The 144,179-nt window shown below is 49.3% G+C and overlaps 1 protein-coding gene, 1 long non-coding RNA gene and 1 other non-coding gene across 6 annotated transcripts; 2 read left to right on the plus strand and 1 right to left on the minus strand.

The window, feature by feature from the left end:
• Nucleotides 1–13,544: 13,544 nt before the first annotated feature.
• LOC137313342 (uncharacterized) lies at nucleotides 13,545–25,624 on the minus strand. Its single transcript, XR_010961030.1, has 3 exons — nucleotides 25,384–25,624; nucleotides 18,079–18,407; nucleotides 13,545–15,242 (listed from the first exon to the last, which is right to left on the minus strand). It is a non-coding gene; the product is annotated as an uncharacterized lncRNA (long non-coding RNA).
• A 7,648-nt stretch (nucleotides 25,625–33,272) lies between these two features.
• On the plus strand, nucleotides 33,273–111,674 carry LOC137313339 (NACHT, LRR and PYD domains-containing protein 3-like). 4 transcript variants are annotated; one of them, XM_067979463.1, is made up of 14 exons: nucleotides 33,273–33,483; nucleotides 40,751–40,917; nucleotides 82,307–82,473; nucleotides 83,833–83,914; nucleotides 85,044–85,137; nucleotides 87,569–87,726; nucleotides 88,043–88,214; nucleotides 88,320–88,385; nucleotides 96,092–97,829; nucleotides 99,390–99,476; nucleotides 99,636–99,806; nucleotides 100,406–100,576; nucleotides 100,717–100,884; nucleotides 101,057–111,674. In XM_067979463.1, exons 5-14 carry the CDS (start codon nucleotides 85,074–85,076, stop codon nucleotides 101,142–101,144), a joined length of 2,883 nt encoding a protein of 960 aa, XP_067835564.1. In that variant the 5' UTR covers nucleotides 33,273–33,483; nucleotides 40,751–40,917; nucleotides 82,307–82,473; nucleotides 83,833–83,914; nucleotides 85,044–85,073; the 3' UTR covers nucleotides 101,145–111,674. The 4 variants fall into 4 exon arrangements, with proteins under 4 accessions (XP_067835564.1, XP_067835562.1, XP_067835563.1 ...); XM_067979461.1 differs by lacking the exon at nucleotides 83,833–83,914; XM_067979462.1 differs by lacking the exons at nucleotides 33,273–33,483; nucleotides 40,751–40,917; nucleotides 83,833–83,914 and adding an exon at nucleotides 79,383–79,928.
• A 27,763-nt stretch (nucleotides 111,675–139,437) lies between these two features.
• On the plus strand, nucleotides 139,438–139,509 carry trnag-ucc (transfer RNA glycine (anticodon UCC)). Its single transcript has one exon. It is a non-coding gene; the product is annotated as a tRNA-Gly (tRNA).
• The last annotated feature ends 4,670 nt before the right edge of the window (nucleotides 139,510–144,179 follow it).

A 144,179-nucleotide genomic window follows, 5' to 3' on the forward strand; every position in this document is an offset into this window, starting at 1 on the left:
CGAGTGTTGCTGACCTGCACACTCCAAGGTCCAGGAGTACGTGCTGCGGGACGCGAGGTGCTGTCGACACGAAGGCTCCATGGTAAAGTGAACCGTGTAAGGCCATCCCACCTTGTATTGGTCACCATGTATTGCGAAATATGTGCTGTGGTTGAACTGTAATATTGAGATCATATTGTATACAATCCGTGTTGTATTATTTTGAATTGTATTGCTTTGAAATTGTGATATTTAATTTGAAATCTGTGGATTCTTACATTTTATGAAATAAGGTATATTTTGTGATAAAAAAGTGTGCAGAAACCTTCTAGCCAGTTCGAAATCAAACCTACAATCTTCTGACCTGTAGTTCGACACGTAACCCATTGTTGCACTGGCCCAGTTAGTGGAGAGCAAGGAGCAGCTCACACTCCCTCATACCTGTGGGAAGAGCAGGTTCCGTGTCAGTCTCGGTCATGCCCACGTGACTTCACGAGTCCGGGAGTGTCAAAAGGCGCACAGTGAATATTTACCAAAGAGAGCAATCTTGGCTGCTTCCCTTCGATCGCTCAGCTGGTAGTGCAGAGGACTGCACTCGGAAACAAAGTCATCCTAAGGTTGCGGGTTTAAATCTGGATTGAAGAAGCCCGCGTGCTTTTTGAGTAAGCAGCAATTATCTCAAGGCCGCTTTCTTAACTTTACAGGCAGCCGACAGCTTAACATGTTGGTGCTGAGGCACAGGACACCTCTTTTCCTTTCTCAAACCTGAAAGCTTTCTGTGTCTGCCCGAACACGGCAGTTTTGCTCCAGCGTTTGTCTCTGCTCAACAGGAAGGAATGCCTTTGAGCAACAGCACGTCAAACCGCACTCACTTTCAGGCAAATAAGCCTTCCATCAGTCAGTCAGTCAGACAGAGCTCTCGCTGTTTCCTCAAGCTCTGGGGCGGCTGTTCTTTTCCGATGACCTCGTCTGCCTTCCGCAGGCTCGGGCTCTTCTCAGCATCATTCACGATTACTGTGCTTTCCCGTTCTGCTGTTGCTCACTTGCTAATGCTCGATACCGCGGATTGGAGCAAAGTATTGAATATATTCAGGGAGGGTGCAATTCGTGGCGCTGCTTTGAGGCGAGTGTGAAGCGATTATTGTGAAGGGCAATTTCCTTACTGCATTTGGCGAGTTTGTTCAAATGGTAAGTGCGTGCTTCGTCTGCGAAAACTTGCGGGATCGATGCACGGATTTTCCACTCACTTTATTACCTTGGGGAAATGTCCGGAAACAAACTGCTGTCAGTTTTGAGCAAAACCATCACCCACGGAATTCCTAAGCTTCGATAAAGAGGGGTCAAGGGCAGTAAATCTTTTGGTGTGCTGCAGTAAGCAAAAGGTTTTGAATTTAGTGTTTCGCAAAGATGGAAAGATGAAGTGAGACATTGAAAAAAGCTTCACAGGTCCTGATATCTTTTCTGTGGATTGAACTCAGGATTTACAAAGTTAATAAAACTAATGCACTCCCTGCTGTGTGAAGAGCGCACGAACGGTGGAGACTGCCAGGCAGCACTGCCAATAAGGTAAGTTTGCAAGCTATCTAAAGTAATAAAGTAATGGGCAGTTGGCAAAAACAATCCAGTCAGGCAGGAGTTGTCCAGACAATCTTCTGATTTGTCATTAGACACGATATCCACTGCTCCACTGGTCTCGGGTGTGCAGAGAAAGTAACAGCTCACACTCCCACAGCGCTGCGGTATGAGCAGGAAATGAGTCAGTCTCGGTCATGCACACGTGACTCCACGAGTCCGGGAGTGTCAAAAGGCGCACAGTGAATATTGACCAAAGAGAGCAATCTTGGCTGCTTCCCTTCGATCGTTCAGCTAGTACAGCGGAGGACTGCAATACAATTAACAGAGAAAAGTCATCCTTAGGTTTCTGGTTGGAACTAGCGAACGTGATTTTGGAGTAAGCAGAAATTAGCTCAAGGCCGTTTTCTTTACTTTACAGACAACCAAAAGCTTAACATGTTGGCGCTGAGGCACAGGAGACCTCCTTTCCTTTCTGAAACCTGAAAGCTTTTTGAGTCTGCCCGAAAACGGCTGTTTTGCTCGAGCATTTGCCTCTGCTTACCAGCAGGGCGTACCTTTGAATAACAACACGTCAAACCGCATTCACTTTCAGGCAAATCAGCCTTCCATCAGTCAGACGGACAGACAGACAGAGCTCTCGCTGTTTCCTCAAGCTCGGGCTGCTGTTCTTCTCCGATGACCTCGTCTGCGTTCCGCAGGCTCGGGCTCTTCTCGGCATCATTCACGATTACTGTGCCTTCCCGTTCTGCGGTTGCTCACTTGCGAATACTCGATACCGCGGATTGGAGCAAAGCATTGAGAAAATTCATATAGGTGGCAATTCGTGGCGCTGTTTGGAGGCGAGTGTGAAGCGACTATTGTGAAGGGCAAGTGGTCCCGTTACGCAGGGGAATTAGCTCAAATGGTAGAGCGCTCGCTTTGCATGCGAGAAGTAGCGGGATCGATGCCCGCATTCTCCACTCACTTTTTTACCTTGGGGAATTGACCCGAAACAAAAATGGTGTCAGTTTTCAGCAAATCCAGAACCCACGTCAATCCTCAGCTTCGATAAAGAGAGATCAAAGAGCAGCAAATCTTTTGGTGTGCTGCAGTAAGCAAAAGTTTTTGATTTTGGTGTTTAGCAAAGATGGAAAGATGAAGTGAGACATGGAAAAAAGCTTCACAGGTCCTGGTATCTTTTCTGTGGATTGAACTCAGGATTTACAAAGTTAATAAAACTAATGCACTCCCTGCTGTGTGAAAAGCGCACGAACGGTGGAGACTGCCAGGCAGCACTGCCAATTACGTTAGTTTGCAATCTATCTAAAGTCATAAAGTAATGGACAGTTGGCAAAAACAATCCAGTCCGGTAGGAGTTGTCCAGACAATCTTCTGATTTGTCATTAGACACGATATCCACTGCTCCACTGGCCGAGGGTGTGCAGAGAAAGTAGCAGCTCACACTGCCACAGCGCTGCGGCATGAGCAGGAAATGAGTCAGTCTCGGTCATGCACACGTGACTCCACGAGTCCGGGAGTGTCAAAAGGCGCACAGTGAATATTGACCAAAGAGAGCAATCTTGGCTGCTTCCCTTCGATCGTTCAGCTGGTACAGCGGAGGACTGCAATACAATTAACAGATGAAAGTCATCCTTAGATTTCTGGTTGGAACTAGCGAACGTGCTTTTGGAGTAAGCAGAAATTAGCTCAAGGCCGTTTTCTTTACTTTACAGACAGCCAAAAGCTTAACATGTTGGCGCTGAGGCACAGGAGACCTCCTTTCCTTTCTGAAACCTGAAAGCTTTTTGTGTCTCCCCGAAAACGGCTGTTTTGCTCGAGCACTTGCTTCTGCTCACCAGCAGGGAGTGCCTTTGAGTAACAACGCGTCAAACCGCGCTCACTTTCAGGCAAATCAGCCTTCCATTCGTCAGTCAGACAGAGCTCTCACTGTTTCCTCAAACTCGGGCGGCTGTTCTTTTCCGATGACCTCGTATGCCTTCCGCAGGCTCGGGCTCTTCTCAGCATCATTCACGATGACTGTGCCTTCCCGTTCTGCTGTTGCTCAATTGCGAACACTCGATACCGCGGATTGGAGCAAAGCATTGAATGCATTCAGGGAGGGGGCAATTCGCGGCGCTGCCTGGAGACGAATGTTAAGCGATTATTGTGAAGGGCAAATTCACGGCTGCAACTGGGGAATTAGCTCAAATTATAGAGTGCTCGCTTCGCATGCGAGAAATAGCGGGATCGATGCCCGCATTCTCCACTCACTTTTTGACCTTGGGGAATTGTCCCGAAACAAAAATGGTGTCAGTTTTCAGCAAATCCATAACCCACGTGAATCCTAAGCTTCGATAAAGAGAGGTCAAGGGGTAATAAATCTTTTGGTGTGCTGCAGTAAGCAAAAGTTTTTGATTCTCGTATTTCGCAAAGATGGAAAGATGAAGTGAGACATGGAAAAAAGCTTCATGGGTCCTGGTCTCTTTTTTGTGGATTGAACTCAGGATTTACAAAGTGAATAAACCTAATGCATTTCCTGCTGTGTTAAAAGCGCACGAACGGTGGAGACTGCCAGGCAGCACTTCCAATTAGGTCAGTTTGCAAGCTATCAAAAGTCATAAGGCAATGGACAGTTCGCAAAAACAATGCAGTCAGGTTGGAGTTGATCAGACAATCTTCTGATTTTTCATTAGACACGGTATCCACTGCTGCATTCGCCTCGGGTGTGCAGAGAAAGTAGCAGCTCACATTGCCACAACGATGCGCTATGAGCAGGAACCGAGTCAGTCTCGGTCATGCTCATGTGACTCCACGAGTCCTGGAGTGTCAAAAGGCGCACAGTGAACATTTACCAAAGAGAGCAATCTTTGCTGCTTCCCTTCGATCGTTCAGCTGGTACAGCGGAGGACTGTAATAGTATTAACAGATAAAAGTCATCCTTAGCTTTCTGGTTGGAACGAGCGAACGTGCTTTTGGAGTAAGCAGAAATTAGCTCAAGGTCGTTTTCTTTACTTTACAGACAGCCAAAAGCTTAACATGTTGGCGCTGAGGCACAGGAGACCGCCTTTCCATTCTGAAACCACAAAGATTTTTGTGTCTGCCCGAAAACGGCTGTTTTGCTCGAGCACTTGCCTCTGCTCACCAGCAGGGAGTGCCTTTGAATAACAACACGTCAAACCGCACTCACTTCCAGCAAATCAGCCTTCCATCAGTCAGTCAGACCGACAGACAGACAGAGCTCTCGCTGTTTCCTCAAGCTCGGGCTGCTGTTCATTTCCGACGACGTGGTCTGCCTGCCGCAGGCTCGGGCTCTTCTCGGCATGATTCACGATTACTGTGCCTTCCCGTTCTGCTGTTGCTCAATTGCGAATACTCGATACCGCGGATTGGAGCAAAGTATTGAATAAATTCGGGAGGGTGCAATTCGTGGCGCTGTTTGGAGGCGAGTGTGAAGCGACTATTGTGAAGGACAGTTTAATTTTGTAACAGGGGAATTAGCTCAAATGGTAAAGCGCTCGCTTAGCTTGTGAGAAGCAGTGGGATGGATACCCGCCTTCTATACTCACTTTTTTTACCTTGGGGAATTGTTCCGAAACAAAAATGGTGTCAGTTTTCAGCAAATCCATGAGCCACGTCAATCCTGAGCGTCGATGAATAGAGGTCAAGGAGCAGCAAACCTTTTGGTGTGCTGCAGTAAGCAAAAGTTTTTGATTTGAAGGTTTAGCAAAGATGGAAAAATGAAGTGAGACATGGAAAAAAGGTTCACAGGTCCTGATATCTTTTCTGTGGATTGAACTCAGGATTTACAAAGTTAATAAAACTAATGTGCTCCCTGCTGTGTGAAGAGCGCACGAACGATGGAGACTGCCAGGCAGCACTGCCAATTAGGACAGTTTGCAAGCTATCTAAAGTCATAAAGTAATGGACAGTTTGCAAAAACAATCCAGCTAGGTAGGAGTAGACCAGACAACCTTCTGATTTTTTTCATTAGACACGATCTCCTCTGCTCCACTGGCCCAGGTTGTGCGGAGTAAGTAACAGCTCAAACTCCCACAGCGCTGCGGTATGAGCAGGTACCGAGTCAGTCTCAGTCATGCACCCGTGACTCCACGGGTCAGGGAGTGCCAAAAGGCGCACGATGAACAATCACCAAAAAGAGAGCGATTTGCTGCTTCCCTTCGATAGCTCAGCTGGTAGGAGTGGAAAATAATAGTTAATTAAACTCAAAGCAAATTCATCCTTAAATCACTGTTACAATTCCAGTTTGAAGGAACGTGTCTGCTTTTGCATTAAGCAGCAATTAGCTCAAGGCCACTCTTTCAACTTTCCAGGCAGCCTCCAGCTCAACATGTCGACACCTCTTTTCCTTTCTCAAACCTGAAAGCTTTCTGTGTCTGTCCGAACACGGCTGTTTTGCTCCAGCATTTGCATCTGCTTACCAGCAGGGAGTGCCTTTGAGTAACAACACGTCAAACCGCACTCACTTTCAGGCAAAGAAGTCTTTTGTCAGTCAGTGGGACAGACTGGGCTCTCGCTGCTCCCTCAAGCTGTTCCTTTCCGGTGACCTCGTCTGTCTTCCCCAGGCTCGGGTTATTCTCCGCATCCATTCACGATTACTGTGGCTTCCCGTTCTTCTGTTGCTCACTTGCTGATGCTCGATACCGCCAATTGGAGCAAAGTATTGATTGTATTCGGGGAGGGGGCCAACCCAAGGCAAGATTTCTCTGCTGGTCGTGGAGCTGCTTGGAGGCGAGTGCAAAGCAGCTACTGTGAAGGGCAATTTACAAGAAACAACCTCAAATATGGAATAAAGCGGGCAATAGAAACATGGATACAGAATTGGCTAAGGTGGAGGAAACAGACTGTAGATGTTGTTTTTCCGACTGGAGGGAGGTGTACAGTGGTGTTCCCCAGGGGTCGGTGCTGGAAACGTTGCTTTTCTTGATATATATTAATGACTTGGCCCTGGGTGTACAGGGAACAATTTCAAAATGTGCAGATGACCCAAATTTGGAAGTGTAGTAAACAGTGAGGAGGATAGTGATAGACTTCAAGAGGATAAAGACAGGGTGTTGGCATGGGCGGACACATGGCAAATGATATTTAACGCAGACAAATGCGAAGTGATGCATTTCGGTCGGAAGAATGAGGAGAGGCAATGTAGACTAAAGGGCACAACTCTAAAAGGGGTACAGGAACAGAGAGATCTGGGGGTATATGTGCACAAATCATTGAAGGTGGCAGGGCAGGTTGGGAAAGCGGTTAAAAAGCATACGGGATCCTGGGCTTTATAAATAGAGGCATAGAGTACTAAAGTATGGAAGTCATGATGAACCTTTATAAAACACTGGTTCGGCCACAACTGAGTATTGTGTCCACTTCTGGGCACCGCGCTTTAGGAAAGATGTGAAGGCCTGAGAGAGGGTGCAGAAGAGATTTACTAGAATGATACCAGGGATGAGGGGCTTTAGTTATGTGGATAGACTGGAGAAGCTGGGGTTGTTCTCCTTGGAACAGAGATGGTTGCGAGGAGATTTGATCGAGGTATTCAACACCATGAAGGGGCTAATCAGAATAGATAGAGAGAAACCATTCCCATTGTCGGAAGGGTCAAGGACCAGAGGACATCGATTGAAGGTGATTGGCAAAAGAACCACAGGTGACATGAGGAAAACCTTTTTTACACAGCGAGTGGTTCGGATCTGGAATGCACTGCCCGAGGGGGTGATTCAATCATGGAAAGAAAAGAAAATGCAGGGATAAGGTGGGGGAGTTGGACTAGCTAGATTGCTCTTGCGCAGAGCCGGTGCGGACGCGATGGGCCAAATGGCCTCCTTCCGTGCTGTCACCTTTCTGTGATTCTGGTCGAGTGCTCGCTCAGCATGTGAGAGATAGCAGGATCGGTTCTTGCATTCTCCACTCACCTTTTCACTTGGGTCAATTTTCCAGAAACAAAAGTGGCGTCAGTTTTCAGCGAGCCCAAGGTCCATGTACTTCTTAAGCTTCACTGCGTGCTACGGTACAGAGAGGTCAAGGGGCAGCAAATCTTTTGGTGTGCTGCAGGAAGCAAAAATTCTTGATCTTAGTCTTGAGCAAAGATGGGGAAAAAAACTTAACGATGTTTTCTTTGAGAATTGAACTCAAGATCTTCAGATTATGAGATTGACGCGCTGTCTGCTGTGCTAAGAAGGCACTTGAAGCATAAATGTCCAGGCAGCACTACCAAGTCGGACAGTTTGTAAGGTGTAAAGTCATAAGCTAATTGACAGTTTGCAAAAACCATCCATCCAGGTGGAAATCGAACCAACAATCTCCTGAATTCTGGTCAGACACGTTATTCATTTCTCCACTTGCCCAGGGTGCGGCAAGTAATTAGGAGCTCACACTCCCACAGCGCTGCGGTATGAGCAGGTACCGAGTGAGTCTCAGTCATGCCCACACGACTCCACGAGTCCGGGAGTGTCAATCGGCGCACGGTGAACAATCACTAAAGAGAGGGACCTTTGCTGCTTCCCTTCCATAGCTCAGCTGGCAGTGCAGAAAACTTGTAGAGATTAAGACTTGAAAGGAAAATCGCTGGTTTAATTCTGGCTCAAAGTATATTGCCACCAATCCCATGTGTTTTAATTTTGCACACTAATATGTGGGACTTTATCAAAAGCCTTCTGAAAATCCAAATAAAACACATCCACTGGTTCTCCCTTATCTATTCTGCCAGTTACATCCTCAAAAAACTCCAGTAGATTTGTCAAACATGATTTCCCTTTCATAAATCCATGTTGACTTTGTCGAATCCCGTTGATATTTTCTGAGTGTCCTGTTATCACATACTTTATAATAGACTCTCACATTTTCCCTACTACTGATGTTAGGCTTACCGGTCCGTAGTTCCCTGTATTCTCTCTCCTTCCTTTTTTAAACAGTGGGGTTATATTTGCCACCCTCCAATCTGTAGGAACTGTTCCATAATCTATAGAATTTTGGAAGATGACGACTAATGCATCCATTATTTCCATGGCTAACTCTTTTAGTGCTCTGGGATGCAAGTTATCAGGCCCTGGGGATTTATCGGCTTTCAGTCCAATTATTTTCTCCAGCACTATTCGTTTACTAATACGAATTTCCTTTCATTCCTCCTTCTCACTTGTCCCTTGATTCTGGAGCATTTCTGGGAAATTATTTGTGTCCTCTTCCGTGAAGACAGAACCAAAGTATTTGTTGAATTGCTCTTCCATTCCCTTGTTCCCCATTATAAATTCTCCCTTTTCTTACTGTAATGGACCTACTTTTGTCTTCACTGATCTTCTTCTATTTACATACTTGTAGAAGTTTGTACAGTCCACTTTTATGTTCCTTGCAAGTTTACTCTCATACTCTATTTTTACTCTCTTAATCAATCGCTTGTTCCTTTTTTGCTGAATTCTAAACCGTTTCTAATCCTCAGGCTTGCTACTTTTTCTGGCAACTTTATATGACTCCTCTTTGGAGCTAATACTACCCTTAATTTCTTGTGTTGGCCATGGTTGGCCATTTTTCCATTTGTGTTTTTGTGCCAAAAAAGAATGTGTAACTGTTGCAATTCATGCATTCGTTCTTTAAATGTTAGCCATTGCTAATCCACCGTCATGCCTTTTAATGAAGCTTCCCAATCTATTATAGCCAACTCACTCCTCACACATTCGTAGTTTCCATTGTTTTGATTTAGGATCCTAGTTTAGGATTGAACGACTTCACTTTCCTTCTTAAAGAAGAATTCTATTATGTTATGGTCACTCTTCCCTAAAGGACCACGCACAACAAGATTATTAATTAACCCCTACTCATTGCACAATACCCAATCTAGGACAGCCTGTTCCCTGGTTGGCTCCTCAACGTACTGGTCTAAAAGACCATCTCGTACACACCCCAGGAATTCATCCTCCACAGTATGATGGTGATTTGGGTTTAGCCAGTCTATATGTAGATGAAAATCACCCATGATTATTGAAGTACCCTTGTTACATGCATCTCTCATTTCCTTTTTGATGCTGTCCCCAACATTACCACTACTGCTTAGAGGCCTATTGAAAACTTCCACCAGTGTGTTATGCCCCTTGGTGCTTCTTAACTCCACCGAGACTAATTCCACAGCGGCCATCTTGACAAAATGGCCGCATGTACGGCGGCCATCTTGGTCAAAAAGGCAGTAAGTAGGCGGCCATATTGGACAAAATGTCGGCAGCACGGCGGCCATCTTGGACAAAATGGCGGCAGGTATGGCGGCCATCTTGGACAAAACGGCTGCAAGTGCGGCGGCCATCTTGGTCAAACTGGCGGGAAGTACGGAGGCGCTCTTGGACAAAATGGCGGTTATTACGGCAGCCATCTTGGACATAATAGCGGCAAGTACCTCAACGCTGTTCTACAGGAAGAGAAGGAGGCCATTCAGCCCCTCGAGCCTGTTACACAGTTAGAAGAGACCATTCAGCCCCTCAAGGATATTGCACAGGAAAAGGAAGAGGCCATTCAGCACTTCGAGCCTGTTAAATAGGAACTGGGTGTCATTCAGCCCCTCGAGCCTGATAAGTCGGAACGGGAAGAGGCCATTCAGTCCCTCGAGCATGATATACCGGAACTGAAGGCCAATCAGCCCCTCAAGCCTGTTACATAGCAACAGGCGGAGTCCATTCAGCCTCTCGAGCCTGTTGTACGGGAACTGAAGGCCATTCAGCACATCGAGCCTATTGCATGTGAATAGGGCTAGGTCATTCAGCCCTTCGTGTCTGTTATACAGGAACTGGACGCCGTTCAGCCCCACGAGCCTTTTAGGTAGGAACAGTAGGAGGCTATTCAGTTCCTTGAGCCTGTTCGGCCATTCAATTAGATATGTACCTTAACTCCATCTATCCGCCTTAGCTCCGTAACCCTAAATATCCTTACCTAACAACAATCTATCAAACACATTTCATGAACTTTCAATTGAGCCCCAGCCTTAACAGCTTTTTGAGGGAGAGAGTTCCAGATTTCCATGATCCTTTATGTGAAGAAGTGCTTCCTGACATCACCACTAATTTTAAGGTTATGCCCCCTTGTTCTGGATTCCCCACCAGAGGAAGTAGTTTCACTCTCTCTAACCGAGCAACTCCTTTCATCATCTTAAACACTTCAATTGGATCACCCATTAATCTTCTATATTCAAGGGAATACAAGCCTAGTCTATGCAACCTGTCCTCATAATTTAATTCTTTTAGCCCCGATATCATATTTGTGAAACGGCGCTACACCCCCTCCAAGGGCAATATATCCTTCCTGAGGTGCAGTGCCCAGAATTGAATGCAGTCCTCCAGATGGGCTCTAACCAGAGCTCTGTACAGCTGGAACATAACTTCCACCCCTTTATATTCCAGCCCTCTTGAAATAAAGTCCGACATTCTATTTGCCCTTTTAATTAATTTCGTAACTGTCCACTAGCTTTTAATGATCTCTGTACTTTGATCCCTAAATCTCTCTGCTCCTCCACAGTTCCGAGCTCCTCACCATTTAGAAAACTCTCTGATCTATCTTTCTTAGATCCGAAGTGGATGACCGCACATTTCCCCACATTGAACTCCATTTGCCACAGTTTTACCCACTCACATAATCTCTCAATATCCTGGGAATGCTTGGTGGTTTTGTTTGGTTGGAGAATGCTTTACATCGGATCGTTATATTAAAACGATTACAATTGTTTTTTTTTATTTTGTAAAGTTTGAACAAGATCATTATTCCCCGATCAATAAAATGTCTGTGTTTTTCAGATAGTGGCGACAGTTCAGAGATAGTTGCCTTTTACCTACTTTAACGAAGTGAAATTTTGCTGATTTAAAATCAGCTGTATTTCTAAGCTTGAAAAAGCAGCTCCTCTGTTAGGTGAGGCTTCAATCCCAATGTCTCAGTGTTTCCGTTTGTCCTGATATCAATGTAACATTTGAATGGCTCCAGGTAATGAACAGTGAAAGCCCTTCAGATTATGTCAGCCACTCGTTCTATCCAGTGCCTAATAGTGCCTGCTCTTCAGAGGGTGACAGATTCACACGACACTGGACCTTGTTTTAGACTTTAGCTGCCAAACAAATTGGTGAAACAGTAAGAGAATAAACACATAGTAGCAGTAAGACAACAGTTTTACTGTAAAGTTCAACCAGATCCTTATTGGAAAAGAAAATATATCTGTATATATATATATATATATATATTGCATAGACTATAGCACGGCAAGAAAGAGACCATTCGGCCCATTTGGGTAAATCAGTGTCTCCGGGATTCCCTGTTTTACTACAACAACAATAACAACATTATCTATATTTGTACACTACATGGAATTGCATCGAATGTACAGCAGAGAGACAGGGTCCTTTCGGCCCGCCTGGGTAAGGAAATATCCCACAGAGTTCCCACAGTGAGCAAGTGATCCCAAAGTGCAACCAGTGAGAGTGCCCCATTGATCCACAGTGTCCCAGTGACCCACAGTTCACCCAGTGATCCCACAGTGATCGCAGAGTGACCCAGTGATCCTACAGTGCATCCAGTGATCCAAAGTGTCCCAGTGATCCCAGAGTGTCCCAGTAATCCCAGAGTGTCCCAGTGCTCTCAAAGTGATCCCAATGATCCCACAGTGCAGCCAGTGTTCTCACAGTGCACCCAGTGATTGCACGGAGCACCCAGAGGTCCCAGGATCCAAACTGCATTTGTGTAAAAGTTGCAGAGACTTTCTTTGTACATATTTATATCAATATATATATATATATATATATATGTACAAAATATTTATATATTACATAGAATGGGTAAAGTAATTTCTCCGGTAACGCCACGAAGCTGAAACAAAATGGTGCCAGTAAGGCGGCCATCTTAAATAAAATGGAGGCCATTGTCCCAGTGATCCCTCAGTCAGCCAATAATTCCACGATGATCCACTGATCCCACAGTGTCACAGTAATCCCACAATGTCACAGTGAACCTGAAGTGTCCTAGTAATCCTACAGCAACCCGTGATCCCACAGTGCTCCCAGTGATCCCACAGTGACCCAGGCAAATCTCACGTGAGCCACATTGAGTGCAGCCTGTGGTGAAGGCCTCGGTCAGTTCGCTGTGGAGAGAAAGCCTCTTGTCCAAGGATTCATCCTCCTCCCAAAAATTGTCTTTCCACATCTTCATGTTACAGCATTTCCACAAAAAAATATCCGCTGTAGGGAGAGAGATGGTGAAAAGCAATTGATTAAAAACAAAGCAAGTGATTGAAAAGGCACAGCAAGAGCCCAGAGCTCCCTCACACTCACTCACACATACACATTCACACTCACTCACTCACTCCATTACACAGGCAGGCAATCTCTCAGCAAACACCACTGACAAACAAAATCCCCAGTTACAAAGCAGAGAATCAAAAGAAAAGAGAGAAATGTTGTGAGAGAGAGAGAGACAGAAAGATGCTCGGGCAGACTGAACAGCACAAGTTGCTTCTCTCTCTCCAATACAAGTTTGCACGGTTTTCATCTCCTGCTTTGCCACTCACTCCCTCACTCACCCACTCCCCCTCACCCCTCCCCTAAAAAGTGCTGGTCTGTCAGCCTGTCCTAGTTCGTGTTTGCTGCTGGGTCCAAATTGCCCCTGTGCTCATTTTCTCTTCTGTTTCTGGAGCAGGGGACAAAAAGCCCGGGCATTTTTTGCTACTTCACCCTTTATGCTGCAGTTTGCAAAGGTGAACGAACTTTCCCTTTGCTCTTTTCTCTTGTTTTAATTCGCAGTGGATAAAAAGCCTATAGTTTGTATTCAACTTACAGTTTGTGGCTTTTTCCAATCAGCCAAAGAGTTCAAATAAATTCATGACATATAAAAGAGCCAAAGCGAAAAAGTTTTTTAAAAAACCTAATACACAGCATGATCCCTCACTCAGTTACAGGGTCAATCACTCAGCAACATTCATTTACACGGAAACAAAGCCCAGTTTATAAAGGAGAAGAATCTAAAGAGTAAAAGATTGAGAGACAATCTTTGTCGACAACAACAACTTGTATTTATATATTACAGCAACTGCTATAACATCAATTTGTTTATATATTAGTATATGTGTATTATTACAACTACTGTTACAAAGCTTCCATAAGGGCAGTTGGGGAAAAGCAGAGCGGGAAATGGGACTAATTGGATAGCGCTTTCAAAGAGCTGGCACAGGCACAATGGGCTGAATGGCCTCCTCTTGCACCGTACCTTCAATGAAACCATGAACAACATCTTCAACGCCGTGAACGTGAAAAAAAATGGCCACCAGTCAGGCGGCAATCCTACTCAGCAGTAAGGCGGCCAACTTACTTGGAGGGCAAGATGGTTATATTGAGAAAATTGGCCGCCATGAAGCTTAAAGAAAATTGCCGGCCTGATCCTTGAACTAAATGGCCGTCAATAGGGCATCCATCTGACTGAGTGGTAAGGCAGCCATCTAACTGAGGGACAAGGCCGCAATGAATTTTAATCAATATGGTCCCTCTGACCTTGAATCTAAATGGTCACCAGTAAGACAGCCATCTTACTGAGGGACAAGGAGAAGCTTGTTCTGGTGAGAGATACGGAAAGGGTTAATTTGCTGTCCCTGTTAAATCACTGTTGCATTACAGTTAAAGATACAAACTGAGTGAAAATCGCACTGGCTGGTGTTTAACACAAAGACAGCGGTTCAGTGAGGGAATTAAACACCAAATGTGAACTTCGGCAAAAAAAAGATTAACATTTGGTTATTTGGACGTAATGGTTCAACAAAAGGAGAGAGCAGACATTCGGAGGAAAGGTCCGATTAGCCATTTTGTGTAGAGAATGCAATTCTAGCTTCTATTAAATAAATCAGAGTAAAATTGGACTCAATCTGAATGTCGTTCTGATCTGGGATTTAATTCATTTCTCCATTATTCATATTTTTCTTCAATCTGAAACAATAACAGTATTTGTAACAGAAACAGAACAGGAGAGTGCTGCGGGACCCTGTCCAGTATATTATCACTGCAGCAGAGGTAAAGCTACAGTGTGATTTATTAGAGAATCCGGCAGCTCGCTGGGAAAGTTACACATGGTCCAGATGGAGGAGCAAAAAGGTGCAAAGTGGTTTTTACTTTAATTTGGGGCAATTAATTTTTATCTCCACGATGCTCTTTTTCCTAAACAAACTTTAGGCACAAACTATGGCTTTATAACGAAAACAATCATTTATTATTAATTCAATAGAAAAAGAAATGACATTAGAATTTAAACAACACCTTGGGTTTATGTCCGATTTAGAATTGCTTTAACAAAAATAAAACAACACATTCTCAATTCTCAAAATGCATAACCGTTTGGAAATCAAATGTCTATCTTAGAGTTAGTCCATAACGAAAGTTATGTACTGATGGTTGGCTCAAGCTTGCCGAGAAGATTCCAGGTATTTTGATGGATACCGTTGTCGTGTCGCGTGACTTTTTCTTATATCCAGGTCATCTTCTTCACAGGCAATCTATAAACCAGCATCGAGGCATCAAGCTGGGAGGCAGCGAGCAGTCAGGAAGATTCCAGGTGAGGTGGTGCTGCCAGGAAGCGAAAAGTGAGGTTGGAGCAGTTATGGTGGATCTGTGTCTAACTCCACTCAACTTCTGCCCAGCTTTTAAAGACCGTTTCTACACAGAACAACACCTCTGGGACGCTGGCTTGTCAACAATAGGTTCCTAAAAATACAACCCACGATTGATTGACACTTCACTTGTTTTCTCTCAGTGTCCACAACGTAACCAAGTTAAGTCGGCAGGAGTTCAAACGACCTCTAGCCCCCCTGGAATCGTTATTATTGCTATGGTGATCTATCCTCTGCTGTCTGATCTTTTACAATGTGTCATTAACAATCCTTTCAACAGCCCTTCCACCTTTTAATCGTCACTTTCCTTCAGACATGATGAAGCCGATTTAGTCTCAGGCTTTCGTTTATCGTATGATTATTTACTACACAGAGCAGCTGGGAAACTCCTGCAGTAAGCAACGGTCAGGGTCAGGTACACAAGACTGAGTGACTTTATTCTGCAGCCTCCAGGCATCATCTTTAGAAATGTCAAAATTAAATCCACAAGAGTGTTACCCCAGAACAAACATGAACTGTCTGGCCTGCTTCATCTGCTGCTGTTCTGCTGGTCAGCACTCTCACACATTCCAGGCTGATTACACAGTTTCTTTGTTTATTTAATGCTTTCTGAGACCTATTTTCACTCCCGTCTCTACCCTCCTGTCACTTTATATGTTTGTCCATGTTTCACCCTGTCTGTTCTCTTTTTATATGGTTGATCTCTGTTTATTTTCTGAGTGTTTTTCTATCTTGTTATTTCCACTTCTACTGTAATTTCAGTCTCTGTCGCTGTTTATCTCTCGATCTTTTTCTGTTACTCTTAGTTTTTATCTGTACGCCTCCCTTTCTCTCTCTCTCGGTCTGTTTGTCGCTGCCTATATCCTCTCTCTGCCTTCTCTGTCTTTTTTCCCATCTGCCTCCCTGTCTCTCTCGCTCGTTCTCTCTCGTTCTCTCTCTCTCTCTCTCTCTCTCTCTGACTTCATCTGTCTTTTTATCTTTCCACCTCTCTCTCCGTATCCTTCTCTCTCTTTCTGTTTTCCTCTGTCTATCTCTGTCTTTGTTTCTCCCTGTGGATCTACTTTTCCCTTTTATTTCTCTCTATTTCTTGCTGCTTCCCTTTTCATCTGTCTTTATTTCATTCTGTCTGTTTCTCACTCTCTCCAGCTCTGCTTCTGTTTACTTCTTTCTCTCTGTTTCTAGTTTACTTTTCGATCTCTTCTTTGCATCTGTTTCTGTATTTCATTGCATTTCTTTCAATATCTGTTTTAATCTTTGTATTTCTCCCCCTCTCCTGTTTTCTATTAGTCTCCATGCTTTCTATTCCACTTTCTCTCTTTCTGTTACTGTCTCTTTATGTCTTACACTCCCCTGCTCTGCCTCTCCCTCAGTCTCTAGTTATTTTAAATGGATTTCCTCCGTCTATTTACCTCTCCGTTTCTATCACGTTGTAATTCTTTATCAATGTCTCTCGTTCGTTCCATCCATGTCTGCTTTCTCTCTCTCTCTCATAATATATGTGCTTTCTTTCTGTCTTTATTTTTCTCTCCTGTCTTAATAACTCTCTCTTTATTTCTCTGCATCGCTGAATAACTCTGTCTCTGCCCTTATTTATTACGATCTCTCTCACATTCTCTGCCTTTTATGTGAATCTGTCTTAATTTTCTGCGCTTTTTAAATCGTTACATGTTTTTTGTCCGTGTGCCTCTCTCCGTCTGTCTCTCTCCATCTCTCTGTCGTTCTCGCTCTGTCTGACCCTCTCTGTCTGTCTCACTCTCTCTGTCTGCCTCTTTCTGTCTGTCTTCTCCCTCTGTCTTTCGCTCTCTCTGTCTCTCTCTGTCTTTCTTTCTCTCTGTCTCTCTCTCTATCGGTCTCGCTCTGTCTGTCTCTCGCTGTCTGCCTCTCTCTCGCTCTGTCTCACTCGCTCTGTCTGCCTCTCTCTGGCTCTGTCTCTCTCTCTATCTCTCTCTGACTGTCTCTCTCTCTCTCTTTCTGTCTCTCGCTCTATGTCTCTCCCTCTCTGCTCTCTCTCCCTTTCTCCCTCTCCATTTATATGGAGTGCGCAAATTCCAATTAGACCCTAAACAGCTACTTTAATTCCCAGCTTTGCCCATTTATCGGGGTGGTGATTTAATTCAAGTCCAGCTGAGCTCCTTCGTGCTGACATTTCGAGCAAAAATTCAAGTGTCGTCTGTGGAGTAAATGCTGTCTCAATTGGTCAGATTATCAATACAATATAACATCAGAATCAGATTTCACATCATTTCAGGACTCTGTGCTGATAATATAAAATATAATTTCTATCCGCTGGGAAGTGTAGGGGATGGAGAATGAAATGGGATTTAGTTCTAGTGCTTGAAACCCTTCAGCTCTTTCTATCGTTTCATTTATTTAACAATTAGATTGAGTGGGTATTTCACCCCGTTCTTCAGCTCTTCTCTGAATTTAGTCTGGGTCAGGACATAAATACACGTGTTTGTGCACGAACTGAGAAGCTGCAGCATCTTTGATGAGTGATTTGTGATATAACAAGGGTCAGTGTGAGAGTAAAATGACCGAATGTCTGCAATTCACATGTAAATGTAAAAGACAACCTGTGTCAGCCACAACAGTATAAAACTGCCCGATATACTGAAGAGTAAAATGATGGATTTCTTTCGGTTCTCCATCTCTGCATCACTTTGATTCTCTCCATTGCTGCGGCCCCGGAGTCCCCTGCGGACTAGACTGGACACTAAAATACGCCTGACAGTCAGAACATTGAACAGAAAAATCAGACAGACCGGGAGACAAGGGGTTAAAATGAGGTGAAACATGTCAAATGCGGCCCATGCGGGGGAAGTACGGAAGCTCGGTTTACCCACACAAAATCAGGGAACATTATCAATTATAAATTGAGGTTCATATATAAAGTACGTGGGGACACTTTCTAAACAGCCCAGCATACTCACTGTTCCCAGATCCACAGCCGCCGTTCTCTCGGTGCAATATTTAGTTTTCAGCTTCTCGCAACAAATGGCCACAAATCGATCAAAGGTGAAAGCGACTGTGAGCCAGACAGAAACCACCGTGGTTGCAAAACCCAAGAACCTAATAAAGCTGCACACAGGAGTAATGTCCAGGAATGACCGTGGGAAATACATCACATTAATCACCGTCAATATCGGACCAGTGATAACGACCAGGAGATCGGCCACTGCCATTCCCACCAGGTAGCGACTGATACATTTGGAGAGACCGCACTTTCCTCGGGACAGGATCACAATCGCCACCAAGTTAACTGTAAGAGAGAGAAAAGGAAGCAGAGAAATTACTGATCAGACCTGGAGCCAAAGCAGCAGTTTGAGAGGATCTGGGGTGAAATTTCCCGCTTTGTTGCTGCATCGAAGGGTGGAAAGTGATTCATTGACCTGGGCAGCGCTTTCGGGCAGAGAGATGTTTTTTTTTTAAACACAATGATCAATAACGAATTGGGAGATGAATACAGGAAATGAATAAAGTGAGCACCGAATCCAATGGAAGGGCTGCGTGAGGGCACAGTGCGGTGGGGAAGGGAGAAAGGGTTTTGAACACCGGCAATCCATCGGATTAAAGCCGCATTTGGGTTCCAAACGGACGGGGAAGGAGAAGGAAAGGTGAGGAAGTTGAGGGGACAGGGGAAGAAGCAGCTTGTGTGTTGCTCTGGTTTAATAGAGTCGACAGTGAGTGAGATTGGGAAGGAGTCCAGGAAAAGAGTAGTGTAGATGAACGTATGCGGGCTGGAGGTGAGTGAGGAGCAGATGGTTTGGGAAAACGGACAAACTGAAGGAACCGACGAGGAGACAGAGGATTCATTGCAGTGGGAGGATAGGCTGGGATTCACAGGGAGAGACTGCAGCAGAGTGTTATATGAAATCTAATCTATCGCTCCCACGAACACAATCCAACTAATACATTCAACAGTTCATTTATGTGGTTATTGGTGTCGGGGAACATGTGTTGGGTATAAAATGTCCAAAATAAATTTAATTTGCACATTCAATTAAACTTAAAATGAAAATAATTAATCAAATCAACCACGTTGTTTATTGAATTCAGGCTAGCTTTAAAAATACAGAATCCGAATATTTCATTATGATCAAGAAATTACTGATTCTATCATTTAAGCAAATTCTAATTATGTTTAGTGTCAAGTTGGAAAACAAGGAACATTCACAAAAACAGACTGAGGACCTGAGGGATATAAACATGAGGAGCGAGTCCCACAATAAAAACTCACCCAAACTGACCGCATCATAATAACACCTTCAAATCACATTTTCTCTGTTTAATTGTACTGGAAGTTTCAGCAGTTCATTCTGATGAATTATTCACACAACAGCCTCTCGCTTTCCCTCTCAATCGCCCTCTCTATCACTCACTCTACACTCTTTCCAAAGTAGATTTTCATATCCGATTAAATCCTATCATCCTGTGCCTGCATTCTGTTCACCAGCCCCGGGTTCCACCGATCCTATTTTCAGTGTCAATTTGTTAAATAGTGAAGCCTCTGTGGAATCGTTTAAAATTTCTACCGATCATCCAATTCTCCACCTGTTCACCTACACTGTTCACTTCCTCTGCAAATCATGGAATAAACAGAATCAAATGCCTCTCCCAGGCAGATCTCACAATAATTGAGATTCCTTCTCCTGTAATTATGAAGTGAAGTGATAGATGGCGGGATTGTTCAATTAACAAAACACCAAAATTACACGTATAATCTACAGAAGGGTTCTGATTCCAACAGGGACAGTGCAAACTGAGACAACATAACATCAAAACATTTCATTTCACAGCGAAGTCCAGTGACAGTCAGTGAATTCATCCATGTGAAGCAGAGAAGGAGATGTGAAAGAATGAGCAGAAAACTCAGTTCAGGAACCAGACATCTGAAGCGGCGTCAGATACACACATAATGAAATAATGTTTCATAACAGTGATCACCAATAAATACCCCACTGACCTGGCCCAACACCCATACCCCACTGACCTGGCCCCACATCCTACCCCACTGACCTAGCCCAACACCCATGCCCCACTGACCAGGCCCCACATCCTACCCCACTGACCTGGCCCCTCACGCATACCCCACTGACCTGGCCCCACACCATTACCTCACCAAACTGGACGCACACACACACACCGCACTGACCTGGACCCACACCCATACCCACCGACCTGGCCCCACAACCACACCCCACTGACCCGGCCCTACACACATACCCCACTGACCCGGCGCCACACCCATACCACTCTGAACCGGCCCCACACTCATACCGCACTTACCTGGCCTCATACCCATATTCAACTGACCTGGCCCCACACCCATACACACTGACACGACTCCGCGCCCATACACCACTGATCCGGACACGCTCCCATAAATCACTGACCCGGCCGCACACCCATACCCACTGAACCGGCCCCACACCCATACCACACTGACGTGGCCCCACCCTTACCTCACCAACCTAGCCCCACACACAGACACACCGCACTGACCTAGCCCCACACACATACCCCACCTCCCTGGCCCCACACCCATACCCCACTTACCGGGCCACGCGCTCAAACCTCACTGACCCGAACCCACACCCACACCACATTGACCTGGCCCCACAACCTACCCCACCGACCTGGCCCAACACCCATACCACATTGACCTGGCCCAACACCCATACCCCACCGACCTAGCCACACACACCAACACCCCACTGCCTTGGCCTCACACACATACCCCACTGACCTGACCCCACACCGATATCGCACTGACCTCGCCCCACACATGTATCCCACTGACCTGGCCCCACACCCATACCCCACTGACGTGGCCCCACACCCATACCTCACTGACCTGGCCCCACACCCATACCCCAATGACCTGGCCCCACACCCATACCCAGTGACCTGGCCCCACACCCATACCCCACTGACCTGGCCCCACACCCATAACCCACTGACCTGGCCCCACACCCATACCCCACTGACCTGGCCCGACACCCATACGCCACTGACCTGGCCCCACACCCTACCCCACCGACCTGGCCCCACACCCGTACCCCACTGACCTGGCCCCACACCCTTACCTCACCAAACTGGCTCCACACATACACCGCACTGACCCGGCACCACACCCATACCCTCTGACCCGGCGCCACACCCTTACCCTCTGACCCGGCCCCACACCCATACCACACTGACGTGGCCCCACACACCAACACCCCACTGCCTTGGCCTCACACACATACCCCACTGACCTGTCCCCACACCGACACCGCACTGACCTGGCCCCACACCCATACCACACCTCCCTGGCCGCACACCCATGCCCCACTGACCGGGCCACGCGCCCATACCTCACATACCCCATTGAGCTGGCCCAACACCCATACAACACTGACCTGGCCCTACACCCATACCCCACTGACCTGGTCCGACACCCTACCCCATTGACCTGGCCCCACAACCTCCCCCATCGACCTGGCCACACACCCTACCCTACCGACCTGGCCCAACACCCATACCCCACTGACCTGTCCCCACACCGACACCGCACTGACCTGGCCCCACACCCGTATCCCAATGACCTGGTCCCAAAGCCATACCCCACTGACCGGGCCACGCGCCCATACCCAACTGATCTGGCCCCACACCCATACCTCCTGACACGGCCCAGACACATACCCCACTAACCAGGCCCCACACCTATACCCAACTGACCCGGCCCCACACCCATTACTCACTGACCCGGCCCCACACCCATACCCAACTAACCCGGCCCCAGACACAAACCCCTCTGTTCTGGCCCCACACACATACCTCACTAAACCGGCCCCACACACATACCTCACTAACCCGGCACCGCACCCATACCTCACTGACTCGGCCCCACACCCGTACCGCTCTGACCCGGCCCCACACCCATACCGCACTGATCTGGCCCAATAACCATATGTCACTGACCTAGCCCCACACCTGTACCCCTCTGATCCGGACCCTTGCCCATACCCCACTGACCTGGCCCCACACCCATACCCCACTGACCTGGCCCAACACCCATACCCCACTGACCTGTCCCCACACTGACACCGCACTGACCTGGCCCCACAGCCATATCCCACTGACCTGGCCCCACACCCATACACTACTGACCCGGTCTCGTGCCCATACCCCACTGACCCGACCCCACACCCACAACACACTGACCCGGCCTTGCGCCCATACCCCACTGAGCCGGCCCCACACCCACACCGCACTGACCTGGCCCCACACCCATACCCCCTGACACGGCCCAGACACATACCCCACTAACCAGGCCCCACATACATACCCATCTGACCCGGCCCCACACCCATAACTCACTGACCTGGCCCCACACACACACCTCACTGCCCCGGCCCCACACACATACCTCTCTGCTCCTGCGCCACACCCATACCCCTCTGACCCGGCCCCACACCCATAACCTTCTGACCCGGCCCCACACCCATACCCCACTGACCTGGCCCCATACCCATATCCCACTGAACTGGCCCTATACCTGTATCCCACTGATCCTTACCCGTGTCCATATCCCACTGACCGGACCAGGCGCCCATACCCCACTGACCCGGCCACACACCCACACCCCACTGACCTGGCCGCACACTCATACCCCCTGACACGGCCCAGGCATATACCCCACTGATCAGGCCCCACACCCATACCCATCTGACCAGGCCACAGACCAATACTTCACTGGCCCCACACCCATACCCCACTGGCTCGAACCCACACCCATACCCCATTGACCCGGCCCCAGACCCATACCACTCTGAACTGGCCCCACACTCATAGACCTCTGACCCGGCCCGACATCCACAGCCCACTGACCACGCCCCACACCCAGACCCCACTGACCCGGCCCCACACCCCACTGACCCGGCCCCACACCACACCCCGCCGACCGGTCCCCACACCCGCACACCACTGACCCGGCCCCGCACCCCACTGACCCGGCCCCACACCCACACACCACTGACCCGGCCCGACACCCACACCCCACTGACCCGGCCCCACACCCACACCCCACTGACCCGGCCCGACACCCACACCGGACTGACCCGGCCCGACACCCACACCCCACTGACCCGGCCCCACACCCACACCCCACTGACCCGGCCCCACACCCACACTCCACTGAACCGGCCCCACACACACACCCCACTGACCACGCCCCACACCCAGAACTCACTGACCCGGCCCCACACACAAACACCACTGACCCGGACCCACACCACACTGACCCGACCCCACACCCACACCTAGACACCACTGACAGGGAGCAAGAGGTTATTCTACAAGTTTAATTTCTGAATTATGAAGTTTGATGTGTAACAGGAAGTGAATGTGACAGGAGACGAGTGCAGCATTAAGTGTGACACTTACAGGAAGTGTGCGTTAGAAATAAGACTTTTATTTCATCACTAGTGCATCTCGATGGCCTTGCTCATACTGGGCCAGATGAACTGGAATGTGTTCTCACTGTTTGTTGAAACAGGCCAGAATGGGAGGCGGACATGTGTGAATGTTCACTATAATACCAGCAGTGCTGGGAGGACTGAATAACTCGTGGAATAATAATCTCCATTAAATAAGTATTCACACAGGAGTTATCAATTTCAGAAAAGTATTATTAAACCATGGCAACAGAAAGTCTTATGAATTGTACATATCTGCACAACCTACTGCTGTACTTTAATATTATTTTTCTGGATTAATAACAACTCTTCAAATTTTTTAATCGTATCTACTCCTGGTATGCCGAATACATAGATATGAGTTTATACTGAATGTTTCATGGTCTGAATATATCGATAGGAGTTTACACTGAACGTGTCATGGTCTGAATATATAGATAGGACTTTTCACTGAATGTTTCATGGTCTGAATATATAGATAAGAGTTTACACTGAATGTTTCATGGTCTTTCGGATATAAGTTGGAACCAACGCCTCTTGTACTGAGATCTGACAGATTGTTACCCTGGCAATAGAGGAACTCACTCAACCAAAGTTACTGAAAAGGACATAACAAAAACACCATCACGTGTTTGGAGTTTCGGAAAGACGAAGATTAACCCTGAACATTCAGACAATTTTTCGAACCATGAAGCTGCGATTCCAGCAACGGATTTTTTACACCACAAGAACTGATATTGGGGCTTTACTGAATTCACTATCAGTTCCAGCTCGACAGAACATTAAGCAGCACCGCATCCACAGAAGGACTTCGATAAAACAGTCACATTGTTAAAAGCAGACACCGCCTGCTCTCAAAATCTGATTGTCTTAAACCATCTAAACCTGTAACTGTTAACATTTAAATTACTGAAACATCTGATCGTCACATTCTTTGTACATCTGGAATGTTACAAAATTTGGATAAACGACATTTCTGGAAACTCCAGTTAGTGTTTAAGATGGTGTTTATATTTTCTACTAAAAGCAGACCCCATAATAATCAGGTAATTGTGATGAAAGAGCACAGAAATGAATCTGAATTATATCGGGACAAACATCACTCTCAGTTTAATAAAACGACCCCTCGGCCGAGCCCGAGAGCTGGATCATGTGATCACCCAGAACATTTATTCTGACAACACACAGAATAATCAATCGGAAGAAATTTTACAAATCATTATTAGAATACGATTTACGTATCATTTTATCACCAGTTTATATTTAAGTGATAATCATTTAATTCAACTTCAATTGTGAAATCCAGAAATAGATTTACTGATGGGAAATAACATTAAGTTAAACCCAGTATCCAGTTCAGAATTGTAAGATGATTGATTTTGATAGTTGGATATGAAGTATATTTGAATTCAGTTACACTGTCTGGTACAACATTAACACACAGTGTAATATCGATATTATGGGGGTCATAAAGGTGGGTTGTTTCCGAGTTGGAACTGGGGGCGGAGACACTGTATATCTGCTGGGCTTTGCCTCAGACTGGAGTCACCTCTTAGATCAAACCCCTTTTCTCTAAAACACACACAAGATTAATTTGTGACTGTGTGTTTTGAGACAGACACTGATCTCACTTCACATTACATTGCACGGCCTCATGCTGAATAATTGTCCTCGGTGATTAGACTCTCCCAGTCTCATTCTCACAATTTCCCCCCGAAGCTTTGTGGACTGTCTACAGGACCAGTGTTTATCTGAAGAAATGGGACTTTCTCTTACATTACTCCCCAGTCGATCTATGGAAGCTCTTTGAATCGGAAGGGTTCTCTCTGGTTGCTGCTCTCACAATCCTGTGCTGGTTCACCTGCTGTTGTTCCTCAGTCTCCAATCCCTGTTTACTTCCAGCTGTGGACTTTACTGAATCACTCCGTCATTCACCGGGAGATCTAATTCTGGAAGGGCAGAAAATGAGACCAATACTGACGGTGTGGATGAGAATCTAATCGATAATTTCCCTCGCTACAGAAATTTATGTCCCTCACTGAATCCGCCCCTTCCATTGGTTCAAAACAAATGATTGATACCCCCACCCGCCAATCAGGGCCTGTTCCCACTCACAGAACCGCCCCCACATGTTTTGAACTGACAGAAAGGGCGGAAGTCACTCTCATATGAGAATCTCTATTGGAGTTTTTTGCAGATGTAAATTCGCAGGGTAGATGAAGGGGATCCAGTGGAGGTTGTATATTTGGATTTTCAAAATGCATTCGATAATTTGCCACATAAAAGGTTGTTACACAAGATAAGTGCTCATGTGATTGGGGGTAATATATCAGCATGGATTGAGGATTGATTAACGGACAGAAAACAGAGAGTGGGGATAAACGGGTCATTTTCAGGTTGGCAGGCTCTAACTAGTGGAGTTGCACAAGGATCAGTGCTTGGGCCTCAGCTATTTACAATCTATATTCATGACTTAGATGAAGACACCGAATGTAATGTATCCAAGTTTGCTGACGATACAAAGCTAGGTGGGAAAGTAAGCTTTGAGGAGGACATAAAGAGTCTGCAAAGGGGAATAGACAGGTTTAGTGAGTGGGTAAGAAGGTGGCAAATGGAGCATAATGTGGTGAAATGTGATGTTATTCACTTTAGTGGGAAGAATAGAAAAACAGAATATTTTAAATGTTGAGAAACAATTACATTTTAGCGTTCAGAGAGATCTGTGCGTCCTGGTACAAGAAACACAGAAAGTTAACATGCAGGTACAGAAAATAAATATTAAGGCAAATGGCATGTTGGCCTTTATTGCATGGGAGCTGGAGTCTCAGAGTAAAGAAGCTTTCCTACAATTGTACTGAGCTTTGGTGAGACCTCACCTGGAGTATTGTTTACAGTTTTGTTCTCCTTATCGAAGAAAGGGTATACTTGCCTTACAGGCGGTGCAACGAAGGTTTACTAGATTGATTTCTGGGATGAGGGGGTCTTTCTATGAGGACAGATCAAGTAGAATGGGCCTATACAGTCTGGAGTTTAGAAGAATGAGAGGTGATGTTTTTGAATCATGTACAATTCTAAGGGCTTGAGAGGGTCGATGCTGAGAGGTTGTTTCCCTTGGCTGGATAGTCTCGAACAAGGGGGCATAGTCTCAGGATAAGGGGTCGGACATTTAGGACTGAGATATCCACCACACTCAGAGGTATTCTCTCCCCAGAGGGCTGTGGATGTTGAACAAGGCTGAGATCGATAGAGTTTTGGATTCTAAGGGATTCAAGGGAAATGGGGATCGGGCAGGAAAGTGAATTTGCCATCGATGATCAGCCAGGATCTTATTGAATTCCGGAACTGACTGGAGTGACCGCCCTGCGCCTGCATCAATTCTTATGTTCTTACGTGGATACGCAGGGGATGGACCGGGCTGTGAGACCGGGCGGGAGAGCGGGCGGGAAGAGCGGGAGTGCGGCTCCTCACTGACTGAGGCCCGGGGTTCAGGGAGAAGGAGATTTCTCGGAGCTGCTCCCTCCATACCCAGAGCCGCCAACACGTTCCCGGGCCCAGAGAGAGGGAGAAGGCGATCGCTCACATCCCCCTCGATCACCCTAACTCCCATCCAACTCACTCCACACTCACTCACATCCCCTCCCTCCATCCTCACTCAAATCTCCGTCCCTCCATCCTCATTCACACTACACCCTCCCTCCACACACACTCACACATCCCCATCCGTCCAAACTCATTCACATCCCACTCCCTCCAATTTCATTCAAATCCCCGTCCCTCAAACGCACACTCACATCCCTCTCCCGCCTCGTTCACTCACATCCCCCTCCCTCCACACTCACTCACACCCCATCCTCCACCCTCACTCACATCCCCTCCCTCTTCCCTCATTGACACATCACCATCCCTCCAGAATCACCCACGTATCCCCATCCCTCCACCATCCCTCACATTCTCCACGCTCCAACCTCACTCACATCCGGCCTTCCACGCTCAATCACATCCACCTCCCTCCAACTGCACTCACATCCCACTCCCTCCACCACCATTCACATATCACCCTCCCTCCACAATTACTCACACATCCCCATGTCTCCACGATCATTCATAACTCCGTCCCTACACCATCACTCAGATCCCACTTCCTCCGCTCTCATTCACAACCCCCTCCGTCCACTCATTTCCCCATCTCTCCACGCTCAGTCATACCCGCATCCCTTCACAAACACTCACATCCCCCTCCCTCCACCCACACTGACACATCTCCCTCGATCCACCCACACGAACACACCCCCTTCCCTCCACGCTCACTCACACACCCCATACCTCCACCATCACTCACAACCAGCTCCCTCCATCCTCACTAACATCCCCCTCACTCCACCCACACTCATAAATCCCCTTCCCTCCACGCTCTCTCACACAGCCCCATTCCTTCGCCGTCAATCACAACCAACTCCCTCCATCCTCACTTGCATCCCCCTCGCTCCACCCTCACTCACGTCACCGTCATTCCACACTCATTCACATACCCCTCCCTCCACACGCACTCACATCCCCCTCACTCATATCCCCCTCCTTCCACCCACACATTTCCCTCCTTACAGCCTCACTCGCTGGGGGAGAGTGATGTGTGAGTGAGAGTGGAGGGAGGGGTATGTCCCATTGAAGGTCGAGGGAGTGAGGTGAGTGTGAGGGTGGAGGGAGTGGGATGTGTGAGTGAGAGGGAATGGAGGGGAATACTAGTGAGATTGAAGGGAGGGGATCAGAGTGAAGGTGGAGGCAGGGGGATGTGAATGAGGGTGGAGGGTGGGGGTGTGTGAATGAGGATGGAGGGGCTGTGTGAGTGAGGGTGGAGGGAGGGGGATGTTGAGTGAGGATGGAGGGAGGGAGGTAATATGTCTGAAAGGGCTGAAGGGGGGATATTTGTGTGAGGGTGGAGGGAGGGCGATATGTCGGTATGGGCTGAGGGAGTGTGATGAGAGTGTGGGTGGAGAGAGGGGAATGTTTTAGAGAGGATGGAGGGAGGGCGATATGTCGGTAAGGGCTGAGGGAGGGTGATGTGAGTGAGGGTGGAGAGAGGGGGATGTGAATGAGGGTGGATGGAGGGGGATGTGTGAGTGAGGGTGGAGGGAGGGGGATGTGAATGAGGGTGGAGGGAGGCGGATGTGTTGGAGAAGTTGGAGGGAGCGGTTTGTGTGAGTTACGGTGGAGAGAGTGGGATGTGTTCGTGAGGATGGAAGGAGTGGGATATGTGAGTGAAGCTGAAGGGAGGTGGATGTGAGTGAGGGTGGAGGGAGGGGGATGTTTTAGTGAGGATGGAGGGAGTGGGATATGTGAGTGAAGGTGAAGGGAGGTGGATGTGAGTAAGGGGGAGGAACGGGGATTTGTGAGTGAGCGTGGAGGGTGGGGTTTGTGTGAGTGACTCTGAAAGGAGGGGGATGTGTGAGTTTGGGTGGAGGGAGGGTGATGTGAATGAGCATGGATGGAGCAGGATGTTTGAGTGACAGAGGAGGGAGAGGGATATGTGAATGATGGTGGAGGGAGTGGGATGTGTGAGTAACGGTGGAGTGTGACACATGTGATTGAGTGTGGAGGGAGGGTAATGTGATTGTGCGTGGGGGGACGGGGATGTGCGTGCATGTGGAGGTAGGGGATGTGAGTGTTGGTGGAGGGAGGGGCATTTGAGTAAAATTGGTGGGAGTGGGATGTGAATGAGGTTGGACGGATGTGGATGTTTGAGTGAGTGTGGAGGGAGGGTTATGTGTGACTGAGGATGGAGGGCCGGGGATTTGAGTGAGGATGGAGGGCCGGGGATTTGAGTGAGGGTGGAGGAAGGGGATGTCATTGAGCATGGAGGGCGGGACGTGAGTGAGGATGATGGGAGTAGGATGTAACTGAGTGATGGTGGAAGGAGGGTGATGTATGAGTGAAGGTGGAGGGAATGGGATGTTTCTGTGATGGAGGTGGGAGGTGAAGTATGAGTGAGGGTGGTGGGAGTGGGCTGTTTGAGTGATGGTGGAGGGAGTTGGATGTGTGAGTGAGTGTAGAGGAAGGGGGATGTGATTGAGGGCGGAAGGACGGTGATGTGTGAGTGAGGGTGGAGGAAGGGGGATGTGTGAGTGAAGGTGGAGTGAGAGGGATATGGGTGAAGGTGGAGGGAGGGGGATTTGTGAGTGACGGTGGAGTGAGGGGGCTGAGTGAGTGAGGATGGAAGGAGGGAGATGTGAGTGCGGATTGACGGAGGAGGATGTTAGAGAGGGTGGAGGGAGGGCGATTTCAGTGAGGCCAGTGGGAGTGGGAAATGTGAGTGACGGTGGAGGGAGGTGGATATGTGATTGAGTTGGAATGCGGGGTATGTGTGAGTGAGGTTGGAGGGAGGGGGATGCGTGAGTGAGGTGTAGGGAGGGAGTTGTGTGAATGAGGGTAGTTGTAGGGTAATGGGATTGATGCTGTTAGGAGGGGGATGTGATTGAGTGTGTTGGGTGTGGCATACGAGTGAGGGTGGAGTGTGGTGGATGTGAATGAGGGTGAAGATATTGGGATGTGTGAGTGAGGGTGGAGGGAGGTGGATATGTGAGTGAGGTTGGAGGGAGGGAGCTGTGTGAGTGAGGTCGTATGGAGGGGACTGTGTGAGTGAGTGTGGAGGGAGAGGAATGTGAGTGATGGTGGAGGGTGGGGGATGTGAATGAGGATGAAGGGTGTGGGATGTGCGAGTGAGGGTGGAGGGAGGTGGACATGTGATTGAGGGTGGAAGGAGTGGTACGTGATTGAGTGTGAAGGGAGTGGGATGTGTGAGAGACGGTGAAGCGAATGGGATGTGTGTGACGGTGGAGGGAGGGGGATGTGTTATTGAGGGGGAGGAAGGTGTATGCGAGTGAGGGAGTTGTGAGTGTGGAGTGACGGTGATGTGATGAGGGTGAAGAGAGGGGCTGCGAGTGAGGGGGCGGACGTGTGAGTTAGTGTGAAGGGAAGGGGATGTGAGTGTGTGTGAAGGGATGCGGGTGTGACTGAGCGTGGAGAGAGGGGGAAATGAGTGTGGGTGGAGGGAGAGAGTTGTGAATGATGGTGGAGAGTTTGGGATATGTGAGTGATTGCGGAGGAAGCGTGATGTATGAATGAGGGTGCAGGGAGTGGGATGTGAGTGAGGGTGGAGGGCGAGATATGAGTGTGGTTGGAGGGAGGGGTATTTGAGTGAGAGTGGAGGTAATGGGATGTGAATGAGTGTTGAGGGAGGGGATTGTGAGTGATGATGGAGGGATGGGGATGCGTGGTGATGTGTGAATGAGGGAAGAGGGAGCAGGATGTGAGTGAGTGTGCAGGGAGGGGTATTTGGGTGAAATTAGACGGTTTGGGATGGGAGTGAGTGTGGAGGGAGGGTGTTGTGGGTGGACGTGGAAGGAGGTGGATGTGATTGTGGGTGGAGGGAGGGGGTGTGAGTATGTGTGGATAGTGGGGGATGTGAGTGAGTGTGGAGGGAGGGGAATGAGAGCAAACTTGGAGGGAGGGGATGTGAGTGTGGGTGGAGGGAGGGGGTGTGAGTGAGGGTGGAGGGTTGGGGATGTGAGTGTGGGTGAAGGGAGGGGGATTTGAGTGAAATTGAATCGAGTGGGATGTGACCGAGGTTGGACGAATGGGGATGTGTGAGTGACTGTGGAGGGAGGGGGATGTGTGAATGGGGGTGGACGGCAGGGGATTTGAGTGAGGGTGAAGGGAGGGGATGTGAGTGAGCGTGCAGAGCGGGATGTGAGTTAGGATGGAGAGAGTCGGATGTGATTGAGGGTGGAGGGAGGGGATGTGAGTGAGGATGGAAGGAGTCGAATATGAGTGAGTGTGGAGGGAGTGAGCTGGAAGTTAGGGTGGAGTGAGGGGTGTGTGCTCGATCGCCTTCTCCCTCTCTCTGGGCCCGGGAACGTGTTGGCGGCTCTCGGTATTGAGTGAACAGCTCAGAGAAATCTCCTCCTCCCTGAACCCCGGGCCTCAGTCAGTGAAGAGATGCACTCCCGCTCTCCCCGACCGTTCTCACTGCCTGCTCCATTCCCATGGATGCAGGACAAGAACATAAGAATTGGTGCGGGAGTAGGCCATATGGCCTCTTCAGTGAGCTCCCAAATTCAATAAGATCATGGCTGATTTTCGACTTCAAATTAACTTTCCTGCCCGATCTCCATTTCCCTGGATTCCCTAAGAGTCCAAAACTCTATCGATCTCAGCCATGAATATTGTCAACGGTTCAACACCCACAGCCCTCTGGGGGAGAGAATTCCACAGATTCACAAACCTCTGAGTGAGGAAATTTCTCCTCATCTCAGTCCGAAACTAAAATGTCCGACGCCATATCCTGAGACGATGCCTCCTTGCTCGAGGCAATCCAGCCAGGGGAAACAACCTCTCAGCATCTACCCTGTCAAATCCCTCAGAATCGTATTGCTCTCAATCTTCTAAACTCTCATTCTTCTCAACTCCAGAGCGTATAGGCCCATTCTACTTAATCTCTCCTCATAGGACAACGCCTTCATCTCAGGAATCAATCTAGTGAACCTTTGTTGCACCGCCTGTAAGGCATGTACACCCTTTCTTAGATAAGGAGACCAAAATTGTACACATTACTCCAGGTGAGGTCACATCAAAGTCCAGTACAATTGTCGGAAAACTTCTTTAATCTTATACTCCAACCCCCATGCAATAAAGGCCAACATGCTATTTGCCTTCATAATTGTTTGCTGCACCTGCATGTTAACTTTCTGTGATTCTTGTACGAGGACACCCAGAAATCTCTGAACACCAAAATTTTATTGTTTCTCACCATTTAAAATATATTCTGTTTTTCTATTCTTCCCACAAAAGTGAATAACCTCACATTTCCCCACATTATACTCCATCTGCCATATTCTTGCCCACTCACTGAACCTGTCGATATCCCTTTTCAGACTCTTTATGTCCTCCTCACAGCTTACTTTCCCACCTAGCTTTGTATCGTCAGCAAACTTGGATACCTAACACTCAGTGCTTTCATTTAAGTCATTAACATATAGTGTAAATAGCTGAGGCCCCAGCACTGATCCATGTGGCACTCCACGAGGTCGAGCCTGCCAACCTGAAAATGACCCGTTTATCCCGACTCTCCGTTTTCTGTCCGTTTACCAATCCTCCATCCTCAATATTACCCCCAACCCAATGAGCCCTTACCTTGCATAACACACTTTTGTTTGGCAACTTATTGAATGCCGTTTGAAAATTTAAAAATACAATATCCACTGGTTCCCCTTTATCAACCCTGCTCGTGACATCCTCAAAAAACTCCAATAGAAATTCACCGAGGCGAGTGATTCCGCCCTTTCTATTATTTTTTATTCGTTCATGGGATGCCGTCATCGCTGGCGAGGCCGGCATTTATTGCCCAGCCCTAATTGCCCTTGAGAAGGTGGTGGTGAGCCGCCTTCTTCAACCGCTGCAGTCTGTGTGGTGAAGGTTCTCCCACAGTGCTGATCGGAAGGGAGGTTCTATTCTATTGGTTCATAACAAGCGGGCGTGGGGCTGTGTGTGGGACCAGGCCCTGATTGGCGGGTGGGGTTATCAATCACTTGTTTTGAACCAATGGAAGGGGCGGACTCAATGAGCGGCAATCATTTCTGCAGCGAGTGAAAGTGTCGATTCGATTCTCCTTCACACCGTCAATATTGTTCTCATTTTCTGCCCTGCCATAATTAGATCTCCCGGTGAATGACGGAGTGATTGAGAAAAGCCCACAGCTGGAATTAAACAGGGATTGTAGACTGAGGGACAACAGCCAGGCGAATCAGCACAGGATTGTGAGATCAGCAACCAGAAAGAACCCTTCCGATTCAAAGAGCTTCCATCGATCGACTGGGGAGAAAGGTAAGAGAAAGTCCCATTTACTCAGATAAACACTGGTCCTGTGGACAGTCCACAAAGGTTACAAGCTAATGGGGAAATGGTGACAATGAGACTGGGAGAGTCTGATCACAGAGTACAATTATCCAGCATGAGGCCGTGCAATGAAACGTGAAGTGAGATCAGTTTCTGTCTCAAAGCACACAGTCACAAATGAATCTTGTGTGTGTTTTAGAGTGAAGGGGTTTGATCTAAGAGGTGACTCCAGTCTGAGGCAGTGCCGAGCAGATATACAATGTCTCCCCGCCCCCAGCACCAACTGTGAATGAACCCACCTTTATGGTCCCCATAATATCAATATTACACTGTATTAATGTAGTACCAGTCAGTGTTACCGAATTCAAATATATTTCATATCCAACTATCAAAATCAATCATCTTACAATTCTGAACTGGATACTGGATTTAACTTAATGTTATTTCCCATCAGTAAATCTATTTCTGGATTTTAGAATTGCAGTTGAATTAAATGATAGTTTACATATAAACTGGTGATAAAATGATACGTAAATCGTATTCGAATAATGATTTAAGCAGAAAATATAGACACTGTCTTTCAGCCCTTTTAAACACTAACTGGAGTTTCCAGAAATGTTGTTTATCCAAACTTTGTAACATTCCAGATGTATAAAGAATGTGACGATCAGATGTTTTGCCATCGAATTCAGTATCGTAGCAGTAATTTAAATGGCCACTGCTAACAGTTACATGTTTAGATGGTTTATGACAATCTGATTTTCAGAGCAGATGGGGTCTGTTTTTAATAATGTGACTGTTTGATCCATGTCCTTCTGTCGATGCGGTGCTGCTTAATGTTCTGTCGAGCTCGAACTGACGGTACATTCAGTAAATTCCCAGTATCAGGTCTCGTGGTGTAAAAACATCTTTATTGGAATAGCAGCTTCGTGGTTAGAAAAAGTGTCTGAATGTTTAGGGTTAATCTTCATCTTAACTAAACTCTAAACACGATGGTGGTTTTTGTCATTTCCGTTTCAGTTATTTTCCATGAGTGATTTCCTCTACTGCCATGGTAACAATCTGTCAGATCTCAGTACAAGAGGTGTTGGTTCCAATTTATGTCCGAAAGACCATGAAACATTCAGTGTAAACTCTTCTCTATATATTCAGACCATGAAACGGGACACCCAAATTTCTCTGAACACCAACGTTCAATAGTTTCTTACGATTTAAAAAATATCCTGTTTTTCTATTCTTCCGACCAAAGTGAATAACCTCACATTTCTCCATCTGCCACCTTCTTGCCCACTCACTTAACCTGTCTATATCTCTTTGCAGACTCTTTGTGTCCTCCTCACAGCTTACTTTCCCACCTACCTTTTATCGTCAGCAAAATTGGAGACATTACACTCGGCCCCTTCATCTAAGTCATAGAATCGTTGCAACACAGAGGGAGGCCATTCGACCCGTCGACCATGCGCCGAATCTATGCAAGAGCAATCCAGCTAGTCCCACTCCCCTGCCCTATCCCCGGAGCCCTGCAATTTTTGTTCCCTTCAAGTATTTATCCAATTCCCTTTTAAAAGCCATGATTGAACCGGGGCGGGCCCAGAGAGAGAAGTATGAGTGAGAGTGGAGGGTGGAGGATGTGAGCGATGGTGAAGGGAGGGGGGTGTAAGTGACTGTGGTGGGAGGACGATGTGAATGATGATGGAGGGAGTGGGATATGTGAGAGAGGGTAGAGGGAGTGGGATGTGTGAGTGACGGTGGAAGGAGGGGGATGTATGAGAGAGGGTGGAGGCAGGGAAATGTGTGAATGAGGATGAAGGGAGGTGGATGCGTGATTGAGGGTGGGGGTTGGGGGATGTGAATGAGGGTGGAGGTATGGCGATGGGAGTGAGGGTGGAGTGAGAGGATGTTTGAGTGAGGGTGGTGGGAGAGGGTATGAGTGAGGGTAGAAGGGTGGATGTGTGTGAGGCTGGATGGAAGGGGTTGTGAGTGAGTTTGGAGGGAGGGGATGTGAGTGAGTGTATTGCGAAGAGGATGTATGACTGATGGTGGAGTGTGCGGGATGTGTAAGTGAGGGTGGAGTGTGGGGTATGAGTGTTCGAGGGTGAAGGGAGGGGGATGTGAGTGACAGTGGAGGAAGGGTGATGTATGAGTGACGGTGGAGCGAGATGAAAGTGTGAGTGTGGGTGGTGTGAGGGGTATGTTTGAGTGAATGTGGAGTGAGGGTGATGTGTGAGTGAAGGTGGAGGGATGGTGATGTGAATGAGGATAGAGGTAGGGCGATGTAAGTGAGGTTGGGGGTGTGGGTTTTGAGTGAGGGTGGAGGGAGGAGGATGTTTGAATGAGGGTGAATGGAGAGGAATGTGAATGAGGGTGGACGGAGTGGGGTGTGTGAGTGACGGTGGAGGTAGAGGGATGTGAATGATAGTGGAGGGAGGGCCATGTGAGTGAGGGTGGAGGAAGGGACGTGTGAGTGAGGGTGCAGGGTGGTGGATGCGTTATTGTGGGTGGAGGGAAGAGGATGTGAATTAGGGTAGAGGAATTGTGATGTGTGAATGACAGTGGAGAGAGGGTGCTGTCTGAGTGAGGGTGGAGTGATGTGGATGTATGAGTGAGAGTGGAGGAAGGGGGATGTGAGTGAGGGTCGACGACGTGGGATGTGTGATTGAGGTTAGAGGGATGATGAGTGAGTGAACATGGATATAGAGGGATGTGAATGAGGGTGGAGGGAGGGGATGTGAGTGAGTATGGAGGGAAGGGGTTGCGCGTGAGGGGGAGGGAGTGGGATGTGTGAGTGAGGATGGTGGGAGAGGGATGTGTGAGTGTCAGTGGAAGGAGATGGATGTGTGAGTGATGGTGGAGGGTGGGCCGTGTGTGAGTGAGGGTGAGGTGACGGGATGCGATTGCGGGCGGAGGCAGACGATGTGTGAGTGAGTTTGGAGGGAGGTGGATGTGTGATTGACTCAGGATGGATGAGTGGTGGGAGGAGGATTTGTGAGTGAGGATGGAGGGAGGGTTAGGAGTGAATGATGGTAGAGAAAGGAGGATGTGTGAGTGAGGGTGGAGGGCGGGGAATGACTGAATAAGGTTGGAGGAATGGTGTGTGTTTGAGTGTGCAGTTAGTGGGATGATTGTATAAGGGTGGAGGGATGGGATTTATGAGTGAGGGTGGATGGGGATGTGTCAGTGAGGGTGGATGGAGGGCGATGTGAGCGAGGTTGGTGGTAGGTCAATGGGAGTGAGGTTGGAGGGCGGCGATGTGAGTGAGGGTGGATGGTGGGGTCTGACTGAGGGTGGGATGTTTCAGTTAGGGAGGAGGGAAGAGAATGTGAATGAGGATGGAGGGTGTGGGGTGTGTGAATTAGGGTGGAGGGAATTTGATGTGTGAGTGAGCGTGGAGTGAGGGGGATGTGTGAGTGAGGGTGGAAGGAGAGGGATGTGTGAGTTAGGGTGGAGGGAGTGGAATGTGAATGACTGTGAGGGGATATGAGTGAGTGTGGAGGGAGGGGATGTGTGAGTGAGGTTGGAGAGAGGATGACGTGAGTGAGGGTGGAGCGAGGTGAATATGTGATTGATGGAGGAGGGACGGGGAAGTATATGTGAGGGTAGAGGGAGGTGGATGTGGGTGAGGGTGGGCTGTGTGAGTTAGAGTGGAGGGAGGAGTATGTGAATAAGGGTGGACGGAGTGGGATATGTGAATTAGGGTGGAGGGAGGAGTATGTGAATAAGGGTGGAGGGAGTGGGATGTGTGAATTAGGGTGGAGGGAGGAGTATGTGAATAAGGGTGGAGGGAGTGGGATGTGTGAATTAGGGTGGAGGGAGGAGTATGTGAATAAGGGTGGAGGGAGTGGGATATGAGAATTAGGGTGGAGGGAGGAGTATGTGAATAAGGGTGGAGGGAGTGGGATGTGTGAGTTAGGGTGGAGGGAGGAGTATGTGAATAAGGGTGGAGGGAGTGGGATGTGTGAATTAGGGTGGAGGGAGGAGTATGTGAATAAGAGTGGACAGAGTGGGATGTGTGAGTCAGGGTGGAGGGAGGAGTATGTGAATAAGGGTGGAGGGAGTGGGATGTGTGAGTTAGGGTGGAGGGAGGAGTATGTGAATAAGAGTGGACAGAGTGTGATGTGTGAGTCAGGGTGGAGGGAGGAGTATGTGAATAAGAGTGGACAGAGTGGGATGTGTGAGTTACAGTGAAGGGAGGGGAATGTGTGAGTGAGCGTGGAGTGACGGTGATGTCTGAGTGAGTGTGGAGGGAGGGGGATGTGTGAGTGAGGGTAGTGGGAGTGGTTATATGAGTTAGGATGGAGGCATGGAGATGTGAATGAGGGTGGAGGGAGGTGGATATGTGAGTGAGTGTTGTGGAAGGGGGTTGTGTGTGGGGGGTGGCGTAGGGAGGGAAATGTGTGAGTGCCTGTGAAGTGAGGGGGAAATGTGAGTCAGGGTGGAGGGAGGGGGATGTTCATGAGGGTGCAGTAACGGTGATGTGAGTGAGAAGGGAGGGAAGGGAATGTGAGTGAGGGTGGAGACAGGAGGATGTATGATTGAGCGTGGAGGGAGTGGAATATGAGTGAGGGTAGAGGGAGGTGAATTTGAGTGAGAAGGGAAGGAGGCGGATGTGAATGAGGTTGATAGGAACGATGTGAGTGAGTGTAGATGGAGGAGTTTGTATGTGATGGTGGAAGCACGGGGTTGTGAGTGAGGCTGGAGGGAGGCAGAAGTGTGAGTGAGAGTGGAGGGAGGGGATTGTGAGTAAGGTTGATGGGACCAATGTGAATGAGGCTGGAAGGAAGTGGATGTGTGAGTGTGAATGGAGGGAGGGGATTGTGTGTTATGGTGGAGGGAGGGGGATGTGTGAGTGAGAGTGGAGGGAGGGTGTTATGAGTCAGGGTGGAGGGAGCAGGATGTGTGTGAGGGTGGAGGGAGTCGTATGTGAGTGAGGCTGGACGGAAGTGGATGTGAGTGAGAGTGGGGTGAGGGGGATGTGAAAGAGGATGGAGGGATAGGGATATGAATGCGTGTTGAGGGAGGGTGATCTGAGTAAGAGTGGAGAGAGGGGCATGTGCTTTAGGGTGGAGTGAGGGGGATGTGTGTGAGGGTGGATGGAAGTGGATGTGAGTGAGTGTGGAAGGAGTGGGATGTGAATGAGTGTTGTGGGAGGGTGAGGTGAGTGAGAGTGGAGGGAGGAGATGTGAAACAGGGTGGAGGGATGGGGATGTGGTTCAGGGTGAGGGTGCAGGGAGGGGGATGTGTGCGAGGGTGGAGGGAGGGGATGTGTGTGAGGGTGGAGGGAGGTGGTGTGTGTGAGTGTGGAGGGAGGGGGATGTGTGTGAGGGTGGAGGGTGGAGGATGTGAGAGACGGTGGAGGGATAGGGATGTGGGTGACTGTGGAGGGAGAGGCACGTGAATGAGGGTGCACGGAGGGTCATGTGAGTGACTGTGTTGTCCCTCTCTCTGGGCCCGGGAACGTGTGGCAGCTCCAGGGAGTGTGCTTGTGGCTCAGATAAATCTCCCCCTCCCTGAACCCCGGGCTTCAGTCAGTGAGGAGCTGCACTCCCGCACTCTCCGCCCGGTCTCACTGCCTGGTATCACCGCCTGGTCCATCCCCTGGGTCACCTCATAAGAACATACAAAATAGGAGCAGGGCTGGGCCATCCGGCCCCTCGATCCTGCTCCGCCATTCAATAAGATCATGGCTGATCTTCAACCTCAACTCCACTTTCCCGTCTGATCCCCATATCCCTTGAGTCAATTACAGTCCAAAAATCTCTCAATCTCAGCCTTGAATATACTCAACGATTGACCATCCACAGCCCCCCGGGGAAAAAGAAATCCAAAGGTTCACAACCCTCTGAATGAAGAAATTTCTCCTCATCTTATTCCTAAAAGTCTGACCCCGTATCCTGAGACTATGCCCCCTTGTTCTAGACTATCCAGCTAGGGGAAACAACCTCTCAGCATCGACCCTGTCAAAACCCCTCAGAATCTTATATGATTCAATAATATCACCTCTCATTCTTCTAAACTCCAGAGAGTATCGGCCCATTCTACTCAATCTCTCCTCATAGGACAACCCTCTCATCCCAGGAATCAATCCAGTGAACCCATCTTGCACTGCCTGTAAGACAAGTATATCATTCCATAGATAAAGAGACCAAAAGTGTACACAGTACTCCAGGTGAGGTCTCATCAAAGCCCTATACAATTCTCGGAAGAATTCCTTACTCTTGAACTCCAACCCCCTTGCAATAAAGGCCAAAATGCTATTTGCCTTCATGATTGTTTGCTGTACCTGCATGTTAACTTTCTTTGTTTCTTGTACGAGGACACCTCTGAACGATAAAATGTAACAGTTTATCACCATTTTAAAAATATTCTGTTTTTCTTTGCTTCGGACAAAAGTGAATAACCTCACATTTCCCCACATTATACTCTATCTTCCATATTTTTGCCCACTCACTGAAGCTGTCTATATCCCTTTGCAGACTCTTTGTGTCATCCTCATTGCTGACTTTCCCACCTAGCTTTGTATCGTCAGCAAACTTGGATACACAGCACTCGGTGCCTTCATCTAAGTCATTAATATAGATTGTAAATAGCTGAGGCCCCAGCACTGATCATTGTGGCACTCCACTGGTTACAGCCTGCCAACCTGAAAATGACTCGTTTATCCCGACTCTCTGTTTTCTGTTCGTGAACCAATTCTCAATCCTCAATATTAGCCCAACCCAATGAGCCCTTCTCTTGTGTAACAAACTATTGTGTGGCAATTTATTGACTGCCTTTTGAAAATCGAAATAAGCAACATCCGCTAGTTCCCCTTTATCTACCCTGCTCGTGACATCCTCAAAAAACTCCGACAGAGATTCGCATAGGCGAGTGACTTACGCCCGTTCTATTATTTTTTTATTCGTTCATGGGATGTGGGCATCGCTGGCGAGGCCAGCATTTATTGCCCAGCCCTAATTGCCCTTGAGAAGGTGGTGGTGAGCCGCCTTCTTCAACCGCTGCAGTCTGTGTGGTGAAGGTTCTCCCACAGTGCTGATCGGAAGGGAGTTTCTATTCTATTGGTTCATAACAAGCGGGCGTGGGGCTGTGTGTGGGACCAGGCACTGATTGGCGGGTGGGGTTATCAATCACTTGTTTTGAACCAATGGAAGTGGCGGACTCAATGAGCGGCATTCATTTCTGCAGCGAGGGAAAGTGCAGATTAGATTCTCCTTCACACCGTCAGGATTGGTCTCATTTTCTGCCCTGCCATTATTAGATCTCCCGGTGAATGACGAAGTGATTGAGAAAAGTCCACAGCTGGAAGTAAACAGGGATTGTAGACTGAGGAACAACAGCAGGTGAATCAGCACAGGATTGTGAGAGCAGCAACCAGAGAGAACCCTTCCGATTCAAAGAGCTTCCATAGATCGACTGGGGAGAAAGGTAAGAGAAAGTGTCATTTCCTCAAATGAACACTGGTCCTGTAGACAGTCCACAAAGGTTACAAGGTAAAGGGGGAAATGGCGAGAATGAGACTGGGAGAGTCTAATCACCGAGTACAATTATCCAGCATGAGGCAGTGCAATGAAATGTGAAGTGAGATCAGTTTCTGTCTCAAATCACATAGTCACAAATGAATCTTGTGTGTGTTTTAGAGTGAAGGGGTTTGATCGAAGAGATGACTCCAGTCTGATGCGGAGCCCATCAGGTTTAAAGTGTCTCCCCGTCCCCAGCACCAACTTGGAAAGAACCCACCTTTCTTGTCTCCATAATATCGATATTATACTGTGTTTTAATGTAATGCCAGACAGTGTTACTGAATTCAAATATATTTCATATCCATCAAAATCAACCATCTTACAATTCTGAACTGGATACTGGGTTTTGCTTAATATTATTTCCCATCAGTAAATCTATTTCTGGATTTCACACTTGCAGTTGAATTAAATGATTATCATTTAAATATAAACTGGTGATAAAATGATACGCAAATCTTATTTAATGGATTGTAAAAATTCTTCCAATTGATTATTTTGTGTGTTGTCAGAATAATGTTCTGGGTGATCACCTGATCCAGCCTCGGCCGAGGGTTCTTTTTATTAAACTGAGAGCGATGTTTGTCCCGATACAATCCAGATTCATTTCCCTGCTCTTTGATTTGATAGAAGTGTTCAAAATCATGGCGATTTAGATAAAGTAAGTAAAGGGAAACTGTTCCTATTGGCGGAAGGGTCAAGAACCAGAGGACACACATTTAAGGTGATTGGCGAAAGAACCAAATGCAGTGAGTTTAATGATCTGGAATGCGCTGCCTGACGGGATGGTGGAAGCAGATTCAAAAGCGAATTGGATAAATTGTGCAAGGGAAAATATTTGCAGGTCTACGTGGAAAGAGCGGGGGAATGGGATTAAATGTAATGCTCTGACTAAGAGCCGGCACAGGCTCGATGGCCTGAATGGTCTCCTTCGATGCTGTAATCATTCCGTTATTCTATCCAATTCCTTTTTCAAGTTACTATTGAATCTGCTTCCACCACCCGTTCAGGTAGTCCAGTCCAGATCATAATATCTGGCCACATCAAAATGCAAATCTCTTCATCTCCCCCCGCCTGCTTCTTTTGTCAATTATCTTAAATCTGTGTCCCCTGGTTATCGACACATATTAATCTTAAAAGCCTTTTTCTAACCATCCGTTTATCGATTTATAATTATGTTTAATCTAACTTAACAGGTATAAATAGAGGACCGTGTTTTCAAAATATCAGTGAGAGACAGGCCCTTGAGATTAATGTACAAGTCTGGCGTGTCATGTAACTTTCATATTACAAAGCGATCATAAATAATACCGTTGTTAAGAAATGGCGGGGTGATAATATGTTTTTGAAAAACAAGCATAATTGCAGCGACACAAAGTTCAAAACATTTTTTTTCCATTTGGCAGCTGTAAGTTGCCAGCGAGCTCAAGGAACGGAAACGAGATCTGTTGCATTGCCCGTCTCTGCTGACAACGGTTTGTAAACTGGAGAGTGGGGGGTAAAGTAGATCTGCTGCATCGCCCCCCTCTGCTGACTGAGGTTTGTAAACTGGAGAATGGGGGGTAAAGTAGATCTGCTGCATCGCCCCCCTCTGCTGACTGAGGTTTGTAAACTGGAGAATGGGTGTAAAGTAGATCTGTTGCATCGCCCCCCTCTGCTGACTCAGGTTTGTAACCTGGAGACTGGGGTAAAGTAGATCTGTTGCATCGCCCCCCTCTGCTGACTGAGGTTTGTAACCTGGAGACTGGGCGGTAAAGGAGATCTGTTGCATCGCCCCGCCTCTGCTGACTGCGGTTTGTATCCTGGAGACTGGGGGGTAAAGTAGATCTGTTGCATCGCCCCCCTCTGCTGACTGCGGTTTGTAACCTGGAGACTGGGGGGTAAAGTAGATCTGTTGCATCGCCCCCCTCTGCTGACTGCGGTTTGTATCCTGGAGACTGGGGGGTAAAGTAGATCTGTTGCATCGCCCCACTCAACTGACTGAGGTTTGTAACCTGGAGACTGGGCGGTAAAGGAGATCTGTTGCATCTCCCCCCTCTGCTGACAGCGGTTTGTAACCTGGAGAATGGGGGGTAAAGTAGATCTGCTGCATCGCCCCCCTCTGCTGACTGCGGTTTGAAACCTGGAGACTGGGGGGTAAAGTAGATCTGTTGCATCGCCCGCCTCATCTGGCTGCGGTTTGTTTCCTGGAGACTTGGGGGGTAAAGTAGATCTGTTGCATCGCCCACCTCTGCTGACTGAGGTTTGTAACCTGGTGACTGGGGGGTAAAGTAGATCTGTTGCATCTCCCCCCTCTGCTGACTGAGGTTTGTAACTTGGAGACTGGGGGGTAAAGTAGATCTGTTTCATCGCCCCACTCTGCTGACTGTGGTTTGTAACCTGGAGACTGGGGGGTAAAGTAGTTCTGTTGCATCGCCCCCCTCTGCTGACTGAGGCTTGTAACCTGGAGATTGGGGGGTAAAGTAGATTTGCTGCATCGCCCCCCTCTGCTGACTGAGGTTTGTAACCTGGAGACTGGGGGGTAAAGTAGATCTGTTGCATCGCCCCCCTCTGCTGACTGCGATTTGTAACCTGGAGACTGGGGGGTAAAGTAGATTTGTTGCATCGCCCCCCTCTGCTGACTGAGGCTTGAACCTGGAGACTGGGGGGTAAAGTAGATCTGTTGCATCGCCCTCCTCTGCTGACAGCGGTTTGTAACCTGGAGAATGGGGGGGGGGGTAAAGTAGATCTGTTGCATCGCCCCCCTCTGCTGACTGCGATTTGTAACCTGGAGACTGGGGGGTAAAGTAGATCTGTTGCATCTCCCCCCTCTGCTGACTGCGGTTTGTAACCTGGAGACTGGGAGATTAAGTAGATCAGTTGCATCACCCCCCTCTGCTGACTGAGGTTTGTAACCTGGAGACTGGGGGGTAAAGTAGATCTGTTGCATCTCCCCACTCTGCTGACTGAGGTTTGTAACTTGGAGACTGGGGGGTAAAGTAGATCTGTTTCATCGCCCCACTCTGCTGACTGTGGTTTGTAACCTGGAGACTGGGGGGTAAAGTAGATCTGTTGCATCGCCCCCCTCTGCTGACTGAGGCTTGTAACCTGGAGATTGGGGGGTAAAGTAGATCTGCTGCATCGCCCTCCTCTGCTGACTGAGGTTTGTAACCTGGAGACTGGGGGGTAAAGTAGATCTGTTGCATCGCCCCATTCTGCTGACTGAGGTTTGTAACCTGGAGACTGGGAGGTAAAGTAGATTTGTTGCATCGCCCCCCTCTGCTGACTGAGGCTTGAACCTGGAGACTGGGGGGTAAAGTAGATCTGTTGCATCTCCCCCCTCTGCTGACTGCGGTTTGTAACCTGGAGACTGGGAGTTTAAGTAGATCAGTTGCATCGCCCCCCTCTGCTGACTGTGGTTTGTAACCTGGAGACTGGGGGTTAAAGTCGATCTGTTGCATCGCCCCCCTCTGCTGAATGGGTCGATATGAGGAAGAGGTTTCTGATACTTTGCCCCGAGACGCCACTTGCAGTGTCTGATCCAACCAGTGATATGGACACGTGTCTTCTGGGAATTTAACTTGTTCAGGCCCAGTCTGTGTCGGGTTTTACAAGTTGTTGATGGTTCAAGGTTGGGTTTCATCATCCTGCCGCTTGTCCCCTACACACAAAATACACACAGATACTCAGTCACTCACTGATATACAGAGGCATCGTCTCTCTCACACACGTTCACTCAGAGTCACTCACTGATATACAGAGGCATCCTCTCTCTCACACACTCACTCCGAGTCACTCACTGATATGCAGAGGCATCCTCTCTCTCACACACACTCACTCATTCACTGATATACAGAGGCACCCTCGCTCACACTCACTCATTCACTGATAGACAGAGGCATCCTCTCTCTCACTCTCACTCACTGATATACGCACACATCCTTTCTCACTGTGTCTCTCACACGGTACCCTGCCATTGTGTGGTGACCCAGTGCCTTCCCCAAAGTGTTTGATACTGTATCATTACCCGTGTGTTTCACTCCAAACCCAATAACATTATATAGGAACAGGAGGAGGCCGTTCAGCCACTCGAGCCTGTTACACTGGAATTGGGGGAGGCCGTTCAGCCCCTCGAGCCTGTTACACAGGAACAGAAGGAGGCCGTTCAGCCCCTCGAGCCTGTTACACAGGAACAGGAGGAGGCCATCCGGCCCCTCGAGCCTGTTACACAGGAACAGGAGGAGGCCATTCAGCCCCTCGAGCCTGTTATACTGGAACAGGAGGAGGCCGTTCAACCCCTCGAGCCTGTTACACCGGAACAGGGGGAGTCCGTTCAGCTCCTCGAGGTTGTTTCACAGGAAAAGGAGGAGGCCATTCATCCCCTCGATCCTTTCCCGCCATTCTATTAAATCGTAACCGATCTGTACTTCAACTTCCTATCACCTCAACACACCTAATAAAAGGGTAGATTTGATTCCCTGTTACTTTGTACTGAAAACAGAATCTTACTCTATTGGGGAAACTGGAAACCAGGGACACAGACAGACTAAGTGAGTGAGGAAAACTGTGGGAGATGGTGTTTAATGTGGGCAAGTGTGAGGTCATCCACTTTGGATCAGAAAAAGACAAATCGGAATATTTTCTGAATGGGAAGAGTGTGGGAACTGTGGATGAGCAGAGAAATTTAGGGGTCCAAGTACACAAATCTCTAAAACCCAGTGGGCAGGTACACGAAGTGATCAAAAAGACTAATGTAATGTTGGCCTTTATCTCAAGGGCTGGAATATGAAGTGGAGGAAGTTATGTTACATCTTTCCATAGCTCTGGTTAGAGCCCGTCGAGAGCTCGATCAATCAATGAGGTAGATTTTAAGGAGCGTCTTGAAGGAGGAGAGAGAGGCGCAGAGGTTTAGCGAGGAAATTCCAGAGCTTGGGGTCCAGGCAGCTGAAGGCACGGCCGCCAGTGGTGAAGCAATGGAAATGGGGGGATCGGCAACAGGCGAGATTTGTAGGAGCGCATAGATCGCGGAGGGTTGTAGGGCTGGAGGAGGTTACAGAGATGGGGAGGGGGAGGGTCGTGCAGGGATTTCAAAACCAGGATGAAAATTTTAAAATGGAGGCGTTCCCAGACCGTGAGCCAATGTAGGTCAGTGAGCAAAGCGGGTGATGGGTGAACGGAACTTTGTGCGAGTTCTGACATGGGCAGCAGAGTTTAGGATGTTTATGGAGGGTGGAAGATGGGAGGACGGGCAGGAGAGTATTGGAATAGTGGAGTCTGGAGGTGAGAAAGGGATGGATGAGTCTGATTAACCGTCTGATTCACACTCCCGCCAGGGGGAGGATGGCGGTGGATTGAGATGATGGCGGTGGATTGAGATGATAGCGGTGGATGGGGACCGGTTGATCTTCTCCAGGGGGAGGATGGCGGTGGATTGAGATGATGGAGATGGATGGGGACCGGTTGATCTTCTCCAGGGGGAGGATGGCGGTGGATTGAGATGATGGCGGTGGATGGGTACCGGTTGATCCTCTCCAGGGGGAGGATGGCGGTGGATTGAGATGATGGCGGTGGATGGGGACCGGTTGATCGTCTCCAGGGGGAGGATGGCGGTGGATTGAGATGATGGCGGTGAATGGGGACCGGTTGATCTTCTCCAGGGGCAGGATGGCGGTGGATTGAGATGATGGCGGTGGATGGGGACCGGCTGATCTTCTCCAGGGGGAGGATGGCAGTGGATTGAGATGATGGCGGTGGATAGGGACCGGTTGATCCTCTCCAGGGGGAGGATGGCGGTGGATTGAGATGATGGCGGTGGATTGAGATGATGGCGGAGGATAGGGACCAGTTGATCGTCTCCAGTCCCCTGGATTCTTCCATCAGTCAGGTCGCGACCCCGCCGGATTGCTGACATCACACAAGCGCGCTGCATCCGGGCCCGCGCTGAGTCGGTGAAACGGCCGAAAGGGTTTAAAAATCTGGAGACACGTGACCCTTTCTGTGGTCGGTCAATCAAATGAGAGAGGGCGGTGCCTGTGGGGGAGGCGTTCATTTGTCCCGAGTGTGCAGTGCGCAGACCCTGCCCCGGAAGGGCCCCGGGGGAGGAGTCAGTTGGGGATGACAGGGGGACGGACTTGTCAATCGGGTTTGATCCAATAGGGACAAAATCTATGGGGGGAGTTGGAGAATGAGAGAGAGCCCCTGACATTAATCAGTGATGGGTGGGGAGGGAGGAGGGGCGAGATGGAGGAGGGGGAGGAGGGGGGAGAGGGAGAATGAGAGAGAGCCCCTGACTTTAATCAGTGATGGGTGGGGGGAGGGGGAGAATGAGAGAGAGCCACTTACTTCAATCAGTGATGGGTGGCGGGAGGGGGGAGGGAGAATGGGAGAGAGCCCCTCACTTCAATCATTGATGAGTGGGGGAGGGGTTAGAGGGAGAATGAGAGAGCCCCTGACATTAATCAGTGATGGGTGGGGGGAGGGGGAGAGGGAGAATGAGAGAGAGCCCCTTACTTTAATCAGTGATGGAGGGGGGAGCGGGAGAATGAGAGAGAGCCACTGACTTGAATCAGTGATGGGCGGGGGGAGCGGGAGAGGGAGAATGAGAGAGACACCATTACTTTAATCAGTGATGGGTGGAGGGAGAGGGAGAATGAGTGAGAGCCCCTTACTTTAATCAGTGATGGGTGGAGGGAGAGGGAGAGGGAGAATGAGTGAGAGCCCCTTACTTTAATCAGTGATGTTTGGGGGGAGGGGAAGAGGGAGAATGAGAGAGCCCCTTACCTTAATCAGTGATGGGTGGGGGGAGAGGGAGAGGGAGAATGCGAGAGAGCCCCTTACTTTAATCAGTGATGGTTGGGGGGAGAGGGAGCGGGAGAATGAGCGAGAGCACCTTCCTTTAATCAGTGATGGGTGGGGGGAGAGGGAGAATGAGAGCGAGCCCCTTAATTTAATCAGTGATGGGTGGGTGGAGAGGGAGAGGGAGAATGAGAGAGAGCCCCTCACTTTAATCAGTGATGGGGGAAGGGTGAGAGGGAGAATGAGAGAGAGCCCCTTCCCTTAATCAGTGATGGGTGGGGGGAGAGGGAGTGGGAGAATGCGAGAGAGCCCCTTACTTTAATCAGTGATGGGTGGGGGGAGGGTGAGAGGGAGAATGAGAGGGAGCCCCTCACTTTAATCAGTGATGGGTGGGGGGAGAGTGGAGAGGGAGAATGAGAGAGAGCCCCTTACTTTAATCAGTGATGTGTGGGGGGAGTTGTGGATGGAGAATGAGAGAGAGACCCTTACTTTCATCAGTGATGGGTGGGGGAGGGGGCAGAGGGAGTATGAGAGCGAGCCCTGAACTTTCATCAGTGATTGGCGGGGGGAGGGGGAGAGGGAGAATGAGAGAGAGCCCCTCACTTTAATCAATGATGGGAGGGGGGTGAGAGGGAGAATGAGAGAGCCCCTTACCTTAATCAGTGATGGGTGGGGGGAGAGGGAGAGGGAGAATGCGAGAGAGCCCCTTACTTTAATCAGTGATGGTTGGGGGGAGAGGGAGCGGGAGAATGAGCGAGAGCACCTTCCTTTAATCAGTGATGGGTGGGGGGAGAGGGAGAATGAGAGCGAGCCCCTTAATTTAATCAGTGATGGGTGGGTGGAGAGGGAGAGGGAGAATGAGAGAGAGCCCCTCACTTTAATCAGTGATGGGGGAAAGGTGAGAGGGAGAATGAGAGAGAGCCCCTTCCCTTAATCAGTGATGGGTGGGGGGAGAGGGAGTGGGAGAATGCGAGAGAGCCCCTTACTTTAATCAGTGATGGGTGGGGGGAGGGTGAGAGGGAGAATGAGAGGGAGCCCCTCACTTTAATCAGTGATGGGTGGGGGGAGAGTGGAGAGGGAGAATGAGAGAGAGCCCCTTACTTTAATCAGTGATGTGTGGGGGGAGTTGTGGATGGAGAATGAGAGAGAGACCCTTACTTTCATCAGTGATGGGTGGGGGAGGGGGCAGAGGGAGTATGAGAGCGAGCCCTGAACTTTCATCAGTGATTGGCGGGGGGAGGGGGAGAGGGAGAATGAGAGAGAGCCCCTCACTTTAATCAATGATGGGAGGGGGGTGAGAGGGAGAATGAGAGAGAGCCACTTACTTTAATAAGTGATGGGTGGGGGAGGGGGGAGAGGGAGAATGAGAGAGAGCCCTCAACTTTAATCAGTGATGGGGGAGTGGTGAGAGGGAGAATGGGAGAGAGCCCCTTACTTTAATCAGTGATGGGTGTCGGGAGGGGGAGAGGGAGAATGAGAGAGAGCCCCTGACTTTAATCAGTGATGGGTGGGGGGAGGGGGGAGATTGAATGAGAGAGAGCCCCTTCCTTTAATCAGTGATGGGTGGGGTGAGTTATGAGGGAGAATGAGAGAGAGCCCCTTACTTTAATCAGTGTTGGGTGGAGGGAGGGGGAGAGGGAGAATGAGAGAGAGCCCCTTACTTTAATCATTGATTGGCGGGGGGAGAGGGAGAGGGAGAATGAGAGAGAGCCCCTTACTTTAATCAATGATGGGAGGGGGGAGAGGGAGAATGACAGAAAGCCCCTTACTTTAATCACTGATGGGTGGGGGGAGGGGGAGAGCGAGAATGAGAGAGAGCCCCTTACTTTAATCAGTGATGGGTGGTGGGAGGGGGTAGAGGGAGAATGAGAGAGAGCCCCTTATTTAATCAGTGATGGGCGGGGGGAGGGGCGAGGGGGGAGGGGGTAGAGGGAGAATGAGAGAAAGCCCCTTACTTTAATCAGTGATGGGTGGGTGGAGGGGGAGAGGGAGAATGAGAGAGAGCCCCTTACTTTAATCAGTGATGGGTGGGGGTAGGGGAGAGGGAGAATGAGAGAGAGCCTCTTACTTTAATCAGTGATGGGTGGGGGGAGAGGTAGAGGGACAATGAGGGAGAGAGCCCCTTACTTTAATCAGTGATGGGTGGGGGTAGAGGGAGAGGGAGAATGAGAGAGAGCCCCTTACTTTCGTCAGTGATGGGTGGGGGGAGAGGGAGAGGGAGAATGAGAGAGTGCCCCTTAATTTAATCAGTGATGGGCGGGGGTTGGAGGGAGAATGAGAGGGAGCCCCTAACTTTAATCATTGATGGGCGGGGGTTGGAGGGAGAATGAGAGGGAGCCCCTTACTTTTTTCAGTGTTGGCTGGGGTGGGGAGAGAGGGAGAATGAGAGAGAGCCCCTTACTTTAATCAGTGATGGGTGGGGTGAGGGGGGAGAGGGATAATGAGAGAGAGCCCCTCACTTTAATCAGTGATGGGTGGTTGGAGAGGGGAGAGGGAGAATGAGAGAGAGCCCCTTACTTTCATCAGTGATGGGTGGGGGGAGAGGGAGAGGGAGAATGAGAGAGAGCCCCTTACTTTAATCAGTGATGGGTGGGGGGAGAGGGAGAATGAGAGAGTGTCACTTAATTTAATCATTGATGGGCGGGGGTAAGAGGGAGAATGAGAGGTTGCCCCTTACTTTCATCAGGAATGGTTGAGTCGAGGGGGGAGAGGGAGAATGAGAGAGAGCCCCTTACTTTAATCAGTGATGTGTGGGGGGAGTTGTGGATGGAGAATGAGAGAGAGCCCCTTACTTTCATCAGTGATGGGTGGGGGAGGGGGCAGAGGGAGTATGAGAGCGAGCCCTTAACTTTCTCAGTGATTGGCGGGGGGAGGGGGAGAGGGAGAATGAGAGAGAGCCCCTCTCTTTAATCAGTGATGGGGGAGGGGTGAGAGGGAGAATGAGAGAGAGCCACTTACTTTAATAAGTGATGGGTGGCGGAGGGGGGAGAGGGAGAATGAGAGAGAGCCCTCAACTTTAATCAGTGATGGGGGAGGGGTGAGAGGGAGAATGGGAGAGAGCCCCTTACTTTAATCAGTGATGGGTGGGGGGAGGGGGAGAGTGAGAATGAGAGAGAGCCCCTGACTTTAATCAGTGATGGGTGGGGGGAGGGGGGAGAATGAATGAGAGAGAGCCCCTTCCTTTAATCAGTGATGGGTGGGGTGAGTTATGAGGGAGAATGAGAGAGAGCCCCTTCCTTTAATCAGTGATGGGGGAGGGGGAGAGGGAGAATGAGAGAGAGCCCCTTACTTTAATCAGTGTTGGGTGGAGGGAGGGGGAGAGGGAGAATGAGAGAGAGCCCCTTACTTTAATCATTGATTGGCGGGGGGAGAGGGAGAGGGAGAATGAGAGAGAGCCCCTTACTTTAATCAATGATGGGAGGGGGGAGGGGGGAGGGGGAGGGGGTAGAGGGAGAATGAGAGAAAGCCCCTTATTTAATCAGTGATGGGCGGGGGGAGGGGGGAGGGGGAGGGGGTAGAGGGAGAATGAGAGAAAGCCCCTTACTTTAATCAGTGATGGGTGGGTGGAGGGGGAGAGGGAGAATGAGAGAGAGCCCCTTACTTTAATCAGTGATGGGTGGGGGTAGGGGAGAGGGAGAATGAGAGAGAGCCCCTTCCTTTAATCAGTGATGGGTGGGGGTAGAGGGAGAGGGAGAATGAGGGAGAGAGCCCCTTACTTTAATCAGTGATGGGTGGGGGTAGAGGGAGAGGGAGATTGAGAGAGAGCCCCTTACTTTCGTCAGTGATGGGTGGGGGGAGAGGGAGAGGGAGAATGAGAGAGTGCCCCTTAATTTAATCATTGATGGGCGGGGGTTGGAGGGAGAATGAGAGGGAGCCCCTTACTTTAATCAGGAATGGGTGTGGGGAGGGGGAGAGGGAGAATGACAGAGTGCCCTCTACTTTAATCAGTGATGGGCCGTCGGAGTGGGAGAGGGAGAATGAGAGGGAGCCCCTTACTTTAATCAGCGATGGGCGGAGGGAGAGGGATAATGACAGAGAGCCCCTCACTTCAATCAGTGATGGGCGGGGGGAGAGGGGAGAGGGAGCCCCTTACTTCAATCAGTGATGGGCGGGGGGAGGGGGCAGAGGGAGAATGAGAGAGAGCCCCTGAAATTAATCAGTGATCGGTAGGGGGAGAGGGAGAATGAGACAGAGCCCCTTACTTTCATCAGTGATGGGTGGGGGGAGAGGGAGAATGAGAGAGAGCCCCTTACTTTAATCAGTGATGGGTGGGGTGAAGGGGGAGAGGGAGAATGAGAGAGAGCCCCTCACTTTAATCAGTGATGGGTGGGGGGAGAGGGGAGAGGGAGAATGAGAGAGAGCCCCTTACTTTCATCAGTGATGGGTGGGGGGAGAGGGAGAGGGAGAATGAGAGAGAGCCCCTTACTTTCGTCAGTGATGGGTGGGGGGAGAGGGAGAGGGAGAATGAGAGAGTGTCCCTTAATTTAATCATTGATGGGCGGGGGTTAGAGGGAGAATGAGAGGTTGCCCCTTACTTTCATCAGGAATGGTTGAGTCGAGGGGGTAGAGGGAGAATGAGAGAGAGCCCCTCACTTTAATCAGTGATGGATGGGGGGAGAGTGGAGAGGGAGAATGAGAGAGAGCCCCTTACTTTAATCAGTGATGTGTGGGGGGAGTTGCAGAGGGAAAATGAGAGAGAGAGACCCTTACTTTCATCAGTGATGGGTGGGGGAGGTGGCAGAGGGAGTATGAGAGCGAGCCCTGAACTTTAATCAGTGATTGGCGGGGGGAGGGGGAGAGGTAGAATGAGAGAGAGCCCCTGACTTTCATCAGTGATGGGTGGGGGGAGAGTGGAGAGGGAGAATGAGAGAGAGCCCCTCACTTTAATCAGTGATGGGTGGGGGGAGAGGGAGAGGGAGAATGAGAGAGAGCCCCTTACTTTAATCAGTGATGGGTGGGGGGAGAGGGAGAGGGAGAATGAGAGAGCACCTTACTTTAATCAGTGAAGGGTGGTGGGAGGGGAAGGCGGAGAGGGAGAGGGAGAATGAGAGAGAGCCCCTAACTTTAATTTGTGATGGGTGGTGGGAGGGGGAGAGGGAGAATGACAGAGTGCCCCCTACTTTAATCAGTGATGGGTGGGGGGGGGGGGGAGGGGGAGAGGGAGAGGGAGAATGAGAGAAAGCCCCTGACTTTAATCAGTGATGGGTGGGGGGAGAGGGAGAATGAGAGAGAGTCCCTTACTTTAATCAGTGATGTGTGGGGGGAGTGGGAGAGGGAGAATGAGAGAGAGACTCTAACTTTATTCAGTGATGGGTCGGGGGAGGGGGGAGAGGAAGAATGAGAGAGAGCCCCTTACTTTATTCAGTGATGGGTTGGGGGAGGGGGGAGAGGAAGAATGAGAGAGAGCCCCTTACTTTAATCAGTGATGGGGAGGGGGAGAGGGAGAATGAGAAAGAGCCCCTTACTTTAATCAGTGATGCGTGGGGGGAGTGGGGAGGGAGAATGAGAGAGAGCCCCGAACTTAAATCAGTAATGGGTGGGGGGAGGGGGAGAGAGAGAATGAGAGAGAGCCCCTGACTTTAATCAGTGATGGGTCGGGGGCGGGGTGAGAGGAAGAATGAGAGAGAGCCCCTTAATACAATCAGTGATGGGTCGGGGGAGAGGGAGAATGAGAGAGAGCCCCTTACTTAAATCAGTAATGGGTGGGGGAGGGGAGAGAGGGAGAATGAGAGAGAGCCCCTGACTTTAATCAGTGATGGGTGTGGGGAGGGGGAGAGGGAGAATGAGAGAGAGCCCCTTACTTTCATCAGTGATGGGTGGGGGAGGGGGAGAGGGAGAATGAAAGAGTGCACCCTACTTTAATCAGTGATGGGTGGGGGGAGTGGGAGAATGAGAGAGAGCCCCTTACTTCAATCAGTGATGTGTGGGGGGAGTGGGAGAGGGAGAATGAGAGAGAGCCCCTGACTTTAATCAGTGATGGGTGGGGGGAGGGGGGAGAGGGAGAATGAGAGAGAGCCCCTTACTTTCATCAGTGATGGGTCGGTGGAGGGGTGAGAGGAAGAATGAGAGAGAGCACCTTCCTTTCATCAGTGATGGGTGGAGGGAGGGGTCAGAGGAAGAATGAGAGAGAGCCCATTACTTTAATCAGCGATAGGTGGGGGAGGGGGGAGAGGGAGAATGAGAGAGAGCCCCTGACTTTAATCAGTGATGGGTGGGGTGTGAGGGGAGGGGGGAGAGGGAGAATGAGAGAGAGCCCCTTATTTCAATCAGTGATGGGTCGGGGGAGAGGGAGAATGAGAGAGAGCCCCTTACTTAAATCAGTAATGGGTAGGGGAGGGGAGAGAGGGAGAATGAGAGAGAGCCCCTGACTTTAATCAGTGATGGGTCGGGGGCGGGGTGAGAGGAAGAATGAGAGAGAACCCCTTATTTCAATCAGTGATGGGTCGGGGGAGAGGGAGAATGAGAGAGAGCCCCTTACTTAAATCAGTAATGGGTAGGGGAGGGGAGAGAGGGAGAATGAGAGAGAGCCCCTGACTTTAATCAGTGATGGGTGGGGGGGAGGGAGAATGAGAGAGAGCCCCTGACTTTAATCAGTGATGGGTGTGGGGAGGGGGAGAGGGAGAATGAGAGAGAGCCCCTTACTTTCATCAGTGATGGGTGGGTGAGGGGGAGAGGGAGAATGAAAGAGTGCACCCTACTTTAATCAGTGATGGGTGGGGGGAGTGGGAGAATGAGAGAGAGCCCCTTACTTTAATCAGTGATAGGTCGGGGGAAGGGGGAGAGGAAGAATGAGAGAGAGCCCCTTACTTTAATCAGTGATGGGTGGGGGAGGGGGAGAGGGAGAATGAGAGTGAGCCCCTTACTTTAATCAGTGATGTGTCGGGGGAGAGGGAGAATGAGAGAGAGCCCCTGACTTTAATCAGTGATGGGTGGGGGAGGGGGAGAGGGAGAATGAAAGAGTGCCCCCTACGTTCATCAGTGATGGGTGGGGGGAGAGGGAGAATGAGAGAGAGCCCCTTACTTTAATCAGTGATGGGTAGGGGGAGGGGGGAGAGGAAGAATGAGAGAGAGCCCCTTACTTTAATCAGTGATGCGTGGGGGGAGGGGGGAGGGAGAATGAGAGAGAGCCCCAAACTTAAATCATTAATGGGTGGGGAGGGGGAGATGGAGAATGAGAGAGAGCCCCTTACTTTAATCAGCGATGGGTGGGGGAGGGGGAGAGGGAGAATGAGAGAGAGCCTCTTACTTTCATCAGCGATGGGCGGTGGGAGAGCGAGAATGACAGAGAGCCGCTTACTTCAAACAGTGATGGGTGGGAGGAGAGGGGAGAGGGAGAATGAGAGGGTGCCCCTTTCTTTAATTAGTGATGGATGGGGGGAGGGGGAGGGGGAGGGGGAGAGGGAGAATGAGAGAGAGCCGCTTACTTTAATCAGTGATGGGCGGGGGGAGGGTGGGGAGGGAGAATGAGAGAGAGCCCCTTACTTTATTCAGTGATGGGGAGGGGGAGGGGTAGGGGGAGAGGAAGAATGAGAGAGAGCCCCTTACTTTAATCAGTGATGGGTAGGGGGAGGGGGAGAGGGAGAATGAGAGAGAGACCCTTACTTTCATCAGTGATGGGTGGGGGAGGGGGAGAGGGAGAATGAGAGAGAGCCCCTTCCTTTCATCAGTGAATGGCGGGGGGAGAGGGAGAATGAGAGAGAGCCCCTGACTTTAATCAGTGATGTGTGGTGGAGAGGGGAGAGGGAGAATGAGAGAGAGCCCCTTACTTTATTCAGTGATGGGCGGTGGGAGGTGGAGTGGGAGAGGGAGAATGAGGGAGAGCCCCTCACTTTAATCAGTGATGGGTGGGGGATGAGGGGAGAGGGAGAATGAGAGAGAGCCCCTTACTTTAATCAGTGATGTGTGGGGGGAGTGGGAAAGGGAGGATGAGAGAGAGCCCCTTACTTTATTCAGTGATGGGTCGGGGGTGGGGGGAGAGGAAGAATGAGAGAGAGGCCCTTACTTAAATCGGTGATGGGGAGGGTGAGAGGGAGAATGAGAGAGAGCCCCTTACTTTAATCAGTGATTGGTCGGGGGAGGGGTGAGAGGAAGAATGAGAGAGAGCCCCTTCCTTCAATCAATGATGTGTCGGGGGAGAGGGAGAATGAGAGAGAGCCCCTGACTTTAATCAGTGATTGGTGTGGGAAGGGGGAGAGGGAGAATGAGAGAGAGTGCCTCACTTTCATCAGTGATGGGTGGGGGAGGGGGAGAGGGAGAATGAGAGAAAGCCCCTGACTTTAATCAGTGATGGGTGGGGGGAGAGGGAGAATGAGAGAGAGCCCCTTACTTTAATCAGTGATGTGTCGGGGGAGGGGGGAGTGGAGGAATGATAGAGAGCCCCTGACTTGAATCAGTGATGGGTCGGGGGCAGGGGGAGAGGAAGAATGAGAGAGTGCCCCTTACTTTAATCAGTGATGGGTGGTGGGAGGGGGAGTGGGAGAATGAGAGGGAGCCCCTTACTTTAATCAGTGATGGGTGGAGGGAGAAGGGCGAGGGAGAATGAGAGAGAGCCCCTGACTTTAATCAGTGATGGGTGGGGGGAGGGTGGAGAGGGAGAATGAGAGAGAACCCCTTACTTTAATCAGTGATATGTGGGGGGAGTGGGAGAGGGAGAATAAGAGACAGCCCCTTAGTTTATTCAGTGATGGGTAGGGGGAGGGGGGAGAGGAAGAATGAGAGAGAGCCCCGAACTTAAATCAGTAATGGGTGGGGGGAGGGCGAGAGAGAGAATGAGAGAGAGCCCCTTACTTTAATCAGTGATGTGTGGGGGGAGTGGGAGAGGGAGAATGAGAGAGAGCCCCTTACTTTAATCAGTGATGTGTGGGGGGAGTGGGAGAGGGAGAATGAGAGAGAGCCCATGACTTTAATCAGTGATGGGTGGGGGGAGGGTGGAGAGGGAGAATGAGAGAGATCCCCTTACTTTAATCAGTGATGGGTCGGGGGAGAGGGAGAATGAGAGAGAGCCCCTTACTTTCATCAGTGATGCGTGGGGGGAGTTGGAGAGGGAGAATGAGAGAGAGCCCCGAACTTAAATCAGTAATGGGTGGGGGGAGAGGGAGAGAGAGATTGAGAGAGAGCCCCTTACTTTAATAAGTGATGGGTCGGGGGAGGGGTGAGAGGAAGAATGAGAGTGAGCCCCTTCCTTGAATCATTGATGGGTGGGGGGAGGGGTCAGAGTGAGAATGAGAGAGAGCCCATTACTTTAATCAGCGATAGGTGGGGGAGGGGGGAGAGGGAGAATGAGAGAGAGCCCCTGACTTTAATCAGTGATGGGTGGGGGGTGGGGTGTGGGGGGAGGGGGGAGGGGGTAAATGAGAGAGAGCCCCTTACTTTAATCAGTGATGGGTCGGGGGAGGGGTGAGAGGAAAAATGAGAGAGAGCCCCTTACTTTAATCAGTGATGGGGAGGGGGAGAGGGAGAATGAGAGAGAGCCCCGAACTAAAATCAGTTGTGGGTGGGGGGAGGGGGAGAGAGAGAATGAGAGAGAGCCCCTGACTTTCATCACTGATGGGTGGGTGACGTGGAGAGTGAGAATGAGAGAGAGCCCCTTACTTTGATCAGCGATGGGTTGGGGGAGGGGGAGAGGGAGAATGAGAGAGAGCCCCTTCCTTTAATCAGTGATGGGGGAGGGGGAGAGGGAGAATGAGAGAGAGCCCCTTACTTTAATCAGTGATGGGTTGGGGGAGGGGGAGAGGGAGAATGAGAGAGAGCCCCTTACTTTAATCAGTGATGGGTGGGGGGTGGGGGAGAGGGAGAATGAGAGAGAGCCCCTTACTTTAATCAGTGATGGGTGGGGGAGGGTGACGGGGAGAATGAGAGAGAGCCCCTTACTTTAATCAGTGATGCGTGGGGGGAGTGGGGAGGGAGAATGAGAGAGAGCCCCGAACTCAAATCAGTAATGGGTGGGGGGAGGGGGAGAGAGAGAATGAGAGAGAGCCCCTTACTTTAATCAGTGATGTGTGGGGGGAGTGGGAGAGGGAGAATGAGAGAGAGCCCCTTACTTTCATCAGTGATGGGTCGGGGGAGGGGTGAGAGGAAGAATGAGAGAGAGCCCATTACTTTAATCAGCGATAGGTGGGGGAGGGGGGAGAGGGAGAATGAGAGAGAGCCCCTGACTTTAATCAGTGATGGGTGGGGTGTGAGGGGAGGGGGGAGAGGGAGAATGAGAGAGAGCCCCTGACTTTAATCAGTGATGGGTCGGGGGCGGGGTGAGAGGAAGAATGAGAGAGAACCCCTTATTTCAATCAGTGATGGGTCGGGGGAGAGGGAGAATGAGAGAGAGCCCCTTACTTAAATCAGTAATGGGTAGGGGAGGGGAGAGAGGGAGAATGAGAGAGAGCCCCTGACTTTAATCAGTGATGGGTGGGGGGGAGGGAGAATGAGAGAGAGCCCCTGACTTTAATCAGTGATGGGTGTGGGGAGGGGGAGAGGGAGAATGAGAGAGAGCCCCTTACTTTCATCAGTGATGGGTGGGTGAGGGGGAGAGGGAGAATGAAAGAGTGCACCCTACTTTAATCAGTGATGGGTGGGGGGAGTGGGAGAATGAGAGAGAGCCCCTTACTTTAATCAGTGATAGGTCGGGGGAAGGGGGAGAGGAAGAATGAGAGAGAGCCCCTTACTTTAATCAGTGATGGGTGGGGGAGGGGGAGAGGGAGAATGAGAGTGAGCCCCTTACTTTAATCAGTGATGTGTCGGGGGAGAGGGAGAATGAGAGAGAGCCCCTGACTTTAATCAGTGATGGGTGGGGGAGGGGGAGAGGGAGAATGAAAGAGTGCCCCCTACGTTCATCAGTGATGGGTGGGGGGAGAGGAAGAATGAGAGAGAGCCCCTTACTTTAATCAGTGATGGGTAGGGGGAGGGGGGAGAGGAAGAATGAGAGAGAGCCCCTTACTTTAATCAGTGATGCGTGGGGGGAGGGGGGAGGGAGAATGAGAGAGAGCCCCAAACTTAAATCATTAATGGGTGGGGAGGGGGAGATGGAGAATGAGAGAGAGCCCCTTACTTTAATCAGCGATGGGTGGGGGAGGGGGAGAGGGAGAATGAGAGAGAGCCTCTTACTTTCATCAGCGATGGGCGGTGGGAGAGCGAGAATGACAGAGAGCCGCTTACTTCAAACAGTGATGGGTGGGGGGAGAGGGGAGAGGGAGAATGAGAGGGTGCCCCTTTCTTTAATTAGTGATGGATGGGGGGAGGGGGAGGGGGAGGGGGAGAGGGAGAATGAGAGAGAGCCGCTTACTTTAATCAGTGATGGGCGGGGGGAGGGTGGGGAGGGAGAATGAGAGAGAGCCCCTTCCTTCAATCAATGATGTGTCGGGGGAGAGGGAGAATGAGAGAGAGCCCCTGACTTTAATCAGTGATTGGTGTGGGAAGGGGGAGAGGGAGAATGAGAGAGAGTGCCTCACTTTCATCAGTGATGGGTGGGGGAGGGGGAGAGGGAGAATGAGAGAAAGCCCCTGACTTTAATCAGTGATGGGTGGGGGGAGAGGGAGAATGAGAGAGAGCCCCTTACTTTAATCAGTGATGTGTCGGGGGAGGGGGGAGTGGAGGAATGATAGAGAGCCCCTGACTTGAATCAGTGATGGGTCGGGGGCAGGGGGAGAGGAAGAATGAGAGAGTGCCCCTTACTTTAATCAGTGATGGGTGGTGGGAGGGGGAGTGGGAGAATGAGAGGGAGCCCCTTACTTTAATCAGTGATGGGTGGTGGGAGGGTGGAGAGGGAGAATGAGAGAGAGCCCCTTACTTTAATCAGTGATGGGTGGAGGGAGAAGGGCGAGGGAGAATGAGAGAGAGCCCCTGACTTTAATCAGTGATGGGTGGGGGGAGGGTGGAGAGGGAGAATGAGAGAGAACCCCTTACTTTAATCAGTGATATGTGGGGGGAGTGGGAGAGGGAGAATAAGAGACAGCCCCTTAGTTTATTCAGTGATGGGTAGGGGGAGGGGGGAGAGGAAGAATGAGAGAGAGCCCCGAACTTAAATCAGTAATGGGTGGGGGGAGGGCGAGAGAGAGAATGAGAGAGAGCCCCTTACTTTAATCAGTGATGTGTGGGGGGAGTGGGAGAGGGAGAATGAGAGAGAGCCCATGACTTTAATCAGTGATGGGTGGGGGGAGGGTGGAGAGGGAGAATGAGAGAGAGCCCCTTACTTTAATCAGTGATGGGTCGGGGGAGAGGGAGAATGAGAGAGAGCCCCTTACTTTCATCAGTGATGCGTGGGGGGAGTTGGAGAGGGAGAATGAGAGAGAGCCCCGAACTTAAATCAGTAATGGGTGGGGGGAGAGGGAGAGAGAGATTGAGAGAGAGCCCCTTACTTTAATAAGTGATGGGTCGGGGGAGGGGTGAGAGGAAGAATGAGAGTGAGCCCCTTCCTTGAATCATTGATGGGTGGGGGGAGGGGTCAGAGTGAGAATGAGAGAGAGCCCATTACTTTAATCAGCGATAGGTGGGGGAGGGGGGAGAGGGAGAATGAGAGAGAGCCACTGACTTTAATCAGTGATGGGTGGGGGGTGGGGTGTGGGGGGAGGGGGGAGGGGGTAAATGAGAGAGAGCCCCTTACTTTAATCAGTGATGGGTCGGGGGAGGGGTGAGAGGAAAAATGAGAGAGAGCCCCTTACTTTAATCAGTGATGGGGAGGGGGAGAGGGAGAATGAGAGAGAGCCCCGAACTAAAATCAGTTGTGGGTGGGGGGAGGGGGAGAGAGAGAATGAGAGAGAGCCCCTGACTTTCATCACTGATGGGTGGGTGACGTGGAGAGTGAGAATGAGAGAGAGCCCCTTACTTTGATCAGCGATGGGTTGGGGGAGGGGGAGAGGGAGAATGAGAGAGAGCCCCTTCCTTTAATCAGTGATGGGGGAGGGGGAGAGGGAGAATGAGAGAGAGCCCCTTACTTTAATCAGTGATGGGTTGGGGGAGGGGGAGAGGGAGAATGAGAGAGAGCCCCTTACTTTAATCAGTGATGGGTGGGGGGTGGGGGAGAGGGAGAATGAGAGAGAGCCCCTTACTTTAATCAGTGATGGGTCGGGGGAGAGGGAGAATGAGTGAGAGCCCCTTACTTTAATCAGTGATGGGTCGGGGGAGAGGGAGAATGAGAGAGAGCCCCTCACTTTAATCAGTGATGGGTGGGGGGGAGGGAGAATGAGAGAGAGCCCCTGACTTTAGACAGTGATGGGTGTGGGGAGGGCGAGAGGGAGAATGAGAGAGAGCCCCTTACTTTAATCAGTGATTGGTGGGGGAGGGGGAGGGGGAGAGGGAGAATGAGAGAGAGCCCCTTACTTTAATGAGTGATGGATCGGGGGAGAGGGAGAATGAGAGAGAGCCCCTTCCTTTCATCAGTGATGGGTGGGGGGGGGGGGAGAATGAGAGAGAGCCCCTGACTTTAATCAGTGATGGGTGTGGGGAGGGGGAGAGGGTGAATGAGAGAGAGCCCCGTCCTTTAATCAGTGATGGGTGGGGGGAGAGGGAGAATGAGAGAGAGCCCCTTACTTTAATCAGTGATGGGTAGGGGGAGGGGGGAGAGGAAGAATGAGAGAGAGCCCCTTCCTTTAATCAGTGATGCGTGGGGGGAGGGGGGAGGGAGAATGAGAGAGAGCCCCTTCCTTTAATCAGTGAATGGCGGGGGGAGAGGGAGAATGAGAGAGAGCCCCTCACTTTAATCATTGATGGGTGGGGGGAGAGGGGAGAGGGAGAATGAGAGAGAGCCACTTACTTTAATCAGTGATGGGTGGGGGTGAGGTCGGGGGAGAATGAGAGAGAGCCCCTTACTTTAATCAGTGTTGGGTGGGGTGGGGAGAGAGGGAGAATGAGAGAGAGCCCCTTGCTTTCATCAGTGATGGGTGGACGGAGAGGGGAGAGGGAGAATGAGAGAGAGACCCACACTTTAATCAGTGATGGGTGGAGGGAGAGGGGAGAGGGAGAATGAGAGAGAGCCCCTTACTTTAATCAGTGATGTGTGGGGGGAGGGGGGAGAGGAAGAATGAGAGAGAGCCCCTTACTTTCATCAGTGATGGGTGGGTGAGGGGGAGAGTGAGAATGAGAGAGAGCCCCTTACTTTAATCAGTGGTGGGGGGGTGGGAGGGTGAGAGGGAGAATGAGAGAGAGCCCCTTACTTTAATCAGCGATGGGTGGGGGGAGGGTGAGAGGGAGAATGACAGAGAGTCCATTACTTTCATCAGTGATGGGTGGGAGAGGGGGAGAGGGAGAATGAGAGAGAGCCCCTTACTTTAATCAGTGAGGTGTGGGGGGAGGGGGGAGAGGGAGAATGAGAGAGAGCCCCTTACTTTAATCAGTGATGGGGAGGGGGAGAGGGAGAATGAGAGAGAGCCCCAAACTTTAATCAGTGATGGGTGGGGTTGGGGGCGAGGGAGAATGAGAGAGATCCCCATACTTTAATCAGTGATGGATGGGAGAGGGGGGAGAGGGAGAATGAGAGAGAGCCCCTTACTTTAATCAGTGATGTGTGGGGGGAGGGGGGAGAGGAAGAATGAGAGAGAGCCCCTTACTTTAATCAGTGATGGGGAGGGGGAGAGGGAGAATGAGTGAGAGCCCCGAACTAAAATCAGTTATGGGTGGGGGGAGGGGGAGAGAGAGAATGAGAGAGAGCCACTTACTTTCATCAGTGATGGGTGGGTGAGGGGGAGAGTGAGAATGAGAGAGAGCCCCTTACTATAATCAGTGGTGGGGGGGAGGGTGAGAGGGAGAATGAGAGAGAGCCCCTTACTTTAATCAGTGATGTGTGGGGGGAGGGGGCAGAGGAAGAATGATAGAGAGCCCCTTACTTTAATCAGTGATGGGCAGGGCGAGAGGGAGAATGAGAGAGAGCCCCAAACTTTAATCAGTGATGGGTGGGGGGTGGGGGCGAGGGAGAATGAGAGAGATCCCCATACTTTAATCAGTGATGGGTGGGGGAGGGGGGAGAGGGAAAATGAGAGAGAGCCCCTAACTTTAATCAGTGATGAGTGGGGGGTGGGAGAGAGGGAGAATGAGAGAGAGCCCCTTACTTTAATCAGTGATGGGTGGGGGGAGGGTGACGGGGAGAATGAGAGAGAGCCCCTGACTTCAATCAGTGATATGCGGCGGGAGGGGGGTGAGGGAGAATGACAGAGAGCTCCTGACTCTAATTATGATGGGCGGGGGGAGTGGGGAGGGGGAGAATGATAGAGAGCCCCTTACTTTAATCAGTGATGGGGAGGGGGAGAGGGAGAATGAGAGAGAGCCCCAAACTTTAATCAGTGATGGGTGGGGTTGGGGGCGAGGGAGAATGAGAGAGATCCCCATACTTTAATCAGTGATGGGTGGGAGAGGGGGGAGAGGGAGAATGAGAGAGAGCCCCTTACTTTAATCAGTGATGTGTGGGGGGAGGGGGGAGAGGAAGAATGAGAGAGAGCCCCTTACTTTAATCAGTGATGGGGAGGGGGAGAGGGAGAATGAGTGAGAGCCCCGAACTAAAATCAGTTATGGGTGGGGGGAGGGGGAGAGAGAGAATGAGAGAGAGCCACATACTTTCATCAGTGATGGGTGGGTGAGGGGGAGAGTGAGAATGACAGAGAGTCCATTACTTTCATCAGTGATGGGTGGGGGAGGGGGAGGGGGAGAGGGAGAATGAGAGAGAGCCCCTTACGTTAATCAGTGATGTGTGGGGGGAGGGGGGAGAGGAAGAATGAGAGAGACCCCCATACTTTAATCAATGATGGGTGGGGGGGAGGGGAAGAGGGAGAATGAAAGAGAGCCCCTTAATTTAATCAGTGATGGGCGTGGTTCAGAGGGAGAATGAGAGGGAGCCCCTTCCTTTATCAGTGATGGGTGGGGGGAGGGGGAGAGGGAGAATGAGAGAATGCCGCTGACTTTGATCAGTGCTGGGTGGGTGAGGGGGAGAGGGGGAATGAGGGAGATCCCCTTACTTTAATCAGTGATGGGTGGGGGGAGGTGAAGAGGGAGAATGATAGAGAGCCCCTCACTTTAATCAGTGATGGGTGGGGGGAGGGGAGAGGGAGAATGAGAGAGAGCCCCTGACTTTCATCAGTGTTGGGTGGACGGAGGGGGAGCAGGAGAATGAGAGAGAGCCCCTTACTTTAATCAGTGATGGGCGGGGGGAGGTTGGAGAGGGAGAATGAGAGAGAGCCCCATCCTTTAATCAGTGATGGGTGGGGGGGAGGGTGAGAGGGAGAATGAGAGAGAGCCCCTGACTTTCATCAGTGAGGGGAGGGGGAGAGGGAGGATGAGAGAGAGCCTCTTCCTTTAATCAGTGAATGGCGGGGGGAGAGGGATAACGAGAGAGAGACGCTTACTTTCAGCAGTGATGGGCGGTGGGAGGGGGAGTGGGAGAGGGAGAATGAGAGAGAGCCACTTACTTCAATCAGTGATGTGTGGGGGGAGGGGGAGAGGGAGAATGAGAGAGAGCCCCTTACTTTATTCCGCGATGGGTAGGGGGAGGGGGGAGAGGAAGAATGAGAGAGAGCCACTGACTTTAATCAGTGATGGGTAGGGGGGAGGGGGAGGGGGAGAGGGAGAATGAGAGAGAGCCCCTTACTTTAATCAGTGATGGGTAGGGGGGGGAGGGGGAGGGGGAGAGGGAGAATGAGAGAGAGCCCCTTACTTTAATCAGTGATGGGTGGGTGGAGGGGGAGAGGGAGAATGAGAGAGAGCCCCTTACTTCAATCAGTGATGGGTGGGGGGAGAGGGAGAATGAGAGAGAGCCACTTACTTTCATCAGTGATGTGTGGGGGAGGGGGGGAGGGAGAATGAGAGAGAGCCTCTTCCTTTAATCAGTGAATGGCGGGGGGAGAGGGAGAATTAGAGAGAGCCCCTGACTTTAATCACTGATGGGTGGGGGAGGGGGCAGAGGGAGAATGAGAGAGAGCCTCTTCCTTTAATCAGTGAATGGCGGGGGGAGAGGGAGAATGAGAGAGAGCCCCTTACTTTAATCAGTGATGGGTGGGGGGAGGGGAGATGTAGAATGAGAGAGAGCCCCTGACTTGAATCAGTGATGGGTGGGGGGAGTGTGGAGGGAGAATGAGAGAGAGCCCCTGACTTTAATCAATGTTGGGTGGAGGGAGGGGGAGAGGGAGAATGAGTGAGAGCCCCTGACTTTAATCAGTGATGGTTGGGTTGAGGGGGTAGAGGGAGAATGAGAGAGAGCCCCTCACTTTAATCAGTGATGGGTGGGGGGAGAGGGTAGAGGGAGAATGAGAGAGAGCCCCTTACATTAATCAGTGATGTGTGGGGGGAGTGGGAGAGGGAAAATGAGAGAGAGACCCTGACTTTAATCAGTGATGGGAGGGGGAGAGGGAGAATGAGAGAGAGCCCCTTACTTTAATCAGTGATGGGCGGGGGGAGTGTGGAGAGGGAGAATGAGAGAGAGCCCCATACTTTAATCAGTGATGGGTGGGGGCAGGGGGAGAGTTCGAATGAGAGAGAGCCCCTGACTTTCATCAGTGAGGGGAGGGGGAGAGCGAGAATGAGAGAGAGCCTCTTCCTTTAATCAGTGAATGGCGGGGGGAGAGGGAGAATTAGAGAGAGACCCTTACTTTAATCAGTGATGGGCGGTGGGAGGGGGAGTGGGACAGGGAGAATGAGAGAGAGCCCCTTACTTTAATCAGCGATGGGTAGGGGGAGGGGGGAGAGGAAGATTGAGAGAGATCCCCTGACTTTAATCAGTGATGGGTAGGGGGGGAGGGGGAGGGGGACGGGGAGAGGGAGAATGAGAGAGAGCCCTTACTTTAATCAGTGATGGGTAGGGGGAGAGGGAGAATGAGAGAGAGCCCCTTATATTCATCAGTGATGGGTGGGGGAGAGCGAGAGGGAGAATGAGAGAGAGCCTCTTCCTTAAATCAGTGAATGGCGGGGGGAGAGGGAGAATGAGAGAGAGCCCCTTACTTTAATCAGTGATGTGTGGGGGAGAGGGAGAGGGAGAATGAGAGAGAGCATCTTAGTTTAATCAGTGAAGGGCGGGGGGAGAGGGGAGAGGGAGAATGAGAGAGAGCCGCTTACATTATTCAGTGATGGGTGGGGGGGAGGGGAGAGAGGGAGAATGAGAGAGAGCCCCTTACTTTAATCAGTGATGGGCGGGGGGAAAGGGGAGAGGGAGAATGAGAGAGAGCCCCTTACTTTAATCAGTGATGGGCGGGGGGAAAGGGGAGAGGGAGAATGAGAGAGAGCCCCTCACTTTAATCAATGATGGATGGGGGGAGGGGGAGAGAGAGAATGAATGCGAGCCCCTTACTTTAATCAGTGATGGGTGGGGGAGGGGGAGTGGGAGAATGAGAGAGAGCCCCTTCCTTTAATCAGTGATGGGCGGTAGGAGGGGGAGTGGGAGAGGGAGAATGAGAGGGAGCCACTTCCTTTAATCAGTGATGGGCGGTAGGAGGGTGAGTGGGAGAAGGAGAATGAGAGGGAGCCACTTCCTTTCATCAGCGATGGGCGGGGGGAGAGGGAGAATGACAGAGACCCCCTGACTTTGATCAGTGATGGGTGGGGGTGAGGAAGAGGGAGAATGAGAGAGAGCCCCTTACTTTAATGAGTGATGTGTGGGGGGAGTGGGAGAGGGAGAATGAGAGAGAGCCCCTTACTTTATTCAGCGATGGGTAGGGGGAGGGGGGAGAGGAAGAATGAGAGAGAGCCCCTGACTTTAATCAGTGACGGGTATGGCAGGGGAGGGGGAGGGGGAGGGGGAGGGGGAGGGGGAGGGGGAGGGGGAGGGGGAGGGGGAGGGGGAGAATGAGAATGAGAGAGAACCCCTTACTTAGATCAGTGATGGGTGGGGGGAGGGGGAGAGGGAGAATGAGAGAGAGCCCCTTACTTTAATCAGCGATGGGTGGGGGAGGGGGAGAGGGTGAGGGAGAGAGAGCCCCTTACTTTAATCAGTGATGGGTGGGGGAGGGGGAGAGGGAGAATGAGAGGGAGCCACTTACTTTAATCAGCGATGGGCTGGGGTAGAGGGAGAATGACAGAGACCCCCTGACTTTGATCAGTGATGGGTGGGGGTGAGGGAGAGGGAGAATGAGAGAGAGCCCCTTACTTTAATCAGTGTTGGGTGGGGTGGGGAGAGAGGGAGAATGAGAGAGAGCCCCTTCCTTTAATGAGTGATGGGTAGGGGGGGAGAGGGAGGGGGAGAATGAGACAGAGCCCCTTCCTTTAATCAGTGATGGGTGGGGGGAGAGGGAGAGGGAGAATGAAGGAGAGCCCCTTACTTTAATCAGTGATGGGCGGGGGGGGGGGGGTAGGGGGGAGAGGGAGAATGAGAGAGTGCCCCTGACTTTGATCAGTGCTGGGTGGGTGAGGGGGAGAGGGAGAATGAGAGAGAGCCCCTTACTTTAATCAGTGATGGGCGGGGGGGGAGGGGGAGAGGGAGAATGAGAGAGAGCCCCTCACTTTGATCAGTGATGGGTGGGGGTGAGGGAGAGGGAGAATGAGAGAGAGCCCCTTACTTTAATCAGTGTTGGGTGGGGTGGGGAGAGAGGGAGAATGAGAGAGAGCCCCTTCCTTTAATGAGTGATGGGTAGGGGGGCAGGGGGAGGGGGAGAATGAGACAGAGCCCCTTACTTTAATCAGTGATGGGTGGGGGGAGAGGGAGAGGGAGAGGGAGAATGAGAGAGAGCCCCTTACTTTAATCAGTGATGGGCGGGGGGGGGGGGTAGGGGGGAGAGGGAGAATGAGAGAGTGCCCCTGACTTTGAACAGTGCTGGGTGGGTGAGGGGGAGAGGGAGAATGAGAGAGAGCCCCTTACTTTAATCAGTGATGGGCGTGGGGGGGAGCGGGAGAGGGAGAATGAGAGAGAGCCCCTGACTTTAATCAGTGATGGGTGGGGGAGGGGGCAGAGGGAGAATGAGAGAGAGCCCCTTACTTTAATCAGTGATGAGTGGGGGAGAGGGGAGAGGGAGTATGAGAGAGAGCCCCTTACTTTAATCAGTGATGGGCGGTGGGAGGGGGAGTGGGAGAGGGAGAATGAGAGGGAGCCACTTACTTTAATCTGCGATGGGCTGGGGGAGAGGGAGAATGACAGAGACCCCCTGACTTTGATCAGTGATGGGTGGGGGTGATGGAGAGGGAGAATTAGAGAGAGCCCCTTACTTTAATCAGTGTTGGGTGGGGTGGGGAGAGAGGGAGAATGAGAGAGAGCCCCTTACTTTAATGAGTGATGTGTGGGGGGAGTGGGAGAGGGAGAATGAGAGAGTGCCCCTGACTTTGATCAATGCTGGGTGGGTGAGAGGGAGAGGGAGAATGAGAGAGAGCCCCTGACTTCCATCAGTGATGGGCGGGGGGGGGGGGGAGGGGGAGAGTGAGAATGAGAGAGAGCCCCTTACTTTCATCAGTGATGTGTGGGGGAGGGGGAGAGGGAGAATGAGAGAGAGCCCCTTACTTTAATCAGCGATGGGTGGGGGAGGGGGGAGAGGGAGAGGGAGAGAGAGCCCCTTACTTTAATCAGTGATGGGTGGGGGAGGGGGAGAGGGATAATGAGAGAGAGCCTCTTCCTTTAATCAGTGAATGGCGGGGGGAAAGGGAGAATGAGAGAGAGCCCCTTACTTTGATCAGTGATGGGCGGTGGGAGGGGGAGTGGGAGAGGGAGAATGAGAGGGAGCCACTTACTTTAATCAGCGATGGGCGGGGGGGAGAGGGAGAACGACAGAGACCCCCTGACTTTGATCAGTGATGGGTGGGGTGGGGAGAGAGGGAGAATGAGAGAGAGCCCCTGACTTTAATCAGTGATGGGAGGAGGGAGAGGGGAGAGGGAGAATGAGAGATAGACCCTCACTTTAATCAGTGATGGGCGGGGGGGAGGGGGAGAGGGAGAATGAGAGAGAGCCCCTGACTTTAATCATTGATGTTTTGGGACAGTGGGAGAGGGAGAATGAGAGAGAGCCCCTTACTTTATTCAGTGATGGGGAGGGGGAGGTGGAAGAGGAAGAATGAGAGAGAGCCCCTTACTTTCATCAGTGATGGGGAGTGGGAGAGGGAGAATGAGAATGAGAGAGAGCCCCTTACTTTCATCAGTGATGGGTGGGGGGAGAGGGAGAGGGAGAATGAGATAGCGCCCCTTAAATTAATCAGTGATGGGCGGGGATGAGAGGGAGAATGAGAGGGAGCCCCTTACTTTAATCAGTGATGGGCGGTGGGAGGGGAAGGGGGAGAGGGAGAATGACAGAGAGGCCCTTACTTTAATCAGTGATGGGTGGGGGGAGAGGGGAGAGGGAGAATGAGAGGGAGCCCCTTACTTTAATCAGTGTTGGGTGGGGTGGGGAGAGAGGGAGAATGAGAGAGAGCCCCTTACTTTCATCAGTGATGGGAGGGGGGAGGGGGCAGCGGGTGAATGAGAGGGAGCCCCTTCCTTTCATCAGTGATGGGTGGAGGGAGAGGGGAGAGGGAGAATGAGAGAGAGCCCCTTACTTTAATCAGTGATGGGTGGAGGGAGAGGGGAGAGGGAGAATGAGAGAGAGAAGCTTACTTTAATCAGTGATGGGTGGGGGGAGGGGGAGGGGGAGAGGGAGAGGGAGAATGGGAGAAAACCCCTTCCTTTAATCAGTTTTAGGTTGGTGAGGGGGAGGGGGAGAATGAGAGAGAGCCCCTTTCTTTCATCATTGATGGGCGGGGTGGAGAGGGAGAATGAGAGAGAGTCCCTCACTTTAATCAGTGATGGGCGGGGGGAGGGGGGGGAGAATGTAGAGAGCCCCTTCCTTTAATCAGTGATGGGTGGGGGGAGGGGTAGAGGGAGAATGAGAGAGAGCCCCTAACTTTAATCAGTGATGGGTGGGGGAGGGGGGAGAGGGAGAATGAGAGGGAGCCCCTTCCTTTAATCATTGCTGGGTGGTGGGAGGGGGAGAGGGAGAATGAGAGAGAGCCCCTTACTTTAATCATTGATGGGAGGGTGGAGAGGGAGAATGAGAGAGAGTCCCTAACTTTAATCAGTGATGGGCGGGGGGAGGGGGTGGGGGTGGGATAATGAGAGAGAGCCCCTTCCTTTAATCAGTGATGGGCGGGGGGGAGGGGGAGAGGGAGAATGAGAGAGAGCCCCTTACTTCAATCAGTGATGGGTGGGCGGAGGTGGGAGAGGGAGAATGAGAGAGAGACCCTTCCTTTAATCAGTCATGGGCGGTGGGAGGGGGAGAGGGAGAATGACAGAGAGCCCCTTACTTTAATCAGTGTTGGGTGGGGGGAGGAGGGAGAGGGAGAATGAGAGAGAGCCCCTTACTTTAATCAGTGATGGGTGGGGTGAGAGGGAGAGGGAGATGGAGAGGGAGAATGAGAGAGAGCCCCTTACTTTAATCAGTGATGGGTGGGGGGAGTGGGAGAGGGAGAAGGAGAGTGATCACCTTACTTTGATCAGTGATGGGCGGGGAGTGAGGGAGAATGAGAGAGAGCCCCATACTTTAATCAGTGATGGGTGGGGGGAGGGGGAGAGGGAGAATGAGAGAGAGCCCCTTACTTTTATCAGTGATGGGAGGGGGGAGAGGGAGAAGGAGATAGAGACCCTTACTTTAATCAGTGATGGGTGGGGGAGGGGGGAGAGGGAGAATGAGAATGAGAGAGAGCCCCTTGCTTTCATCAGTGATGGGCGGGGGAGAGGGAGAGGGAGAATGAGAGAGAGCCCCTTTCCTTAATCAGTATTGGGTGGTGGGAGGGGGAGAGGGAGAATGAGAGAGAGCCCCTTACTTTAATCAGTGATGGGCGGGGGAGAGTGAGAGGGAGAATGAGAGAGAGCCCCTTCCTTTCATCAGTGATGGGTGGGGGGAGTGGGAGGGAGAGAATGAGAGGGAGCCCCTTGCTTTCATCAGTGATTGGTGGGGGAGGGGGAGGGGGAGAATGAGAGAGAGCCTCTTACTTTTATCAGTGATGTGTGGGGGAAGGGGGAGAATGAGAGAGAGCCCCTGACTTTCATCAGTGATGGTTGGCGCAGGGGGGGTGTGGGAGAATGAGTGAGAGCCCCTGACTTTAATCAGTGAAGGGCGGGGGGAGGGGGGAGAGGGAGAATGAGATAGAGCCCCTTATTTATTCAGTGATGGTGAGGGGGAGAGGGAGACTGAGAATGAGAGAGAGCATCTTAGTTTAATCAGTGAAGGCCGGGGGGAGAGGGGAGAGGGAGAATGAGAGAGAGCCGCTTACATTATTCAGTGATGGGTGGGGGGGAGGGGAGAGAGGGAGAATGAGAGAGAGCCCCTTATTTTAATCAGTGATGGGCGGGGGGAAAGGGGAGAGGGAGAATGAGAGAGAGCCCCTCACTTTAATCAGTGATGGATGGGGGGAGGGTGAGAGAGAGAATGAGAGAGAGCCCCTTACTTTAATCAGTGATGGGTGGGGGAGGGGGAGTGGGAGAATGAGAGAGAGCCCCTTACTTTAATCAGTGATGGGTGGGGGGAGGGGGTTGAGGGAGAATGAGAGAGAGACCCTTACTTTAATCAGTGATGGGTGTGGGAGACGGAGAATGAGGGAGTGCCCCTTACTTTAATCAGTGATGGGCGGGGGGAGGGGGGAGAGGGAGAATGATAGAGAGCCCCTTCCTTTAATCAGTGATGGGTGGGGGAGCAGGAGAATGACAGAAAGCCCCTTCCTTTCATCAGTGATGTGTTGGGGGAGGGAGGTGAGGGAGAATGACAGAGAGCCCCTTACTTTAATCAGTGATTGGAGGGGGAGGGGGGAGAGCGCGAATGACAGAGAGACCCTTACTTTGATCAGTGATGGTTGGGAGAGGGGGAGAAATAGAATGACGGAGATCCCCTTACTTTAATCAGTGATGGGTGGGTGGAGGGGGGAGGGGGGAGTGGGAGAATGACAGAGAGCCCCTTACTTTGAACAGTGCTGGGCGGGGGGAGGCGGAGAGACGGAGAATGAAAGGTTGCCCCTTAATTTAAACAGTCCAAATTGTTTCCTAGTTTTTTGTAAAATACTGACTGTTCAGATTTCCCACATTCCTGATTTCATAGAATCATAGAATCATAGAAGTTGCAACATGGAAACAGGCCCTTCGGCCCAACATGTCCATGTCGCCCAGTTTGTACCACGAGCAAGTCCCAATTGCCTGCACTTGGCCCATACCCCGCTCTACCCATCTTACCCATGTCACTGTCCAAATGCTTTTTAAAAGACAAAATTGAACCCGCCTCTACTACTGCCTCTGGCAGCTCGTTCCAGACACTCAAAAACCGTTGAGTGAAAAAATTGCCCCTCTGGACCCTTTTGTATCTCTCCCCTCTCACCTTAAATCTATGCCCCCTCGTTATAGACTCCCCTACCTTTGGGAAAAGATTTTGACCATCGACCTTATCACTGCCCCTCATTATTTTATGGACTTCTATAAGATCACCCCTTAACCTCCTACTCTCCAGGGAAAAAAGTCCCAGTCTATCTAACCTCTCCCTATAAGTCAAACCATCAAGTCCCGGTCGCATCCGAGTAAATCTTTTCTGCATTCTTTAATAATATCCTTTCTATAATAGGGTGACCAGAACTGCACACAGTTTTCCAAGTGTGGCCTTACTCATGTCCTGTACAACTTCAACAAGACATCCCAACTCCTGTATTAAATGTTCTGACTAATGAAACCAAGCATGCCGAATGCCTTCTTCACCACCCTATCCACCTGTGACTCCACTTTCAAGGAGCTATGAACCTGTACTCCTAGATCTCTTTGTTCTATAAATCTCCCCAACGCCCTACCGTTAACGGAGTAGGTCCTGGCCCAATTCGATCCACCAAAATGCATCACCTCACATTTATCGAAATTAAACTCCATCTGCCATTCATCGGCCCATTGGCCCAATTCATCAAGGTCCCGTTGCAATCCCAGATAACATTCTTCACTGTCCACAATGCCACCAATCTTGGTGTTATCTGCAAATTTACTAACCATGCCTCCTAAATTCTCATCCAAATCATTGATATAAATAACAAACAACAGCGGAACCAGCACCGATCCCTGAGGCACACCGCTGGACACAGGCCTCCAGTTTGAAAAACAACCCTCTACAACCACCCTTTGTCTTCTGTCATCAAGCCAATTTTGTATCCAATTGGCTACCTCACCTTGGATCCCATGAGATTCAACCTTATGTAATAACCTACCATGCGGTACCTTGTCAAAGGCTTTGCTGAGGTCCATGTAGACCACGTCTACTGCACATCCCTCATCTATCTTCTTGGTTACTCCTTCAAAAAACTCAATCAAATTCGTGAGACATGATTTTCCTCTCACAAAACCATTCTGACTGTTCCTCATCAGTCCCTGCCTCTCCAAATGCCTGTATATCCTGTCCCTCAGAATACCCTCGAACAACTTACCCAGTGCAGATGTCAGGCTCACCGGTCTGTAGTTCCCAGGCTTTTTTTTTATTCGTTCACGGGATGTGGGCGTCGCTGGCAAGGCCGGCATTTATTGCCCATCCCTAATTGCCCTCGAGAAGGTGGTGGTGAGCCGCCTTCTTGAACCGCTGCAGTCCGTGTGGTGACGGTTCTCCCACTGTGCTGTTAGGAAGGGAGTTCCAGGATTTTGACCCAGCGACAATGAAGGAACGGCGATATATTTCTAAGTCGGGATGGTGTGTGACTTGGAGGGGAACGTGCAGGTGGTGTTGTTCCCATGCGCCTGCTGCTCTTGTCCTTCTAGGTGGTAGAGGTCGCGGGTTTGGGAGGTGCTGTCGAAGAAGCCTTGGCGAGTTGCTGCAGTGCATCCTGTGGATGGTGCACACTGCAGCCACAGTGCGCCGGTGGTGAAGGGAGTGAATGTTTCGGGTGGTGGATGGGGTGCCAATCAAGCGGGCTGCTTTGTCCTGGATGGTGTCGAGCTTCTTGAGTGTTGTTGGAGCTGCACTCATCCAGGCAAGTGGAGAGTATTCCATCACACTCCTGACTTGTGCCTTGTAGATGGTGGAAAGGCTTTGGGGAGTCAGGAGGTGAGTCACTCGCCGCAGAATACCCAGCCTCTGACCTGCTCTCGTAGCCACAGTATTTATATGGCTGGTCCAGTTAAGTTTCTGGTCAATGGTGACCCCCAGGATGTTGATGGTGGGGGATTCGGCGATGGTAATGCCGTTGAATGTCAAGGGGAGATGGTTAAACTCTCTCTTGTTGGAGATGGTCATTGCCTGGCACTTATCTGGCGCGAATGTTACTTGCCACTTCTGAGCCCAAGCCTGGATGTTGTCCAGGTCTTGCTGCATGCAGGCTCGGACTGCTTCATTATTTGAGGGGTTGCGAATGGAACTGAACACTGTGCAGTCATCAGCGAACATCCCCATTTCTGACCTTATGATGGAGGGAAGGTCATTGATGAAGCAGCTGAAGATGGTTGGGCCTAGGACACTGCCCTGAGGAACTCCTGCATCAAAGTCCTGGGGCTGAGATGATTGGCCTCCAACAACCACTACCATCTTCCTGTGTGCTAGGTATGACTCCAGCCACTGGAGAGTTTTCCCCCTGATTCCCATTGACTTCAATTTTACTAGGGCTCCTTGGTGCCACACTCGGTCAAATGCTGCCTTGATGTCAAGGGCAGTCACTCTCACCTCACCTCTGGAATTCAGCTCTTTTGTCCATGTTTGGATCAAGGCTGTAATGAGATCTGGAGCCAAGTGGTCCTGGCGGAACCCAAACTGAGCATCGGTGAGCAGGTTATTGGTGAGTAAGTGCCGCTTGATAGCACTGTCGACGACACCTTCCATCACTTTGCTGATGATTGAGAGTAGACTGATGGGACGGTAATTGGCCAGATTGGATTTGTCCTGCTTTTTGTGGACAGGACATACCTGGGCAATTTTCCACATTGTCGGGTGGATGCCAGTGTTGCAGCTGTACTGGAACAGCTTGGCTCGAGGCGCAGCTCGTTCTGGAGCACAAGTCTTCAGCACTACAGCTGGGATGTTGTCGGGGCCCATCGCCTTTGCTGTATCCAGTGCACTCAGCCGTTTCTTGATATCACGTGGAGTGAATCGAATTGGCCGAAGACTGGCTTCCGTGATGGTGGGGATATCGGGAGGAGGCTGAGATGGATTATCCACTCGGCACTTCTGGCTGAAGATGGTTGCAAACGCTTCAGCCTTGTCTTTTGCACTCACGTGCTGGACTCCGCCATCATTGAGAATGGGGATGTTTGCAGAGCCTCCTCCTCCCGTTAGTTGTTTAATTGTCCACCACCATTCACAACTGGATGTGGCAGGACTGCAGAGCTTTGATCTGATCCGTTGGTTGTGGAATCGCTTAGCTCTGTCTATAGCATGTTGCTTCCGCTGTTTAGCATGCATGTAGTCCTGAGTTGTAGCTTCACCAGGTTGGCACCTCATTTTTAGGTACGCCTGGTGCTGCTCCTGGCATGCTCTTCTACACTCCTCATTGAACCAGGGTTGATCCCCTGGCTTGTTGGTAATGGTAGAGTGAGGAATATGCCGGGCCATGAGGTTACAGATTGTGCTGGAATACAATTCTGCTGCTGCTGATGGCCCACAGCGCCTCATGGATGCCCAGTTTTGAGCTGCCAGATCTGTTCTGAATCTATCCCATTTAGCACGGTGGTAGTGCCACACAACACGTTGGATGGTGTCCTCAGTGCGAAGACGGGACTTCATCTCCACGAGGACTGTGCGGTGGTCACTCCTACCAATACTGTCATGGACATATGCATTTGCGACAGGTAGATTGGTGAGGACGAGGTCAAGTAAGTTTTTCCCTCGTGTTGGTTCGCTCACCACCTGCCGCAGGCACAGTCTAGCAGCTATGTCCTTCAGGACTCGGCCAGCTCGGTCAGTCGTGGTGCTACCGAGCCACTCTTGGTGATGGACATTGAAGTCCCCCACCCAGAGTATATTTTGTGCCCTTGCTACCCTCAGTGCTTCCTCCAAGTGGTGTTCAACATGGAGGAGGACTGATTCATCAGCTGAGGGAGGACGGTAGGTGGTAATCAGCAGGAGGTTTCCTTGCCCATGTTTGACCTGATGCCATGAGATTTCATGGGGTCCAGAGTCAATGTTGAGGACTCCCAGGGCCACTCCCTCCTGACTGTATATCACTGTACCGCCACCTCTGGTGGGTCTGTCCTGCCGGTGGGACAGGACATACCCAGGGATGGTGATGGAAGAGTCTGGGACGTTGGCTGAAAGATATGATTGTGTGAGTATGGCTATGTCAGGCTGTTGCTTGACTAGTCTGTGGGACAGCTCTCCCAATTTTGGCACAAGTCCCCAGATGTTAGTAAGGAGGACCTTGCAGGGTCGACTGGGCTTGGTGTTTTGCCGTTGTCGTGTCCGGTGCCTAGTCGTCCGATGCCGGGTGGTCCGTCCGGTTTTATTCTTATTATGACTTTTCGTAGCGAGATTTTACAACTGAGTGGCTTGCTAGGCCATTTCAGAGGGCAATTAAGAATCAACCACATTGCTGTGGGTCTGGAGTCACATATAGGCCAGACCGGGTAAGGACGGCAGGTTTCCTTCCCTAAAGGACATTAGTGAACCAGATGGGTTTTTACGACAATCTGGTAGTTTCATGCTTTTCCCTGCCGCCCTTCTTAAACAAAGGCACAACATTTGCTACCCTCCAATCTTTAGGCACCTCACCTGTAGCTGTCGATGATTCAAATATCTCTGCTCGGGGACCCGCAATTTCCTCCCTAACCTCCCATAACGTCCTGGGATACATTTCATCAGGTCCCGGAGATTTATCTACCTTGATGCGCGTTAAGACTTCCAGCACCTCCCTCTCTGTAATATGTACACTCCTCAAGACATCACAATTTATTTCCCCAAGTTCCCTCACATCCATGGCTTTCTCAACTGTAAATACCGATGTGAAATATTCATTCAGGATCTCACCCATCTCTTGTGGTTCCGCACATAGATGACCTTGTTTATCCTTAAGAGGCCCTACTCTCTCCCCAGTTACTCTTTTGCCCTTTATGTACTTGCAGAAGCTCTTTGGATTCTCCTTTGCCTTATCTGCCAAAGCAATCTCATGTCCCCTTTTTGCCCTCCTGATTTCTCTCTTAACTCTACTCCGGCAATCTCTATACTCTTCAAGGGATCCACTTGATCCCAGCTGCCTCTGCATGTCATATGCCTCCTTCTTTTTGAATAGGGCCTCAATCTCCCGAGTCATCCAAGGTTCCCTACTTCTACCAGCCTTGCCCTTCACTTTATAAGGAATGTGCTTACCCTGAACCCTGGTTAACACACTTTTGAAAGCCTCCCACTTACCAGACGTCCCTTTGCCTGCCAAGAGACTCTCCCAATCAACTTCTGAAAGTTCCTGTCCAATACCATCAACATTGGCCTTTCCCCAATTTAGAATTTTAACTTTTGGGCCAGACCTATCATTCTCCATAGCTATCTTAAAACTAATGGAATTATGATCACTGGTCCCAAAGTGATCCCTCACTAACACTTCTGTCACCTGCCCTTCCTTATTTCCCAAGAGGAGGTCAAGTTTTGCCCTCTCTCTCGCCGGCCATCCACATACTGAATGAGAAATTCCTCCTGAATACACTCAACAAATTTCTCTCCATCCAAGCCCATCATGCTATGGCTGTCCCAGTCAATGTTGGGAAAGTTAAAGTCCCCTACTATTACCACCCTATTTTTCTTGCAGCTGTCTGTAATCTCCTTACATATTTGCTCCTCAATTTCCCGTTGACTATTTGGGTGTCTGTAGTACAATCCTGTCAAAGTGATCTTTCCCTTCATATTTTTCATTTCTACCCATATAGACTCAGTGGGCGAACCCTCGGATATATCCCCTCTCACTACTGCCGTGATGTTCTCCCTAATCAAGAACGCAACCCCCCCTCCTCTCTTACCTCCTGCTCTATCTTTCCTATAGCATCTGTACCCTGGAACATTGAGCTGCCAGTCCTGCCCCTCCCTTAGCCATGTTTCAGTAATATCTATAACATCCCAGTCCCATGTGCCCATCCATGCCCTGAGTTCATCTGCCTTGCCCATCAGACTTCTTGCATTGAAATAAATGCAGTTTAATCTAGACTTCCCTTGGTCTTTGCCCTGCTTTCTCAGACCATCTGTCCGGTCATGTTCTGTACACTCTCCCTTACTGCCTTTTGTTTCTGTCACCACTTTACTTCCCACTGACTTCCTGCATCGGTTCCCATCCCCCTGCAACATTAGTTTAAACCCTCCCCAACAGCACTAGCAAACACTCCCCCGAGGACATTGGTTCCAGTCCTGCCCAGATGCAGACCGTCCAATTTGTCCTGGTCCCACCTCCCCCAGAACCGGTTCAAATGGCCCAGGAATTTGAATCCCTCCCTCTTGCACCATCTCTCAAGCCACGTATTCATCCTAGCTATCCTGTCATTCCTACTCTGACTAGCCCGTGGCACTGGTAGCAATCCTGAGATTACTACCTTTGTGGTCCTACTCTTTAGTTTAACTCCTACCTCCCTAAATTCAGCTTGTAGGACCTCATCCTGTTTTTTACCTATATCGTTGGTGCCTATATGCACCACGACAACTGGCTGTTCACCCTCCCCCTCCAGAATGTCCTGCAGCCGCTCCGAGACATCCCTGACCCTTGCACCAGGGAGGCAACATACCATCCTGGTGTCTTGGTTGCGTCCGCAGAAACGCCTGTCTATTCCCCTTACAATCGAGTCCCCATATCACGAGAGCTCTGCCACTCTTTTTACTGCCCTCCTGTGCAGCAGAGCCAGCCACGGTGCCATGAACCTGGCCACTGCCACCTTCCCCTGGTGAGCCATCTCCCACAACAGTATCCAAAACGGTATACCTGTTTTGGAGGGAGATGACCGCAGGGGACCCCTGCACTGCCTTCCTACCCTTCCTCTGTCTGTTGGTCACCCATTCACTATCTCCCTCAGTAATTTCCATTGACTTCAGTAACATTAACTTCCAGCGAATATCCTGCAATTTTCTGCGTCTGGCCCGAGGAACTTCAAATCTCGGTTTGTTCTTCTTCGAGCAGGTTAAGTGGAGATTTCATAGTGGAGTTTTGATTGGGTAGATATGGAGAAACTGTTTCCACTGGCAGGAGGGTCGCTAACCAGAGGACGCAGATTGATGAGAATTGGCAATAAAGCCAGGGGGGAGATGAGTGGAATTTTCTTTACGCAGCGAGTTTTTCTGATCTGGAACCGAATGCCTGATAGGGCTGTGGAAGCAGATTCGTGTTTAAAATCTACCCCAATGACTCTGTCTATAACCGATGCTCTGTCTGTCCAGTCGCTCGCGGTGAACAAATTTGTTTAGTAACTTTCAAAATGGAATTGGATAAACACTTGTAAAGGAGAAAGGTTGCAGGACCATTGGGAAAGTGCAGGGGAGTAGGATTAAATGGATAGCTCTTTCAAAGAGCCAGCACAGACAGCAGGGGCCGAATGGTCTCCTTCTGTTCTGTCTGCTTCAAATCAATGGGGGGATTGTAAATCGAAGCATTTACATAATTTGAGCACTTAATACGAAACTTAACTCGCATCAAAACCACGTGAATCATCAGGTAGGAAGAGTAAAGGCAACGCGAGGTTTCGGGTTATGCGCCTCACGATCTTAAAATGTCAGTAACATTCAGCGGAAGAGGTGACAGCGAGGTTGATGTGCGCTGACACGCCCTGGAGGGCTCCACTCAGATTGTGTCGAGCGGAGAGGAAGGCGGGGAGATCAACCGAATCCACGAGTACCACAGTCCTGACTGGGGACAGGGAGAGCAAGGCGGGGAGATCAGCCGAATCCCCCAGTACCAGAGTCTTCACTGGGTACAGGGAGAGCAAGGCGGGGAGATCAGCAGAATCCCCGAATATCAGAATCTTCACTGGGGACAGGGAGAGCAAGGCGGAGAGATCAGCCGAATTCCCGAGTACCAGAGTCTTCACTGGGTACAGGGAGAGCAAGGCGGGGAGATCAGCCGAATCCCCGAGTACCAGAGTCCTGACTGGGGACAGCGAGAGCAAGGCGGGGAGATCAGCCGAATCCCCGACGATCAGAGTCCTGACTGGGGACAGGGAGAGAAAGGCGGGGAGATCAGCCAAATCCCCGAGTATCAGAGTCCTGACTGGGGACAGGGAGATTAAGGCGGGGGATCAGCCGAATCCCCGAGTACCAGGGTCTTCACTGGGGACAGGAGCCGTGCGGACCAGATCTCATGTCGCTTCAGTCTTTTCATTGGATGAATTGGGTGAGTGACTGAGAATGTCTCAGAGTGGGGGATTATATCGAAGGAAACACATTTCTGCATTAAGTGCAGAGCTCGTCGCACACACGGTTCTGGGTAGAACCGGATGGTGATCAGAATGAAAGATAAAACCTTATGCAGAGAATTAATCAACACCAAATGCCGTTGATCCCATTATTCTCAGGTGAATGTTAGGATCGAATTGAAACCCAGAGCTACTTTAATCAGAACACAGTGGAATTGAATAAACCTTCTTGTAAAAAAAACAAATTGAAGGGGGAACTGAGAGGGTTTCAAAATGTCTGCCCCTGAGTGACACAAAGTAAAAGCAACATGCTGAAACTTGCAGAGACAGAGGCGAACGGTTTCCGTTTTTGGGAACTCACTTCCTCCAACTTTTTATCGATAAGAGCAAGAGGTTTTTGTACTTTGCACGTTGTCTGCACTTGCTTTGTCTGATTCAACGTTTGATATGGAAAAGTATCTTCTGGAAATTTAACTTGTTAAATACCGGTCTGTGTAGGATTTTAGAAGTGGTTGATGGTTAAAGGTTAGATTTCATCATCCTGCTGCTTCTCCCCAACAGAAAATACACACAGATACTCTGTCACTCATTGATATACAGAGGCATCCTCTGTCTCCCTCTCTCACACACACACTCACTCTTTTCTCTTTCTCTCTCCTCTCTCTGCCTCTCACATACGCACACACTCAGTCAGTCCCTTACTGATACACTTTGTGTCTCCCTCCATCACATATACACACACCTGCTCAGAGTCACTCAGATATACAGATGCATCCTCTCTCTCTCGCTCTGTCTCTCTCATAGACACATAAACGCACATTAAGAGTCTCACAGTTATACAGAGGCATCCATTGTCTCTCTCTCATACTTATACAATCCTCAGTTGCCCACTGATAAAATCTGTTTCACGCTCCCTCTCTCATATACGCACACACATTCAGATTCATTCATTGATACAGATACGCAAGCACTTCCCCTATCTCTCTCTATCAAACACACAAAGAGTCACTGACTGATATACACACGCCTCCTCTCTCTCTCATATGGTGCACTGCCATCGTTTGGGGTCGGTGTGCCCTCGAGTGCCTGCCCCGCCTCTTGTGTAAACTGTCATCCTGTGGTAACACAGTGCCCTCCCCGCTCCGTTGTATCAGACACGGGAGAATGTCATCCTTGGGTGACACCGTGCCCTCGCTAATGTGTGAGTTCTTCGATCATATCCATTGTGTTTGGAGAGTGGCCCCGATAAATCTTTCAACTCCAATTCCCCATCAACTATTGATATTTTTGGGGATAGTGATTTGATTTATCCTAAAACTAAGAGTAGGCCATATTTGTCCACACGTTCTACTTCAAATCATTCACTTACTGATCCTGATTTTATCTAATCAGAAATATTTTATTACAGGCATGTGAATGAGTTGTAATCTATCGTCCAGTTGTGTACATCAATGACCATTTATAGCAAAATAAAAACTAGTTAATTGCTGAGAGCTTCTATTTTCTCTTGTTCTCTTAAATATGGTCAACGTTCCCTCCACATTCCCACACTGAGGTGTTGTTATTACAGATAATAATTATTTGACGGTTAAATATTCCAAATAAAAGCTCTCACTTGTAGTTACAAACGTTCCGTCCCCACCCCCACATGCCATAACTTTGGAATTTGCAGCTAACTGGAGAAACATCCAGCCTCTGAGTCAGGAACTGTCAATTCAAGACGGTTAGAAACCCAGTCCACAGCTGTGAACAGGACTTTTACTCATTGGAGTGTCCACAATAAACAGTAACACTCAAAGCAGGGGAAATCTCTTCTTTCTGTGATAAATCAGTCCCATGTTATGTTATGTAAATATTCAGTGAAGTGAACTCACTAAAATAGTCACACTTCCCAGTCACGGTGTTGGGGCAGTACAGCTGCCTTCTGTGGGTCGAACCATGTCGCTGAGGATATTGTCCCATCAACTCTCCCTGTTTGTCGATGATGCCACTAAAATACACTTGGAAATTGGGAATCTGGCCCATGGATGGAGTTCAGCCAGAAAATATAAAGGAATGGCCACTGATTCAAAAATAGCAAATGTGATCCCCAAAACAGGGGCAGGACATGGAGAAGGAATTGCCTCTAACTGGGGCTGGAGAATGAAACGATCACATATTGTGGTCGGGGTGGTAAAGAGACATGGAATGTGGAACAGAGTTCATCAAACAGTTTGTTCATTCAATCAAATATTTGTTATTCAATTGTTTAAGTTTCAATTACTTTTATTTTAATTAAACATTCGAGGAAAAGTGCACATTACATTCTACTTCACACCGTCAATATTGGTCTCATTTTCTGCCCTGCCATCATTAGATCTCCCGGTGAATGACGGAGTGATTGCGAAAAGTTCACAGCTGGAAGTAAACAGGGATTGTCGACTGAGGAACAACAGCAGGTGAATCAGCACAGGATTGAGAGAGCAGCAACCAGAGAGAACCCTTCCGATTCAAAGAGCTTCCATAGATCGACTGGGGAGAAAGGTAAGAGAAAGTCCCATTTCCTCAGATAAACACTGGTCCTGTCGACAGTCCAGAAATGTTACAAGGTAAGGGGGGAAATGGTGAGAATGAGACTGGGAGAGTCTGATAACCGAGTACAATTATCCAGCATGAGGCCGTGCAATGAAATGTGAAGTGAGATCAGTTTCTGTCTCAAAACACACAGTCACAAATGAATCTTATGTGTGTTTTAGAGTGAAGGGGTCTGATCTAAGAGGTGACTCCAGTCTGAGGGACAGCCCAGCAGATATATAGTGTCTCCCCGCGTCCAGCACCAACTCGGAAAGAACCCGTCTTTATGGTCCCCATAATATCGATATTACACTCTGTGTTAATGTAGTACCAATGTAACGAATCTTACAACACCAGGTTATAGTCCAACAGCTTTATTTTAAAATCATAAGCTTTCGGAGGCTTTCTCCTTCGTCAGGTGAGTGTCGGAATCCTTGAACATTACCGCATTTATGGTCACAGAACAATGCCTGGGTGATTGCAGATAATCTTTCCAACTGCCCGTTGTCAAGACAATCAACGGGATTGAACAGTGTTCAGACAGTGAAACATTAGGTACCAGACTACTGAATATAGAGTTGGAAAGATTATCTGTAATCACCAGGCATTGTTCTATGACTATCAATGCTGTACCTTCCGTGGAATCCCACACTCAGCTGACGAAGGAGAAAGCCTCCGAAAGCTTGCGATTTTCAAATAAATCTGTTGGACTATAACCTGGTGTTGTAAGATTCGTTACATTTGTACACCCCAGTCCATCACCGGCATCTCCACATCAATGTAGTACCAAACAGCGTTACCGAATTGAAATATATTTCATATCCAGCTATCAAAATAAATCATCTTGCAATTCTGAACTGGATGCGAAGTTTTACACAATGTTATTTCCTATCAGTAAATCTATTTCTGGATTTCACGTTTGCAGTTCAATTAAATTATTATCATTTCAATATAAATTGGTGATAAAATGATGGGGAAATTTTATTTTTAATAAAGATTTGTAAAATTTCTTCCATTTGATTATTTTGTGGGTTGTGTCAGAATAAAGACCATCCTAAAACCGATTTCTTCGACCAAAATGATGGCCATTTTCATTCTGATTCGGCTTCTGTGATGCACCTTGGGATGTTTTTTCGAGGTTAAAGGTTCTGTGGCAATGCAAGTTGTTGCTGTTGTGTGCTTTTATACTAGTGTCAGTGTGAGTGAAACAGCAGCAACTGAATTTTACAAAATCCCAAACTTGGTTATAAATTAATGCCGGTGAATAACTTCAACTATAGTTTGGAGAAATTACTGATCCGAGACATAATCACTTTTACATTTCCACAGTGATGAAAGGAAAGGACATTGACTGATAGTTTGATTGGTCGGCACGTCCGTGAGATACACGCACACAGCGAGACACACACAGGTGATTGTATAAAAACAGTACAATCTGCCACTTGACGATTTATGGTGTTTATTGAGATTGTAAGAACCCTGGCGACATTCCATAAATTAGGACTGTGCATCACCGAAATGTTTAAAGTTACACAATTCATAACATTAATATTAGAACAGTGGTAAATCTCCTCACCTCTTACAGTGCTCATTAGTGTTAATATTAGAACAGTGGTAAATCTCCTCACCTCCTACAGTGCTCATTAGTGTTAATATTAGAACAGTGGTAAATCTCCTAAACTCCTACAGTGCTCATTAGTGTTAATATTAGAACAGTGGTAAATCTCCTCACCTCCTAAAGTGCTCATTACTGTTAATGTTAGAACAGTGGTAAATCTCCTTACCTCCTAAAGTGCTCATTACAGTTAATAATTGAACAGTGATAAATCTTACCTCCGACAGTGCTCACTAGTGTTAATATTAGAACAGTGGTAAATCTTCTCACCTCCTACTGTGCTCATTAATCAGCTGCTGACACCATGAGGAATGTGATGAATATTTTCTAACAGAAGCACCAACTAGGACACATCTCCATGAACACATGCACACTGTCACTGCCCATACAGACCAGAGGAATCACACTCTGCTATATATTGTATATGTGGATAGATATCATATTCATAAAGTAACAGGATTTAAAATCAAAACTCAACAAATCAAAAATACCAAATACTTATGTGAATAAAATAATACAATATCACCAGACTGTGTTAAACCGAGTGAAGGGTCATTTAATTCACCAATGATCACCCTGCTCCATATTTCCTTCCAGAATATTAACTACCTGAGGAATAAAGCTGTTTTTGATCTGCAATGTGCGAGTGAAGCTTACAAATGGGCCCTCCCAGTGCAGAGTCTCGGCCGACAGTAACTGGGTTGTGGAGATCAGCGGGACTTACTGGATTTCACGGGGCAGCTGTCTGTGTCACACCAGATGTGGAGTGTTGATCATAACACTCAGGAAATGCTCGATATTAGAGATAACAGCTGTTGCACTGATGGGGGAAGAGGGGCTTTGTAACATGTTTAACAAGGGAACGCTCTCCTGCTCATTTTAATATTTCTGTCTAACTCTCCTATTAATATTATATTTATTACAGAGCATCAGAATCTGGGAATTTGTCACCACCATGGCTGAAGGTTCAAACAGGGGAGAAAAGCCAACATCTTCAACAAGAATGAGAATGGACACAGGTAGGTTCAGCAAATTCTTCAAAATTGAATTTCTGTCCTGACAAAGGGTCCAGATCACGAGCAAGAACCTGCAGCTCACACTGGAAGAGGTAACTGCGCAGATACTGTGAAGATAGGGGGAAGTGAGTTACCATCTCGAGGGACAGTGCAGTCACAGGTGGAGGGATCTCCTGAGTATTGGAACTGTCCAATAGATACCTGGTGTTGGGGACTGTAAGGTGGTTAGAGACAGTGACTCAGAGGATGGTCTTCCTGAGTAACAGTGTGAGATCGGGCAGCAGGGGGACACCCCGCGTGGGGCAGGGGGTGAGAGGCAGGTGGGTCACAGGAATGGTGGAATGATAGTGGTGGGATATTCCATAGTCAGGGAATACACAGACTCTTCTGTAGCACTGAGCAGGTCCCGAATGGTAAGTTGCCTCCCTGGTGTCAGAGGGAAGAACATCCTGGAACAGGTGGGACCATCTCTGGGATGGAAACGAGAGCAGTGAATAGTTATGTTCGGAATCAATAACACGGAGAGAAATACATTTATGGTGGGAATATTAAGGCTCAGGGTCTAAACTAAAAACAAGGCCTCTCGCTGGTGATCTCCGAATTGGTTTGCACTGGGCTGCTTAAGGAGGTAGGCAAATGTGTGGCTGCAGGGCTGTAGCAGGAGGGAAGAGTACACGGTCTTCGGGACAAGAGTGAGTTCAGGGAGAAGGGAAGGGACAGTCACGGTCTGAACCGACCAACAATAGTTTTACAGACTGGGTGAATGGAGCAGGAGGGAAGGGTTCACGGTCTTGGGGACTGGAGCGAGTTCAGGGAGAAGGGAAGGGACGGTCACGGTCTGAACTGACCAACAATGGTTTTACAGACTGGGTGAATGGAGCAGGAGGGAAAGGTTCACGGTCTTGGGGACTGGCGTGAGTTCAGCGAGAAGGGAAGGGAAGGGACGGTCACGGTCTGAACCGACCAACAATGGTTTTACAGACTGGGTGAATGGAGCAGTGGGAGGGTTTCAGCTGATATGACTGGAGGATGGGGAAACTCCGGATCTGAGACAAGAGAGTGGAATTAATGAAACCTGGAGCAGGAACGAAGATTTATGAAACAGTGAAAAGTTATTAGCAGGTAAAAAGGAAGGTGGTTTTGAAATATTGAGGGAGAAAGTCACTTGGTATTAAAAAAAACAAGAAACGAAAATGGGTCAACATTACAAAAAATCGGAGTTAGGATTGTGTGTTATGTCTGTGAATAAACAAATAATTCCAAACACATTCGGAAAATCAGAAACATGACAGATGTGATCTAGTATCTGTAAGACAGGGCCAGAGTTCACACAAGGCTCAGAGCGAAATGCTCCTGGTTATAACATTTTGAGGGGAGAGAAAAATACCCCTGGTCTTCAGTATTAATAAAGGTTCTATGACAGAGCTGGAACAATAACAAATTGTGTTTATGTTGCAAATTTAATGTAGTAAACCGACCCAGGGTGTGTGACGGGAGCGATTATCAAACACAATTTGTCACTGAATCTAATAAGGAGATATGAGGACAGGAGACAAAAAGCTTGGACAAAGAGGTAGGTTTTAAGAAGAGTCTTAAAGGAGGACAGAGGGATGGAGAGGTGTAGAACATAAGGCTGTTCCAGGGAGCTGTGTTAAGATAGAATCCATATGTACACAGTTAAGTAATAGGAAGGGAAATAGCACAATTCTCGGTGGGTTTTGCAGGCCAGCAATCAGTGGAGGTGAGATAGAGGGGAACTGGGGGAAACTAGTTGTGGATGAAGGTTTGGGGAGATACAAAATATTTCCTTTAATTTCTAAAAATGATGGTGGAAGTGGAAGTGTTGGTGCACTAGAAGAGGATGTGGGCCCATAATTAGAGAAGGATTTGGATCTGAGAAACTTCGCTGAGGTGGATAAATCACTGGGCCCAGAGATAACACACCAGAGGCTGTTAAAGGAAGTTAGAGAGGAGATAGGAGGGACCCTGACCACAATTTCTCAATCCTCGATTGTTATCAAAAATATCCAGGTAGACTGAAGGAGCCCAAGTAATATGTCTGGTAAAATAAGGAGAGAGGCTCAACGGTAACTGGAGACCAATTAGTCTCTGTCAGTAGTGGGCAAACTCCTCGAATCTGTAATTCCAGGTAAAATTAGTGAACATTTAGAGATACAGGGGAAGATCAGGGGTGGGGGGGGCGGCAGGAACTGATTCGCTGCAGACAAGCCGTATTTGACAAATTTAATACAGCTTTGTTGAGAGGTGACCATATAGATGGATGGGATGCAGCACAGGCGATGTACATGGGTTTTCAGAAGGTGTTTGATAATGTGGCTCACAAGGCGGCTTCATCCGTTTGGTATATGAGGAAATGTAGCCGCCCGGATGGAAAGACAATAATGTGTTTAGTTTTGTCCATTTTTGTTCACAGATCCAATCACTGAGTTCCTGACAAAGTGCGACAATTACCAGCTGTTCCAGTTGACGAAATTCTACCGGGACAGACTAGAACAGGCTATTGAAGAAGTGGTGGACGGAGTCAGCTCGTTGTTAACATACGCGAGGCATTTCAGTGGACAGGAACATCGGGTAAGTGGGAGGGACACAGAATGAGTTTGGATTATTTAAACATCACAGAACTAACAGGATATCAGATCTGAGAATCATAGAATGTGACAGAATAGAAACAAGTCAAATAGGAAAGAAATGGATCAAACTGAAAATACAGTGAATCTGAAACAATGATACGAAGAGGTGAAAATCCCCAGTGGATCGTTCAGTATCTGTATAAAGGGCAGGGGAACGGTTCGGGTATAACTCTTGTGTTGTCTAAAAACAAAATGGAAACAGTTTTTGTGGGACTGGGAAAAGGAGAGACCAATATATTCATTATTATTCTTGACAGAAAGTCGTTGATCTCGTGGAGAAGGGAAACAGGGCGGACAGTTCCAAACTTCTCCTAAATCTGGTGATGGAGAAAGGCTCTCGGGCCCGAAGGGTGATGTGGGAATCCTTTGTGAAAATGCACCTTGTGATACCAAAGTTGGACAAAATACTGAAACAGATGCAGGAACTTGGTACGGTAAAATGACACACTGAATTCAATTTCAGATTGAAACACTGTAGAATTTACTATAATATTACACAGATCTGATTTCATGAAAGCTCATTGATTTAAACAGGTCCTGATCCATTTGATTCTATGAACATCGGACGAGGTTTATCTGAAATACCCAGTCACCTGAAAGGTAAGTGATGAAATGGGGATTTCAAACCCTTTATTTCACTTCTGAGAATCAGAATGTTTGACTGCAGTCATTTATTGGAGATTGTCACAATCTGGGAATCAGAACTTCAAGGGCTGGGGAACAGAAATTAACCTCGTTTAGATTTGTCATCAATACTCAACTATTCTGTGTAGATTCAAATTACAGATCATAAGATTTCTGAATTATCCATAAATATGTGGAGGTTGCATTATTTCACTTAATTCAGCTGCTGATCTTTGTCACTTGTGAAATCCCCATACACACCTGGCAGGAACCTGGTACACTGTGAATCCACAGACACACCTGGCAGGATCCTGATACACTGTGAATCCCCATACACACCTGGCAGGATCCTGATACACTGTGAATCCCCATACACACCTGGCAGGATCCTGATAGACTGTGAATCCCCATACACACCTGGCAGGATCCTGATACACTGTGAATCCCCACACACACCTGGCAGGATCCTGATACACTGTGAATCCCCATACACACCTGGCAGGATCCTGATACACTGTCAATCCCCATACGCACCTGGCAGGATCCTGATACACTGTGAATCCCGAGACAGACCTGGCAGGGTCCTGATACACTGTGAATCCCCATACACACCTGACAGGGTCCAGATACACTGTGAATCCCCATACACACCTGGCAGGATCATGATTCACTGTGAATCCCCATACACACCAGGTAAGATCCTGATACATTGTGAATCCCCATACACACCTGACAGGATCCGGATACACTGTCAATCCCCATGCACACCTGGCAGGATCATGATTCACTCTGAATCCTCATACACATCAGGTATGATCCTGATACACTGTGAATCCCCATACACACCAGGTATGATCCTGATACACTGTGAATGCCCATACACACCTGACAGGATCCAGATACACTGTCAATCCCCATACACAGCTGACAGGATCCTGGTACACTGTGAATCCCCACACACACCTGACAGGTTCCTGATACACTGTGAATCCCCATACACACCTGGCCGGATCCTGATACACTGTGAAGCCCCACACACACCTGACAGGGTCCTGATACACTGTGAATCCCCATACACACCTGGCAGGATCCTGATACACTGTCAAGCCCCACACACACCTGGCAGGATCCTGATACACTGTGAATCCCCATACACACCTGACAGGGTCCTGATGCACTGTGAATCCCCATACACACCAGGTATGATCCTGATAGACTGTGAATCCTCATACACACCTGGTATGATCCTGATACACTGTGAATCCCCATACACACCTGGCAGTTTCCTGATACACTGTGAATCCCCATACACACCTGGCAGGATCCAGATACACTGTGAATCCCCGTACACATCTGGCAGGATCCAGATACACTGTGAATCCCCGTACACACCTGGCAGGATCCTGATACACTGTGAATCCCCAAACACACCTGGCAGGATCCTGGTACACTGTGAATCCCCTTGCAGACCTGGCAGGATCCTGGTACACTGTGAATCCCCCCAGACACCTGGCAGGATCCTGATACACTGTGAATCCCCATGCACACCTGGCAGGATCCTGGTACAGTGTGGATCCCCATACACACCTGGCAGGATCCTGATACACTGTCAATCCCCATACACACCTGGCAGGATCCTGATACACTGTGAATCCCCATGCACACCTGGCATGATCCTGGTACACTATGAATCCCCACACACACCTGGCAGGATCCTGATATACTGTGAATCCACATACACACCTGGCAGGATCCTGATACACTGTGAATCCCCATAAACACCTGACAGGATCTTGATACACTGTGAATCCCCATACACACCTGGCAGGATCCTGATACACTGTGAATCCCCAGACACACCTTGCAGGATCCTGATACACTGTGAATCCCCACACACACCTGGCAGGATCCTGATACACTGTGAATCCCCACACACAACTGGCAGGATCCTGATACACTGTGAATCCCCATACACACCTGGCAGGATCCTGATACACTGTCAATCCCGATGCACACCTGGCAGGATCCTGGTACACTGTGAATCCCCACACAAACCTGGCAGGATCCTGATATACTTTGAATCCACATACACACATGGCAGGATCCTGATACACTGTGAATCCCCATACACACCTGGCAGGATCCTGGTACACTGTGACTCCCCATGCACACCTGGCAGGATCCTGATACACTGTGAATCCCCATACACACCTGACAGGATCCTGATACACTGTGAATCCCCATGCACACCTGGCAGGATCCTGATACACTGTGAATCCACATACACACCTGGCAGGATCCTGATACACTGTGAATCCCCATACACACCTGGCAGGATCCTGATACACTGTGAATCCCCATACACACCTGGCAGAATCCTGATACACTCTGAATCCCCATACACACCTGGCAGGATCCTGATACACTGTGAATCCCCATACACACCTGGCAGGATCCTGATACACTGTCAATCCCCATACACACCTGGCAGGATCCTGATACACTGTGAATCCCCATACACACCTGGCAGAATCCTGATACACTGTGAATCCCCAGACACACCTGGCAGGATCCTGATACACTGTGAATCCCCATACACACCTGGCAGGAACCTGATACACTGTGAATCCCCATACACACCTGGCAGAATCCTGATACACTGTGAATCCCCATACACACCTGGCAGGATCCTGATACACTGTGAATCCCCAGACATACCTGGCAGGATGCGGATACACTGTCAATCCCCAGACAGAGCTGACAGGGTCCTGTTACACTGTGAATCCCCATACACACCTGATAGGGTCCTGATACACTCTGAATCCCCAGACATACCTGGCAGGATGCGGATACACTGTCAATCCCCAGACAGAGCTGACAGGGTCCTGATACACTGTGAATCCCCATACACACCTGACAGCGTCCTGATACACTGTGAATCCCCATACACAACTGGCAGGATCATGATTCACTGTGAATCCCTATACACACCAGGTATGATCCTGATACACTGTGAATCCCCATACACACCAGGTATGATCCTGATACACTGTGAATCCCCATACACACCTGACAGGATCCGGATACACTGTCAATCCCCATACACAGCTGACAGGATCCTGGTACACTGTGAATCCCCACACACACCTGACAGGGTCCTGATACACTGTGAATCCCCATACACACCTGGCAGGATCCTGATACACTGTCAAGCCCCCCACACACCTGGCAGGATCCTGATACACTGTGAATCCCCATACACACCTGGCAGGATCCTGATGCACTGTGAATCCCCATACACACCTGGCAGGATCCTGATACACTGTGAATCCCCATACACACCTGGCAGGAACCTGATACACTGTGAATCCCCATACACAACTGGCAGAATCCTGATACACTGTGAATCCCCATACACACCTGGCAGGATCCTGATACACTGTGAATCCCCATACACACCTGGCAGGATCCTGATACACTGTGAATCCCCAGACACACCTGGCAGGATCCTGGTACACTGTGAATCCCCACACACACCTGACAGGGTCCTGATACACTGTGAATCCCCATACACACCTGGCAGGATCCTGATACACTGTCAAGCCCCCCACACACCTGGCAGGATCCTGATACACTGTGAATCCCCATACACACCTGACAGGGTCCTGATGCACTGTGAATCCCCATACACACCAGGTATGATCCTGATAGACTGTGAATCCTCATACACACCTGTTATGATCCTGATGCACTGTGAATCCCCATACACACCTGGCAGGATCCTGATACACTGTGAATCCCCACACACAACTGGCAGGATCCTGATACACTGTGAATCCCCATACACACCTGGCAGGATCCTGATACACTGTGAATCCCCATACACACCTGACAGGATCCTGATACACTGTGAATCCCCATGCACACCTGGCAGGATCCTGATACACTGTGAATCCACATACACACCTGGCAGGATCCTGATACACTGTGAATCCCCATACACACCTGGCAGGATCCTGATACACTGTGAATCCCCATACACACCTGGCAGAATCCTGATACACTGTGAATCCCCATACACACCTGGCAGGATCCTGATACACTGTCAATCCCCATACACACCTGGCAGGATCCTGATACACTGTGAATCCCCATACACACCTGGCAGAATCCTGATACACTGTGAATCCCCAGACACACCTGGCAGGATCCTGATACACTGTGAATCCCCATACACACCTGGCAGGAACCTGATACACTGTGAATCCCCATACACACCTGGCAGAATCCTGATACACTGTGAATCCCCATACACACCTGGCAGGATCCTGATACACTGTGAATCCCCAGACATACCTGGCAGGATGCGGATACACTGTCAATCCCCAGACAGAGCTGACAGGGTCCTGATACACTGTGAATCCCCATACACACCTGATAGGGTCCTGATACACTCTGAATCCCCAGACATACCTGGCAGGATGCGGATACACTGTCAATCCCCAGACAGAGCTGACAGGGTCCTGATACACTGTGAATCCCCATACACACCTGACAGCGTCCTGATACACTGTGAATCCCCATACACAACTGGCAGGATCATGATTCACTGTGAATCCCTATACACACCAGGTATGATCCTGATACACTGTGAATCCCCATACACACCAGGTATGATCCTGATACACTGTGAATCCCCATACACACCTGACAGGATCCGGATACACTGTCAATCCCCATACACAGCTGACAGGATCCTGGTACACTGTGAATCCCCACACACACCTGACAGGGTCCTGATACACTGTGAATCCCCATACACACCTGGCAGGATCCTGATACACTGTCAAGCCCCCCACACACCTGGCAGGATCCTGATACACTGTGAATCCCCATACAAACCTGGCAGGATCCTGATGCACTGTGAATCCCCATACACACCTGGCAGGATCCTGATACACTGTGAATCCCCATACACACCTGGCAGGAACCTGATACACTGTGAATCCCCATACACAACTGGCAGAATCCTGATACACTGTGAATCCCCATACACACCTGGCAGGATCCTGATACACTGTGAATCCCCATACACACCTGGCAGGATCCTGATACACTGTGAATCCCCAGACACACCTGGCAGGATCCTGGTACACTGTGAATCCCCACACACACCTGACAGGGTCCTGATACACTGTGAATCCCCATACACACCTGGCAGGATCCTGATACACTGTCAAGCCCCCCACACACCTGGCAGGATCCTGATACACTGTGAATCCCCATACACACCTGACAGGGTCCTGATGCACTGTGAATCCCCATACACACCAGGTATGATCCTGATAGACTGTGAATCCTCATACACACCTGGTATGATCCTGATGCACTGTGAATCCCCATACACACCTGACAGGTTCCGGATACTCTGTGAATCCCCATACACACCTGGCAGGATCCTGATACACTGTGAATCCCCATACACACCAGGTATGATCCTGATACACTGTGAATCCTCATCCACACCTGGTATGATCCTGATGCACTGTGAATCCCCATGCACACCTGACAGGTTCCGGATACTCTGTGAATCCCCATACACGTCTGGAAGGATCCTGATACACTGCGAATCCCCATACTTACCTGGCAGGAACCTTTTGCATTGTGAATCCCACACACTACGCCTATGCACCGCACAGATGCTCTGGCCTCAAATTTAATGAGCAGTGCCTTGAGCCAGATGTTAAGGGTTAGCAGGCGCCAGCCCCATTCCCCCCCCCCCCCCCCCCCCCCGCAGAAATCTGCCCAGCATCAACTAGAGGGAAAGAGGTGGAGAAATGCGAAATTTTAAAATATTATCATTTCACAGCACAGAATGAGATAGCAAATTGTTCGATCTCATCTCAGAAGATGTTAACACAATGGATCATTAATCCGTGGAGGGAAAGACAATTATCAGGGTAATTCGGAAGTTATGGGTTAACTTCCTCATGGCAGTGAAAGAGAGAACCTTCTTCTGCTCAAAGAATGGTCCTTTAACTCAGGGGTCTTTTTAGACCCAATGGAATGACTAATGGAAACAGATTTGTAATTTCCCAAACCTGCATTATACGAAATTCAGACCAAAATGAAATAACGGAGTATAATTATTTGGAGAACAGTTGAAATGAACTGTGAATGTTTTCTGCTCCACCATCACACTGAGTGATGTGGGCAGTAATTCTAATTCTAATCGGTGATATGAAAGGACTGTTCGAAAAACACATTCAATGTAGTTGTAAAACTGCTGAAAAATTGTTGACAATTTCTGAAACACAATGTAACAGGAGAATGATTAGAGACAGGAAAAGGCCATTTGGCCCAAATAAGCCTGTCCCTAAGAGAGATGACACCAACTACCCCTCCTCTCAGTGTATCCACAGAAACACGTTCAATTATGTCTTGACCCCACTTACACTGCCCTTTTAGTGTCCTTCCCAAGTTTCTCTGGCCCTTTGTGTGAGAAAATTACCCTGACTTCCCTTCTCCGTTATTAATTATTTTGTTGTTTGTGAGCCTGTTTCCTGTTTCCATTCAGTGTATTCAAGACTGAGATCGATAGATTTTTAGACACTAAGGGAATCAGTGGATAAGGGAATTGAGCGGGAAAGTGGATTTGAGGTAGATCAGTCATGATCTGATTGACTGGCGGAGCAGGCTCGAGGGACCGTATGGCCTACTCCTCCTTCTATTTCTTATGTTCTTATGTCCTTACTAATGTTGGGAATTCCATTAAAACATTTCAATTCCGAAGTTTCTTGCCCAAACAAAATACATCAAACCCCGTCAGCCTTCCCACAACCCAAACTCCAATACCTTAATTCATCTTTCTGATTCCCCTCTGTAACTTCAGAATGGCAGTAAACTTTACCTGTGATCAGGTGACGATAGAAATGCACGTAATATCCCAGATAACCCCACCGAGTCCGAAAACAAAAGCAACTTAACTCCTGTCTATTCAATCTTTCGCTCTCCCAGTGCACACAACACCCAAGGTAACCTGCCCGAGGTCTGATACAATAACAGTGGAACTTCGGTCCATTCACAGTCTGTCCCTCTCCCAGTGCCCACAATATCCCAGATAACCTGCCCGAGATCTGATACAATAACAGTGGAACTTCTGTCCATTCACAGTCTGTCCTTCTCCCAGTGCCCACAATATCCCGGATAACCTGCCCGAGATCTGATACAATAACAGTGGGACTTCTGTCAACTCACAGTATGTCCCTCTCCCAATGCACACAATAACATATTTCCCATTTCCGCAGAAGGTTAGCACCTCTGATGGTTTTATAGGTTAATCCAGTTTCGTATAACCAGAATCACATTTGGATTTTAATGAGATGTACATGGTTCAGGCCAGGGCTGATAATATTAACCATCAGAGGGAAAATATCACTTTCACAGAAATCTCCATGATCAGTAAATATTAGAATCAAGTGAGGATTTGAAACTTTTCACAGCCATTGTTCACTTTCAAGCGAGGTTTTCAGTAACTGAGTTTAATTTCCTGCTCGCACCTCTATTGAAGCTGTGAATTCAATCTCGCAACATTTTACTGAAGAGTAAAGTAATATTGAGAAGTTGGTTTTATGCTAATAGAACTAACATTGAGAACCACTTTCTGTCTGTTCGAATTGAAGATGTTCAACAGAAACACAAGGAAACACTCCGGGTCCAAACTGAAACACTGAGAGTGAACACGATCCTAATAAAGGAGAAGGTTAAGATTTTCCAGCTGGTCACTCGATACACTGAGCTAACGGTCATTTCTACTGTTCGAGATCGGACACTTGTAGAACACGAACTGCTGGCAAGAGGCCGAGACCATGAAGAGTGGAGAGAGAAACATCTCCGGAGAGAACTGGAAAAAATCCGAACTGATCAACTGTTCCAGAGCAGTTTTTCCAAGAGAAAATTCAAATCTGGGAGTTCAGCAGCAGTGAGCGGAGTCGCGGGGATTGGAAAAACAACAATGGTACAAAAGATTGTTTATGACTGGGCCACTGGGCAAATATACCCACACTTTCAATTTGTTTTCAGTTTTAAATTCCGGGATTTGAACTCTATTAGCTGTAGAATAAACCTGAGGAATCTGATACTGGATCTGTATCCTTACTTTGGGAATATTCTGGGAGAGCTCTGGAAGAACCCAGAGGGATTACTGTTTATATTCGATGGTTTAGATGAATTCAAGGACAGTATCGATTTTGCTGACAATCGGAGAAATACAGAACCTCAGTACATCTGCACAGATCCTGAAGACTGGTGCGAAGTGTCTGACATTGTGTACAGTTTAATACAGCACAAGCTGCTCCCAGGATGTTCAGTGCTGATGACCAGCCGCCCCACTGCATTACATTTATTGGAAAAGGCTGAGATCAGTGTCTGGGCTGAAATCCTGGGATTTGTTGGTGAAGAACGGAAGGAATATTTCAACAAGTTTTTTGAAGATCAGGCGGTGGCAGCAGCTGTTTTCAAACATGTGGAGGAGAACGAGATCCTGTACACCATGTGTTACAACCCTTCCTACTGCTGGATCCTCGGTCTGTCACTGGGTCCCTTCTTCACACAAAGAGACAGGAAACAGCAGCGAGTTCCCAGGACCATCACCCAACTATATTCCTACTATATTTACAACATTCTGAAAAACCATGGCCGAGAGATTGAATCCCCCCGTGATGTGTTACTGAAGATCGGTGAGATGGCCTTCACTGGAGTCTCCGAGAAGAAGATTGTGTTTAGAAATGGAGATTTGATCAAGTACAATCTGCAACCTTCCCAGTTCCTGTCTGGGTTCATGATGGAACTTTTGGAGAGAGATGATTCTGCCCAGAGTGTGGTTTACACATTCCCGCACCTCACCATCCAAGAGTTTGTAGCCGCACTCGCACAATTCCTGACTCCAGATCCTGGTGACATCCGGAAACTCCTCAGTGAAGCCCACAGCAAGGAAGATGGGAGATTTGAGATATTTCTCCGTTTTGTTGTTGGTCTCTCCTCCTCACAGTCAGCTCGGCCCCTGGAGGAGTTTCTGGGTCCATTTCTTCATCGAACAATCTGCGGAGTGATTGACTGGGTGAAGGAGAAGGTTGAAGGAGAGATTGGAAACACAGAGAGTGAAACTGGTCAAAGGGACCTCCTGAACACATTCCACTACCTGTTTGAGTCTCAGAATCAAACACTGGTTCGGGTCACAGTGGGATCTGTGGAAACACTCAGATTTAATGGATTACGACTGACCCCGATTGACTGTGCGGTGCTGTCTCGTGTTATTGGACTCTGTGATACAATAAAACACCTCGATCTAGAATACGGTTCGATTCGGTGTGAAGGACTCCAGCGGCTGGGACCCGCACTGCACAAATGCCGGGAGTTGAGGTAACTATTTATTTGTCTCTAACTGTTAGGCCAATTGTGGAACAGTCACGGATTGTATTGTTGCTCCGTAATGAAGGGAAACAAACAGTTCAGTTAAACCAGAGAGAAGCAGATTCAACACAAATATGACAAATGATAAGATGATCGATTAATAATTCCCGAAGGACTGGAGAATCTAAAATGGAATCTTGTGAACAAGTAGGGATTTTTGAGTCTTTATCGGATCAGTAAATACAGGTCACTGAAAGAGTCTGATAATTTAATTGCAATAAACGATATTTATTGCTGTTTTTCTCACTGCCTGAGATACGTCCATTGAAGAGGCTCCTTCTCACTGTGACTTACACGTAGACCGACACTAACTGCAGCAGTCTGTGTGACGGAGTATCCCACCCTCTTACCGAGGTGTGGGGGCAAGTGACAGTCACCGGACTGTCAACGTGTTTAGGAGAGGGAAGCAGAAACACCAAACATTCATTAACAAAGAGCAAAACACAGCTTTCGGGCAGTCAACCGCCAGTGGGCGAGCTGAGCTTTCCCCACAGGATGTCGGTCCGTTATCATAACTCATCAATGACCCAGCCCTTTGCACTCTCCAATACATCCACCATCTCTTCACCCAGATGGCAGCACTCATGCCTCTGAGTCAGAAGGTCGTGGATTCAGGCCCCTCGCTCACTAATCCAGGCCGACACTTCAGTGGGATTTGGGAACTAAAATCTGCCGGTTAAAAAGGTTGAAATCTAACGGGTTGTGGGGTATTAGCCCAGGAGTACAGACACACACCGGCCAGCGGTGGGGCCTCACACACAGCGGGAGGCTCCTGGGTTAACCAGAGGCAGTGAACCCGGGAATTTCCCATAATCTGCCCCCTGTGTGTGAGGTCCCGCTCGGGGAGGGAACTTCAGAAAATTCCCCAGTAACTGTCGGGCCCGTAACACCTTAAATAAATGTAGAGCGAGTATAATGGGAATAAAGAGAGAGACTCCCCTCCCCTACAAACGAGCAGTAAAGAAACATTTAAAACATGTAAAAGGACAGAATAAACTCTCCTTGTCACATAAAATCCTGGGGGATGGATTTTACAGCAGCCGTTAGTACCGATTCACAATATAACTCACCCCGAGATATTATACAGATAAATATAATAATGCACAAAGTACAGGTAATCACCACTTTATCATTTAATTTGGGGAAAATCACCCCATTAACATAAAATCTGGGATTTAAGAAGCAGCAGAAATGAGACAAGTTTCCCAAAACATGACGGGACAAGTCACTGACCTCCATGAGGGTAATTTTGATCATCAGGGAATGAGACCGGACTGAGGGACATTTGAAGGCTTCACACAGACAGCACTTTATTTATTAAATACATTTACTGACAGTCCCTGAATATATGGGGAGTTGGACAGAGTGAGATTCATTGTCAGTGACAGGGAAATCTGGTTAATAATTTCCTGAAGGTTTTTCAGTGCTTCCTGTAATATCAGAGAGAAATTGTGTCAGATCGGGGATTGGATTCAGTTTGTTTCTCACTCTCTGTCTGGTTGTGTTTAGTCTGGGGAGAAATGAACTGGGAGATTCGGGAGTGAAACTACTGTCTGCGGCTCTGAGGAACCCGGACTGTAAAATACAGAAACTGGAGTAAGTATCAGACTGTGTGAGATTGTGTTTATAATAACTGGATGTCTGATCACGGTATATTAATGTCAGTATAGTAATAATAATTTAAATAAATACTGGGAATTTACTCTGAATCCTGTTATCTCGACTTGTCTCTGGCTTGCTCTTTCTGATCTCCAGGTTATGGGCTAACGGTCTCACTGGTTCTTGTACCGATGATCTCTCCTCCGCTCTCAGTCCAAACCGGTCACTGACGGTTCTGAACCTGGGTAATAATAAACTGGGAGATTCAGGAGTAAAACTACTGTCTGCGGCTGTGAGGAACCCGGACTGTAAACTACAGAAACTGCAGTAAGTAATAATACCACAGATGAGTGCAGTGCTTGGATGAGTGCAGCTCCAACAACACTCAAGAAGCTCGACACCATCCAAGATAAAGCAGCCCGCTTGATCAGCACCCCATCCACCGCACTAAACATTCACTCCCTTCACCACCGGCGCACTGTGGCTGCAGTGTGTACCATCCACAGGATGCACTGCAGCAACTCGCCAAGGCTTCTTCGACAGCACCTCCCAAACCCGCGACCTCGACCACCTGGAAGGACAAGAGCAGCAGGCACATGGGAACAACACCACCGGCACGTTCCCCTCCAAGTCACACACCATCCCGACTTGGAAATATATCGCCGTTCCTTCATCATCACTGGGTCAAAATCCTGGAACTCCCTTCCTAACAGCACTGTGGGAGAACCGTCACAACACGGACTGCAGCGGTTCAAGAAGGCGTCTCACCACCACCTTCTCAAGGGGCAATTCGGGATGTGCAATAAATGCTGGCCTCGCCAGCGACGCCCACATCCCGTGAACGAATAAAAAAAAAAGATAAATACTGGGAATTTTCTTTGATTGCTGTAATCTATTTCTCTCTCTCTCTCTCTCTCTCTCTCCAGGTTATGGGATAACGATCTCACAGTTTATTGTACCAAGGATCTCGCATCCGCTCTCACTACAAACCGGTCATTGACGGTTCTGGACCTGAGTTATAATAAACTAGGAGATTCAGGAGTGAAACTACTGTCTGCGGCTCTGAGGAAGCCAGACTGTAAAATACAGGAACTGGGGTAAGTATCAGACTGTGTGAGATTGTGTTTATAATAACTGGATGCCGAACACGGTACAGTAATGTCAGTACAAGTAGTAATACAAATAAATACTGTGGATTTACCATGATTCCTGTCATTTCTCTCTCTCTGATCCCCAGTCTGGATGATGTCGGTCTCACAGATTCTTGTACCGATTATCTCGTCTCCGCTCTCAGTACAAACCGGTCACTGACGGGTCTGTCCCTGGGATCAAACTCCTTCACAGACCGATCTGTCCCCACTCTCCGCTCCCTCATACTGACCTGCAGGAGTCTGGAGTGGATCGGGTGAGTGTTTGTGTTAATGTTTAATATAATAATTAAAATATCAATGCGTTTCAGTGCCTTTTATGGGTAATATTTGTCTGTAATTATTATTGAAATATTAACCCTAGTCTCCCTGTTATTTACACTGTTGTTCAATCTGTTTATTTCCTGTTTAATCTTTAATCTATTTCAGGCTGTGGGGGAATCAGTTCAGTCCAAACGGAAAGAGACACCTGGAGTCACTGCGGGAATCCAGACCCGGACTGAGTGTGAAAGTGTGAATATTTCAATTTATAACCATTCCTGGTCTCATTATATGAACATTTCAATTTATAACCATTCCTGGTCTCATTATATGAACATTTCAATTTATTACCATTACTGGTCTCATGATATGAACATTTCAATTTATTGCCATTCCTGGTCTCAATATATGAATATTTTTGGCCGATTCTCTGTCCCTCCCCTTTAACCGGCCGCGCTCCAGGTTGAAATCCAAACGGCCCTTTAACGGTTTCCAGCTCGAGCTGAGCGAGCGTCGTCTCCCATTGTGACGTCAGAGGCCCAGCGACAGGGTCACGAGACTCAGTCACCCGGTCCCACAGCGCTGATTCTGCAGGATATCCGGGGCTGGATGGTCCCCAATGGGGCACTGGGTCAATGTACAGACAGGAAGGGCCCAGTGTGGGGCTCAGTCTGGGCTGCAGTGGGACACTGGGTCAATGTACAGACAGGAAGGGACCAGGGTGGGTCTCAGTCTGGGATGCAGTGGGACACTGGGTCAATGTACAGACAGGAAGGGCCCAGGGTGGGGCACAGTCTGGGTTGCAGTGGGACACGGGGTCAATGTCCAGACAGGAAGGGCCCAGGGTGGGGCTCAATCTGGGCTGCAGTGGGACACTGGGTCAATGTACAGACAGGAAGGGCCCAGGTTGGGGCTCATTCCAGGCTGCAGTGAGACACTGGGTCAATGTACAGACAGCAAGGGCCCAGGGTGGGGCTCATTCTGGGCTGCAGTGGGACACTGGGTCAATGTACAGACAGGAAGGGCCCAGGGTGGGGCTCAGTCTGGGCTGCAGTGAGACACTGGGTCAATGTACAGTCAGGAAGGGCCCAGGGTGGTGCTCAGTCTGGGCTGCAGTGGGACACTGGGTCAATGTACAGACAGAAAGGGCCCAGGGTGGGGCTGGGTCTGGGCTGCAGTGGGACACTGGGTCAATGTGCAGACAGGAAGGGCTCAGTGTGGGGCACGGTCGGGGCTGCAGTGGGACACAGGATGAATGAACAGACAGGAAGGACACAGGGTGGGGCTCAGTCTGGGCTGCAGTGTGACACTGGGTCAATGTACAGACAGAAAGGCCCCAGGGTGGGGCTCAGTCTGGGCTGCAGTGGGGCACGGGGTCAATGTACAGACAGGAAGGGCCCAAGGTGGAGATCAGTCTGGCCTGCAGTGGGACACTGGGTCAATGTACAGACAGGAAGGGCCCAGGGTGGTGCTCAGTCTGGGCTGCTGTGGGACACTGGGTCAATGTACGGACAGAAAGGGCCCAGGGTGGGGCTGGGTCTGGGCTGCAGTGGGACACTGGGTCAATGTGCAGACAGGAAGGGGCCAGGGTGGGGCTCAGTCTGGGCTGCAGTGGGACACTGGGTCAATGTACAGACAGGAAGGGCCCAGGATGGGGCTCAGTCTGAGCTGCAGTGGGACACTGGGTCAATGTACAGACAGGAAGGGCCCAGGGTGGGGCTCAGTCTGGGCTGCATTGGGACACTGGTCAATGAAAGACAGGAAGAGCCCAAGGTGGGTCTCAGTCTGGGCTGCAGTCGGAAACTGGGTCAATGTGGAGACAGGAAGCGCCCAGGGTGGGGCTCAGTCTGGGCTGCAGTGGGGCACTGGATCAATGTACAGACAGGAAGGGCCCAGGGTGGGGCTCAGTCTGGGCTGCAGTGGGACACTGGGTCAATGTACAGACAGGAAGGGCCCAGGGTGGTGCTCAGTCTGGGCTGCAGTGGGACACTGGGTCAATGTGCAGACATGAAGGGCTCAGTGTGGGGCACGGACGGGGCTGCAGTGGGACACAGGGTGAATGAACAGACAGGAAGGACACAGGGTGGGGCTCAGTCTGGGCTGCAGTGGGACACTGGGTCAATGTACAGACAGAAAGGGCCCAGGATGGGGCTCAGTCTGGGCTGCAGTGGGACACAGGATGAATGAACAGACAGGAAGGACCCAGGATGGGGCTCAGTCTGGGCTGCAGTGGGACACTGGGTCAATGCACAGACAGGAGACGACCAGGGTGGGGCTCGGTCTGGGCTGTAGTGGGACACTGGGTCAATGAAAGACAGGAAGGGCCCAAGGTGGGGCTCAGTCTGGGCTGCAGTCTGAAACTGGGTCAATGTGGAGACAGGAAGCGCCCAGGGTGGGGCTCAGTCTGGGCTGCAGTGGGGCACTGGGTCAATGTACAGACAGGAAGGGCCCAGGGTGGGGCTCAGCCTGGGCTGCAGTGGGACACTGAGTCAATGTACAGAGAGGAAGGGCCCAGGGTGGTGCTCAGTCTGGGCTGCAGTGGGTCACTGGGTCAATGTGCAGACATGAAGGGCTCAGTGTGGGGCACGGACGGGGCTGCAGTGGGACACAAGGTGAATGAACAGACAGGAAGGACACAGGGTGGGGCTCAGTGTGGGCTGCAGTGAGACACTGGGTCAATGTACAGACAGAAAGGGCCCAGGGTGGGGCTCAGTCTGGGCTGCAGTGGGACACAGGATGAATGAACAGACAGGAAGGACCCAGGGTGGGGCTCAGTCTGGGCTGCAGTGGGACACTGGGTCAATGCACAGACAGGAGACGCCCAGGGTGGGGCTCAGTCTGGGCTGCAGTGGGACACTGGGTCAATGTACAGACTGAAAGGGACCAGGGTGGGGCTCATTCTGGGCTGCAGTGGGACATTGGGTCAATGTACAGACTGGAATGGTCCAGTGTGGGGCTCAGTCTGGGCTGCTGTAGGACACTGTTTCAAAGTACAGACAGGAAGGGCTCAGTGTGGGGCTCAGTCTGGGCTGCAGTGGGACACTGTTCAATGTACGGACAGGAAGTGTCCAGTGTGAGGCTCAGTCTGGGCTGCAGTGGAAAACTGGGTGAATGAACAGACAGGAAGGTCCCAGGGTGGGGCTTGGTCTCGGCTGCAGTGGGACACTCGGTCAATGTACAGGCAGGAAGGGCCCAGGGTCGGGCTCACTCAGGGCTGCAGTGGGACACTGGGTTAGTGTACAGACAGGAATGACCCAGGGTGGGGCTCAGTCTGTGCTGCAGTGGGACATTGGGTCAATGTGCAGGCAGGAAGGCCCCAGGGTGTGGCGTTCTCTGGGCTACAGTGCGACACTGCGTAAATGAACAGACAGGAAGTTCCCTGGGTTGGGCTCAGTCTGGGCTGCAGTGGGACACTGGGTCTAAGTACAGACAGGAAGGGCCCAGTGTGGGGCTCAGTCTGGGCTGCAGTGGGACACTGAGTCAATGCACAGACAGGATACGCCCAGGGTGGGGCTCAGTCTGGGCTGCAGTGGGACACTGAGTCAATGTACAGACAGGATACGCCCAGGGTGGGGCTCAGTCTGGGCTGCAGTGGTACACTGTTCAATGTCCAGACAGGAAGTGTCCAGGGTGAGGCTCAGTCTGGGCTGCAGTGGGAAACTGGGTGAATGAACAGACAGGAAGGTCCCAGGGTGGAGCTCAGTCTGGGCTGCAGTGGGACACTGGGTCAATGTACAGACAGGAAGGGCCAAGGGTGGGGCTCAGTCTGGGCTGCAGTGGGACACTGGGTCAATGTACAGACAGGAAGGGACCAGGGTGGGGCTCAGTCTGGGCTGCAGTGGGACACTGGGTCAATGTACAGACAGGAAGGGACCAGGGTGGGGCTCAGTCTGGGCTGCAGTGGGACACTGGGTCAAATACAGACAGGAACGTCCCAGGGTGGGGCTCAGTCTGGGCTGCAGTGGGACACTGGGTCAATGTACAGACAGGAAGGGCCCAGGGTGGGCTTAGTCTGGGCTGCAGTGGGACACTGGGTCAGTGCACAGACAGGAAGGGCCCAGGGTGGGGCTCAGTCTGGGCTGCAGTGGGACACTGGGTCAATGTACAGACAGGAAGGGCCCAGGGTGGGCTTCGTCTGGGCTGCAGTGGGACACTGGGTCAATGTGCAGACAGGAAGGGCTCAGTGTGGGGCACGGTCGGGGCTGCAGTGGGACACAGGATGAATGAACAGACAGGAAGGACACAGGGTGGGGCTCAGTCTGGGCTGCAGTGTGACACTGGGTCAATGTACAGACAGAAAGGCCCCAGGGTGGGGCTCAGTCTGGGCTGCAGTGGGGCACGGGGTCAATGTACAGACAGGAAGGGCCCAAGGTGGAGATCAGTCTGGCCTGCAGTGGGACACTGGGTCAATGTACAGACAGGAAGGGCCCAGGGTGGTGCTCAGTCTGGGCTGCTGTGGGACACTGGGTCAATGTACGGACAGAAAGGGCCCAGGGTGGGGCTGGGTCTGGGCTGCAGTGGGACACTGGGTCAATGTGCAGACAGGAAGGGGCCAGGGTGGGGCTCAGTCTGGGCTGCAGTGGGACACTGGGTCAATGTACAGACAGGAAGGGCCCAGGATGGGGCTCAGTCTGAGCTGCAGTGGGACACTGGGTCAATGTACAGACAGGAAGGGCCCAGGGTGGGGCTCAGTCTGGGCTGCATTGGGACACTGGTCAATGAAAGACAGGAAGAGCCCAAGGTGGGTCTCAGTCTGGGCTGCAGTCGGAAACTGGGTCAATGTGGAGACAGGAAGCGCCCAGGGTGGGGCTCAGTCTGGGCTGCAGTGGGGCACTGGATCAATGTACAGACAGGAAGGGCCCAGGGTGGGGCTCAGTCTGGGCTGCAGTGGGACACTGGGTCAATGTACAGACAGGAAGGGCCCAGGGTGGTGCTCAGTCTGGGCTGCAGTGGGACACTGGGTCAATGTGCAGACATGAAGGGCTCAGTGTGGGGCACGGACGGGGCTGCAGTGGGACACAGGGTGAATGAACAGACAGGAAGGACACAGGGTGGGGCTCAGTCTGGGCTGCAGTGGGACACTGGGTCAATGTACAGACAGAAAGGGCCCAGGATGGGGCTCAGTCTGGGCTGCAGTGGGACACAGGATGAATGAACAGACAGGAAGGACCCAGGATGGGGCTCAGTCTGGGCTGCAGTGGGACACTGGGTCAATGCACAGACAGGAGACGACCAGGGTGGGGCTCGGTCTGGGCTGTAGTGGGACACTGGGTCAATGAAAGACAGGAAGGGCCCAAGGTGGGGCTCAGTCTGGGCTGCAGTCTGAAACTGGGTCAATGTGGAGACAGGAAGCGCCCAGGGTGGGGCTCAGTCTGGGCTGCAGTGGGGCACTGGGTCAATGTACAGACAGGAAGGGCCCAGGGTGGGGCTCAGCCTGGGCTGCAGTGGGACACTGAGTCAATGTACAGAGAGGAAGGGCCCAGGGTGGTGCTCAGTCTGGGCTGCAGTGGGTCACTGGGTCAATGTGCAGACATGAAGGGCTCAGTGTGGGGCACGGACGGGGCTGCAGTGGGACACAAGGTGAATGAACAGACAGGAAGGACACAGGGTGGGGCTCAGTGTGGGCTGCAGTGAGACACTGGGTCAATGTACAGACAGAAAGGGCCCAGGGTGGGGCTCAGTCTGGGCTGCAGTGGGACACAGGATGAATGAACAGACAGGAAGGACCCAGGGTGGGGCTCAGTCTGGGCTGCAGTGGGACACTGGGTCAATGCACAGACAGGAGACGCCCAGGGTGGGGCTCAGTCTGGGCTGCAGTGGGACACTGGGTCAATGTACAGACTGAAAGGGACCAGGGTGGGGCTCATTCTGGGCTGCAGTGGGACATTGGGTCAATGTACAGACTGGAATGGTCCAGGGTGGGGCTCAGTCTGGGCTGCTGTAGGACACTGTTTCAAAGTACAGACAGGAAGGGCTCAGTGTGGGGCTCAGTCTGGGCTGCAGTGGGACACTGTTCAATGTACGGACAGGAAGTGTCCAGTGTGAGGCTCAGTCTGGGCTGCAGTGGAAAACTGGGTGAATGAACAGACAGGAAGGTCCCAGGGTGGGGCTTGGTCTCGGCTGCAGTGGGACACTCGGTCAATGTACAGGCAGGAAGGGCCCAGGGTCGGGCTCACTCAGGGCTGCAGTGGGACACTGGGTTAGTGTACAGACAGGAATGACCCAGGGTGGGGCTCAGTCTGTGCTGCAGTGGGACATTGGGTCAATGTGCAGGCAGGAAGGCCCCAGGGTGTGGCGTTCTCTGGGCTACAGTGCGACACTGCGTAAATGAACAGACAGGAAGTTCCCTGGGTTGGGCTCAGTCTGGGCTGCAGTGGGACACTGGGTCTAAGTACAGACAGGAAGGGCCCAGTGTGGGGCTCAGTCTGGGCTGCAGTGGGACACTGAGTCAATGCACAGACAGGATACGCCCAGGGTGGGGCTCAGTCTGGGCTGCAGTGGGACACTGAGTCAATGTACAGACAGGATACGCCCAGGGTGGGGCTCAGTCTGGGCTGCAGTGGTACACTGTTCAATGTCCAGACAGGAAGTGTCCAGGGTGAGGCTCAGTCTGGGCTGCAGTGGGAAACTGGGTGAATGAACAGACAGGAAGGTCCCAGGGTGGAGCTCAGTCTGGGCTGCAGTGGGACACTGGGTCAATGTACAGACAGGAAGGGCCAAGGGTGGGGCTCAGTCTGGGCTGCAGTGGGACACTGGGTCAATGTACAGACAGGAAGGGACCAGGGTGGGGCTCAGTCTGGGCTGCAGTGGGACACTGGGTCAATGTACAGACAGGAAGGGACCAGGGTGGGGCTCAGTCTGGGCTGCAGTGGGACACTGGGTCAAATACAGACAGGAACGTCCCAGGGTGGGGCTCAGTCTGGGCTGCAGTGGGACACTGGGTCAATGTACAGACAGGAAGGGCCCAGGGTGGGCTTAGTCTGGGCTGCAGTGGGACACTGGGTCAGTGCACAGACAGGAAGGGCCCAGGGTGGGGCTCAGTCTGGGCTGCAGTGGGACACTGGGTCAATGTACAGACAGGAAGGGCCCAGGGTGGGCTTCGTCTGGGCTGCAGTGGGACACTGGGTCAATGTGCAGACAGGAAGGGCTCAGTGTGGGGCACGGTCGGGGCTGCAGTGGGACACAGGATGAATGAACAGACAGGAAGGACACAGGGTGGGGCTCAGTCTGGGCTGCAGTGTGACACTGGGTCAATGTACAGACAGAAAGGCCCCAGGGTGGGGCTCAGTCTGGGCTGCAGTGGGGCACGGGGTCAATGTACAGACAGGAAGGGCCCAAGGTGGAGATCAGTCTGGCCTGCAGTGGGACACTGGGTCAATGTACAGACAGGAAGGGCCCAGGGTGGTGCTCAGTCTGGGCTGCTGTGGGACACTGTGTCAATGTACGGACAGAAAGGGCCCAGGGTGGGGCTGGGTCTGGGCTGCAGTGGGACACTGGGTCAATGTGCAGACAGGAAGGGGCCAGGGTGGGGCTCAGTCTGGGCTGCAGTGGGACACTGGGTCAATGTACAGACAGGAAGGGCCCAGGATGGGGCTCAGTCTGAGCTGCAGTGGGACACTGGGTCAATGTACAGACAGGAAGGGCCCAGGGTGGGGCTCAGTCTGGGCTGCATTGGGACACTGGTCAATGAAAGACAGGAAGAGCCCAAGGTGGGTCTCAGTCTGGGCTGCAGTCGGAAACTGGGTCAATGTGGAGACAGGAAGCGCCCAGGGTGGGGCTCAGTCTGGGCTGCAGTGGGGCACTGGATCAATGTACAGACAGGAAGGGCCCAGGGTGGGGCTCAGTCTGGGCTGCAGTGGGACACTGGGTCAATGTACAGACAGGAAGGGCCCAGGGTGGTGCTCAGTCTGGGCTGCAGTGGGACACTGGGTCAATGTGCAGACATGAAGGGCTCAGTGTGGGGCACGGACGGGGCTGCAGTGGGACACAGGGTGAATGAACAGACAGGAAGGACACAGGGTGGGGCTCAGTCTGGGCTGCAGTGGGACACTGGGTCAATGTACAGACAGAAAGGGCCCAGGATGGGGCTCAGTCTGGGCTGCAGTGGGACACAGGATGAATGAACAGACAGGAAGGACCCAGGATGGGGCTCAGTCTGGGCTGCAGTGGGACACTGGGTCAATGCACAGACAGGAGACGACCAGGGTGGGGCTCGGTCTGGGCTGTAGTGGGACACTGGGTCAATGAAAGACAGGAAGGGCCCAAGGTGGGGCTCAGTCTGGGCTGCAGTCTGAAACTGGGTCAATGTGGAGACAGGAAGCGCCCAGGGTGGGGCTCAGTCTGGGCTGCAGTGGGGCACTGGGTCAATGTACAGACAGGAAGGGCCCAGGGTGGGGCTCAGCCTGGGCTGCAGTGGGACACTGAGTCAATGTACAGAGAGGAAGGGCCCAGGGTGGTGCTCAGTCTGGGCTGCAGTGGGTCACTGGGTCAATGTGCAGACATGAAGGGCTCAGTGTGGGGCACGGACGGGGCTGCAGTGGGACACAAGGTGAATGAACAGACAGGAAGGACACAGGGTGGGGCTCAGTGTGGGCTGCAGTGAGACACTGGGTCAATGTACAGACAGAAAGGGCCCAGGGTGGGGCTCAGTCTGGGCTGCAGTGGGACACAGGATGAATGAACAGACAGGAAGGACCCAGGGTGGGGCTCAGTCTGGGCTGCAGTGGGACACTGGGTCAATGCACAGACAGGAGACGCCCAGGGTGGGGCTCAGTCTGGGCTGCAGTGGGACACTGGGTCAATGTACAGACTGAAAGGGACCAGGGTGGGGCTCATTCTGGGCTGCAGTGGGACATTGGGTCAATGTACAGACTGGAATGGTCCAGGGTGGGGCTCAGTCTGGGCTGCTGTAGGACACTCTTTCAAAGTACAGACAGGAAGGGCTCAGTGTGGGGCTCAGTCTGGGCTGCAGTGGGACACTGTTCAATGTACGGACAGGAAGTGTCCAGTGTGAGGCTCAGTCTGGGCTGCAGTGGAAAACTGGGTGAATGAACAGACAGGAAGGTCCCAGGGTGGGGCTTGGTCTCGGCTGCAGTGGGACACTCGGTCAATGTACAGGCAGGAAGGGCCCAGGGTCGGGCTCACTCAGGGCTGCAGTGGGACACTGGGTTAGTGTACAGACAGGAATGACCCAGGGTGGGGCTCAGTCTGTGCTGCAGTGGGACATTGGGTCAATGTGCAGGCAGGAAGGCCCCAGGGTGTGGCGTTCTCTGGGCTACAGTGCGACACTGCGTAAATGAACAGACAGGAAGTTCCCTGGGTTGGGCTCAGTCTGGGCTGCAGTGGGACACTGGGTCTAAGTACAGACAGGAAGGGCCCAGTGTGGGGCTCAGTCTGGGCTGCAGTGGGACACTGAGTCAATGCACAGACAGGATACGCCCAGGGTGGGGCTCAGTCTGGGCTGCAGTGGGACACTGAGTCAATGTACAGACAGGATACGCCCAGGGTGGGGCTCAGTCTGGGCTGCAGTGGTACACTGTTCAATGTCCAGACAGGAAGTGTCCAGGGTGAGGCTCAGTCTGGGCTGCAGTGGGAAACTGGGTGAATGAACAGACAGGAAGGTCCCAGGGTGGAGCTCAGTCTGGGCTGCAGTGGGACACTGGGTCAATGTACAGACAGGAAGGGCCAAGGGTGGGGCTCAGTCTGGGCTGCAGTGGGACACTGGGTCAATGTACAGACAGGAAGGGACCAGGGTGGGGCTCAGTCTGGGCTGCAGTGGGACACTGGGTCAAATACAGACAGGAACGTCCCAGGGTGGGGCTCAGTCTGGGCTGCAGTGGGACACTGGGTCAATGTACAGACAGGAAGGGCCCAGGGTGGGCTTAGTCTGGGCTGCAGTGGGACACTGGGTCAGTGCACAGACAGGAAGGGCCCAGGGTGGGGCTCAGTCTGGGCTGCAGTGGGACACTGGGTCAATGTACAGACAGGAAGGGCCCAGGGTGGGCTTCGTCTGGGCTGCAGTGGGACACTGGGTCAGTGCACAGACTGGAAGGGCCCAGTGTGGGGCTCAGTCTGGGCTGCAGTGGGACACTGAGTCAATGCACAGACAGGATACGCCCAGGGTGGGTCTCAGTCTGGGCTGCAGTGGGACACTGTCAATGTACAGACAGGAAGGGTCCAGGTTGAGGCTCAGTCTCGGCTGCAGTGGGAAACTGGGTGAATGAACAGCCAGGAAGGGCCCAGGGTGGGGCTCAGTGTGCGCTGCAGTGGGACATTTGTTCAATGTACAGACAGGAGGGGCCAAGGTAACTTGTTTCCTAATGCACAATGTGTGTCTCTTCCAGTGAGGATTCGGACTCTGCAACAAGTGTCCCGACAAATCCTCCCCTTTCCTCCAATTCTGGCCTCTGGCACATCTCCCACTGCCATTGCTCCACCATTGATGGCCGTGCCTTCAGCTGCCTGGGCCCTCAGCTCTGGAATACCCTCCCTAAACCTCTCCATGTCCCTCTCTTCCTTTGAGACGCACCTTAAAACCTACCTCTTTCACCAAGGTTTTTCACACTTGTCCATGACCTCCTTGGGTTGCTCGGTGTAATAGGATTCGCTCCTGTGAAGCGCCCTCAGATGTTTTACTCCCATAAAGGTGCAATATAAATGTAAGTTGTTGTCTGTGTGCTGTGTTCATAAAACTCCACCGCTTAGTTCAGCTCAGGCCTGGTCTTGTTATTTTTTTAAAAAATGGTGTTAGTGTCGTAAATCATTGAATAAAAGATCATTGAAATTACATCCCTCCTCCTCCAAGCGGCATTGCAGATGTGACTGTTTGGTCCAGTGAACTCTGTGTGTGTGTGTTGTGGGGGGGGGGGGGGGGTCTTACTCGGGAGGCTGGATATGCAGTTCACACAAAATGATGAGACGGACTGTGAGCAAATGAGCTCAGCTGGGACCCCACAAAATGGCCTCGCGACATGCAACTTAAAATGGCCGCCATGCAACTGCCCCAAAATGATCAACGTGAGCCTGCCGCAAAATCACAGAATGAAACATCACAAAAGGAAGACATTCGGCCCATCTTTCCGGTGTCGGCACTTTTTAAAAGCTAACCAGATAGTCCCATTACGCTGATCTTTCCCCGTGGCCAACCCAGTTTTCCTTTTCCAGGAATTATCTAATTCCCTTTTGAAAGTTACCATTGAATCTGCTTCCACCTCCCTTTCAGGCAGTGAATTGCAGATCATTACAACTCGCTGCATAATAAAAAAATCCTTCCTCATGTCACCTCTGGCTCTTTTGACAATTATTTTGAATCTCTGTCCTCTGGTTACCGACCCCCTGCCACTGGAAACAGTTTCTCCTTATTTACTCCATCAAAACCCCTCAAATGACCGCTCTGTCCCCTCAAAGTTATCGCATCTCCCTGAAACACAAGCATCATTTTGAAATTATAACAAACCCTCGAAGCCCGTACAGGGGTTCATGTTTCAGACGTTAATCTCCTCTCAGCCCCTATTTGTCTCACACTGGGTTAACGTGTTTGTATAACATTGCAGGCCGGGCTACTTTAACCCCAGTCTTTAACCTGATTAAATCACAACGGTCACAATCAAACAGGAACATGTTAAACCGAGGCCCCAAAACCAGGGCCCAGAGAGGAAATTTAACCCCAGGGCAATAAACAGAACGAACTCACGTGGGCCCTGTTTGGGTGCAACTTGTGGAGGAGGTCTGGCAGGAGGCCTCATTTCGTCACCCCTGGAGAAGTCTTTGGTCGGTCCCCTCTGCAGGAGGCCTCAGTCAGTCCCCTCTGGGGGCGGACTCGAGTCCACTCTGGAGAGGAGGCTTCGGTTAGTCCCCTTTGCGGGAGGGCTTGGTCGGTCCCCTCTGGGGGAGGTGTCAGTCAGCCGCTCTGACGTTGGCCTCCGTCAGTCCCCTCCAGAGAAGAAGGCCTTGGTTGGACCCCTCTGGGGGTGGCATCGGTCACCCCTGAGTGATCCCAGAGTTGTCGTCTTTATATTTCGAGCACCGCAACAACTGCAAATACAACAACAACAAGTTGTATTGGTTATGGTGGTCACCTTGGTCAAAATTGCCCCAAAGTACCGAAGCCATCTTGGACAAATCAGCGGCGAGTACGGCAGTCATCTTGTTCGAAATGGCAGCAAGTACCGCGCAGATTGTCCCCAGTGATATCACAGTGGTCCCAGTGACACCAGAGTGAATTCAGAGTGCACCGAGTGATCCCAGAGTGCAACCAGTCACCCGAGACTGATCGCAGAGTATATCCAGGGATCCCAGATTGCACCCCGAGTGATCCCAGAGTGCAGCCAGGGATTCCTGAGTGCAGCCAGTCACCCCAGATTGATCCCAGTTTGGCAGTCTTTATATTTTGACTAACACCACAACCACTACTACTACAACAACTTGTATTTATTGTATATATATATGATATATATATGTATATTTACACACGGCCAACATGGCGGCAAGAATGGCAGCCATCTTGGATAAAATGGCGGCAATCACAGCAACCACCTTGGACAAAATTGACGCAAGTATGGTGGCCACAATGGACAAAGTGACCGCAAGTGTGGCTGCCACCCTGCAAAAAATGGTGGCATGTACGGCAGCCGTCTTGGACAAAATGGACGCAAGTGCAGTGGCCATCTTCGAAATAATGGCGGCAAGAACGGCAGCCATCTTGGACAAATTAGACGCAAGTATGGCGGCCATCTAGGACAAAATGGAGACAAGTACGGCGGGCATTTTTGGACAAAATGGCGGCGAAAACGGCAGCCATTTTGTGCAAAAGAGCAGCAAGTACAGTAGCTATCTTGCATAAATTGGCAGCAAGTACGGCGGCCATCTTGGACAAAATGGCTGTAAGTATGCAGGCCATCTTGGACAAAATTACGGTATGTCCGGCAGCCGCCTAGGACAAAATGGCCGCATGTACAGCGGCCATTTTCGAAAAAATGGCGGCAAGAATGGCACGATCTTGGACGAAATAGTCGCAAATATGGTGGCCATCTTCGAAAAATTGGTGGCAAGTACGTCGGCCATCTTGTCCAAAATGGCAGAAAGTACAGCGGCCATGTTGGACAAAATTGCTGCAAGTACGGCGGCCATCTTTCACAAAATGACGGCAAGAACGGCTGCTCGGTTGGACAACATAGCAGCAAGTACGTGGACATTTTAGACAAAATGGCCTCAAGTATAACGGACAACTTGGACACAATGGCGGCAAGTACGGCGGCCATCTTAGACAACATGGCGGCAGGTAAGGCTGCCAACTTGGACAAAACGGTGACAAATACGGCGGCCATCCTGCACAAAATGGCGGCAATTACAGTGGCCATTTGTACAAAATGTCCGAAAGTATGGCGGGCCATGTTGGACGATATGGTGGCAAGTTCGTCGGCCAACTTGGACAAAATTGCGGCATATACTGCAGCCATCTTGGACAAAATGGATGCAATTAAAGTGGCTATCTCGGACAAAATGGCCGCAAATAGTGTGGCCGTCTGGGACAAAAAGCCGGCAAGTACGGCGGCCATCTTTGACAAAATGGCCGCAAGTACGTTGCCATCTTGGAGAGAATGGGGGCAAGTACAGCCGCCAACTACAAAAAAATGACGGCAAGAACGGCAGCCATCTTGTACAAAATAGCAGAAAATATGCTGGCCATCTTGGACAATGTGGCGCCATTTACAGTGGCCATCTGCGAGAAAATGCCTCCTAGCACGGCCGCCATCTTGGACAAAACCGCGGCAATTATGGCCGTCATCTTGGACAAGAGGTCAGCAAGTACGTCAGCCATTTTGGACAAAACGGCGGCATATAGGCAGCCATGATGGACAAAATGTTGGCAAATACTGAGCACAGTGTCCCCAAGTGATTCCTCAGTGAATCCAAAATGTCCCAATGACCCCTAGAGTACACCAGAGTGCACCCAGTCACCCCAGAGTGATCCCTGATTTCACACAGGGATCCCAGAGTGCAAAGAGTCAAGCGAGAGTGATCCCAGATTGCACGCAGGGAACCCAGAGTGCACCCAATGTGTGTCCAGTGAATCCAGAATGATCCCAGTCAGCACTGTGTGAACCAGAACGCATCCAGTCAATCCAGAATTATCCGAGATTGCACGCAATCAACTCAGAGTGATGCTGGAGCGCGCCCATGGATTCCAGATTGCACCCAGTGATCCCAGACTGCACTCAGTCAACCCAGAGTGACCACCACCACAACTACTACAACAACAACTTGTATTTATATTTGCATGTTTCATATATATATGATATATATATATATATATGTGTGTGTGTGTATTACGGCAGCCATCTTGGACAAATTGGAGGGAAGTACACAGCTATCTTGGACACAATGGTGGCAAGCACCGCACAGAGTGTCCTCAGTGATCCGACGGTGAACCCAGAATATCCCAGTGAGCCCACAGTGACCCCAGAGTGCACCGAGTCACCGCAGATTGAATTCAGATTGCATCCAGGGATCCCAGAGTGCACCCAGTCAACCCGGAGTGATCCCAGAGTGCACCTAGAGATTCCAGATTGCACGCCGTCATCCCAGATTGATCCCAGATTGGCAGTCTTTATATTTAGACCACTACGATAACAACTACTACTACAAAAACTTGTATCTATGATACGTATAACTATTTTGTATAAACATATGCCTGTATTTAAACAAGGCCAGCATGGCAACATGTACGGCAGCCATCTTTGACAAAATTGAGGGAAGTGCGGGGGCCATCTTTGACAAAATGGTGGCAAGTACGGTGGCCATCTTGAACAAAATAGGCAGCAAGTATGGAGGCCATCTTGGACAAAATGGCGGCAAGTACGGCATTCATCTTGGTCGAAATGACGCCAAGCAGTGCAGATATCTTCTATAAAATGGCGGCAAGCGCAGTGGCCAAATTGGACAAAATGGCGGCAAGTTCGGCGGCCATCTTGGACAAAGTGGCAGCAAGTACGGCGGCCATCTTGGACAAAATGGCGGCAAATACTGTCGCCGTCTTGGACAAACAGGCGGCAAGTATGGCGGCCATCTTCGACAAAATGGATGCAATTACAGTGACCATCTTCGATGAAATGGCGGCAAGAACGGCGGCCATCTTGCACAAAGGTGCTGCAAATACGGCGGACATCTTGGACAAATTGTCTGGAAGTACGTCGGCCATCTTGGACGAAATGGCGGCAATTACGGCGGCCATCTTGGACAAAATGGCGCCAATTAGTGCAGACATCTTCTATAAAATGGCGGCAAGTGCAGTGGCCATCTTGGACAAAATAATCGAAAGTACTGCCGCCATCTTGGTCAAATTAACGGCGAGTACGGCAGCCATCCTTGTCGAAATGCCTGCAAGTACCGCTCAGAATGTCCCCAGTGATACCACAGTGACCCCAGAATTTCCCAGTGTCCCCTCAGTACAACAGAGCGCACCCAGTCACCCCAGAGTAAACCCTGAGTTCACACAGGGATGCAAGCCTGCACCCAGTCAAGCCAGAATGATCACAGATTACACAGCGGGAACACAGAGTGCACCCAGTCAGCACTGTGTGACCCAGAATGCATCCAGTCAATCCAGAATTATCCGACATTGCACGCAGTCACCCCAGAGTGATCCTGGAGTGCTCCCAGGGGTCCCAGAGTGCACCCAGTGATCCCAGACTGCACCCAATCATCCCAGATTAATGCCAGAGTGGCAGTCTTTATATTTAGACCACCAAAAACAACAACAACAACTTGTATTCCTAAAATACATATTTTCTATATATATATATATATACACAAAGCCAGCATAACGGCAAGTATGGCCGCCACCTTGTACAAAATGGAGGCAAGTACGGCCGACAACTGGGACAAAATGTGTCCTCAGTAATCCGACAGTGACCCCCGAATGTCCCAGTGACCCCACATTGGCCGCAGAGTGCACTGAGTCGCCCCAGAGTGTTCCCAAAGTGCACCCAGGGATCCCAGAGTGCAACCAGTCACCCCGGAGTGATCCAGAGTGCAAATATAGATCCCAGATTGCACGCTGTCAATCCAGATTCATCGCAGAGTGCACCCAGGGATCCCGGATTGCACACGGTCACACAAGAGTGATCCCAGGGTGCAACAAGTGATCCCAGAAAGCGCCCAGACACCTCAGAGTGACCACAGAGTGGCAATCTCTTTATTTAGACCACCACCATAACAACTACTAGTACAACAACAACTTGAATTTATAATATACATCATGTATATGAATTTACGCTAACCCGGTATGATGGCAAGTACGGCAGCTATCTTGGACAAAATGGGCACGAGTCCGACTGCCCTTTTGGACAAATGGCGGCAAGGACGGCGACAGTCTTGGACAAAAGGGCGGCAAGTACGGCGGCCATTTTGCACAAAATGGCGGAAAGCACGGTGGCCAACTTGGACAAAATGGCGGCGATTACGGCCGCCATCTTGGACGCAATAGCGGCAAGTACCACACGGCAATTCGACAGGAACAGGAGGAGGCCATTCAGCCCCTCATGGCTGTTACACAGTTGCAGGTGGAGGCCATTCATCCCCTCGAACCTGTTACATCGGAAAAGGAGGATGCCATTCAGGCCCTCGAGCCAGTTTCATCAGTACTGGAAGCCGATAAGCCTCTCAAGTATGTCACATAGGAATAGGAGGAGGCCATACAGCCCTTCGAGACTATTATACAGGAACTGGAGGCCAACCAACCACTCAAGCCTGTCAGATAGCAACAGGAGGATGCCATTCAGCCCCTCGAACCTGTTATTTGGGAGCTGAAGGCCATTCAGCCCCACAAGCCTGTTACACAGGAACAGCAGGAGGCCATTAAGCTCCTCGAGCCTCTTGCATGGGTACTGGTGGTGGCCAGTCAGTCCTTCAATCATGTTATACAGGAACTGGAGGCCATTCAGCATCTCGATCATGTTAAGTAGGAAGAGTGAGAGGCTATGCACCGCCTCTAACCTGTTGCACAAGAACTGGAGGAGGCCATTCAGCCCCACGATCATGTTACATTGGACCAGGAGTAAACCATTCAGATTCTCAAGCCTGTTCCGCCATTCAATTTGATCACGGCTGATCTGTATATTAACTCCATGTACCCGCCTTGGTTCCTTAATCCTTAATAACCTTGCCTAACAAAAATCTATCAATCACCACTTTGAAATTAACCCCCCGACTCAACAGACTTTTGTGGGAGAGAGTTCCAGATTTCCACTACCCTTAGTGTGAAGAAGTGCTTCCTGACATCATCGCTGAACGACCTAGCTCTAATTTTAAGGTTATGCTCACTTATTCTGGAGTCCCCAACCAGAGGAAATAGTTTCTTTCTATCTACCCTATCAACTACTTGAATCATCTTAAACACCACAATTAGATCAGTCCTTAATCGTCTCTATTCAGAGGAATACAAACCTCGTCTATGCAACCTGTCCTCATAATTTAACCCTTTTAGGCCTGAACTACAGACCCGTTAGCCTAACATAAGTAGTAAGGAAAATGCTAAAATCTATCATAAAGGATATGATAACAGGACACTTAGAAAATTTCAACGGGATTATGCAAAGTCAACATGGATTTATGAAAGGGAAATCATATTTGATAAACCTACTGGAGATATTTGAGGATGTAACTGGTAGAATAGATAGGGGAGAACCAGTGGATGTGGTTTATTTGGATTTTCAGAAGGCCTTTGATAAAGTCCCACATGAGGCGTTACTGTGCAAAATTAAAGCACATGGGATTGGTGGTAATAAACTGGCATGGATTGAGAATTGGTTCACAGACAGGAAGCAGAGAGTAGGAATAAACGGGTCTTTTTCGGGGTGACAGGCAGTGACTAGTGGGGTGCCGCAGGGATCAGTGCTTGGGCTCCAGCTATTCACAACATATATTAATGGTTTGGATGAGGGAACCAAATGTAATATTTCCAATTTGCTGATGACACAAAACTAGGTGGGATCGTGAGTTGCGAGGAGGATGCAAAGAGGCTTCAAGGCGATTTAGACAAGTTGAGTGAGTCGGCAAATACATGGCAGATGCAGTATAACATGGATAAATGTTAAGTTATCCACTTCGGAAGGGAAAATAGAAAGGCAGATTATTATTTAAATAGTGGCAGATTGGAAAAAAATTGATATACAAAGGGACCTGGGTGTCCTTGTACACCAGTCACTGAAAGCAAACATGCAAGTGCAGCAAGCAGTTAGGAAGGCAAATGGTATGTTGGCCTTCATTGCAAGAGGATTTGAGTACAGGAGCAAGGGTGTCTTACTGCAGTTATATAGGGCCTTGGTAAGACCACTCCTGGAGTATTGTGTGCAGTTTTGGTCTCCTTACCTAAGAAAGGATATACTTACCACAGAGGGAATGCAGCGAAGGTTCAACCGACTGAACCCTGGGGCTGGCAGCACTGTCGTATGAGGAGAGATTGGGTCGACAAGGCCTGTGTTCACTGGAGTTTAGCAGAATGAGAATGGATCTCATTGAAACGTATGAAATTCTGACTGGGCTAGACAGACAGGATACAGGGAGGATGTTTCCCCTGGCTGGGGGGGGGGGTCCAGAACGAGGGGTCACAGTCTCAGGATACGGGGTAGGACATTTTGGACTGAGATGAGGACAAAGTTCGTCACTCATAGGGTGGTGAACCTATGGAATTCTCTACCACAGAAGGCTGTGGAGGCCAAGTCACTGAATATATTTAAGAAGGAAATAGATAGATTTCTAGGCACAAAAAGTATCAAGGAATATGGGGAGAGAGCGGGAATATGATATTGAGATAGAGGATCAGCCATGATCAAATCGCATGGCGTTCCAGGCTCGAAGGGCCGAATGGCCCACTCCTGCTCTTATTTTCTATGTTTTTACGTTACTAGATCAAACCTATTTTTCTCTACATTATTTCTTCTATCTTGTTCCAAATGCTTCATGCATTCAGATCAAGAGCCTTTAATTTTAACTTCTTACTATTTTTCCCTGACAGTATAAGACATAAGGAAAGGGCATACAAAAAGGCAAACAATGGCACAGATCCTGGCGAATGGGAAAGATACAAAGATCAACAAAGGGTCACAAAAGAGATAGCAAGGGCTACAAAAAGAGAGTATGAAAAGAAACTTGCAAGGGATATCAAAACCAATACGAAGAACTTTTATAGTTATATTAGGAAAAAGAGGGTGGTCAGGAGCAGTATTAGCGCCTTAAAAACGGAAAGTGGGGATATTGTCATTGACAATGGGGAAATGGCGGACATGTTGAACAATCACTTTGCGTCCGTATTTACAGTCGAAAAAGAGGATAGCATGCTGTAAATCACAGGAAAACTTATATTGAATCGGGGACAGGGACTCGATAAAATTAACATAGGTAAAGCAACAGTAATGAAGAAAATAATAGCACTAAAGAGTGACAAATCCCGAGGACCAGATGGTTTCCATCCCAGGGTTTTAAAGGAAGTAGGTGAGCACATTGCGGATGGCCTAACTATAATCTTTCAAAGTTCTCTAGATTCAGGAACTGTCCCTCTCGATTGGAAAATTGCACATGTCACTCCGCTTTTTAAGAAAGGACAGAGAGGGAAACCAGGGAATTATAGATCAGTTAGCCTAACATCTGTTGTGGGGAAAATGCTGGAGTCTATAATTAAGGATAGGGTGCCTAAACACCTCGAGAATTTTCAGTTAATCAGAGAGAGCCAGCATGGATTTGTAAAAGGTACGTCATGCCTGACAAACCGGATTGAATTTTTTGAAGAGGTGAATAAAGTCGTAGATAGGGGAATGTCAATGGATGTTATTTATATGGACTTCCAGAAGGCATTTGACAAGGTCCCGCATAAGAGACTGTTAGCCCATTGAATCGAGGGAAAAGTACGGACTTGGTTCGGAAGTTGGCTGAGCGAAAGGCGACAGAGAGTAGTGATAATGGGTAGGTACTCACATTGGCAGGATGTGACTAGTGGAGACCCGCAGGGATCTGTCTTGGGGCCTCGATTATTCACAATATTTATTAACGACTTATATGAAGGCATAGAAAGTCTCATATCTAAGTTTGCCGATGAAACAAAGATTGGTGGCATTGTAAGCAGTGTAGATGAAAATATAAAATTACAAAGCGATATTGATAGATTAGGTGAATGGGCAAAATTGTGGCAAATGGAATTCAATGCAGACAAATGTGAGGTCATCCAATTTGGATCAAAAAAGGATAGAACAGGCTACTTTCTAAATGGTAAAAAGTTGAAAACAGTGGATGTCCAAAGGGACCTAGGGGTTCAGATAACTAGCTCATTGAAGTGTCATGAACAGGTGCAGAAAATAATCAAGAAGGCTAATGGAATGCTGGTCTTTAAATCTAGAGGACTAGACTACAAGGGGGCAGAAGTTATGCTGCAGCTATAAAAAAACCCTGGTTAGACCGCACCTGGAGTACTGTGAGCAGTTCTGGGCACCGCACCTTCAGAAGGACATATTGGCCTTGGAGGGAGTGCAGCGTAGGTTTACTAGAATGATACCCGGACTTCAAGGGTTAAGTTACGAGGAGAGATTACACAAATTGGGGTTGTATTCTCTGGAGTTTCGAAGGTTAAGGGGTGATCTGATCGAAGTTTATAAGATATTTAGGGGAACAGATAGGGTGGATAGAGAGAAACTATTTCTGCAGGTTGGGGATTTTAGGAGTGGGGGCACAGTCTAAAAATTAGAGCCAGACCTTTCAGGAGAGAGATTAGAAAACATTTCTACACACAAAGGGTTGTCGAAGTTTGGAACTCTCTTCCGCAAACGGCAATTGATACCAGCTCAATTGCTAAATTTAAATCTGAGATAGATAGCTTTTTGGTAATCAAAGGTATTAAGGGATATGGGCCAAAGGCAGGTATATGGATTTAGATCACAGCTCAGCCATGATCTTATCAAATGCCGCAGCAGGCGCGAGGGGCTGAATGGCCTTCTCCTGTTCCTATGTTCCTATGTTCCTATGTTGACCTTATTCACTGAGGTACCCTTTCCGTTACACTCTCTGTCCCCTCCTGACACACTCTGCTTAGCTTTACCCAAATCGCTACACTGTTCTCTGGCCTTGACTCTTCTCTTTATATTTATAAATTTAATCTTACTTGAACCTTCTCCCTCTCTTTTTAGTTTAAAGCCCGATCTACCGCCCTAGTTATTCAATTCGCACACTGATCCCAGTTCTGTTTAAGTAGAGCCCGTCCCAGCGGAAAAGCTCCCTCTCTTCTCAGTACTGATGCCAGTGCCCCATGAATTGAAACCTCTGTCTCCCACACCACTCTTTGAGCCACGCATTGAACTCTCTGATCTGTTTGACCCTATGCCAATATGCGCGTGGCTCAGCTGGTAATCCAGAAATTATTCCCTTTGAGATTCTTCTTATTAATTTGGACCTTCGCTCCTCAAACTCCAACAGCAGAACCTCATTCCTCTTTTAGCTATGGTGTTGGTTCCTACGTGGAACACGACCACTGCATTCCGAACTCCCCCCCCACCCCCGCCTCCCCGCTCATACTCCAAGTTCTTCTCCAGCCGTGAGGAGATATCCTTAACCGTGGCAGCAGGTAGGGAACACAGCCTTCAGGACTCCTGGTCACGGCTGCAGAGAACAGTATCTATCCCACGAAATATATTATCACCTAACACGGCCACATTCATTCCCCGCCCCCTCCCCACATGAATGGCCTCTTGTAACACGCTGCCGTGGTCAATTTTCCCTTCCTCCGGGCAATCTTTATTCTCATCCACAAAGCTAACAAGCACCTCGTACCAGTTGGACAAGGGCTGAGGCTGAGGCTCCTCCCTTATTGCATCTGGGGTCCCCTTAACTGCCGAACTCGCAGTCACATCCTTCTGTCCCTGACCACTAAACCTAAGGGGTGTGACTGCCACCTGTGTCAAAGTGTCCAGATAATTCTCCCGCTCCCTGATGCATCTCAATGTCTGCACCTCGGACTCCAGCTCAACAACTCAGAGTCGAAGTTCCTCGAGTTGCAAACACTTACTGCAGATGTGGATCCCTGGGATCACGCTGCTCTCCACAAACTCCCACATGCTGCAGTTACAGCACATCACCTGCCCTGCTATCTCTATCTAACCTTGTTTAATGTATTTACCTCATTAAAGTCATTATTAATTAATTTACTTGTTTTAGTTTCAGTAATTGTTTTAATTACATAATTTATCTAGTTTCAGTTAATAATTGAATAAAGTATTATTAAGTTATAGGTCCCTAGTTTAAACCACTCCCCCAGCTGAGAGAGCAAAACATGTATCACTCACCAACCAGTCACCAAGCTGCTGTGCTCTGATTTGATCTGAAAATGCTCCCGTTACGTGCCTTCGAATCAGAGAATCATAGAAAATTTACGGCACAGAAGGAGACCATTCGGCCCACCGTGTCCGCGCTGGCCGAAAATGAGCCATCCAGCTTAATCCAACTTCCCAGTAATTGGTCAATAGCCATGTAGTTTAAGGCACTTCAGGTTCAAATCCAGGTGCTTTTTAAATGAGTTCACAAATGAAATAAGTACATTTATTGAAAGAAAGGAAAAGATTAACAAGAACCAGGAAAATTTATTGGATTTGATGATAAAATGTTTAGCCATGAGAGAAGAAAAACTTTATTTCAGTGAAATAGGTACATTTGTTGAAAACAATCAAAAAGTAACAAGAATCACGAACATTTATTGGATTTGAAGATAAAAATTTAAGCAATGAAAGAAAAAAAGTTTTATCTCAGTGAAATGAATGCATTTGATGAAAACAATGAAAAAGTGACTGGAACCTTGGGACGTTTCATTACTTTAAAGGCATTATATAAATGCAAGATGTTGTCAATTGTAAGGCCCCACACACCACTTACTAAGGTAAGGATATGACAGTAAGCTTTGTAGCACCGAAGCATCTACTGCTGTACCTGATTCACCGTTTCCATCACCAGCCCAGATGCACCCTCTCGAAAGGATGTCTGTAATGAGACTGAGGGTATATGAAACACCGAGCACCAGTGAGCAGGGGGCGCTGGAAATAATTATGTTTCTCCCCTGGGGAGACCGAGAAACAACTGCTCTTGGCTGAGGGGCCCAAGGCCCCAGATCTCAGGACCCCAGTCTTCAACAAAACTAAGACTTCGTAGCACAGGCCTAATGTGTGGACCCTAGAGACAGTCACCTCCCACATCCTAGAGATGGCCAATCAGTTGGAGAAGTTCAAGGGCCGGATTTGTAAGACAACGCAGGAGGTATGTAATGGTCAGGGTCAGGTACACAAGGCTGAGGGACTTTATTGTGTAGCCTCCAGGCATCACCTTTAGAAATGTCAAAATTAAATCCACAAGAGTGTTACCCCAGAACAAACATGAACTGGCCTGCTTCATCTGCTGCTGTTCTGCTGATCAGCACTCTCACACACTCCAGGCTGATTACACAGTTTGTTTGGTTATTTAATGCTTTCGGTGTTCTATTCTCACTCCTGTCTCCACCCTCCTGTCACTTTATTTTTTGTCCATCTTTCATCCTGTCTGTTCTCTGTTTATATCGTTTATCTCTGTTGATTTTCTGTGTGTTTTTCGATTTTATTATTTCACCTGCTCTGAAATATCAGAATCTGTCGCTGTTTATATCTCCATCTTTTTCTCTCTGTTACTCTTGTTTTATATACGCCTCCTTCTCTCTCTCTCTCTCTCTGTCAGTTTATCGCTGCCTATCCTCCCTCTGCCTGCTCTGTCTTTTTCCCACCTGCCTCCCTGTCCCTCTCGCATGTTTCTCTGTCTCTCTGATATTATCCGTCTTTTGTACTTTCCGCCACTGTCTCCGTATCCTTCTCTCTCTTTCTTTCTTCCTCTGTCTATTTCTGTCTTAGTTTCTCTCTGTGGATCTAATTTTCCCTTTTCTTTCTATCCATTTCTTGCTCCTTCTCTTTTCATCTGTCTTTATTTCATTCGGTTTGTTTCTCAGTCTCTCCAGCTCTGCTTCTGTCTACTTCTTTCTTTCTGTTTCTCGATGATTTCTCGATCTCTTCGTTGCATCTGTTTCTGTCTTTTATTCCATTTCTTTCAATCTCTGTTTTAATCTTTGTATTTCTCCCCTCTTTCCTGCTTTCGATTCCATTTTCTCTCTTTCTGTTACTGTCTTATTATGTCTTACATTCTCCTGCTCTGCCTCTCCCTCAGTCTCTAGTTATTTTGAATTGATTTCTTCCATCTACTTACCTCTCCGTTTCTATCACTTTGTAATTCCTTATCAGTGTCTCTCTCTCGTTCCCTCCATGTCTGCTTTCTCTCGCTCTCTCATAATATATGTATATGTTTATATTTGCTTTCTTTCTCTCTTTATTTTTCTCTCTGTCTTAATAACTCTCTCTTTATTTCACTCCATCTCTGAATAACCATGTCTCTGCCCTTGCTTGTTTCAATCTCTCTCTCTCACACACTCTCTGACTTTTATGTGAATCTGTCTTAATTTTCTGTGCTTTATAAATCGTTACATTTATTTTGTCCTTGTGCCTCTCTCCGTCTGTCTCTTACCCTCACGCTCTCTGTCTCTCCCTCTGTCTCTCGCTCTCTCTGTCTCTCTATCTCCGTCTTTCTTTCTCCCTGTCTCTCTGTCGATCTCGTTCTGTCTGCCTCATTCTCTCTGTCCGACTCTCTCTGTCGCTGTCTCTCTCTATCCCCCTCTGACTGTCTCTCCCTCTCTCTGTCTCTCTCTATGTCTCTCCTTCTCAGCTCCCTCTCCCTTTCTCCATCTCCATTCATATGGAGTGTGCCCATTCGACAGCTACTTTGATTTCCAGCTTTGCCCATTTATTAAGGTGGCCATTTAGTTGAAGTACAGCTGAGCTTCGAATTTCGAGCAAAAATTCACGTTTCGTCTGAGGAGCAAATCCTGTCTCAATTGGTCAGATAATCAATAAAATATAATACCAGAATCAGATTTAAGATAATTTCAGGGCTCTGTGCTGCTAATATAAAATATACTTTTTATCACCTGGGAAGTGTAGGGGATGGAGTATGAAATGGGATTTAGTTCTAGTGCTTGAAACCCTTCAGCTCTTTCTATAATTTCACTAATTTAACAATTAGATTGAGTGGGTATTTCACCGCGTTCTTCAGCTCCTGTCTGAATTTAGTCTGGGTCAGGACATAAATACACGTGTTTGTGCAGGAACTGAGAAGCTGCAGCATCTTTGCTGTATCATTTGTGATATAATTAGGGTCAGATGGGGAGTAAAAAGGCATAAAGTCCACAATTCGCAGATAAATGTAAAATACAACCTGTGTCAGCCACAACAATATAAAACTGCCCGATATACTGAAGAGTAAAATGATGGATTTCTTTCGGTTCTCCATCTCTGGATCACTCTGATTCTCTCTATTGCTGCGGCCCCGGAGTGCCCTGCGGACTCGACTGGACACTAAAATACTCCTGACTGTCAGAACATTGGAAAGCAAAATTAGACAGAACGGGAGACAAGGGGTTAAAATGAGGTGTAACATGTCAAATGCGGCCCATGCGGGGGAAGTACGGAAGATCAATTCAGTCTCACATAACCAGGGAACATTATCAATTATAAATTTAGGTTCATATATAAAGTACGTGGGGACATTCACCAAACAGCCCAGCACACTCACTGTTCCCAGAACCACAGCCGCCGTTCTCTCGGTGCAATATTTAGTTTTCAGCTTCTCACAACAAATGGCCACAAATCGATCAAAGGTGAAAGCGACTGTGAACCAAACAGAAACCACCGTGGTTGCAAAACCCAAGAATATAATAAAACTACACACGGGAGTAATGTCCAGGAATGACAGTGGGAGATACATGTCATTAATCCTGTTCAATATCGGATCAGTGATAACGACCATGAGATCGGCCACTGCCATTCCCACCAGGTAGCGACTGATACATTTGGAGAGACCGCACTTTCCTCGGGACAGGATCACAATCGCCACCAAGTTAACTGTAAGAGAGAGAAAAGGAAGCAGAGAAATTACTGATCAGACCTGGAGCCAAAGCAGCAGATTGAGAGGATCTGGGGTGAAATTTCCAGCTTTGTTGCTGCACCGAAGGGTGGAAAGTGATTGATTGACCTGGGCAGTGCTTTCAGGCAGAGAGATGTTTTTAAACACAATGATCAATAATGAATTGGGAGATGGATACAGAAAGTGAATAAAGTGAGCACCGGATCCACTGGAAGGGCTGAGTGAGGGCTCGGTGTCAGTGGGGAAGGGAGAAGGGATTTTACACACGGGGAATAAAGCAGATTAAAGCCGGGTTTGGGCTCCAGACGGACGGGGAAAGAGAGCGAACTGTGGGGAAGGTGAGGGGACAGGGGGAGGTGCAGCTTGTGTGTTGCTCTGGGTTAACAGAGCCGACAGTTAGTGAGATTGGGAGGGAATCACAGAAAAGTGTAGTGTACCTGAACGTGTAGGAGCAGGAGGGAAGTCAGGAGCAGATGGTTTGGGATAACGGGCACACTGAAGGAACCGACGAGGAGACAGAGGATTCATCGCAGTGGGAGGAGAGGCTGGGATTCACAAGGAGAGACTGCAGCAGAGTGTTAGAGGAAATCTAATCTATAGGTCCCACTAACACAATCCAACTAATATATTCAACAGTTCATTTCTGTGGTTATTGGTGTCAGGGAACCTGTGTTGGGTATCAAATGTGTAAAATAAATTTAATTTGCACATTCAATTAAAATTAAATTGAAAAGTATTAATAAAATCAACCACGTTGTTATCGAATTTAGCCGAGCTTTAAAAATACAGAATCCGAATAATTCATTATGATCAAGAAATTTCTGATTCTATTCTTGAAGTAAGTTGTAATTATATTTCGTGCTAAGTTGGAGATCATGGAACATTCACAAAAACAGACTGAGGACCTGACAGGGATATAAGCATGAGGAGCGAGTCCCACAATAAAAACTCACCCAATCTGACCACATCATAATAACACTTTCAAATCACATTTTCTCTGTTTAATTGTACTGGACGTTTCAGCAGTTCATTCTGATTAATTATTCACACCACAGCCTCTCGCTTTCCCTCTCAGTCGCCCTCTATATCACTCACTCTACTCTCTTTCTCAAGTCCATTTTCATATCCGATTAAATCCTATCATCCTGTGCCTGCATTCTGTTCACCAGCCCCGTATTCCGCCGATCCTATTCTCAATATCGGTTCGTTAAGCCCCTGTGGAATAGTTTAATGTTTCTATAGATCATTCAATTCTCCACCTGTTCACCTACAGTTCACTTCATCCACAAATCATGGAATGAACAGAATCGAATGCCTCTCCCAGGGAGATCTCACAATAATTGAGATTCCTTCACCTGTAATTATGAAGTAAAGGGATAGATGGCGGCATTGTTCAATTTACAAAACGCCAAAATCACACTTGCAATCGACAGATAGATCGAAGGCCTCCTGATTCCAACAGGGACAGTGCAAACTGAAACAACATAACAACAAAACATTTCATTTTGCAGTGAAGTCCAGTGACAATCAGTGAATTAATCCACATTGAAGCAGAGACGGAGATGTGATAGAATCTGCAGCAAACTAGGAACTGAACTGCCTCCTTATAACACTGAGACCGTGAGCTGTCTCATCATCAATCACTGAAAATACATTGATGAAAAAATATTCTCGGACAGGTTAGTTGCACACGATGAAACTATTAACAGCTCCTGATGGTCTGACATCAGCTATTAGCCCAGACACCTGACTCAAATACATTCAGTACAGTGATGATTCCAGTAACAATGCCGGGGTTGGAGAAAGAAAGGCCACTCCAGGTATAATGTAACTCCTTCAAGACCGAACTTTTTGGAAGTTAAGGACATACCATTGTTCAAAAATACATTCAGTTTGGAGAACAATCCACTAACAATGCCAGGGTTGGATACACAAAAATCATTACGGATATATTGCAGCTCCTACAAGACCAAAAAAAGAACACATTCCATCATTCAACCAACAGCACAGAACAGGCGACTGCGTAAAACATGCAGGGAGAAAATATAATTTGCCAAATACAGCAACAGAGATAACGGCGATTAACACCATTAACAGCTGAGTTAATGGCTTACCTGGAACTCCAACGGCTGCAAGAACAGGATAATACATGCGTTGTATCTGAATTATTACTGGATATCCCATTTCTGTGAGAAGCACCGACTTCTGTTGGCCTGGAAACCACGGCGCCGGCAGGCACTCTGAGGTGATCCATTCCAACAAGTCCTGATTTATACACGGGATAGTCTCCACTGACACGGTTATACACCTGATCATTGCTATTAGTGACAGTCAGTTTAACAAACACATTACGTCAGCAGCTTTGACTCCGAAGTAAATAATGTGGTGAATAAAACACATCTCAATATCCAGGTTATTATCTTAATCAGATCTCTCGCAGGAATAAAGTTTAAATCTGTTCTCATACAGGAATAATCCAACAATAATGAGCGGCTTCATTCACAGTTTTTATATAATTGTATTGACCATATTCACTCCTGGTGATTCATTTATAAATGTTACCGATTCTCCGCAGTGTGGACTGAATCCAGAGACACAAGCAGACCCGTTTCACTCTGTTCCTGCAGTTTCCCAGTTAAAATATGAATTTTGAGTCGCTGACACGGGGACAGTTAAAGGGCAGATTGAGGATTGCAGCCTCAAAATGACTGTGGGTGATATTAGGGGACGGACACTGAACGTGTCCCATTGACATTCCTCTCTCCGCTATTTTACTGCAGATGTTTACCCGTTTATTCTAAATGGTAAACGGTTCCAGGAAAATTGGCCCCGTGTAACACCCAGCTGAGCTCATGACCCGATTTGACCTCCATCACAAAGGCCACATGATTCCCTCACCAGCCTCCATTCCTTCCTCAGCCCATTGCCATTGAAACCCTCATCAATGCCTCTGTCCCCTTCAGACTCCATTCCTCGAATGCACTCCTGGCTGGCCACCCAACCTCCACCTTCCATAAACGTGAAATCGTCCAAATCCCTATAGTGCGTGTCCAACCAGCACCAGGTCCTACTCGGCCTCACTGACCCTCACTGGCTCCCAATTCCATATCACTTAAATTTAAAATTCTCATCCTTGGGATTAAATTCCTCCATGGCCCAACACTCCCCGTCTCCATACCGACAGCAAATTCATCCGTCACGTCTTCATCCATCGGACACTGACCTCTTTTGCTGGGACTGCCCTCACTTGGTTCCACTCACCTATCTGATCAGAACCAGGAGAAGCTTCTCTTCCCACCCTATCACCGTTATCTCTGATGTTTCTAAAGGTTCAATCCTTGGCTCACTCCTCTTCCTCATCGACATGCTGCCCTTTGGTGACATGGTCCACAGACATGGACCGGCTTTCAGATGGACGCTGACAAAACCACGGCCTCTCTTGACCCTTCCAATATCTTTGTGTTGTCAGGTCCACATTCTGTTTTAGATGAGCCACCAGTTCCTCCAGTTAAAAATTAGGAAGTCATGACCTTTGGCCCCAAAATCTCCACATCCTTGCCAAGGATTCCATCCCCATCCCTGGCTTTTTGATTGGTGAGTTGCTCACCACCCACCGAAGCCCTTACTGAACTGCATTGTATTCCAGTCTCCTAAGCCTGCAATTTATTTTTATTCTTTCTTACACTTAATTGAATCAGAGTCTCACCCCTCCCTATCTCTGTAAACTCTCCAGTCCGACAGCCCCTCCCAAACACTCTACTCCTCCACCTCTGGCCACTTGTGCATCCGCAGTCCATTTGTCCTATTTTTGACAGCCGTGCCTTCAGCCATGGCCACGCTCCTGAATGCCCTCCCGAAGCCCCTCCATCTCCCTCTCCTCCTTTCAGGTGTCAGACGTGGATCATTGGTAGCAGTCTCATCTGTGAGTTAGAAAGCTGTGCATTGAAGTCCAATTCCAGAGACTTGAACACATAATCCAGGCTGACACTGCAGTGCAGGTTAGTAGTGAGGTCGTGGTGCACTGTCGGAAAGTCACGACTGAGGGAGTGTAATAATGTCAGAGGCTCAGTACTGAAGGAGTGCTGCATTGTCGGGCAGTCAGTACCGAGGGAATGTTGCAATGTCGGATGGTCAGGACTGAGGGAGTGCTGCATTGTCGGAGGGTCAGTAATGTGGGAGTTTTGAACTGTGGGGAGAGTCAGTACTGAGGGAGTGTTACACTGTCGGAGGGTCAGTACTGAGGGAGTGCTGCACTGTCGGAGAGTCAGTACGAAGGAAGTACTGCACTGTTGGAGGGTCAGTACTGAGGGAGTTTTGCACTGTCGGATAGTAAGTACTAAGGAAGTGCTGCACTGTCGGAGAGTCAGTACTGAGGGACTGGCACTCTGTTGGATGGTCAGTGCTGCCGGAACTCAGTACTGTTGAGGATCAGTACTGAGGGAGTGCTACACTGTCGGAGGGTTAGTACTGAGGGAGTGCTGCACTGTCGGAGGGTTAGTACTGAAGGAGTGCTGCACTGTCGGAGGGTTAGTACTGAGGGAGTGCTGCACTGTCGGAGGGTTAGTACTGAAGGAGTGCTACACTATCGGAGGCTCAGTACTGAGGGAGTTTTGCACTGTCGGAGAGTCAGTACTGAGGAAGTGTTGCACTGTCGGGTGGTCAGTACTGAGGGAGTGGCACTCTGTTGGATGGTCAGTGCTGCGGGAGCTCGGTACTGTTGGAGGGGCAGTACTGTGGGAGTGCTGTACTGTCGGAGGTGCCAACAGTAGGATACGTTAAATCGAGGGCCCATCTACCCTCTCAGGTAGATGTAAAAGTTCCCATAGCAATATTCTAAAAAGTGCAGGGGAGTTCTTTCCGGTGTCCTGGCAAATATTTATCCCTCAACCAACATTACTGGAGCTGCTTTTCTGGCCATTTATCTCATTGCAGTATGTGGGATGTTGATTTGTGCCAATTGGCTGTCACGTTTCCTACATTACTACAGAGACTACACTTCACAATGTACTTCATTGCCTGTTTTGGGACGTCCTGAGGCCTTGAAAGGCGCTATATGAAGGCAAGTTCTTTCCTTCTTTCAGACCTTTCATGAAACCTATTTCTTGCTTCAAGCTTTTGTCATCCCTCCTAATATCTCCTTCTTTAGCTGAGGGTCCATTTTTATCCTTCAGACATCGAAATTCTACACTTGAAAACCAATCTTATCCCCTCCGACACTCCATTTACTTCTCCTCCTTTTACACCCTCCTTAATCCCACTCTTTGACCAAGGTTTTCACCAGTCCTCCTGATATCTTCTTACTCCTTTCACTTCACCGTGAATCCCCTTGGGAATGGTTATTAAACAAAAGGCGGACTGTGAATTATTTTTTTTGTATTCGTTCGTGGGATGTGGGCGTCGCTGGAAAGGCCAGCATTTATTGCCCATCTCTAATTGCCCTTGAGAAATTTGTGGTGAGCCGCGTTCTTGAACCTCAGCAGTCCGTGTGGTGAAAGTTCTCACTCCCACAGTGCTGTTAGGAAGGGAGTTTCAGGATTTTGACCCAGCGACGATGAAGGAACGGCGATATATTTCCAAGTCGGGATGGTGTGTGACTTGGAGGGGAACGTGCAGGTGGTGTTGTTCCCATGTACCTGCTGCTCTTGTCCTTCCAGGAGGTCGAGGTCGTGGGTTTGGGAGGTGCTGTCGAAGAATCCTTGGCGAGTTGCTGCAGTGCATCCTGTGGATGGTGCACACTGCAGCCACAGTGCGCCGATGGTGAAGGGAGTGAATGTTTAGGGTGGTGGATGGGGTGCCAATCAAGCGGGCTGCTTTATCTTGGATGATGTCGAGCTTCTTGAGTGTTTTGGAGATGCACTCATCCAAGCAAGTGGAGAGTACTCCATCACACTCCTGACTTGTGCATTGTAGATGGTGGAATGGCTTTGGGGAGTCAGGAGGTGAGTCACTCGACGCAAAATACCCAGCCTCTGACCTGCTCTCGTAGCCATAGTATTTATATGGCTGGTCCAGTTAAGTTTCTGGTCAATGGTGACCCCCAGGATGTTGATGGTGGGGGATTCGGCGATGGTAATGCCGTTGAATTTCAAGGAGAGGTGGTTAGACTCTCTCTTGTTGGAGATGGTCATTGCCTGGCACTTATCTGGCGCGAATGTTACTTGCCACTGATGAGCCCAAGCCTGGATGTTGTCCAGGTCTTGCTGCATGCGGGCTCGGACTGCTTCATTATTTGAGGGGTTGCGACGGGAACTGAACACTGTGCAATCTTCAGCGAACATCCCCATTTCTGACCTTCTGATGGAGGGAAGGTCATTGATGAAGCAGCTGAAGATGGTTGGGCCGAGGACACTGCCCTGAGGAACTCCTGCAGCAATGTCCTGGGTCGAGATGATTGGCCTCCAACAACCACTACCATCTTCCTTTGTGCTAGGTATGACACCAGTCACTGGAGAGTTTTCCCCCTGACTCCCATTGACTTCAATTTTACTCGGGTTCCTTGGTGCCACACTCGGTCAAATGCTGACTTGATGTCAAGGGCAGTCACTCTCACCTCACCTCTGGATTTCAGCTCTTTTGTCCATGTTTGGACCAAGGCTGTAATGTGGTCTGGAGCCGAGTGGTCCTGGCGGAACCCAAACTGAGCATCGGTGAGCAGGTTATTGGTGAGTAAGTGTCACTTGATAGCACTGTCGACGACACCTTCCATCACTTTGCTGATGATTGAGAGCAGACTGATCGGGCGGTAATTGGCCGGATTGGATTTGTCCTGCTCTTTGTGTATGAGATTTTTGGACTGGTATATAATGTGTATCTCAGTCTGCACTAAAAGAATTGATACTCTATCTTTAAATCTCATTCTACGAGTACATTCTGAACAGATATCTAATTTCTTTCTCTGGTTTACTATCTTTCAATATTTCTCACTCTGATACTCTACCTGAGTTTTGGACTTTTGTGCAATTTGTGTCATATGATACACATTTCGAATGGATATTGCATGTATTAAAGTCATGTGTCTGAGAGTTCTGGGCCAGTATTCAGTTTGAATCTCGGGGTACATTATTGGGATTCATTCTGTACCTTTGAATCGGGTACCATGTGTGATTTCTATCTGGTATTTAATTCGTAGCTAATGTTGCTCTATTGTGAGATTGACACAGTGCCTTTCACTCTGAGCGTGTGATTTTGGACTGGGATTTTTGTATCTACCTGTCAGCGGGACTGAGTTAGGGGGAAATGGAACAGTGTCTGCCTCACCTGCTCTGCTTGACTGTTGGATTGAAAATGTGTCTCTGGAAATTGTGATCATTGTGGGACTGACTACTCCTGCTGTCTGAGACTGTGGAACTGATGACCTGTCTGTGTCTCTGTGCTCTGTGAGTGATAATATACTTACTGTGTGTGAGAAGGAGCTGGCTGTACTGTTCCTTCTGCCTCGGGTGGAGGAAGCATCACATTTATTCTGGATCGTTCAAGGGTTTGCCTGTAGAAAGAAAATTATCTCTTGTTACTCAGGAACATGTGAGGTAGAAAATACAGAAGTGATCAGTTTAATATCTCTGTTCATGATCATTTTGAATATCCACAAATGAAATCCAGTGATACAAACAGTGTCAGTGTCTGACTCCACTGCAGTACTTCAGCACTCAGCTTCTGCATACCAGGTGTATTGGGCTGTTTTACAACAATTTAATGACATCCAGACACGGCCCAACCCCTGCACTGATCCATGAATGGGACTACCCGATGGGGCATGGACCTTTGTACTGGTCAGGTTTCTAATCTCCTCTCCCATGGGACTAACCGTTCAACCGAAACCAAACAGCCGCTGTTTAAAATGTGACCTTCACATTTCTCACCTGATGACTGCAATAGATGCTCTTTGTATAACTCCCCACATCCTTACTGTCCGGCTCTGTTTCCACTCTTCACTGTCCAATCACAATAAATAGGGTGAGGCTGGAACTAAACCAGGGCCATTCATTACTGGTTTGGGTAGAGAAAGCAGCAATTATTTTAACAGCAGGTTCTTCCCATTCTCTCTCCCTTCCCTTAGACACACCCTGTCCACACACAGCCCGAGAATGACCTCTCCCTTCCCCCCTCTCACTCCATGTTCCGGGACCAGTTCCTGATCCACTCCGCCTCTTACAATCAGCCCCCCGGACTCCCCCTGAACTTCCCCCGGACTCAATGCCGATCTCTGAGCCCATCTGCGGACACGGTCCCGAAGCGATGATCTGTTGTAACGAGGCTGCTCTTTGCTCCCTTCCCCCGGGGGCCGTGATCTCTCCATTCCCGGCTGTTTTAAACCATCTTCTTCCACTCACTGAGGGAATGGCGCCCACAATTCCCAATCCAAAAATCGATGGAAACTTTCCCCAATTGGAATTTTTCGAAGTCTGAGCAAAGGAAGTGGGGCTGGGGGAAAGGTCAGAGGGAATGGGGTCCACAGGCAGTGCAGGAACAGGTACCAGAATGGGAAACAGATGGGATTCCACCAGTGCCCAACGCTGGAATCCAGACTGACTTTACAATCTCCAACTATTAAACTAGATGTTTCCATCCCTGCTGTTTCTCTCGGGGTCTTTTGATGGTAAAGAGCCTTTCAGAGATAAAGTGAGCGGCTGTGAAATCAGCCAATGGATTCTCTTCATTAATGGCCCCTATAATGTGTGACTGAGAGAGGATTTCTCAAACCAATCCTGGAGAAACATGGGAGGAAAGTGGGAGTCGGTGTATTTGCTGGGACCGTGTAGGGTTAATATCAGACAGCAACAGTCGCAGATTAATTTAACCGGAGTGAAACTGTAGGTCACTGAGAGTAATATCGAACAGCCCTGAGCTGTAAAACTGCAGATAGTACAACAGGCATTAGAGGGTTAAATGTGGCCCATTGTTTCTGTCCCTCTCTGTACTGTCCCTGAGTGTGGGATTAATAGTGTGTCTGACCCTTGTTAAATATCAGTGAGAGATGGGATTGCATCTTCTGTCTCTCCAACGCGATCTTTCTGGATAAAACGGCACTTTACCGGTCAGTCTGGAACTAATACTGTTAACGTCTGTCTGTCACTATGTCTCACCGCTCTCTCTGTCTCTCTCACCGTGTCTGCCTCCCTCTCTCTCTCTGGTGCTGTATATGAAGGTGGATACTGCTATTGAGCGTGATTTGGACACAGATAGGGAGTGTAAGACTGATACTGTCTCTCTCTCTCTCTCTATTGCTGGACATGAAAGTGGAATACTGTCTGATATAAAATAGAGAGAATGAGATGTCCGGGCCGGGCCTCACTGTAACTGGGGATGTGTTCGGCTCCAGTCCCAGTTCATGGTCATAATCTTTTCACAGTTTCAGGGCGAGAGTCTCTGTGAGACGGTAACACTGGCGGAGAAACTCCGCGACATAACTCAAACCCAACACACGAGATTCTCCAAATAAGGTGGATTAAGGTGTTTGTAAAACGCTGAACCCGTCTGGGAGGGGATGTGTGGGGAGATAGAACAGGGAAACACACTGAAATGGAGGAGCCGAGTTGACTTGTTATTGAATGGACTATATTTAGGCAGGAATATTAACGATTTCTCATTGTAACGGGGCTTATTTGAAAGCTTCGGGTTTTGGGAACCCTTGAATATGAAGCCCGGGTCTGTCAGGGTTTGTGCGGAGCGCTGAGGTTCGGTTCTATTATCGATAAACGGTTTGAAACTGTCGGATGGAGAGAACTAGAGGTGGAGTTGGAAGATCAGAGGCCGCTCTCCGCTCTTTCACTCTGACTGTCTCCTCCCCTCCCGATTTCTCTGCTTAATCCCCCATATGGAACCAAAGCGGGTCGGTGGACTCGAAACACGGTTTACTCGTTAACAGGTCGAAAGGCGAGTAATGTTCCTGATCTCCTGGGCACCAGGCAATTCACTGTTATTTGTTTCTGTACAGAGTTACATTTCAGTGATTCCCCAGTGAGTTTGATGCGTTCTGTAAATAATCCACAAAATAGAACAGAAACGGAGCGAAGCGCTGAATTCCACAGATGTAGAAAGGTTAATCGAGCAGTTCTGGTGATTCTTTACGAGCCCAGCATGGCAAGTAGTTTAAATAAATACAAGAAATCTGGTGATGTGTGGGCTGGGGTATGTCAGTCACCGTTTAAAATACCGGACTGTGGTCACTGCCCCGACTCCAGTCCCATTAATACCTCATCTCGTCCACAACGAGACAAAAGCAGCTCAAAGCCACACTGGTAGCATGATATCAGCGTCTCCCTTCAGACAGTAACCAGCCCTTTCACAGATACAGAGGGTGGCTCTGAAAGGAGCCTTTACATCGAGTTACATTGAAACTACAGCACAGAAACAGGCCATTCGGCCCAACTAGTCTATGCCGGCGTTTCTGCTGCTCATGAGCCTCCTCCTTCCTTACTTCATCTAACCCTATCGGCATATCCTTCTATTCCTTTCTCCCTCATGTGCTGATCTATCTTCCCCTTAAATGCCTCTCTGTTATTTGCCTCAGCTACTCCTCATAGTTGCAAGTTCCACATTCCAACCACTCTCTGGGTAAAGCAATTTCTCCTGAATTCCCTATTTGATTTATTAGCGACTATTTTATATTTATTACCTGAAGTTTTGGACTCCCCACAAGTGGAAACATTTTCTCTACATCTATCCTAACAGACCCTATCATTATCTTAAAAACCTCGATCAGATCAACCCTCAGCCTTCTCTTTTCGAGTGAAACGAGACCCAGTCTGTTCAGTCTTTCCTAATAAGAATATCCTCTCATTTCTGGTATCATCCTTGTGAATCTTGTTTGCACCTTCTCCAATGCCCCTATGTCTATAATATGGAGACGAGACCTGTTCGCAGTATTCCAAGTCTGGTCTAAACAAGGTTCTATACAAGTTTAACATAACTTCTTTGCTTTTCAACTCTATCCCTCTAGAAATGAATCCTAGTGTTTGATTTGTCTTTTTATGACCTGATTAACCTGGGTCGCTACTTTTGGTAATTTGTGTATCTGTACCACGAGATCCCTTTGCTCCACTATCCCGTTTAGACTCTTATTATCCAAGCAGTGTGTGACCTCCTGATTGTTCATTCTGCAAGTTTATTAATGTCCTCTTGCATTTTGATGCATTCTTCCTTTGTATTAACTAAATCCCCCAATTTCGTGTCGTCCACAAATTTTGGAATTGTACTTCCGATTCCCGAATCCAAATCGTTAATGTAAATTGTGAAGAACAGTGGTCCCAGCAACTGGAACTCCACTTCCCACCTTTTGCCAGTCTGAGTAGCGACCCTTAACCTCTATTCTCGGCTTTCAGTTTTGCAGCCAACTTCCTATCCATTCTGCCACCTGACCCTCACTCCACGTGCTCTGAACTTAGCCATGAGTCTACAATGTGGTACATTATAGAAGGCCTTCGGAAAATCCAAGTATATCACATCTACTGCATTAAACTTGTCTACACTTTCTGTTCCTTCTTCAAAGATTTCAATAAGGTTGGTCCTGTCCTTAGGGTTATCAGATTAAGCCTTGGCCGGTTAACTTGCTCTTGGAGCTCACAATGCTGGTTTTCTTCGCAGCAGCACGGCCTGGATTTCAGACAACACCCTGAGCGATGGTCACCCGTCCCAGCAGCTTGTTGAGCTCCTCGTCGTTACGGATGGCCAGCTGCAGGTGTCTGGGGATGATGCGGGTCTTCTTGTTGTCCCGGGCCGCGTTACCGGCCAGCTCGAGGATTTCAGCCGTCAGATACTCGATGCACAGCAGCCAGATAGACCGGGGCTCCGGCAAGCACATGTTCAGCATAGTTCCCCTTTCGCAGGAGCCTGTGAACACGGCTAACAGGGAACTGCAGTCCGCCCCGGGATGAGCGAGACTTGGCCTTGGACAGAGCTTTACCGCCGGTTTTTCCTCTTCCAGACATTTCCACAATCTCACAAACACTTTCACAAAGAATGAAGAAATCCTCCCGCACTCGCCCTTCTTATACCTTCTGGAGGAGTACAGTGGGGGCACTTGTGATGGGTCTCTCTCAGAGTGTCTTCATTGCCCGCTCACCCTCACAGATATTCTATCTTTGAACTGCTGTAATATTGACCATTAGTAATATTGCTGATCCTCCTCCTTTCCCTATTTCCATGTCCTTTCTAAAGATCTTATAGACTTGAATATTAAGCTGCCATTCCTGCCCAGTTCGTCGTCAGGTCTCTGTCATGATTTAATGGAAGTATTTAGCTTTACTCAATGGCTGATGTGAGCTGTGGTAAAATCTATTTCCAGCTGGTGAAGTATTGCAGGTATCGACTATCTCTGCAGTCCGATGTAAGGTGGAGAATTACTGGCTGGTGTGGAATTTCCATTGATTGGGGGTTAGCGAAATCGACTGGGCGGAAACGGGAACTGCAACAGAGCGAGAAAGGATCCGTCAGAAACCAGTTAAAATGAAGAACAAAATCCAACAGCCTGCAGTGTCTGTTCAGGATCTGATGTTTGGGAAATATTGTATTTTCGATTATTTTCAGCGATGGTGGTATAGTGGTGAGCATAGCTGCCTTCCAAGCAGTTGGTCCGGGTTCGAAGCCCGGCCATCGCAATTAAGTGTTCTTATTGGTTTATTTCCATCAGAAACTCTTAAGTTTGCAATCGAATTTGATGCAGTTCAGTTAGATATTGTTTCCGAAACATCATCGGGTGTAATTATAGTCAAATGTTTTCAACCTTCATTTCTTTTCCCGACAGAAGGAAAAGAGGAAAAACATGCTGGAAATATTGAGTTACCAAGGGTCGAATGAGAGTGATGAAGGGAAATGATATGTTAGCCATTATTGTAAGGGTGTTGTAATATAAGAGTAAGGAGGTCTTGCTGCAATTGGAGTACGAGGAGATATTGTGTAAAATTGGCTAATATTCGGTGGAGTTTAGAAGAATGAGAGGTGATCGCATTGAAATGTATAAAATTCTTAGACGGCTTGACAGGGTAGATGCTGAGAGTCTGATTCCCCTGGCTGGAGAGTCAAGAACTAGAGCTCATAGTCTCAAGATAAGGGGTCGGCCATTTAGGACCGACATGAGGAAACATTTTTTCACTCAAAGGATCGTGAATCTTTGGAATTCTCTGCACCCCAGAGGGCTGTGGATGCTCAGTCGTTGATTTATATTCACAACTGGTTTGGGGAGAGAAAGCAGCAATGATTTTAATAGCAGGTTCTTCCCATTCTCTCTCGCTTCCCCTGGACACACCCTGTCCACACACAGCCCGAGAATGACCTCTCCCTTCCCCCTCTCACTCCATGTTCAGGGACTAGTTCTTGATCCACTCCGCCTCTTACAAACATCCCCCGGACTCCCCCTGAACTTCCCCCCGACTCAATGCCGATCTCTGAGCCCATCTGCGGACACGGTCCCGAAGCGATGAGCTGCTGAAACGAGGCTGCTCTTTGCTCCCTTCCGCCGGTGGCCGTGATCTCTCCATTCCCGGCAGTTTTAAACCATCTTCTTCCGCTCACTGAGGGAATGGCGCCCACAATTCCCAATCCAAAAATCGATGGAAACTTTCCCCAAGTGGAATTTTTCCGAGTCTGAGCAAAGGAAGTGGGGCTGGGGGAGAGGTCAGAGGGAATGGGGTCCACAGGCAGTTCAGGAACAGGCACCAGAATGGGAAACAGATGGGATTCCACCAGTGCCTAACGCTGGAATCCAGACTGACTTTACAATCTCCAACTATTAAACTACATGTTTCCATCCCTGCTGTTTCTCTCGGGGTCTTTTCATGGTGAAGAGCCTTTCAGAGATAAAGTGAGCGGCTATGAAATCAGCCAAATGATTCTCTTCATTAATGGCCCCTATAATGTGTGACTGAGAGAGGATTTCTCAAACCAATCCTGGAGAAACATGGGAGGAAAGTGGGAGTCGGTGTATTTGCTGGGACCGTGTAGGGTTAATATCAGGCAGCAACAGTCGCAGATTAATTTAACCGGAGTGAAACTGTAGATCACTGAGAGTAATATCGAACAGCCCTGAGCTGTAAAACTGCAGATAGTACAACAGGCATTAGAGGGTTAAATGTGGCCCATTGTTTCTGTCCCTCTCTGTACTGTCCCTGAGTGTGGGATTAATAGTGTTTCTGACCCTTGTACAATATCAGTGAGAGATGAGATGGCATCTTCTGTCTCTCCAACGCGATCTTTCTGGATAAAACGGCACTTTACCGGTCAGTCTGGAACTAATACTGTTAACGTCTGTCTGTCACTGTGTCTCACCGCTCTCTCTGTCTCTCTCACCGTGTCTGCCTCCCTCTCTCTCTCTCTGGTGCTGTATATGAAGGTGGATACTGCTATTGAGCGTGATTTGGACACAGATAGGGAGTTTAAGACTGATACTGTCTCTCTCTCTCTATTGCTGGACATGAAAGTGGGATACTGTCTGATATAAAATAGAGAGAATGAGATGTCCGGGCCGGGCCTCACTGTAACTGGGGATGTGTTCGGCTCCAGTCCCAGTTCATGGTCATAATCTTTTCACAGATTCAGGGCGAGAGTCTCTGTGAGACGGTAACACTGGCGGAGAATCTCCGCGTCATAACTCAAACCCCAACACATGAGATTCTCCAAATAAGCTGGAATAAGGTGTTTGTAAAACGCTGAACCCGTCTGGGAGGGGATGTGTGGGGAGATAGAACAGGGAAACAGACTGAAATGGAGGAGCCGAGTTGACTTGTTATTGAATGGACTGTATTTAGTCAGGAATATTAACGATTTTTCATTGTAACGGGGCTTATTTGAAAGCTTCGGGTTTTGGGAACCCTTGAATATGAAGCCCGGGTCTGTCAGGGTTTGTGCGGAGCGCTGAGGTTCGGTTCTATTATCGATAAACGGTTTGAAACTGTCGGATGGAGAGAACTGGAGATGGAGCTGGAAGATCAGAGGCCGCTCTCCGCTCTGTCACTCTGACTGTCTCCTCCCCTCCCGATTTCTCTGTTTCATCCCCCATATGGAACCAAAGCGGGTCGGTGGACTCTAAACACGGTTTACTCGTTAACAGGACGAAAGGCGAGTAATGTTCCTGATCTCCTGGGCACCAGGCAATTCACTGTTATTTGTTTCTGTACAGAGTTACATTTCAGTGATTCCCCAGTGAGTTTGATGCGTTATGTAAATAATCCAACAAAATAGAACAGAAATGGAGCGAAGCGCTGAATTCCACAGATGTAGAAAGGTTAGTCAAGCAGTTCTGGTGATTCTTTACGAGCCCAGCATGGCAAGTAGTTTAAATAAATACAAGAAATCTGGTGATGTGTGGGCTGGGGTCAAAAAGTCACCGTTTAAAGTGCCGGACCGTGGTCACTGCCCCGACTCCAGTCCCATTAATACCTCATCTCCTCCACAACGAGACAAAAGCAGCTCAGAGCCACACTGGTAGCGTGATATCAGCGTCTCCCTTCAGACAGTAACCAGCCCTTTCACAGATACAGAGGGTGGCTCTGAAAGGAGCCTTTACATCGAGTTACATTGAACCTACAGCACAGAAACAGGCCATTCGGCCCAACTAGTCTATGCCGGCGTTTATGCTGCTCATGAGCCTCCTCCTTCCTTACTTCATCTAACCCTATCGGCATATCCTTCTATTCCTTTCTCCCTCATGTGCTGATCTATCTTCCCCTTAAATGTCCCTCTGTTATTTGCCTCAGATACAACCTCGTAGTTGCAAGTTCCACATTCTAACCACTCTCTGGGTAAAGCAATTTCTCCTGAATTCCCTATTTGATTTATTAGTGAATATTTTATATTTATTACCTGAAGTTTTGGACTCCCCACAAGTGTAAACATTTTCTCTACATCTATCCGAACAAACCCTATCATTATCTTAAAAACCTCGATCAGATCAACCCTCAGCCTTTTCTTTTCTTCTGAAACGAGACCCAGTCTGTTCAGTCTTTCCTGATAAGAATATCCTCTCATTTCTGGTATCATCCTTGTGAATCTTGTTTGCACCTTCTCCAATGCCCCGATGTCTATAATATGGAGACGAGACCTGTTCGCAGTATTCCAAGTCTGGTCTAAACAAGGTTCTATACAAGTTTAACATAACTTCTTTGCTTTTCAACTCTATCCCTCTAGAAATGAATCATAGTGTTGGATTTGTCTTTTCATGACCTGATTAACCTGGGTCGTTACTTTTAGTAATTTGTGTATCTGTCCCACTAGATCCCTTTGCTCCTCTATCCCGTTTAGACTCTTATTTTCCAAGCAATGTGTGACCTCCTGATTCTTCATTCTGCAAGTTTATTAATGGCCTCTTGCATTGTGATGCTTTCTTCCTTTGTATTAACTAAATCCCCCAATTTGGTGTCGTGCACAAATTTTGGAATTGTACTTCCGATTCCCGAATCCAAATCGTTCATGTAAATTGTGAAGAACAGTGGTCCCATCACCTGGAACTCCACTTCCCACGTTTTGCCACTCTGAGTAGCGACCCGTAACCTCTATTCTCGGCTTTCAATTTTGTACCCAACTTACTGTTCATTCTGCCACCTGACCTGACTCCACGTGCTCTGAACTTAGCCATGAGTCTACAATGTGGTACATTATAGAAGGCCTTCGGAAAACCCAAGTATATCACATCTACTGCATTAAACTTGTCTACACTTTCTGTTCCTTCTTCAAAGATTTCAATAAGGTTGGTCCTGTCCTTTGGGTTATCAGATTAAGCCTTGGCCGGTTTACTTGCTCTTGGAGCTTACAATGCTGGTTTTCTTCGGCATCAGCACGGCCTGGATATCAGACAACACCCTGAGCGATGGTCACACGTCCCAGCAGCTTGTTGAGCTCCTCGTCGTTGCGGATGGCCAGCTGCACAGGTGTCTGGGGATAATGCGGGTCTTCTTGTTTCTCCCGGGCCGCGTTGCCGGGCAGCTCGAGGATTTCAGCCGTCAGATACTTGATGCACAGCAGCCAGATAGACCGGGGCTCCGGCACCCACACGTTCAGCATAGTTCCCCTTTCTCAGGAGCCTGTGAACACGGCAAACAGGGAACTGCAGTCCGGCCTGGGATGAGAGAGACTTGGCCTTGGACAGAGCTTTACCGCCGGTTTTTCCTCTTCCAGACATTTCCACAATCTCACAAACACTTTCACAAAGAATGAAGAAATCCTCCCGCACTCGCCCTTCTTATACCTTCTGGAGGAGTACAGTGGGGGCAGTTGTGATGGGTCTCTCTCAGAGTGTTTACACTGCCCGCTCACCCTCACTGATATTCTATCTTTG

Source organism: Heptranchias perlo, unplaced genomic scaffold (genome assembly GCF_035084215.1).
Source record: "Heptranchias perlo isolate sHepPer1 unplaced genomic scaffold, sHepPer1.hap1 HAP1_SCAFFOLD_47, whole genome shotgun sequence".
In the NCBI taxonomy this organism is placed as follows: Eukaryota; Metazoa; Chordata; class Chondrichthyes; order Hexanchiformes; family Hexanchidae; genus Heptranchias; species Heptranchias perlo.

Excerpts from the sequence above, each read along its gene's own strand:
- LOC137313339 (XM_067979463.1), top strand. The coding sequence starts at position 85,074 with ATGGCTGAAGGTTCAAACAGGGGAGAAAAGCCAACATCTTCAACAAGA. Across the intron at positions 88,215-88,319 it reads GAAACAGATGCAGGAACTTG|GTCCTGATCCATTTGATTCT; the intron begins GTACGGTAAAAT and ends TGATTTAAACAG. Across the intron at positions 99,807-100,405 it reads TGTAAACTACAGAAACTGCA|GTTATGGGATAACGATCTCA; the intron begins GTAAGTAATAAT and ends CTCTCTCTCCAG.